The sequence below is a fragment of the Durio zibethinus genome, chromosome 5, assembly GCF_047325235.1.
Source record: "Durio zibethinus cultivar Kanyao isolate XHJ-2024 chromosome 5, ASM4732523v1, whole genome shotgun sequence".
Taxonomy (NCBI): Eukaryota; Viridiplantae; Streptophyta; class Magnoliopsida; order Malvales; family Malvaceae; genus Durio; species Durio zibethinus.
Genome location: NC_143166.1, coordinates 8,065,183 through 8,209,361, shown reverse-complemented (window position 1 = coordinate 8,209,361; position 144,179 = coordinate 8,065,183). Strand labels below are relative to the sequence as shown.

General features: G+C 29.1%; 1 protein-coding gene and 2 non-coding genes across 3 annotated transcripts; all 3 read left to right on the top strand.

Annotated features, from left to right (window-relative positions):
- Window positions 1-19,562: 19,562 nt before the first annotated feature.
- On the top strand, window positions 19,563-19,668 carry LOC149518732 (small nucleolar RNA R71). Its single transcript, XR_016342521.1, has one exon. It is a non-coding gene; the product is annotated as a small nucleolar RNA R71 (small nucleolar RNA).
- Window positions 19,669-69,021: 49,353 nt separating this feature from the next.
- On the top strand, window positions 69,022-69,128 carry LOC149518731 (small nucleolar RNA R71). The gene has a single exon (XR_016342522.1). It is a non-coding gene; the product is annotated as a small nucleolar RNA R71 (small nucleolar RNA).
- A 30,714-nt stretch (window positions 69,129-99,842) lies between these two features.
- LOC111281863 (serine/threonine-protein phosphatase PP2A catalytic subunit-like) lies at window positions 99,843-105,273 on the top strand. Its single transcript, XM_022869605.2, has 6 exons — window positions 99,843-100,566; window positions 101,814-101,928; window positions 103,777-103,885; window positions 103,969-104,046; window positions 104,386-104,577; window positions 104,668-105,273. The coding sequence occupies exons 1-6, from the start codon at window positions 100,314-100,316 to the stop codon at window positions 104,839-104,841; spliced, it is 921 nt and encodes a 306-aa protein (XP_022725340.1). The 5' UTR covers window positions 99,843-100,313; the 3' UTR covers window positions 104,842-105,273.
- Window positions 105,274-144,179: the final 38,906 nt, after the last annotated feature.

The following is a 144,179-nucleotide window of genomic DNA, read 5'->3' as shown; positions in this document are numbered from 1 at the left end:
AAGTAAATGTATTTTATATTTTATATGTAATAATATTAAATATAGATATTTTACATTTTTTTTTTCATATTTTCAACAAAGGCTATGTTTTTTATTTTACAAAAGTCATTTTTTCAGCAAAAATTACGTTTTTATCATAGAAACATCATCTTTATTAAATTCTGAAAAATATAATTTTCATGATTTCTACAAAAACTACTTTTTTATTTTAGAAATATCATTTTTATTGAAATATAAAGACTATATTTTTTCATCTTTTCAACAAAGATCATGTTTTCTATTTTTAAAATGTTGTTTTTGTTGAATTATGAAAAATTAATATTTTCATGTTTTTAACAAAGATTATGTTTTTATCTTAGAAACATCACATTTTCAATAAAGACTACATTTTTTATTTAAAAAACATTGTCCTATCTTTATTGAATTTTAGAAAATATTTTTTTATATTAACAATAAAATTTTTTTTATCTTAGAAATGTAGTCTTTTTAACAAAGATTGAGTTTTTTATCCTAAAAATATCATTTTCGTTAAATTTTAAAAAATAATTTTTTCATATTTTTAGTGAAGACCATGTTTTTTATATTAAAAATGTTGTCTTTGTTAAATTATAAAAAAATAATTTTATTCATCTTTTCTACAAAAATCATGTTTTTAATAAAAATTACTACGTTTCTAAGGAATTTTACTTTATAAAAAGTTACTATGTTTCTAAGGTAAATAATATTTCATATATTAAAAACGTAGCATTTTTGAAACTATAAAATATTCAAAATCCTAATTTTGAAACAATTTATTGTGTTTTTCTTTTAATAATGTTGTTTTTGAAAACATTATTTTTGTTATAATTAATTTTTCATAACATATTATAACATATAATTATGTTTCTAATATAATAACATTGTGTAAATGAAAATTTTGAGTTATTTCTATTTTATTTTATACAAGATCAACTACGTTTATAATTATGAAATATTGTCTTTATGAAATTTTATCATTTAAAAATAAATATTTAAATTTATAAAATTCAATTACAAATGATAATTGTCAGGTGCCCAATCATGTGGCTAGGAACACAGCTTTATGTGTTAGAATGCATCTCAATTTATCATGCAATTATGTTGATTTTCAAGTGTAAAATAGACCGTAAAAATTATTATTAAGGGCAAAAGTGGGACAAATTTTACATTCCACCAAAAAACTTAAAAAACCTTAGGGAAAGGAAGTTTTCTAATTTAAGGCTACCACCTTCCTTTGTTGACACTATTGGAAATTTTAGAAAACCTCAAATATTAAATTTCATGAACCAAACTATGGAATCAAATTATAAAAAGTAAGATTCCAGTCAGTAATCTAACTTTTCCTTGATCCAAATGCCTCCTTAGGCTTTTATGATGGTATGTATATGTCACGATGTATGGTTTCGGGAATCAAATCACCGGACTTGTGGAAAAATGTGACTAAAAAGCATTTTCAATATAAATCAAAACAAGAAGTCGCCACCAATCTTTTTTAGGGTTTGATTGGTCACCTAAAAATTTATTATTTTAATAAAACATTTCAAATAAGTTTAAAGTTTATTCAAAGAACATTTTAAAGTTTGTGAAAATCAGAATTGGGAGTTGGTTACAAGTGGGAAACAATTAGTGCCCCATAGTGCTCATTAAAAATGGTACTAATTGATTGCATGTTATTCTTAGATTTTGGTAAAGATGGTCCAATTTTAATGTTTATAATTTAATTCCTTTTTTTTAGTGATTTATTCCAAAAATTGAATCTTTTTTTTTTCTTTTTTTTTGAAAGCAAATCATTTAAAAAAAATTTTTTGAAAGAAAAAAGAAAAAAAATTTATTTTTGGATCAATATGGAAAAGTCCTAAGTATTAAGATATTTCCTTGAGAGTTTCAAAAAGTCCCTAACTTAAGGGTTTTCAAATTGCCCCATAAAAAAATGAGATAGTATCTTGCATAAATAATAATCATTGAGAGTCCCCCAATATTTAGTTCAGATCTCAAATGTTATCTATACTTGAGATATTATCTTATTTTAAAATATTTTTCTTAAAAAACGTTATTTATAAAACCTATGAATGGTATGCATGAGCCTAATAATGTATAATGTATGCATGATAATTAAACATGGATGATAAAATATAAATGCATGACAATTCAAGGATGCATGCAACAATAAAGTAAAATAAGATGCAAATGCATGAAAGGGATCAAATGTTGTTTTTTTTTTTTGGTTTAGGGATTGGTTTGGGTTTTTAGGGCTTATGATTTAGGGTTAAGGTTTAGGTTTATAGTTTTAGGGTTTTAGGGTTTTAGGTTAGGGCTTAGGTTTTAGGGTTAAGGTTTAGGTTTAAGGTTTTAGGGTTTAGTGTTAGAGTTTAGGTTTAAGGGTTTAGGGTTTAGGGTTAGAGTTTAGGTTTAGGGTTTAGGTTAGGGTTTAAGGTTTAAGGTTGAGATGTAGGTTTAGGATTTGGGTTTAGAGTTAAGGATTTAGAGTTTTGGTTTAGGATTTTTAGTTTAGGGTTAGGGTTTAGGATTTTGGTTTATGGTTTAGGGTTAGAGTTTAGGATTTACAATGTGTTTGGATTAAAGGGAGGGGAAGGAAAAGAAAGTAAAGTAAAGGGAAATAAAGGAAACAAAACACCCCTCTCCTTGTTTGGATAAATTTTTAATTTAAAAAAAGAGGAAGAAGTAGAAACCAAATAACCTTTGGTTTGCCTTGTCAACCTAATTTTTTTAATACCTCAATTTGGAGGAAAAGCTAAAGAAAGGAAAGTTGAATTTTTTTTTTATAAAAAGACTATTATATCTATCTTTTATTAATACTAAAAATCTAATAAAAAAAACCTAAGCAAATCACAATCATCTTATAAGTTTTTCAAAGCCATCTCTTTTTTAAAGTAAGTTTCACATATTTCTTCCAATATAAAAACCACTGATTAATAGTAATTGTGAAGTCAAACAAGATAGCAAATATATCATGATCCAAGAGTGCTCTAAAATAATAGGCAATGAAAGGTTATAATTGGAAAAAATTATTATAATGAATCATTTCCTTTCTTTTACACTCTTTATCCAAACAATGGTTGTTAGAATTTCTTTCCTTTACTTTCCTTTATTAATTTTAATTATTTAAATAAGGGTTACATGTGTCTTTTCTTTTCTTTTAAAAACTTTTTTTTTTCTTTTCCTTTCCTTTCCTTTTAAGGTTTAGGGTTTTGGTTTAGGATTAGGGATTTAGGGTTTAGGGTTATCATGGTGAATGAATGTGACAAAAGTAACAAAAAAATGCCAATAATAAAATGCAACCTTTAATACATGGAATATGAAAATAAACATATTACAAACTTAGGCATAATTAAAAATATTACAAACTAAATATATAGGTAATAACATAGTAAAATGGATTAAACATCACACGAAACAAAATAAGGTTCCGCCATTGATCAACCATCAAGGGTTCAAAAAAAAAAAATGTTCAACCATTGATCAAACATCAAGGGTTCAAGTAAAAAAATAAGGTTCAGCTAAGCCATTTCATGGAGAATTTGTTGTGCCAAACATTCAAGCCATGTCTCCATCATTTTTGTTTTAAATCGAACACATGCAAACTAAGTAAAATTCACCAAAAATTTTACCAAATCAACTTTTTTATTCATTAGGGATTTCATCAAACATATTGAAAACATAAAGAATGAACCACAAACAAATATGTTATAAGCAACATTTAGCTACCAAACACAAAAGAATGTTTAGCTAAGCATAGGGAAGCTTGGCTGAATGCTTCCATGGTACTTCCCATAATCATGCAACATTTTATTTAGCTTAAACATGCACCAAACACTTATAAAACTATCATATGAAGGCATTTATATCATAAAAGGAATTTTATCAAACATGTAGCAAACTACTAAAAGTTGAAACCATAAAAATATGCATACTTAGCCAAACATAACATGCATATTACTAAAACAACCAACAAATATGCAAATTACACGTGGTATAACACTCAAAACATCCAAACACATGGTTTAAAAGGAAAACACATAATAAAAACCAAAAGATAGGTTGGCCATAAAGGATGGAAGCTAGATCGAACCTTTCAAGGTTACAACAATTGTGGATTTTTACTTTTCTTAATCTATTTTGTTTCAATCCAAACTATTGATTAGTTGGTTGAGTTTTTGGATCAAGCTTGGAGTTATGGAGGTAATGAACTATGGAGGAAGTTGTTGACCGAACCTCTAAAGGTTACAATAATGGTGGATTTTTGTTATCCTTGATCTATTTTGTTTCAATCCAAACTATTGATTAGCTGGTCGAGTTTTTGGATCAAGTTTAGAGTTATGAAAGGCTATAAACTGTGGAGGAAGTTGTTTTCTCTTTAAAAAAAAATTCAAAGGAAAATAATATGAAAACTATGGAAATGATATGAAATGCAATGAAAGAAATAGTAAAAATTATACCTTTAAAAAGCTTCCCAAATAGTTTTATTTTTTTCTTTTCTCTTCATTTTCATGCTACTTTCAAGTTGCCTTCCTCCCTCTTTCTAAGCCCTAAATGATAAATTTATATGCCATGCAAATGTATGAGGGCCATTGATCAACTTTGTATCCAAGGGCAATTAGCCCCCTTTTAAGATTATTTTCCAAGCAATCACTTTTCACCATTAGATCTAAGCCTTTGAATGATCAAGGTCCATGATGAATCCAACAAAAAATAAGGTTGCTAGCTTTATAGGTGAGATGGTAATCCAAGAAAGGGGTGAATTGGATCTCTCCAAATTCTTCCCAAACAAATGATTTCAATATAATTGAATGGAAATTAAAATAATAAGCACTTTTGATAAAAATATAATGCAAACAATAACAATTAATGATCCTAAAATCAAATATGAAAAACAATAAATTGTAAGGAGATAGAGATAGAGAAATCAAATACAATGATTTATGGAGGTTCGATCCTTTTCCACAAGATACCTACGTCCTCTCTTATTAGTTGTCCACACCGAGGCTTCAATCCACTATTCTTGAATTAAAATTACAACTTATCTTTTTCTTTTTAAGGCTTACGATAGAAACCTCTACCCTTTGTAGTATTTTACCCAATCTCACTATAAAGCTCTCAAGAGGATAGCTCACCTCTTGTTCTTTTCCACCCTTGTATATCAAAGGTAATTTTGCAAACAATAGAACAACCTCTCTAAGGCTAAGTGTTTGCTAAGTTTAAGTACAAGAAAATGATGAATGAACAACAAATATAATTTGGATACAATAAATACAAAGATATAGACTTTGAAGCTCTAAAAACTCTTGATTATTTAAGAAAATGAAAATATGACTTATTGGCTCTTGCTCTCTTGATTCATCAATCCTCTTAGTGTGTTGAAGTGCCCAATTTATAGAAAAATTGAAGAAGTAGCTGTTGGGGAAGCTTGGAGTGAAGAAATGCCCGTTGGAATCATGAAAAAGTAGCTATTGGTGTGTTTGCGCCCAAAATCGATCTATCCCTTGCTTGAGGGGATCGATTGGTTCATGTTTTGAACCATTTTTCACTTGAAAATAGCCTAACCGATCGATCCCTTTTTGTAGGGGATCGATTGGTTAATTGGGTGATCGATCCCCTATGTGGGGGGATCGATCCCTTTTCTAAATTTTCAGTCCTTGGAGCATTCTGTTTGAAAAAGAAATTGATCCCTTCTAGAGGGGATAGATCTTGTCTATGCCGGGTGGTAGTCTTCTATTTTGTACTCTATTTACTAATTTGATTATATCTTGAGTTATATAAATTCAAATTACAAACCATTTGAAGATTTAGAAACTAGACTTAAAGGGCTTTCTATCCGTATAAAGTCATCACCTAATTCACTGTATACGAATTATAGTGAATTTTCAAATCTAACTCTTATGTAATTTTTAGATAACTGCAATGTGTCTAGTAAAAATTCAAAATCTTTTCTTAAAAAAATTGGATTTTGATTTTGTTTGATCCATTAGAAAGTAGACTCAAAGAGCTTTTCAACCATATAAAATTCAAATATTAAAACTTTGTGAATTAATACAGAAAAATAAAATAAGTTCAATGTTGGAAAACTTTGTTCTTGTAAAATAGTTTTCTTAAGTTAATCTATTTCTCAAAATCAATATTGTCAAAATTGTATTAAATCCAAAATGAATAAGTTCACTTTAAAAACAACAATTGAACTTTCATTGAAGCTCAAATAAATAATCTTTAAAGGTAGACTTGGTTTGAGAAATATGAAAACAAAGAAAGGTTTGTTTAAGCTTTAAAAATCATATTATTTATTTAGTACCAAAATATAAAACTTAAGAACATGTACTAAATAAATCTTTTTCAAAATTTTGATCAAGTTTATTTATCTTTAATGTTTTGTCATTTCAAAATAAGGATAAATTCAAAGCTAACAATCTCTCCCTTTTTGATATGATAAAACTTAAATATAAATTTGCTTGACAAAAAACTTTCTTTGAAACATTTAAGATTTTGAAAGACATTTTGGAAAACTCCCTTTTAAACAATGCATGGTAAAACTCCCCCTTAATTTATGCATCCTAATCCAACACAACTCACCAAACATATGTTAGAGCATATATATCAAATAAGCACAATCAAACTATGTCAAGCATAAGCAAATTTGTCCATATGATATTTCTCCCCCTTTTTGTCATAACAAAAAGGCATGAGCATATTAATGAGTAAATAAACATAAAGAGGCATCATTAATATGCATAAAACATTTCTCCTCCCTTTTGTTTATGCTCTTTATACCAAATTTTTAAGCTCCTATATCAATTGCAATAAGAAGAAATATCTCTAAACTCTCTCCTCTTTTTTGTCATTTCAAAAGAAAGAGAGATCAATTCAAGGTATGGGACAAAATGCTTGATACCAATAATATCAAGAGTATTTTGAATGCATGTAATCAAATGTAATATGCACAATGAAGTTCACATACATGTATTCAAGCATAAAAGCATAAGTGTATCCAATTTTAGCATTTTAGCACAAGTCATCAAATTTACTACATGAAATTTATGAGCAAAGGGTAATGAATGATATGCAATCTACTCATAAATCATGTTATCTTAAGATGTGCTTAAAACCTAAGAGATCAATAGCAATTATGCATAAATTCAAGCACATGTATACAAGCTTATACCAATTGTCAAGGATACCAATTGTTAAAGATATGCTATGATAAAGCATACCAATTGTTATCACAAACAAATCAAGCAAAATTATATTCTAAGATTTCTCCTCCTTTCTAAATTAAGAAATAATCAATATAAGGCACACACAAATTTTCATGAGAGGTACAAGCTATATCAAGTATAGGCACATAAATAAGCATCTATGAAAGTTGACAAAGAATATTTAGCAATTTTGATATCAATTGTTACCAATTGCTAGCAATTTTATTCAACAACTTTCATAGAACAAACTTACTTCAAGCATATGAAAGATTCATTAAATGCATGCATAAATGATAATAGTAATCTTTCATAAGCTATCCTATCCAAACAAGAACCAAAAGCTCATATGCATATAATAAATCATAAGTACTAATGAGCAATGAGGTTCAATCATCATGTACTAACAAAGATTATATAAACATGATTTTTCAAACATGATGTGCACATATGCTATAGTAAAGAAGTAATGAAAGCATAATCATGCAAATATAATCCAAATTATTTCAATGCATAGCAATGTACTTAACTCAAACATATGCAAGTATTCAATCATATATTTTAATCAAAATCATACAAGCATATGTAAAATATATAAGCAATATACCTAATTAAAAAATATATATACAAGCATTTAGGCACAATTTGGTACATGTCATCTCAATGTCAATCAATGAACATGTATGTAAATTTTAAATTTATAATTCATAATCTATGAGTCAAATCAATTTAAAGATCAAGAAATCAACATATCCAACTCATAGCTATGTTCAAAGATTCATCTTAAACAAATATTCATGCAATGAAAACTATTAATCAAAGCCATCGTGAACTAGGCATGAATATCAATGAAGGTGAGTTAATCAATCCAAGCTTTCAAAAATATTAGAACAATATCTACCAAGTGGCTTGGTGATTAATTTGTGCAATGTGTTCAGAAATTCAAACATAATATCTCATTTTTGCACATATCAAAGTAAGCATTTATGAAATCATGCATTAAACATTATAAATCATAGGCACATAGCTTAGATTCAATACAATTACCTCTATCCTTATCAAGCTATGTTGTTGTGCTCATTGTAGTTGAGTGAGATTTTAAATCTTCCATTCCACATTATTTGAGCTAGTCTTTTATGTACTTGGGTTTGATTAATGAGGATGACATACTTTGCTGGCTATACTTGAAATTTCAAAAATGTAGGCTCATTCATGCTTATTTCAAGTTCTCCTAGTATAGTCTTACAAAAATTTCTTGACAAAGGATTTTCATTAGAAGCGTCAAGAAAATCAATTAATAAAAATTATACCAATTGTTAGAAAACAATTCCATATTCTAAGTCATTATAGGCAAAAGAAAATTTATTTACTAAGCACAAGTTGCTAATTGCAAGGGAGATATATACTTAAGCTAAAGGCCATATATCAATTTAAACATCAAATAGCACAAGAATGGCACTAAGCAAAAGTTTTCATGTAATGTGCAAAAATCAAACCTTTTAGATCATTCATGAACACAAAATAGACACATTCAATATTCATATATATATATATATATTCAATAAGTCACCAAAGAATATGCCAAAATAAGTTTTAGGCCATGTAAAAACTAAAAACTCAAGGAAGACATATTTATCAAAAAAAATATTCAAGAAAATTTTAGCACAAAAGCATAAATATGTCTACACAAATTATAGGCCATAATCAACAGTGACTTAAGCTAAAAATAAGCATCATAAGAAATTCATTTACTTAAGTCATGTTGCAACCATGTCAAGTCAAGAAAAACCAAATTTCTCATATATACACACACTTGACAAGAACAATAGATGAACCAATAACACATATCATTTACAAGCAAGTAGTTCATCATATTCAAAATCACAAATCAAGAGATATATCAATTGAGCACAAGATCCAAAATATTTCACAAAATTAATAAAACATTTAAGCACAAAAACAAGCATATTTCACAAGAGTATTTCACAAATTAAAAATAGACAATTTAAGCACTTTCAAATCACAAGTATTAAGGTCAAGTTGAACCAATCATCATATGAGCACATACCTTGACCAAAAACATAGATGAACAAAGAATCAATATATATTACTTAAGCACATAAAGTTCGTCAATTCATCAACACAAAAGAAGAAATAAATCTTGAATTAATAAGGATAATCAATTAAATCATACTTTAAGATTATTTCATAAGAAGTAAAGAGATGAACAATCAAACATCAATATATATTATTTAAGCACAAGATGATCATCAATTTCTAAAATCACAAATCAAGAGTTAAAACACTTATGTATAACACAATCAAGTTTAAAGAATTCACATGATCCAAACATTATAAACAAATTTTAGTAATTTTAAACATCATGGTCATATAAGCATGTTTAACAATCACAAATCAATAAAAAATTTATCAACAAAAGTATGCTAAAGTAATTTAACACCACAAACAATTTCAACAAGCATCTCAAACATACTTAAAAGCAAAATAAATGCATATTGAATGCAAGTTCACATTTTTTTAAGATTATGCAACATATATCTTATAATCAATGTTAACCAAATTTTGCATAATCAATCAAGCATTCAAATTTCATCAAAAAAAGGTAACCAAATTCAAATTCTCTTCAAATAAAAATTTAGAGGTTACTCATCTCCATTGTGTGTCTAGAGTATTCAATCTTTATTCTCAAATTGTGGCTCCTTGCTCTAGTACACCTACAAGAAACAATCTCATTTGATTTTTGGTACCTAAATTCCTTTAGGTCCTTGAGAGTTAGTGAGCAAGTCTCTTGTTCCTTTAGAGACCCATACTTGCCTAATTCTAAATGAAACTTTTCTTCTAATAGGACAAGTATGTATAGTATGACCATGAAAATTATAAAAATTACTTTTAATCATTTTACTACTTAAACTCTTGTTTAAAAGCTCTTGTTTTTCATTCATCAAAACTTCAAATTTCTTTCTTAATTCTAAATTCTCTTTTTCTAGCATTTCATTTCTCTTTTGACCAGCTTCAAAATTCATTTTCAATTTATCATTTTTCTTTTCCACATCATTCTTTGAATTCATTAAAAATTCATTTTCAACTTTTAAGTTTGAAATCATTTTCTTATGTTTCAAATGCATATTTTCAAACTCAATTACTAAATCATTGTAAGCATCTTGTAACTCATCAAAAGTATAAGAGTTTGAATCACAAGAGTTAGAGGTTACCTTTAGTTCCTCAATAGCTATGAGACATGATGCATGTTGGTTGGAAATTTATCTTTCATATAGCTAATCCAACTATCTCCATATCTCATTTGAGGTTGAGCATTTTGAGACCAAGTTGAAGTTGTAATCATCTAAAGCTCCATAGAGAATGCACTTGGCCTTTGCATCATATATTATTTACCCATGTAGTTTGCATCATTTGAAGGAATTCCAAGCCCTTTTTCAAGCACATTCCAAGCTCTTAAATCTTGGGCCATTATGAACATCTTCATTCTCCTTTTCCATTCACAAAATTGAAATTTATCAACCATGGGAGCTTTGAGGACTTTCTCACCATCTTAGAACCAAAATTGAGCCATAAGATCTTTACTCAATGTGGTTAAACCTACAAAAAGAGACCAAAGCTCTGATACCAATTGTTAGCTTTGTAGGTGAGATGGTGATCCAAGAGGAGGGGTGAATTGGATCTTTCCAAATTCTTCCTAAACAAATGATTTCAATATAATTGAATGGAAATTAAAACAATAAGCACTTTTGATGAAAATATATTGCAAACAATAACAATTAATGAGCCTAAAATCAAATATAAACAACAATAAATTGTAAGGAGATAGAGATAGAGAAATCAAACACAATGATTTATAGAGGTTCAGTCCTTCTCCACAAGACACCTAGGTCCTCTCTTCTTGGTTGTCCACACCAAGGCTTCAATCCATTATTTTTCTTTCTAAGGCTTAAGATAGAAACCTCTACCCTTTGTAGTATTTTACCCAATCTCACTACAAAGCTCTCAAGAGGATACCTCACCTCTTGTTCTCTTCCACCATTATATATCAAAGGTAATTTTGCAAAAAATAGAACAACCTCTTTAAGGCTAAGTCTTTGCTAAGTTTAAGTACAAGAAAATGATGAATGAACAACATATATAATTTGGATATAATAAATACAAAGATATAGACTTTGAAGCTCTAAAAACTCTTGATTATTTAAGAGAATAAAAATATGGCTTATTGGCTATTGCTCTCTTGATTCATTAATCCTCTTGGTATGTTGGAGTGCCTAATTTATAGAAAAATTGAAGAAATAGCCGTTGGGGAAGCTTGGAGTGAAGAAATGCCCGTTGGAATCATGAAAAAGTAGGTGTTGGTGTGCTTGCACCTAGAACCGATTGATCCCTTGCTTGAGGGGATCGATTGGTTTATGTTTTGAACCATTTTTCACTTGAAAACAACCTAACTGATCGATCCCTTTTTGTATGGGATCGATCCTTTTTTTGGATTTTCAATCTTGAGAGCATTCTGTTTGAAAAAGTAATCGATCCCTTCCAGAGGGGATCAATCCTGTCTATGCTAGGTAGTAGTCTCCCATTTTACACTTTATTCACTAATTTGATCATATCTTGACAAATTCAAATTACAAACCATTTGAAGATTTAGAAACTAGAATTAAAGGGCTTTCTATCCATATAAAGTCATCACCTAATTCACTGTGTGCTAATTATTGTAAATTTTTAAATCTACCCTTATGCAGTTTTTAGACAACTGCAGTGTGTCTAGTAAAAATTTAAAATTTTTTCTTAGAAAATTTGGGTTTTGATTTTGTTTGATCCATTAGAAAGTAGACTCAAAGAGCTTTCCAACCATATAAAATTCAAATATTTAAACTTTGTGAATTAATACAGAAAAATAAAATAAATTCAATGTTGAAAAACTTTGTTCTTGTAAAACAGTTTTCTTAAGTTAATCTATTTCTCAAAACCAATATTGTCAAAATTGTATTAAGTCCAAAATGAATAAGTTCACTTTAGAAACAACAATTGGACTTTCATTTAAGCTCAAGTAAATAATCTTTAAAGGTAGATTTGGTTTGAGAAATATGAAAACAAAGAAAGGTTTGGTTAAGCTTTAAAAATCATATTATTTATTTAGTATCAAAATATAAAACTTAAGAACATGTTAAATAAATCTTTTTCAAAATTTCGATCAAGTTTGTTTATCTTTAACATTTTGTCATTTCAAAATAAGGATAAATTCAAGGCTAATAGAGGCCTTGGTGCAATTGGAACATGTAAAAAAACCATTTTGCTCTTGTTAAAGTTTTCACCTTTGTATGCAATTTTCATAGAAAAATATGATCCTTTCTTTGTTTTTGTGATTTCAATGCACCAAAAATCTTAAAATAATATGAAATTATAATTTGAAAGTTTTTGTGAAAAACTGACCTTAAGAAGATTAAATTATGAAAATACTTATAAATGGTATTTTAGTAATTTCATATTTTTGAGGTATGATCAAGGTTTTTAATGCACTAAAAATCATAAATTAATTTCAAAACATGATCTGGAGCATTTCATGAAAAATTGACCTTAAGAAGATTAAATTACAAAAATAGCCCTAAAGGGCATTTTAGTATTTAACATCTTTTGAGGTATGATCAAGGTTTTTAACATACCAAAAATCATCAAATAATATCAAATTATAAACTGGAGCTTTTTGCAAAAATTGACCATGAAAGGATGAGTTAGGTACCCTTAAGGGCATTATAGTAATTTTACACCTCCTACGCTGCGATCAGGATTTTCAATTCGTAAAATAGTATTTAATCATGATCTATAAGTTTTTACTAAAAATTAATTTTGACAAGATCAAATTATAAAAATACACTTGAAGGGCATTTTGGTAATTTTATGCTTCTTGAAGTACAATAAGAGATTTTAATGCATTAAAATCACTAATATCATCTCTAAGGCTCATTAATCCCATTTGGTTGTGAATTTTGAGAATTGACCTAAGTTTGACCCAATTTGACTGATTTTAATCAATTTTGATCAATTTTGACTTTTTTTACTAAATTTGATCATATTTGACCATGGTACATTTGGGTCAAATTGGTTCCAAATTCAATTTTGAAAGCTTGTCAAAATTAAAGAAATATTAAATTTGAACAAAGTCGAGTTTTAAAGACCTCACAATTGGCTAAATTTTGCTAAAACAAAATTAGGTATCTACAACTGTGTCTTTTTGCATATTTTTGAGAATTAAAAATAATACTAAGACAAAAACATCAATTTTGTCCAAGACCATGGTTTGAAAGGTTTTTGCTTGTTGTTATTTTTTTTTTTTGGTTTGTTTTTGTTTTTTTTTTTTTTTATGGGTCATCAGAAGTTTTAAATACTTTAAAAGACTTGAATTTTGAAAAACTTCTCTAAATAGAGACTCTAAAACTTTAAAAACAATCTCAACTTTAAAAAAAAAATCCTCTAAATAGGGGCTAGAAAACTTCAAAAATCTCATCTTTAAAAAGCCTCTTTAAAAAAAAGTAGAGAAACTTTATAAAATCTCATTTTTAAAAAGCTCCTTTAAAGAGAGGCAAGGAAACTTTAAAAATCTCAATTTTGAAAAACTTCTCTAAAAAAAGGTAGAAAAACTTTAAAAATTTTCACTTTTGAAAAGCTCATTTAAAGAGATTGATAGGTGATATGCAAGCACAAAAACGTACAAATAATATAATGATAAGAATTAGTGTATTGTCCTTCAGAGATTGTGTATATGAGATCACAATACCAAAATTGTATCCTTCAAACTTATATTTAGATAAATCAAATCAAAGATAAAGTAAACTAATCAAATAAAACCTAAAACATGCAATACAATAATAAACCAATATAGAAGTAAACCAAACAAGCTTCAAATAATTAAAAATAAACAAAATCGAAACTATATTATGCAAATAATATTAAACTGAAACCAAAAAACTTGAATCAACTAAATTGAAACAAATTAAGCCAATTTAACATGCAATCCTTAAAACCAAAACTAAATAGAACCTAAATAAAATAAACCAAATACTATAAAACAAAAATAACCAAACTAACATGCAATAAACAATGAACCAAAACTATATAAACCCTAATAAGCTTAAACCAAATAAGTAAAAAAGTAAACATGCAATCTTAATCAAAACAATAAAAACTGAAACCCTAATTAGCTTTAAAACTATGCAATAAACTTAAATTAATCTTTAAACATGCATTTGAATCAAATTAACTCAAAACAAAATTTAAATCAAACCAATTAACAATAATCGAAATTAAAAAACCCTAATCTCATGCAATTTCATGTAAACCCTAATATAAAAACCCTAAACTGAATTAAATAAACCCTAAATATGCAATAACTAAATTAAAATTGATTAAAATATCTAAAACAAAAACTTATTTAAACATAAACACATAAATTGAATACAACATGCAACAAATAATGCAAATAAACAAAGATTAAACCACCCTAAACATGCAATCTAATCAAAACAAGCATAAGAGAAATTAAATCCAATCTTAAAAACACTAATTGAAATCATTAAACAAAGTTTAACATGCAATTGAAAGATTAAAATATTAACAAAACATGAACAAAATAGATTGAACGAATTTAAGCAAAACCATAACTTATAAAAGTAAGAATGCGAAATCGAAAAGAAATATTCAATCTTTAAACTAAAATTTATCAAACTAAGTAAAAAAAATCTTTAAAATAGAATTTAATTGCTTTAAAACTTAAAAACAATGTGCACAAACTGATCTTGAAAACCAAAAAAATTAAAAGAATAATAACAGCTTAAAACTAAAACTTGAATACTAAAAAAACTTAAAGAAACCTTAGAACAAGAAAGCTAATAAAAACTTCTAATAATTTAGTCTGTCACCCCAACCCTTTACACCCTTTTTCTAAGACTTAATAATGTATTTTATAGGCTCAAGAAAACCCTAGAAGTGTTTGGCGAAGAGGCATCTCCCAAAAAACTTGCACACTTTTGGTTGAACTAGAACTCTTGAATCCAAGAATGCCTCTTCTAGTTTACTTCAACAAGAACTCTTCAAAAAGAAAACTTATAGACCATTCTTGTCTTCTAGATTATATCCATTACATAGCAACTTAAATCATGCATAAAAGAACACTTAACAAAATCATGCTTACCAGGAACGTTGCATTTAGCTATAATGAATCAACCTTCCAAAAATCATCTTCGAAAGCATTGTTCTTGAACTCTTAACTTGCATCACAAACTTATCTTGAATTCTTGGAGAAAAATTTGAAGTTTTAATTCAACAAAAAGTTTTCCTTTCCTACCCCTTGTATGCTCTTTTAATAACTTCATGGAAATTTTACTCCTAGTAGAATTAGGAATAACAAATCCTACTAAGAATAGGAAAACCAAATCCATGTAGAAAAAGTAGATAAAATTGCCACCTCATCATGCCATATCATCTTCCATGTCATCGTTTTTAACCAATAAGAAAACTCTTGATGCCATATTATCAATTAATAATCCCATACATGTACATTAATATAAGCTACTATGGACTTGCATTCATTTGAAAGTATAATTTTGCCCTTCATTGTTGCTAAAATTACATAACTTGAATCTTACATGAATTTTTTTTTCATTTTTCTTTAAGATTGCATAAAATCAACTCCATTAAACTTCACAAACCAATCTTGAACATCTTTCCTATTATCTAAATCCAAGATTTCTAAGAAAATCAAGAACTTCTAAGAACATTACAAGAACAATCCAAGATTTCATATTATGATCAAGAATCATCCAAGATTTGTCAAAAATTATCAATAATCTACAAGATTTATTCTTTTCTTAAAGAAAACTTACAAAACAAAAAATTCAACCATTTAAGAGTAAAAAGAATGCTATTTTGCTAAAAACCAAGCAAAAATCAACTATTTAAAAACTAAAAACAAGCTTAAATAACTTTATTTTATAGAGTTATCAAACCCTCAAACTTGAACTTTTGCTTATCTTTAAGCAAAATAAAAATAAGAAAATAGCATGTTAGATATCAACATACATATTATAATACTAGATTCTTATGAATCCTCAAAATTTTCATAATTAATATATCTTAAAAGAAAATCATAAGCATAGATCCAATATAAAACTCATTCAAGAATAAGCTTGCATTTGAATCATAAATTTTTGTGTGCATAAATAATCTCTCTCAAATCAATGTAAGATATTCCACTAAAGCTAAGCAAACATGAAATCAACAAATGACCTTAAAACATGCACAAATTTCATAAGTTTGATTTTCACATACTCTTTCCACTAATGCAGCCATAACTTAACCTAAGATCAATAGGTCTTTATTAAGCTTGTAATGTCAAACTAGGGTTAAGGTATGATAGAGGAAAATTTTAGGTTCATAAACCCCAGATATGCATTACTTTGGATCTACACTTTTATGAGAAGGCTTTCAAGAATTGTAACACCCATATAAATTTAAATTCTTCTTTATTTTTCTTTCTCTTTTCAAATAGCAACTTTTTTTTTATTTTTGCTTTTGTACTTTGCTTTTTTTCATTCTTTCACCATTCTTTTGTTTTCAAAGCTATTTTTAGCTTTTGTTTTTCTCTTTCTTTTGCTTTTGAAACAAAAATTGCATAGTATTTTCTTTTCAATTTCAACTTCCACCTTTATTTCCCAATGAGACATAGTTCTCATACTAATTTTTGATTGATCCATATGCACATAGGGGAAGGTAGAAACATAAAGATAATAAAACAAAGATGGCCAATTTATGCTGGTAAAAACAAAGAAATGGTGTATATATATATATATATAAGGCTCAAAATGGGTAATTAGGAATAAACATATATAAAGGTTAGCTTGAAAGACTCAAATGTTCCAATCATCTACCTAGTTAAATGTGGTCTATTATTTTACCTCAAGATATGCTCAAATAAATTCTAAAATATGCACATAACTTCAAAGATTAATGCAACTTCACATCTACACAACTTTAACTAAACATACAAGTATCTTAATAATCAAGACTAATTGCTCAAGAATGTGAAAATATTGTAATTAAAAGGAAACAAATTCTAAAATACATCTCATGCCTTCACCACATTCAATCTTTTCTAAAAGACTATACTCAAAGTCAACCAAGGTTACCATTATTGGATTATGAGAAAATAATCAAGGAAAGTGTAATTTTGATTCTATGATGACAATTTAAAGCTTAAAATAAAAAATTTGAAAAACTTTTGAAAAACGTTGGCACAAATTTTCTTTCCCCCCAAACTTAAATAAGACATTATCCCTAATGTGTGCAAATAAAGCATAAACAACATAAAAGAAAAAAAGATACTCCCCTAAAATGGTAATGGCTGAAACAAAAATTGCATGAAATGCTCCATGTTGTGGCTTATCCTAGCTTTTTACAAGTAGTTCCTACAAAAACCAAAAGAAAAAATGAAAAACAAAAGCATTACTTTCTTCTAAAAAAATTAAAACAACTAAAAGTAAATATGCAAAACTGAAATTAAAAGATTTTGGTTGCCTCCCAAGCAGTACTAGTTAGAGTCAAGCTTGATTAAATCCTTTAAAACTTCTTTAATCACTTTTGGATCACCCTCTTTTTTCCATGAAATAATCATTGGTCTTTCTCTTTTTTTTTTATGGGCTTTTTATAGTTTAGCCTAGGTTTCGACCTTAGGGCTTTCTCCTTAGCCATCTTTTCCTTTTTCTTTTGTTTTCTAACCATATTGTCATTTTTTTTCCTAACCACATTATCAACCAAATCAAAATTACTAAACCTAAAAGCAATTTCCTTATTTTGAAATTTTAAGGTTGCTTCTTCTTTTTCAAGATCAATTAAGGCTTTAGATGTTGCCAAGAATGGCTTGCCTAAAATAATGGCGATATCATCATCTTCCTTAGTGTTCATAATAATAAAATCAGTTAGGCATACGTATTTATACACTTTCACAAGCATATTTTTCACCTTTCCCAAGGGGTACATTTTAGAATTATTAGCAAGTTTCAAACAAGAAGTCATAGACTTTAACTTCCCAATCCCTAATTTCCTAAAAACATGCCAAAACAACAAAATTAACACATGTTCCAAGATCATATAAAACTTTATCAAAATAAAGATTACCAATATAACAAGGAGTATAAAAACTCCTTGGATTGTGAAGCTTTTTTCACAAGTTCTTTTGAAGCATAATACTACACTCTTTAGTAAGTATAGCATCCTCTAATTCTTTTAGTAGCTTATCCAAAGTGGGCTTTTTAACTTGTTTTACAAGAGTAAATTGCAACCCTTTTCTAGTAGAGATCCTTGGAGTTTGTTTCAATTGAACTTTATTCTTATTTTCTTTTTTAGCTTCTTCTTTCTCACTATCCTCATCTTCAGTTGGTTCATACTCTTCATCCTTATCTTCTTTCTTAGTCTTTTCTTCACTAAGGTCTTCTTTTATTTCATCATCCATAGGCTCATCTAAATAAAGAACTTTCCCTATAACCTTATTTGACACTTTCTTTTCTGAGGTAAAAATGCTATTAACTTGTTCTTTACCTTGTTTTTTTTTTTGTTTTGGTCAATATTGCTAGGTAAATATCCTTGAAGATAGCTATTGAGGGCATTTGTAAGCAGACTTACTTGCACTTCAAGGTTCTTGATGGAGGCTACTTAGTTTTGTAAAATTTACATGAACATTTCTTCTAAAAATGGTTTTTTCTATTGAAGTGGTAAGGGTGGATGGTATTGTTATGGTAGTGGTGGTTGAAAACCAAGTAAGTTAATAAATAAGTTTATTACAAAAATTAGAAGCTTGCCCTTGGTTATTACCTCAGGAAAAGTTAGGATATTGCTTCCATCCTTGATTGTAGGTATTAGAGTATGGGTTGAATTATTGCTTGAGTTGAGCAATATAATGGACAAGCTCTACTCTAATGGGACACCTATCTAAATTATGGTTCCTTTTACAATTATCATAAGAAAAAAAAGGACTTTGAATGGCATTAACATTACTAGAAGAAGGGTTAGATCTTAAGTTTTCAATCTTTTTAGCTAAGGCTGAAACTTGAGAAGTTAAACTAGTTAAAGCATCAAGTTCATATACCCTAGTAGGATTTTTAGGTACAAACCTCTCATTGGCTCACTCATAATTATTCATGGCCATTTCTTCAATCAAGTCATATGTGCATCAATAGACATATTAAAGCCCCACCAACAGTAATATCTATGGTAGTCTTAGCTTGCCCTACTAACCCATTATAGAAAATTTGAACTTACAACCATTTGGGCAGGCGATAGTGTGGACACCTCCTTAAAAGCTCCTTGTACCTCTCTCATACATCAAATAAAGATTCAATATCAAATTGCTTAAAAGATGTAATGTCATTGCACGTTTTGACCATCTTAGATAGAGGAAAGAAACTAGTCAAGAATTTTTATGAACTAGGCCATCCAAATTAGTAATTGAACTAGGAAAAAGAGACACAAGCCAACTCTTCGCTTTATCCTTGATAGAAAAAGGAAATAGTCTTAATCTAATGGCATTATTAGTAACTCCATTATATTTAAAAGGATCACAAATTTCAAAGAAATTAGTAAGATAAAGAATGGGTCATCACTAGTTAACCCACAAAATTGAATAGAGTTTTGAATCATATTAATAATAGATGATTTTAATTCAAAATTGTTGGCTTGAATAGTTAGCCTACTAATGCTCGATTGAAAACCATTTAGCAAAAGGACAGTATAGTCCCTAAGTGCTCTATGATTTTCTTGTAATTGATCAATCATAGTTGTTACAAGAGTTGTTTGCTTTTTACCCTTTTTTTTAATCTTTTTAAGTGTTTTCTCAATCTCTTTATCTAAAGGTACTAAACTAGAACACTCAATCCTTGCTATACAAAACAAGAATAACCAAACAGATTAAAATAAGAAAAATAAAATTCCAAGCTATAAGCATAGTGATTAGTATTTATATTGCAACTACTAACAATCCTCAATACAAGCTCTAAAAACTTGATAGGCGATCTGCAAGCGCACATAATTGTATAAATAATATAATGATAAGAATAAGAGTATTGTCCCTCAAAGATTGTGTATATGAGATCATAAGTACCAAAATTGTATCCTTTAAACTTATACTTAGATAAATCAAATCAAAGATAATGTAAACTAGTCAAATAAAACCTAAAACATGCAATACTATCATAATTCAATATCGAAGTAACCTAAACAAGCTTCAAATAACTAAAAATAATCAAAACTGAAATTATACTATGTAAATAATATTAAACTGAAACCAAATAAACCTAAATCAACTTAATTGAAACAAATGAAACCAATTTAACATGCAATCTTTAAAATCAAAACTAAATAAGACCTAAATAGCATAAACCAAATACTATAAAACAAAATAACCAAACTCACATGCAATAAATAATGAACCATAACTATATAAACCCTGATAAGCTTAAACCAAATAAGTAAACAAGTAAACATACAATCTTAATCAAAACAATAAAAATCGTAACCCTAATTAGCTTTAAAACTATGCAATAAACTTAAATTAATCTTTAGACATGCAATTGAAAAAAATTAACTCAAAATAGAATTAAAATCAAACCAATTAACAATAACCAAAATTAAGAAACCCTAATCTCATGCAATATAATGCAAACCCTAATATAAAAACCCTAACTGAATTAAACAAACCTTAAATATGCAACAACTAAATTAAAATCAATTAAAATATCTAAAACAGAAACTAATTTAAATAAAAACACTTAAACTGAATAGAACATACAACAAATAATGTAGATAAAGTAAGATTAAACCCTAAACATGCAATCTAAACAAAACAAGCATAAACCAAATTAATTTCATTCTAAAAAACTCTAACTGAAATCTTTAAACAAAGTTTAACATGCAATTGAAAGATTAAAACCATAATAGAACATGAACCAAATAGAATGAATAAGATAAAAGCAAAACCAAAACTTATAAAACCAAAAAGAAAGATTCAATCTTTAAACTAAAATTTACCAAATAGAGTTGAAAAAAAAATGTTAAAAACAAAATTTAATTGCTTTAAAACTTAAAAACAGCGTGCATAAACTAATCTTGAAAAACCAAAAATTTAAAAGAATAATAAAAGCTTAAAACTGAAACTTGAATACTAAAGAAAAATTAGAACAAAAAAGCTAATAAAAAATTCTAATAAATTGGTTTGTCACCCTAACCTCTCACACTTTTTTTTAAGACTCAATAATGTATAAGAAAACCTTAGAAGTGTTCAGCCAAGAGGGATCTCTAAGAGAACTTGCACACTATCGGTTGAACTAGAACTCTTGAATCCAAAAATGCCTATTATAGTTAACTTCAACAAGAACTCTTCAAAAAAAAAACTTATAGACCATTCTTGTCTTTTAGATCATATCCATCATATAGCAACTCAAATGATGCATAAAAGAACATTTAACCAAATCTTGCTTACCAAGAATGTTGCATTCGGCTATGATGAATCAATTTTCCAAAAATCTTCTTCAAATGCAATGTTCTTGAACTCTTAACTTGCATCACAAATTTGTCTTGAATTCTTAGAAAAAATTTTAAAGTTTTAATTCAACAAAAAGTCTTCTTTTGTCGCCTTTTATATGCTCTTTTTATAAATTCATCCAAATCCTACTCCTAACAGAATTTATTCCTACTAAGAATAGGAAAACCAAATCCAAGTAGAAAAAGTAAATAGAAATACCACCTCATCATGCCACATCATCTTCCATGTCATATTAACCAATTGGAAAACTCTTAATGCCATATCATCCATTAGTAACCCATGCATGTGCACCTATATAGGCTACCATAGACTTGCATTCACTTGAAAGTACAATTTTAGCCTTCATTATAACTTGAATCTTGCATGAATTGTTTTTTATTTTTCTTTAAGATTACATCAAACCAACTCTATTTAACTTCACAAAACCAATCTTGAACATCTTTCCCATTCTTTAACTTTAAGATTTTCAAGAAAATTAAGAACTCTTAAGAACATCATGAGAACAAACAAAGATTCCCTATCATGATCAAGCGTCATCCAAGATTTGTTAAGAATCACCAAGAATCTATAAGATTTATTCTTTTCTTCAAGAAAACCTATAAAACAAAAAATTCAACAATTTAGTAGCAAAAAGAACATTATTTGCTAAAAACCAAGCAAAAATCAACTATTTAAGCACTAAAGACAAGCATAAATAACTCTATTTTATAGAATTATCAGAGAGACAAGGAAACTTTAAAAATCTTATCTCTAAAAAACTTATCTAAAGAAAGGTAGGGAATTTTTAAAAATCTTAATATTGAAAAGCTCTTCTAAAGAGAGGCAATGAAACTTTAAAAAATCTCATCTTTAAAAAACTTATCTAAAGAGAGGCAAGAAAAATTGAAAAATATCAATTTTGAAAAGTTTAGTTGTATTTGAGGCCTTTTAAAAATGATTTCTTTTCTTTAAAGATTATTTCTTCTCTTTAGGTTTTCTTGAAATGTATTCATTTGCTGATAGTTCATTTGCTTTTCCAGAATTAAGTTCATTTTGCATGCAATATATGTAATGAATGCAAGGAACATAGTGCATGTGATTCAAATAGTTTTGTTCTTATCATGTGCTTGTACTTATGGTAATAAGATTTTCATGATCATAACCTGTCTTGATTTGAATATTCCTTATTTTTTCTTTTTCTAATCCACTCATTTGGCTTTAATCTTTTCAATAGTTCTCTGCTAATTTTTGCAAAAGACACTTCTTTCTCTTTTTTCTTCATCAGCACCATTCATCATTCATCCTTATTCATTCATTCACCATTTTTCCATTCATCCACATTCTTTATTTTTCCATTTCATTCATTTATTTCATTTCCCCTTTCATCCATTTCTTTATACTCATCAGTTGTTCATTTTTTCATTTATTTACTTATCCATTCATTCATCATCATTAATCCACATTCTTTATTTTTCATTTCATCCATTCATTTTTCATGATCCATCATTTCCATTTTCCATTTATTTTTCCATCCTTTCATTCATCGTCATCATTTTTTCATTTTTCATTGTTATAACGGCTTTGAGGATCTCTAGTCGAATTTGGAAAACAAAAAATGGAGTCGCCACCAATCTTTTTTGCCTAGGTGTGATTGGCCACCTATTAAAATTTACCTTTTAATAAAATTTTAAAACTAATTTTATTAAAAAGATAATTTTTTTTGTCTAGAAAATAGTTTGGGGTTTGGGAGTCAGTTACGTGTGGGGAATTATTAGCACCCACACGATGCCTATTTAAAATGGTACCAATAAATTATGTGTTATCTTTTAATATTGACAAAAATGGTCTTAATTTTGGTATTTAAAAATTAATTTTGTTAATTTCCTTAAAAAACATATTTTTATTTTTTAGTAAGCTTGAAAAGTAAATAAGAACCTTATATTTTAAAATTCCTAAAAATATTCCAATACTTTGGTAATATTAAAAGAAATCATCTCATCTAAGGATTTGTAAGAATCATTATTCAGAATACTTAAAAATCCTATCTTTGATGGTTCATATTTATTTTTAGTATTTATTTTTGAAAAAAAATGAAATATGATATCTATAATTTTAAAATAAATAGTATTTTCTGAAACCTATTTCTATGCCATCTATAAAAGAATGAGAAATCTTTATCGAAAATTAATCTAAATGCTCTAATACATTGACAGTATTTTAAGATAGATTTTCTTACCTAAAGATTCTTAAAGAATCAATACTCGAATTTTTTTAAGATCTCAACCTTGGAGATTTTTCGTTTGTTTTTTTTTTTAAAATATTAATAGTCATGTAATAATATAATTAAATACATTTACTTCCAAAAAATATACTTTCTATTTATTAAGAAAAATTATTCAAATAAAAGAAAATAACTAAAAATGAACATTTTTTGTGTTGAAAAAAACTTTTAATTATTCAAATATTTTGATAATTTTTAGAAGACTTTTCTCACTTAGGGAATTCTTGAGAATCACTACTTGGACTTCCTAAACCCCATCATCAAAATTTTCATTTGCTTAATTTTATTATTAATATTATTATCTATAAACAAATTCATTTTCAAAAATGTATATTTTCATATAACATTATTCAAATTGAGAATAATGATAAAATGAAAATCTTTCATACTGAAAAAAGGCTTCTAAATATTCCAATAGTTTGGCAATTTTTAGAAGATTTTTTCTCATATAGGGAATTCTCATGAATCACTACGTGGACTTCTTGAGGTCTCACCATCAAAAATTTTTATTTGCATTTAAAACTGTGTAATGTAGACAAGAAAGTAGAATATGCATACAAAAAATATAATACTTATTAAGTTTTAATCTTCTTTAATTATTTTTTGATTATTACTAACACTTTTGAAAGGAACAAAGTAAATAAAAAATTTTATTAAAAATTTTTCTAGATACCCTGATACTTTCTGGTATTTTTTTAAAAAAATTCTCACCTAGGAATTTTTTTAAAATCTTTACTCGAACTTCTTTAGAAACCCATCCTCGAAAATTTTTATTCGCTTTGTCTTTTCTTACTTAATTAATTATTTTTTGTTGTAATTAATGAATTTCATTACTAAAAGAGTTAGTACACATTATTATTAACATCTATCAAAATTTTAGAAAAACAAAAAAATGAAACTTTTTTTATATTGAATAATTTCCAAACTACTCCATCACTTTGGTAGTATTTTTAGAAAAATATCTTCACCTAGAATTTTAAAGAATCACTACTCAGATTTCTCTAAAATATCATCCTCGAAAATTTCATTTGTAAAATTTTTTTTAAGTATAAAAACTTGATAAGTAAATTAAGCATGCATTAAGTTTGAATTACAATTAAAAATTTTTGTATAAACATAAATGATATGAAGCTTGCATAAAAATAAAATCTACTAGTAAATAAATGTATGGACTCAAGTTTCAAGACCTTGGTTTATTAACTAGAAAAGAAGTACACCCACTAGACTAATACAACCGTTCCCCCTTTTTCTATATTTCTTCTTACCATTTGATGGTTTATAATGCAAAAAGAAAATAAGAATTCCAATCTATTTAGCCACTTACAAACAGTAGACCTCAACCATAACAATTAATGTTTACCTATTTCTCCAATCATGATCCACCCTTCAACCCCAAGAATATCATAAACTAAAAAGAAAATAACCAACTATGAAGTCTCTAACTCATAGACAAATAAAGAAAAAATCCAAGGACTAAAAGGGATAACATTTACCAACTAAATTGAAACAAGATGGGACTGGTTTTCTTCACAAAGAGCTATCCCACAAAAGGATTCAGTAAACCAGTATTAGTTTAATATAATAGACTACCAAGGATACTTATAAACATCTAAGATTTTTGGCTATCCTTCCTTAGATCACTTATTACCAATAAACCTCATTTACATGATGAACTAATGAATATAAAAGAAACTTTTCCCATGCATAGACTGTTCATTGAAAAGATAAACAACACACTCATGCAAAAGATGAAGACAACAATATTCTTATGAAAGTAAACTAAAAGGGAAATGAAAAAACTACATTTCTAAAGAAGCAAAAAACAAAAATTCCTAAGAGATACAACTTTTTTTTTTTTGCCAAACTCTCCCTTTCCCTTAAAATTTTTCTTTTCTTTCCTCTCCCTTAGTTGCCAAACCTTCTTTTCTTTCTTCTTTTAGTAGCTTCCTACTCTTTTTCGATGGACTCTTCTCTTTTTCTTTTTCTTCTCCTTTCTCTAACTCTATTGTGCTTCCCTTCTCTTTTTTTTTTTGGCTTTTCTTTTTTTACGTTATCTCCCTCCTTTCTCTAGCCTTTTCTCTGGCCTCCCTAGCTTTTGACTAAACTCCCTAGCTTTTTTAAAGTCAACAACCTAAAATATCTCATTTTTGGTGAATATACACCCTTGGATAAGATTTAATCCAAGGGTCAAAGCTTGTCTTTTTATTTTTTTCAAGGAACTACCTTTAGTCATTGGATCAAAATCAATAAAAGATCCAATGGTCTGCATTATTCACTGCAAAGGTTGGATTTTTATAACCTCTAAACACATGAAAAGACCATTTTATCCCTAATGCAAAGTTTTAGATATTGTTGTTTTCTTAAAAATCAATATCTCCATGCTCATTTTTGGGCTTTTAAAACACCAAAAATCATGAAATATTATAAAATTAAGATTTGAAAAGCTTTTTGAAAATTCAAGCTCGAAAATGTGAAATTACGAAAGTACCTTTATAGGGGTATTTTGGTATTTTCACATTTTATGTGGTACTGCTATGATTTCAAATGCACCAAAAATCATAAAATATTATGAAATTAAGATCTAAAAAGTTTTATAAAAATCCAAGCTTCAAAAGGTTAAATTACAAATATACCATATGCAAATTCTACTAGAGCAAGTTTATGTGTGGTAGGGACAAACTACTTCGCACTAAATTGCTTAACACCATTAATGGAGCGTGACTTACCACTTTCCAAAATCCCGAAAGTAGTACCTATAGGTTATCTTTACCTCGATATAACATTGGCACATAAGGCATCCATGGTGCCATCCATTTGACTTGATCACTAGTAAACCTTCAAAAAATTGCTACCCACTTTTTTTTTTTATTTCAATGTTGGCCATTGACTCTCGCAAAATTTTTTAACTAGGGCTTTATTTTGAAGATATAGCTCAGAAAAAGCATTTTTCTTGCATCTAAAATGGCTTTCTATCCAGACAAATAGTAACAATGCACTCCCTGTGAAACATCCTCCATTCTGGCGATAAAAGTTCAATGATTTGATAGTCTTAGCTAGGATGGTTGGAATGGGATTAATTGCCTGACTTTCAATTTATTCAAACAAATTAACTACAATTCAATATATCCTAAAGTTTTTGGAAAGATCACCATACCATAAATTGCTAGGGCGAACACTACCATGCCTTGATCATCTTTTAAGTGTCCCAAAATGAAATCATGAAAGAAATGCCAAGGTAGGCTAACACTTTTACCTTTGTCTTTAGTCAAAGCATCTATGGCCTCTACCTTCATTCTTATCAATTTAGATATCTTCTTACAGTATCCTAATTTTGGTTTTTTGACATATATCTTATCACGATACTGTAATTCCAATCCTACCAAAACTGAATATTCCTCAATGATCGATGTCAAATCCATTTCATTAAATGTGAAACATCTGTATGATGGGTCCCAAAACTAAACAACTACTCTAATCAAATGTTCCTCAATTACTACTGAGATAAGAGATGCAATCTGCCTATATTTTTCATAAAACTTTTTCTTCTTAGCTTCACCTATTTGATTCCATATGGTAGCCAAATCTTTCAAATTATTTTGGTTAAGACTTAGATGCACTTTTTATGGTAACCCCAACATGAAACCAACATGTAAACAATCTTTTTCCATTTGCTGAGTTCTTTTAGACCATTCATGAACCTTATTGTATGATTCACACGGGACAGTTACAGAAGAATAGAAGATTTGTAATATTGTGAGATCCACGAAAAAAAACTTTGTTGAAAGATGTCTTAGGGCTAATACCTCACTATGTTATTATACCATGCCACTGTAATTTATGCAAAAAAACATAAAAGAAAAAAAAGTTGTTAGTAGGAAAGAGAGAGAAAAAGAAAAATAAAAGTAAAAAGTTGAAAAATAAAAAAAATGAAAGGAAAAAATTTTTTTCTTGGAAAAGGAATGACGTAAAGATCTTATTATATTTTTTTGAAAAATTAAAATAAATATGAATGCCTGCATTTATGATTTTCTTTAAAAAAAACCACAATATAAATATTCTCCTTTTTCTTTATTCTAATTCATGGAGACGGTTTACGAAAAGGATGGATATGGCTCTACCTCAGGTTGACTTTTATGGTTTACTATATGCTAAGTGAGGATTTATACATCTAAAAGGTTTTCAAATTGTTTCTTACTGACATCCATATATGACTAGTAAGGCACCTCGATCATTACCCATTATAGGCTATGAATGGAAAGGGTTCAATCTAAATTGGAGTATTTCATTTGCCATTGCAGAGGTTATCACCTCACAAGACCATAGGTACTTTACTCCCTCCTAACAAGGTTAAAGCTCGGGTATAGAGCTCATGCATGATGTGAATGTGGCATGTGTGAACAAGGGAATAAAGTATTATAATCTTATTCTAAGCACTTCATAATAACAATAATAATACATACAAAGCATACAATAAAAGATCAAAATATGATATGGGTAAAATAAAATGCAATTTTTTGTTTTCCTTTTGCTATTTACCACTATTATTATTATTATTATTATTATTATTATTATTATTATTATTATTATTATTATTATTATTACTACTACTACTACTACTACTACTACTACTACTACTATTATTATTATTAAAAAGAATTAAAATTAAGAAAATTAAGGTTAAATACCAATTAAGATCAATAAAACAAAATTAAAGACATCACATTATTAATTTTTGGCTTAACTATCTAAAAAATTACATCTCAAGTGGAGTCCCTAAGCTATTGTAACAGTTTTAGGGACCATAAACGAATTTAGAAAACAAAATATAGAGTTGCCACCAATCTTTTTTGGCTAGGAGTGATTGGCCACCTATTAAAACTTACCTTTTTAGTAAAATTTTAAAACTAATTTTATTAAAAAGATAATTTTTTTTTGTCTACAAAATAGTTTAAAGTTCAGAAGTTAGTTATGTGTGATGAAGAATTAACACCCGAACGATACTCATTTAAAATGGTACCAATTAAGTTTAATATTGATGAAAATGGTCTTAATTTGGGTATTTAAAAATTAATTTTTTTTATTTCCTTAAAAATCATATTTTTATTTTTTAATAAGCTTGAAAAGTAAATAAGAACCTTATATTGAAAATTTCCTAAAAATATTCCAATACTTTGGTAATATTAAAAGGGACCATCTCACCTAAGAAATTTTTAAGAATCGCTACTCGAAATTCTTAAAAATCCTATCTTCGGTGGTTCATATTTATTTTTGGTATTTATCTTTGAAAAAAAATTAAATATGATATCTATAATTTTTAAACAAGTAGTATTTTCTAAAACTCATTTTTGTGCCATTTTAAAAGAACGAGAAATCTTTATTGAAAATTAATCTAAATGCTCCAATACATTAGCATCATTTTAGATAGATTTTATTGCCTAAAGTTTCCTAAAGAATCACTACTCGGATTTTTTTAGGATCTCATTCTCGAAGACTTTTTGTTTGTTTTTTTTAAATATTAAAAGTCATGTAATAATATAATTAAATACATTTACTTCCAAAAAATATACTTTTTATTTATTAAGAAAAATTATTCAAATGAAAGAAAATAATAATAAAATGGAAATTTTTCATGTTGAAAATAAACTTCTAATTATTCCAATACTTCAGTAATTTTTAGAAGACTTTTCCCACCTAGGGAATTCCTGAGAATCACTACTTGGACTTTCTGGAATCCCATTATCGAAAATTTCATTTGCTTAATTTTATTATTAATATTATTATCTATAAACAAATTCATTTTCAAAAGTGTATATTTTCATATAAAATTTTTCAAATTGAGAATAATGATAAAATGGAAATATTTCGTATTGAAAAGAGGCTTCTAAATATTCCAATATTTTGACAACTTTTAGAAGACTTTTTCTCACTTAGGAAATTCTTGGAAATCACTACTTGGACTTCTTGAGGTCCCATCATCAGATATTTTTATTTGCATTTAAAACTATCTAATGCAGATAATAAAGTAGAATATGCATACGAAAAATATAACACTTTTTATGTTTTAATCTTCTTTAATTATTTTTTGATTATTACTAACAATTTTGAGAGGAACAAAGTAAATAAAAAATTTTATTGAAAATTTTCCCAGATACCCTAATACTTTGGCAGTATTTTAGAAAAAAATTTTTACCTAGGGATTTTTCAAGAATCTCTACTTGGTCTTCCTTAGAATCCCATCCTCGAAATTTTTTATTCATGTTGTCTTTTCTTACTTAATTAATTATTTTTTTGTTCCAAATTTTAAACTTTAATTTTATCAATTTCTTTACTAAAAGAGTCAGTACACGTTATTATTAACATCTATCAAAATTTTACAAAAATTAAAAAATGAAACTTTTTTTGTATTGAATATTTTCCTAAATACTCCATTATTTTGGTAGTATTTTTAGAAAAAATTCTCACCTAGACATTTTAGAGAAATTTTAGAGAATCATAACTCAGATTTCTTTAAAATATCATTCTCAAAAATTTCATTTGTAAAACTTTTTTTAAGTATAAAAACTTAATAAGTAAATTAAGCATGCACGAACTTTGAATTATAATTAAAAATTTTAGTATAAACATAAATGGTATGAAATTGCATAAAAATAAAATCTACTAATATATAAATGTATGGGCTCAAGTTTCAAGACCTTGGTTTATTAACTAGAAAGGAAGTACTCCCACTAGACTAACACAATCGTTCCCATTTTTCTATATTTTCTCCTTACCATTTGATGGTTTATAATGCAAAAAGAAAAGAAGAATTCCAATCTGTTTGGCCATTTACAAACCGTAAACCTCAACCATAACTATTAAGGTTTACCTATTTATTCAATCATGATCCACTCTTTTATCCTAAGAATAACAAAAATTAAAAAAACAAAAACTAGCTATGACGTCTCTAACTCATAGACAAATAAAGAAAAATTTAAGGACCAAAAGGGATAACATTTACCAACTAAATCGAAACAAGAAGGATTTGGTTTTCTTCACAAATAGCTATTTCATAAAAGGATTTAGTAAACCAGTATTAGTTTAAGACAATGGACTACCAAGGATACTCATAAACATCTAAGATTTTTTGTTTTCCTTCCTTAGATCACTTACTACAAATAAACCTCATTTTACATGATGAACTAATGAATATAAAAGAAACTTTTCCCACGCATAGAATGTCCATTGAAAGGAAGAATGGCACACTCATGCAAAGGATGAAGACAACAATATTCTTATGAAAGTAAACTAAAAGGGAAACAAAACAATTACCTTTTTGAAGAAGAAGAAAAAATTTCCTAAGAGATACAACTTTTTTCTCTTCCACCAAACTCTCCATTTGCTTAAATTTTCCTTTTCTCCTATCTCCAATAGCAACCAAACCACTTTTTCTTTCTTTCTTCAATAGTTTCCTACTCTTTTTTTGTGGACTCTTCTTTTTTTCTTTTTCTTCTCCATTTTTCTACTCTATTCGACTTCCCTTCTCTTTTTTTTTTTCAACCTTTTTTTTTTTTTATATTGGCTCCCTCATTTCTTTAGCCTTTCCTTTGGCCTCCCCTATCTTTTGACTAAAGCCCCCAACCTTCTTAAAAGTCAGCCACCTTAAAAAAAATCTCATTCTTAGTGAATATAGACTTTTGGATGAGATTTCATCCAAAAGTCAAAGCTTATCTTTTTTTTTTTTTCAACGAACAACCTTTAGCTATTAGATTAGGATCAATAAAAGATCCAATGATCCATATTATTCACTATAAATGTTGGGTTTTTATAACCTCCAAACACATGAAAAGACCATTTTACCCATAGTGCAAAGTTTTCGATATTTAAACCATTTTCTTAGAAATCAATGTTTCCATGCTCATTTTTTGGATTTTAAAATGTAAAAAATCATGAAATATTATAAAATTGAGATCTAAAAAGTTTCATGGAAATTTGAGCTCGGGAAGGTCAAATTACAAAAATACCCTTATATGGGTATTTTGGTAATTTTGCATTTTTGGGTACTGCTATGATTGCATCAAAAATCATGAAATATCATAAAATTAAGATCTGAAAATTTTTATGAAAATCCAAGCTCAAGAAGGTCAAATTACAAAAGTACCCTTATAGGGTATTTTGGTAATTTTACACTTTTTATGGTACAGTTGTGATTTTAAATGTACCAAAAATCATGAAATATTATAAAATTAAGATTTGAAAAGTTTCATGAAATATGAGCTCGGGAAGGTCAAATTACAAAAGTATCCTTTATAGGGGTATTTTGGTAATTTTGTACTTCTCTCAATGCAATAAAAATTTAGATTTTTAAAAATCACCAAATTTAATTTTAAACCACATTGATTTCAATTATACTTTTAACTTTGAATATTAACCCTAATTCCATTCATTTTGATCAAGTTTTGTGCAATTTTGACTTGAGTTGACTTTAAAGTTTACTTGCTTCATTTATTCTTTCTTTTCTATACATCCACATGAAAAAATATCATCCATATAAATCCCATGCACAAGTGTTTGGTAGTAATCATACGTGTCTCTTTTTTCTTTGTTTATTAGGCCTAAATATCGATACATTTTATGAACTCTTAAAGGGGCCTTTTAACGGGCTTTAAATGGGCTTTGTTTAACTATGCTAACATGTTTCGGTCAAAATTTGATGTCTATATTCATCATCATACTTTCATTTTTTTTGCCATCATTCAATTTTTTTAACCTCTATTTGTTTATCTTTGTTATCCTAAAGCCTTTTTTGAATCCTAATTCAAGTTTTAATATGAGGATTATCAATTATTACCAACAATAGTATGTCAAATGTAATATCTTTTTCAATCAAGAAATGAATAACAAGGATTTGACAAAAAGAACAAAGGTTATTTATTGCAATTTTGGATAATCATGTTCCTCAAGTTACTTTAAAGGAGAAAAAGAAATATACAATTTGGTTTAAAAAGAAATTAAACAAACGGGATGATATTAAGGATCTATCTTTAATTCTTTAAATAATGAACATCATGATGGATTTGGATCATTCACCCTGATCTTCTTTTTAAAAATCCTGTCTCATTAATGGCCTTGATCAATGTTGACCCATTGAAGTAGGACTATGTCCCCTATTTGACATTAAAAGACATCTTTCACTTCATTCAAATCAAACTTACTATTGCCTTATCTCTTTCCATTTCAAGTTCATGATCCAATCATTTCTCTAGTTTTCTCCTTATACCTAAGCTACTCTTTCAAGTTTTTAACTTAAGTATTTCCCCTTGTGACCCAAATTGCCCTCTTTTAGGGTTTTTAATCTAGATCCTTATTTTTTTCTCATTTTTTCTTTTTTTATTTTCTTTATTTTTTTCATGCAAAATATTTCTTAACAGCATCCAAATTCATAGGGTTCATAATTCATATCCTTCCATTTCTACTAGGATTAATGTTCCACTAGAGAATGCTTTCTTCACCACATATGTACTTTTCCAATTAGCTAACCATTTCCCTCTACTATCATGCTGATTAGGTACTATTCTTTTCAAAACAAACTCGCCTTCACAAAAATGCCTAAGCTTTGTTTCTTGTCATGTGCCCTTATCAGTATTTCTAATACATTTGGCCATGACAGAGTGTCACAAGTCTCTTTTCTTAAATTAAATTTAACTATTCATAATAATTATGGACCCATTCTACCTTTTCTAGTTGTACTTCCATTAAGACCCTTAAAAAAGGAAATTTCCACTTCAATTGGCAAGACAACCTCTATACCATATAGCAAAAAAAAAAAAAAAATAGCCCTAGTAGAAGTATGAATTGATGTTTTGTACACAAGTAAAGCAAATGGCAACTTCTCATGCCAGTCTTTATAGGTAATAATCATTTTTCCAATATCTTCTTGATGTTTTTATTAGCAACCTTTACTACCCTATTCATCTTCAGATGGTAAGGTGCAAAATTATGGTGGCTTATCTTAAATTGTCTACATAGCTCTCTCATCATCTTATTGTTCAAGTTGCTATCATTATCAAAAATGATCTTCTCAGGTAACCTATATTGGTAGATTATTTCTTTCTTTATGAATCTACATACAACTAATTGGGTCATGCTAGCATAAAAGGCTGCTTCTACCTATTTTGTGAAATAATCCATTACCATAAAAATGAATCAATGTCCCTTTGAAGCCTTTAGGGTAATAGGTCTAATCACATCTATTCTTCACACAGAAAAAGGTCATAAAGGTGCTAGAACATACAGTGGCATAGAGGGAACATGGATCTTATCCATATAAATCTAGCATTTACGACATCTTTTTGCATAGTTGATACAGTCACTCTTTAATGTCAACCAATAGTATCATGCCCTCATCACTTGTTTGGCCATCATGTCACCATTGGCATGTGTCTTGTATATTCCCTCATACACCTTTTCAAGTACTTTCTTTGCTTTTAAAGCATTTACAAATATCAAAATTACTTGGTCCTCACTTTTCTTATACAAGACTGTCCCATCAAGAATAAATCCCATTGCCAATCTTCTCAAAATTCTTTATCATTTTCTAAGGCATACTCCTAATACCTTTGATGCTTAATATATTGCATTATATTATGATGCCAGGGTTAACCTTTAACTTCTTCCATACTCACACAGTGTGCTGGAAATTTAAGGGTTTGTATCTTGATAGGATGAATTTTGGCACTTGCATTTAGTTTAAACGTTGCTGACAACGTGGTTAAAGCATCAATTATTTGATTTTCTTCTTGAGGAACATATCAAAACTGAAATCTTCAAATTGCTTTAACAACCCAGTAATATATCTTTGGTTAAAAATGAATTTCAAGACTCCTGTTTCCCATTCACTTTTCAACTGATAAATTACTAGTGCTTAATCCCCAAAGACTTTTAAAGTTTTAATCTTTCTATCCAATGCCATTTGTAAACCCATAATGCATGCCTCATAATCTATTATATTATTGATGCAGTAGAAAGATAACCTTGTAGTGTTGTGGTAATATATTCCTTCAGGGGATATCAATCTAGCCCCAATGCCATTCCCTAAGGCATTCAATGCCTTATCAAAGAATGTTTTCCATATTGTTACTGTAGACTCCTCTTTTTCTATTGACAGACTAGTCATTAGGTCTTCATCCGAGAATTCAAATTTCATCAGTTCATAATCATTGGTAACTCGATCAGTAAGAAAATTAGCTATTACATTCCTTTTATGGCCTTTTGAGCCACATATACAAAATTGTACAAAGAAAACATGACCTACCATCTTATTATTCTTCCTAACGATGATGGCTTTTGAAACATGTACTTGAAGGGATCCAACTTTGATACTAGCTAGGTTGTAGGATAAAACATATATTTTTTGAGTCAATAAGCAATCCATATTAGTGCACAACACATTTTCTCAAGCTAGGAATATTTAACTTCATAATTAGTAAATTTCTTACTTAGATAATAAATGGCCTGTTATTTCTTGTCTATCTCATCTCTTTGCCTCACACACATCCTATAAAAGCTTCATTCATAGTCAAATATAGAATTAAGGGTTTTCTTATCATAGTGGGCATCGGTATTGGTGGATTTATCAAATACTCTTTGATTCTATTGAAGGTATATTGTCACTCTTCATTCTGTTCTCTTGGGTTATGCTTTTTAACCAACTTGAAAATAGGGTTGTATTTTACTATGAGCTAAGAAATAAATCGGGCTATATAATTTAATCTCCCTAATAAACTTCTTATGTCTTTCTAGGCACGTAGGGGAGCTAGCATTGTAATTGCTTGGATTTTATCAGGATCTACCTTAATTCCTCTTTCACTAATAATGAATCCTAATAGTTTTCTTGATCTAATTTTGAATGTGTACTTTACTGGCTTTAATTTAAACTAATATTTGAGTAGCCTTTGAAAGAGTTTATTAAGGTTCTTTACATGATCTTCGCTTTTGTAAGACTTTTCAATCATATCATCAACATATACTTCTTTCACTTTATGCACATATCATGAAAAAAAGTGACCATGACTATCTAATAATAGAATATCCCTCACATTGTCACAAATATGGTTCTCCATGTTCTCTTATGCCATCTTGATCTGATTATAACTAAAGAACCCATCCACGAAGGAAAATATCGTATGCTTTATTCTATTGTCAATAAGAGTATTGATATCAGGTAATGGGAAATTATCTTTAGGGATGGTTTTATTCAAATCCCTATAGTCCACACGTATTTTGACATTTCCATCTTTCATAGGAATCGAGACTATATTAGTAATCCATTCGAGGTATTTAGCCACAGCTAAGAAGCCGGCATCAAATTGCTTCTTAACTTCCTCTTTGATCTTTAATAGCATCTTCAGTTTCATACATTTAAATTTTTGTTATACTGATTTGCAACCCAAGATCGATGGTAGTTAGTGTTTCATAATATCTATGCCGATACCTTACATGTCCTGATATGACCACATAAATACATTTACATATTCATGGAGTAACTTCTCTAATCTTTATCATTCTTTATGTGAAAGAGAGGTACCCACCTTTACCTTTTTTTTATTTTCTTTAGTGTCTAAATTAATCATATCAACTAGCTTCTAATGGGTTTTTATTACTTTCTCCTCATGTTATACAAGTTTTATCAAATCATGAAGCAAAGTGCAATCCTTTGAATCCACATCATCAGGCCCATTAACTTGAACAAAATTCTTAAAATCAAATTTGAAATAAACATCATGATCATCCATGATGTTCAGTATTTGAAAAATACATTGCATTCAACATTTTATTGCTGATGATAAAAAATAAACTTATACAAACTTTTCACATGCCTTTGGACAGAGACATTTAGATTTCTATTTAGGTTTAAGGATAATGGAAATAAACAAACTAACTCCTTATATCCTACTATTGAAAGGAAACAAAAAGATTTTTTCCTCCATTCTCATAGTTTCATCTTTTTCTCTTGATTCTAAATTCAACCTTAAAAAGGCCACCTCTATCCCTTCAATTGATGTCCCTGCTTTTGACACTTTTGGATGAAAATATCCTTCTAAACAAAAAAAAAAATCATAAAGGTATAGACATACCATTTTGCTCTCAAATGTCTCTTGCCCTTAAAGTGGGCCATTCTTTTTTCTTTTTTCTTTAGCATAACTTTCCTTCTATCGATAGTAGTTGGTTGATATCCCAAACCAAATCTCTCTTTGTTTTCCATAATTTTTGGTGCTCTCTTCATTTTTTGCAGTGTTAACCCAAGACATAAACTGGGCTACCATCTATTTCCTAATGTTTGTTTAATCAGCATTCTAATTTTTGATAAGTGAGGAATAGGTATGACTAAGCCTTCTCCCGCATACATGGTGTTAACTACTTCAAAGGCTCAAAATGAATATTCAAGCGTGTCTTCAGCCACTTCCACAAAAAGAGTTGTCAAGGTCTTAGTCACTAGTAGGTCTCCTTCCCCAACCGAACGAACTTGTTTCCCATCAAACACTAACTTCACCTTTTAATGTAAAGTTGATGGCATAGCTCTTATTGTGTGAATCTACGGCCTTTCCAAGAAATAACTATATAATGGTGAAATACCTTAACTTCGAATTCAATGTTAAAAATGCAATGCCCTATTTGCATTGGAATTTCTATGTCTCGAATCACTTATCTTCTTAATCTATCAAAGGCTTTAACTACCATATAGCTATTTTTCATGTAAAAAGAATTAATCGGTAACTTTACCAGTGTAACTATAGGCATGACATTAATGGATGACCCATTGTCAATCAGTACCTTTGCCATTGTATGGCTTTTACATGTCACTATGATATGTAGGGCTTTTACACTATCTTGCCCTTCTGGTGGCATTCCATCATCATTGAAAATAATAAAGTTCAAAAACTACTATATTTCCCACTAAGTGGTTAACCTTCTCAACTAAAACATCATGATCCACATAAACTTGGTTTAGTACTTTCAGTAGTAAAGACAATAGTGAGATTCATGCCAGAATCTTGTTAAGCTGACCTACTATATTGTATTCGCTATGCCTGATGATTTTTAGAAATTCACATACTTCTTTTTTTGTCACTGGCCTTTTAATTATATGCCCCAATATTCATTGCGATGAGAACTCATTCCTTAATTTTGTTTCCCTTTATTTCTTTTATTTTTTCTTTTCTTGCTTATTCTAATACATTAGGAGCATAACATCGACTGCCCTAAGTCATTCTGCCAACCTTAGACCACTATGTTATAATTATTTTTCCACAAGACTACCTTATCACTCTTGTATAAAAATGCACAGGCACGTATATTGTCACAACCGTTTTAGGGTAGGGGATTAGTTCATCTACCACGTGCATCATAAAAAATTATTAAGGGTTTTGAAATAAGTAATCCTTCTAAAACCTATCCTATTATCACATGCACACTTTCTTTTCCTCTTTATTATAAAATTCTATTACCCTAGAATTCATAAACTCTTACACCTTTTGTTTGAAGTCTTCACAATCTTGAATCAGATGACACATTACCATTCCATGATACTTGCAGATCAGACCCAACTCTAGATGGCTATCATTAGTCTTAGAGATTATTAGTCGAATTATATCAATTTTAATCAAGTAGTCATATACCTTATCCATAGGAGTCTTTACCTCTTTCACCCATCTGTTGACTTCCTTACTATTCTCTATTGCATTTGTTATACCCTCAGCATGATTCACATTAACATTGGTCTTTGTTTGGGTGTCAAAGGTTAATAACCTAACTTTCACCAATCTTTATACCTTGTATTTTAAGGTCTGTAATCTTTTAAAGAATGGCCCACATTACCAAAGTGGTATTTACATCAAGCATTAAGGCTGTACCATTAAGGATACAGTAGTTTGAGAGATTTTATGGGACTAAAGTGATGAAGTGACTCTTAAGAAATTATAGGTAGATATTTGTATAAGATATGGGTATTGGGTTAATAGAGATTCTTTCTTTAGTGTTGCCATTGCGATGGTTTTTCTATTCTAACATTAGGTTGCTTTGTTTAGAGAAAGGTTGTATGGTCAGTGTTGAGGTATATTAAAGAACTTTAAGTCAGAAACTTGGTTCATACATTACTTATAAGGGTGGTGGATATGAGTATAGTTTTTGGGATACTTGGTTTACAAAGAGGTAGTAGGGTGAATAAGTAAGCGATGGGTGGTAAAGAATGAAAGGTTTGGGTGAAGGGCTTCTTATAATAACTACATGAGTTTTTGAATTTTTTTTCTTTGGCAAATGAGGTCTTCTTAGCAATTAGAGCCTCTTACTTATCAATTTTGCTATATTTTATTGCATTTTCTATTATTTCTCTTGATATTACCATGTTGGCAAAATTCTTGGATGCATTGCCTACCAATTTGTTATAATAAGGTCCTTTCAAAGTGCTTACAAGCATACAGTAGTTTTCTTTTCCGTTAAGGGTGGCTAGACCTGGACTACCATGTCTCTCCATCTGTACAGATACTCTTTAAAGGTTTTGATAGCCCTTTTCTCTATGTTTTGTAAGAAGAACCTATCTGGCATCATATTTTCAACATGTTTATATTGTGTTATAAAAGCTCTAGCCAGACATTTCCATGAATGAATCTTACTTTAGTCAATTGTACATACAATCTTTGATAGACCCAATGAGACTATGAGTGTGGCTTATCATTATGAGTGTAGTCTATCATCTTTCGATAGTACATGGTGATATTATAGAAAGGTATTTGTTCCCATTATACGGTATGACAAAATTAGGCATTAAACTTAGTTCACTGGTGTCAACACTCCCATATGCATTGTGTCTTTTGATGGCTTTCAATCATTCTTCTAGTAGGTCATATTTGTTTCTCATCTTAATATATTCTATCGATTTTGATACTTCACTTAATTTTTCTTATTTTTTTAAAATCATTGAGATTAAGCATAGTGATGGGATCAAAAGGGGTAGACCCATGATTGATGTTTATCTGAAATGATGATGGCCCAGTAGAAGTACCAGCATAAGTTTAATAAGTTATCGAGGGTGCTTATGGAATATGGGAATTCTAAACTTAGAGATATGTAAATCTTGGTAGATACAATAATTTTTCAACATCTATTTCTTTCTTTGTCCCACGTGTTTTGACAATTTCTTTTCCTTTTGAAAGTCCTACCAACATCTCTTTTCAATTTTGTGAACTACCTATGCATGTTTTGCTACATTCCCATAACTATTTCTCTTATCTCATCTTGGGCTCTTTCCACCCTATCAATCCGATTAGCATTCTTATTCTCCATGACTCTTGAGTGAGCTCAAATATTGTAGATGCATGAGATTAACTGGTCTTGCTCTTTGGGATACACTATCTTTGAACCTTTTAGTAATTACCATAAGTTAGAAGTGCATGATGTGAATTTATTATTTCCCTTAAAAGATAAATCCTTAAAAATCTTCCAATATTTAAGTAAGATTTTTAAAGATATCTCCATGCTTCAAAGGTTTATTAGGAATGTATTTACAACCACCATTCTTTATCCTAAGCTGGCATAAAAGCAATGTTTAAACAGATGATGCATGACATGCAAGTCAAGTTTTATTATTTTGTTGGGAAGAAAACATTTTAAATCCCTTCCTATATTTAAGCTGGATTATTGAAAGGTATTCCCTCTGCCTAAAAATTCTGATGAAAGTTTATTTACAAACACCATATCTTTTTCATAAGCTTTTTTAAGCATATTATTTAAAGACAATAGAGACATTCATTTTAAAATAACTTATATCAACAAAAATTTTCATTAATTCCAAGAATTCCAAATCTATACATCATTATCCCTAAGACTAGAGTTGTAAAAATGTAAGACTTGCTTGTATTACCCCTTTGCCTTATCCAAGAAGTTTAATAGAAGTTAACTGTGACTGCTAGTGGGGATGACCTTTTGCCTAAAGAATTCTACCTTTTCCATTATCGTTTAAGCCTGTTTGACTACCTTGTGGATCTAAGTACTCAGGTGGTCATATACATATATCTGTCTTGACTCTCAGCCTTCCATTGTTTTAGGGCTCACATATTTTGATTGTATACTTTGTTCAATTCTATCTTTCTTTCTTACCATTTTTTGTGTAAGAGGGCAATGTAGTCCTTATTTTCTTGTAACTATAGTCCCGAGGCCTTAATTTCTATACCGAGTGCATCTTTTTTCCCTTGAGTTATTAGGTGCTTTTTCTTCCGACTCTTCAATTCCTCATTTAGCTTCTTGTTCTCTTTTTAGCTCCTACTTAATTTTCTCTTGTTTACAGCAATTACTTCATTTGACTCTTTCTTTTCTCAAACCATTTGAACAATCTTATATTCATTCTCGTAGGTACTATGTTTCCAAAGTTGTATGTCTTCCCTAAGCTTCTCTGTCTCCTCTTGATGTTTGCCTCTTTTTCCTTTACCTTTAGCTAAGCCTTTAACCTCTAAATTTCCAAATGTAACTCTTTGAGGTTACTTTAAGCCAAATCTTTTTCTTTTGTCATTCTCTCAAACCTATCATTCTGTGCACCTTTCTCATACCTTAACTATTTTATTTCTTCTTGCTATCTCAAACTCCTTTTCTTCATTTTCTCTATCTTTGCCTCAAACTGTATCTTAGCAACTTTTATCTCTGATGGTGGTGCCTTAGCCCATGGGTCAACTAGCTAAATGGACTCATGATCAAATAAAAATATGAGATCGTTGACTAACGTAGCCCTCCAAACTAAGTACCTTAGAGTCACATCATTGGTATATCTTCTTAATTTTAAGTTGAATATCTACCCCTAAGCCTTTGTAATACTGTGCACTCTAGCCATGTAACTTTTTGTACCATAGTCAAATTCCATCTGATCTAGCCCTTGAGTCATTGAAACAAACTGCTAAGACCATACTAACATCTAACCATTAATGGAGCATAGCTAGTTGCTCCCTAAATTTCTAGCAACGAGACCCAAGGTTGATCTCCATAACTATATATGATCAAAACTCAAGGTATCCACGGGGCCTTCCAAGTCAACCCATCCCTTTCTAAACTTTGAAAGAAAACTATACACTATTTTTTGGAGAAACTTCTTGGCCACTCTTTTGTGTTAAATTTGACAAAAAGTGATAAAAACTTTGTGTAAAGCAATAATAAAGCTCAATCAATACCCCAGATGTGACTTTGAATCCAAACATAAGGTAGCTGAATACATCATACATCATTCCCTTTCCCTTCATTTGGTAATGATTCAAAGACTTGATAGTATCCACCAAAATTATTAATAAAAGGTTAATCTTTTGCTCCAACTATATAAAAAAGTTGATCACATAGGCCTCTATGTACCTAAAAACTTTCGAGAAAATCACTAAACCATAAATTGCAAATGTAAATATATCCATGACTCAATCTTTTTTAAGGTTTTAAAGCATAATGTCTCACAAAAATGTCCATGGTATCCTTTTCTAGCCTTTTTTTTTTCTTGTCAATCACTTGAACATTGATCCTAGTTAACTTTGCCAACTTTTTCTTAAACCCTAATGCTTTCTATGCTTTCAGTACACTTTATTGGGCTTGGGCAAATCTAGGTGTAGTAAATGAGAATGCTTTTTTTATAGTAAGGGTTAAGTCTTCCTTGTTGAATGTAAAGCATCAATAGGCTGGATTCTAGAATCACATTGTAGCCTTTAGTAGTTAATCATTAGGCTTTACCATTATCATTAGAACGATGTCTTTCATATTTGGCCTTAAATACTACCTTTCTTTCTAGGCTCCATTAACTCCAAATACCCTTTGAATCCATCGTATCATTCATCCTTAAGTACAAAAACAACAAATCTAGAAGGTTTGCAACATACCCATTCATCAAACAGTCCTCTCTATTTGCTACCTATATTCCAATTGCTTATTAACCTCCTAAAAAGACTTATTATTAACCAAAAACCCTACTTGTGATTCTTGTAATGCCATGAAATCTTCTATCGATAAATTATCTAGAATGTATACCCCAATACCTTAATGTTGTGGATGATGCATGAAACAAATAAGACAAAAAAAAAACAAATCAATAAAAGGAAAAATTAAAAGTGCCAATGTAATGTAACAAGATAAATTAACATGTTTAAGCAATTTCTTTTCCACTTTTTTTCTTTTTCTCTTTTTTTTCATTTTTTTTAAGACAATGGATTGTTGTTCTTAATGATTTTTCTGTTTTGTACTTTTTTATTAAAAACGAGGATGCTAATTATCAAATTAATAGAAAATTAAATGAAAAAGGTCAATGATGTTTCTTCATGTGACTTATTTTGGGTAACTTTTATAAAGAAGGTGTGGCATAGCTCTATCTAGGCTAGTTCCCTAAGGTTATTATATAGTGGGTTGGGAATTGATGTATCTAAAGGTTCTCAAATTGTTCATCCCATCATTGTCCATCACAGACTAAAGAAGCCGCTTGATCTTCACCCATTACATGCTATGAGCAAAAAGGATTCAATCTGAGTAGGAGTATTTCACTAGTCATTGCAAATGTTTACACCTCATGAGAGTGTAACTACTTTACTTCTTTTTAAAATGGGTTAAAACTTGGTATAGAGCTTATGCATGTAATTTAGATGTGACTGTGTGCAAACGAACATACAAATCATTCATAATTTCCTAAAATACCTTATCTTAAATGCCCCACAATTATTAAAAATAGAATAAATAACAACAATTTAAAATAAATGACATGATTAAAATATGCATGAAATGTAAAACATACACACTTTTTTTGAATTATTAGGAAACAAGGAAATTAAAATCAAAACATTTTTTTTCAATTTTTCCAATTTTTTTCTTTTTTTTTTCATTTTTCTACTTTTTAAGAAAACAAGAAAATTAAAATCAAGAAATCAAGATTAAACATTAAATAGGACCATTAAATCAAAATTTAGGATAACATACAATCAATCTTTGGTTTGATTATCTAAAAATATATTCCTAGTAGAATTGCCAAATTGTCAAGTTGTCTGACATACGGATCCTAACCCGACCACCAGACTTAGAAACAAAATGAGAAAAAGGGGGCTAAAAAGAACTTTCAATTAAAATCAAAATAAGAAGTTGCCACTAATCTCTTTTAGGATATGATTGGCCACCCCAAAATTTATCATTTTAATAAATCATTTAAAACAAATTTAAAGTTTATTAGATGAGCGTTTTATAGTCTGCAAAAATTAGATTTGGGTTTAGGAATTGATTATGCATGGGGAAGGATTAGCACCCTCATAGTATCCATTAAAAATTGTACTAACTAATTGCATGTTATCCTTAAATTTTGGTAAATATGGTCCTATTTTAATGTTTATAAATTAATTCCTTGTAATGATTTATTCCAAAAATTGAATTTTTTTTTTCTTTTGAAAGCAAATCATTTTTTAAAATCTTTTATAGCAAAAAAAATTTTATTTTTGGATCAATATCAAAAAGTCCTAAGTTTTAAGATATTTCCTTCACCCTTCTATATTTAGGAAAAGCTTAAAAAACGTCCCTAACTTAAGGGTTTTCAAACTACCATTTAAAAAAAAAAGGATAATACCTTGCATAAAGAATAATCATTGAAAGTCCTTATATATTTAGGCTAGATCTCAAAGATTATCTTTACTTGAGATATTATCTTATTTTAAAATATTTTTCTTGAAAAAACCTTATTTGTGAAACCTATGAATGGTATGCATAAACATAAAAATATATAATGTATGCATGACAATTAAACATGGATGACAAAATATAAATGTATGATAATTTAAGGATGCATAGAACAATAAAGTAAAATGAGATGCAACATGAAGGGAATCAAATGTTATTTTTTTTTCGAGTTTAAGGATTGGTTTAGGCTTTTAAGGTTTAAGGTTAGAGTATAGATTTAGGGTTTTAGGGTTTAAAGTTTAGGATTAGGGTATAGGGTCAAGGCTTAGGTTTTGAGGTTTAGAGTTGGGGTTTAGGATTAGGGTTTAGGGTTTTAGTTTATGGATTTGGGCTTAAGGTTTAGGGTTAGGGCTTAAAGTTTAAGGTTTAAAGTTTAGGCATTTAGGAATGTTGGATTCGAACCAAGTCAGATTTTAAAGACCTCACAATTGGCTAAATTTTGCCCAGATAAAATTAGGTATCTATAGTATATAACCTTAATTTTATTTAATTAATATAACCACCTTGCACAGGTAATATTGTGTTTTTTATTTTTAATATCATAAATAATCTCTAAATTATAGTAAAATATTTAATACGATACATGAACTTTAAAAATTTTTAATAAAGTACTTGAATTATAAATCTGTTAGTAATGTGGTACTCATCATAATGTGATTAGCTGTAAATGATAACACATAGCGGATAAATAACTTTCTAAGTATCATATTGTTTAACATATTCATAGTTTAGGTATTACATTAAAATTTCTAAAATATATGTATTATATTAAATATTTTACTATAATTTAAAGGTCGTTCATGATATTAACTTTTTTTTCCTAATTTTGTATGATTTGATAAAAACTCTATGAAATGTAAAGATATCAAATCAGTAGAATGTATTTTAAAAATAATGATAAGGACTCTATGAAAAGGGCTATTGTTTTATTCATTTTTGTTACTATCACTAACATTCAACGAGTCCATGTGCATCTATTTCTTTGTAGGCTTTGGCTAACCATGAAATGCTATTTGCATTTTTGTTACATGAACTCTAGAAAATGTATATATTGGTATTTTAAAAAATAAAATATATAATTTGTACCTTGAATTTTTAAATAATGTATAATTCTAATTCTAATTCTAATATTGTTAACTTAACTTGCCTAAATGAAACTAATCACTAGAATTTTGTTATATACATGTTATTTGTGAAATAAAATGTTGCAATGTCTCAAGACTCAGGGGCAGGTGACCTAAAAGTTAGAATGGGAAATTTTGGAAAATGGGGGGAATTAAAAATATTTTTAATAAAAACTACAAAACAAAAAGTTGCAACCAATCTTTTTTAGGATGTGATTAGCCACCCAAAAAAAAATTTGTCCTTTTAATAAAATATTTTAAAATCGGTTTAAAAGTTTTAGAAAAAGAATAAATTTACGGTCTATGAAAACAAAGTTGAGTCCGAGAATTGGTTATGCCTGGATAAAGAATAGTACCCTCACAGTGCTTTTCTAAAATAATACCAATTAATTGATGTTATCCCTTCATTTTGATTAAAATGATCTTATTTTACTTAATGTTTAAAATTAATTTGTTTTCTTCCTTTTTTTTAGAAGCAAAAACAAATTAAGTTTAAAAAAAAAAAACCTTTTTTTTTTTTACTTTGGATCAATATGAAAACACCTTAAATATCGAAAAACTTTTTTTACTCTCCTATAACTAGATAGATTTTCAAAAATATCTCTAATTTAAGGATTTTCAAATTGCCATTCAAAATCAAAATAACTACTTTCATAAATAATAATCACTAAAAGTCCCTCTACTACTAAGCAAGATCTCAATGGCTACATTTACTTGAGATATTATCTTATTTTAGAACATTTTATTTTGAATACCAATTTTTGAAAAAAAAATGCATAAGATGCATGAACAAAATAAAATATGAAGAATGCATAACAATATAATATGATTAACAAAGTATGAATTCATGATACTATAAAAATGCATGTGATGACAAGAAAAAATAAAATGCAATGCATGATTAGTTTAGGGTTTAAGGGTTGGTTCTAGGGTTTAAGGTCTAGGATTAGGGTTTAGGTTTAGGGTTAGGGTTTAAGGTTTAAGGTTAAGATATAGGTTTAGGACTAGGCTTTTAGGGTATTATTTTAGGGTTTTGATTTAGGATTTGAAGTTTAAGTTTTGGGTTTAGGGTTAGGTTTTAAGGTTAAGAAATTAATGTTTCATGGAATTTGGGGTTTAGGTTTTGATGGGAGATTTGGGTTTTAAGTTTAGGGTTTCAATTTTTATTTTATTTTTTTGGTTTTATGGAAATGGGCATATAACAAAAGCAAATTACAAAAATACTATTAATGAATGCATATGCCAAAAGCATGAATTTGAAAAATAATTACAAAATAAGGTATTTTCAAAATTAAATCATAAAGATATTATGGATGAAAATTCAAGAGGAAAATGGATCAAACATGAAAATTTTCAAAATTTAGATGAATGTTCCACCAACTTTAAAAAAAAAACCAAACAATAATAAAAAAATCACTAAAATAACCTAATAAACTAACACTTGTTTTCATTGAACATTTTTCCAAACACATTGAAAAGTTAAAAATCACAACAAAAACAAAATCAAATGCATGAAAGTAACAACCATCCATAAAATGAAGAGGAAGGTTCGGCCAAACCAAGAATCTTTCATTGTCGAAGCTCCTATGACATTTCCTTAAGCAAATTTCATCCCATTTCACTCAAGCATGCAATGATTATCATAATATCCACTATTTGGAAGCATTTACATCATGAGAAAGGTTTCATCAAACATAAAATGAACTAAATGGAAAAGAAATCGAGGATTCAAACATTCAAAGCCAAACAAGATGCATATATCACATACAAGCTAAAATTTATGCAAGTAACAAACAAACTGACCATTTAATCATCTTGAACATCATTTAGGAGCAAGCAAAACAACCATGGAGAACCAAAAGGAGGTTCAGCCATGGTGAACCTCCAAATGTTATTTGGTGGTCTTGAATTTTTGTTGCTTGATTTTCCAACTCCAATCTAAGCTATGAACTAGTTGGAAGAAGTTTTGATTCAAGCTTTGAGAAAAATAAAATATGAAGAACTACAAATTTCTCAGAAAAAAGAAAACTAAATGGCATGAAGATGTGATGAATGGTATGGAATGCAAAGAAGAACAAAAATGGAAAAAGAATTATACCTACTCCATGCTCACTATAATTTTTCTTTTTTTTCCACATTTTTCTTTGGTTTTCTCTTCTATTTTTCCTCTAGTTTTCCAGCCCTCTCTCTAGTTTCTTCAACGTGAATGACCCATGAAGAAGATGAAAAAAATATCCTTCAAGATTGAAAATTAGCCTTTGGATAAAAAATCATCTAATGGCTCACATTTTTTCTTTGTTTTCATTTCAAGGAGCCAACTTTCACCATTGGATCCACCTTAATAAGATGATCCAATGACCCAAATTATTTACCGCAAAGGCTGGATTTTTACAACCATTAAACCAAGTAAAAAGACCATTTTGCCCTTAATCAATGCTTTCGTTATTTAGGCCTTTTCTTAAAAATCAATGTACCCATGCTCATTTTTGTAACTTTAAAGCACCAAAAATCATGAAATATTATGGAATTAAGATCTGAAAATTTTTGTAAAAATCAAACCTTGGATAGGTCAAATTATGAAATTACCCCTAAAAGGTATTTTGGTAATTTCATACCTCTTAGAGTATTTTTATGATTTCAAAAGCACATAAAATCATCAAATATTATAAAATTATGATCTGAAAAGTTTTATTTAAAACCAACTTTAGAAAGGTCAAATTATGAAATTACCTTTAAGGGGTATTTTGGTAATTTCACACCTCTCAACGTACAATCAATGTTTTCAAAATTCTAAAAATTATCAAATTATACCAAAACCATGACTTAAAGCATTTCATAAAATTTTGACCTTGGAAAGATCAAATTAGAAAAATACCCTAATGGGAGTTTCGATAATTTCACACTTTTCGAAATGCAATCAAACTTTTTAGTGCTTTTAAAAATCACAGATTTCAATTTTAAACCATATTGATTCTAATTGCTTGTGAATTTTGAGTGATGACTAGGGTTCTATCCAATTTTATCAAGTTTAATCAATTTTGACTAATTTTGACTTTGTTTGACCAAGTTTGATCAAAAATGACTTTAAGGCATTTTGGTCAAATTGATTCAAATTTTGATTTTAGAAACTTGTCAAAATTAAAGAATTGTTTGATTTGAATCAGGTTGGATTTTAAACACTTCACAATTGCTGAGATTTTACCTTCACAAAATTAGATGTCCATAGCTATCCCTCTTTACATATTTATGAAAATTAGAAGTAATGTAAAGGCTAAAGACACGAATTTTCTTCGAGAGCAAGGGCTGAAGGGGTTTTGCATGTGTTGTTTGTTTGCTTTCATGTTGGAAGGGGTTCTTTTTTTTTTTTGGTTTGTTGTTTTTTTTTTTTTAGATTTACATCAAAAGTTGGCTTTTTTTTTTGTTTGTTGTTTCAAGGGTTTGAGATTCATACCGAAGGTCTTCAAGATTCACACTTAAAAATTCTCAAAATTCACATCGAGGTTGTATCAAAGGTTTTCAAGCTTCACACCAAAAGGTTGGGATTCACACCCAAAGGTTCTTCAAAAGTTTGGGATTCGCATTGAAAGGTTGGGATTCACACTAGAATTATTCAAAAGGTTCAAGTTTTACACTAACAAGCTGGGATTCACACCAATATTCTTCAAAACTTTGGGATTCACACTGAAAGGTCCTTTAAAAGGTTTAGAATTTGTAAAAGGTTTGTTCAAAAGGTTTAGGATTCATTAAATGGCTAGGATTCACACCAAGATTCTTTAAAAGGTTTGAGATTTACACTGAAAGTTAGGATTCGCACTAGGATTCTTCAAAAGGTTTGGGATTCACATTGAAAAGGCTAAGATTCCCACTAAGATTCTTTAAAAGGTTTGGGATTCACACTAAGATTCTTCAAAAGTTTTAAGATTTGCACTAAGATTCTTCAAAAGGTTCAGAGTCACACTGAAATGCTAGGATCCATACCAAAATTCTTCAAAAGTTTTGAGATTCACATCGAAGTGTTGGGATCAATCAATAGGTTGGGTTCACACCAAGATTTTTCAAAGGTTTGATATTCACATTAAAAAGGTTGGATTCATAGTTGGAATACTCTGGATTCATAACAAAGGCAACAATTCAAAGTTAGAAGACTTTAGATCCACAATAGAGTAAATGATTCAAAGTTTAAAGAGTTTCAATTTACAATAGAGACAAACGATTCATAGTTGAAAGGCTCTAGATTCACAACAGAGGAAAAGATTCACAGTTGAAAGACTTTGGATTTATAATAGAGTAAACAATTCACAGTTGAGATGACTTTGGATTCATAACAAAGAAATAATTCACAGTTTGAAGGACACCAAATTCACATCGGAGTAAATGATTCTTAGTTTTCAAAGATTCATAAGAGTCAAGGGTTTGTAGACTTCGAGATTTCATAAAAAAATGTTAAAGATTTAAAATTTTCAAAGACTTATAAAAAAGATTAAAGATTCATAAACTGTAAAGATTCGTAAGAGTCACAGGTTCACAATTTTCAAATTTGCAAAATTCAAGGACTTGTAAGTTTCAAAGTTTAGTAAGGGATTTTAAAGATTCACAAATTTCAACGATTTGTAAACATAAATGATCAATCATTAAGATGGGGAAAACAATGAGCTCTATTATAATCCAAATGCAAGTGTCCCTAGGCAAATAAAAATGTTCTTTCTAAAATATAGATACAATATACACAACATGCAACATGCTTTTTAGACTTGATTATCAAAACAAGAACACAAACCATCATTTTTGGAAACATTTTTCCATTTTTCAACATCAATTATTCCATGAAAAAACATTTTTGTTTCTTGAATACAAACGGGCCTAAAGACACTCACATGATTTCTTTATTTTTCACAAAATGTGTGACTGGTTATTCAAAATTTTTTCGAAAATGGTCAACAAAATTTGCCTTACACAACTAAATTTCACATTAAAAAGAAACAAAATATCTAAACAACTATGATTTTGGGAGTCTCTTGGGAATTGGCGTTCCCTATTAGAAATGAAAAAAGTAAAAAAAAAAATCTCAAAAGATTAAATGGTTTAACATGTGGAAGTTTTACTTTAATCAAAAGGTTTCACCATTTAAAAAGGATAAAAAAGGTGTATACTTTTCCCCACAATCTCACAAATGAGACATAAATTTAAAAAAAAATCGAATCCCTTGAAAATCAAACATTTTTGACACTTTCTTTAGCATCCAAATGTGGCATTTTAATAGATAGCAAGGCTAGTTGTGATAAGCTCAAATTTTTAAGAAGTCATTTAAGGATGAAAAAAAAAGGTTTCAATTTTTTTATAATAATCCATTTTTTTATTTTAAAACCTTTGGAGATTTAACTTCTTCTTATCTGTTTTAAGTTTGGGTTGCCCTTAGTTAGCATCTATTTTGCTAAACATCAGGAATGGCTTTAAGACTTTTCAAATTTGCTATAGACTGGCCTTTTGCAATCTTTTCACTCTAAAGCTATATTCATTTTTATTTTTTTTATTTTTTTTATTTTTTCCAATTTTTTTCTTTCTCTTTTTCTTTTACTTTTTTTTATTCTTTTCTATTATTATTACATCATGCACTCAAGAATTCAAACTTATCTAAAATAAACTAATGATCAAATGGGTAATTAGGTGATAAAAGGAGATGAAAGAGGTTCATGGGTTTAATGGTCATTCCTTAAAGAGAAGCTCTTTAATTTTAAGTATTCATGCTTGATCCAATATGGACTTTTTTTGGGATGCAACGTAGGCCAAGGTTTGGGATTGTAATATAAAAGGATAAATAGGCCCAAAATAAGTATTTGAGGATGATTAAACCAAGTATCATTTTTTCATTTGAATGAATAACTTTGGGGCATTTTTCCTTTCATTTCCCATATCTTTCACTCAATCGTTCATCATTTTTTTTCTTTTCTTTTTTCCCCTCCTTCTATTTTTCCTCTTTTTCTTTTTTTTTTCCTTTTTTTTAATTCTTTCTTTCATTTTTTTCCCTTTTCTTACTTTCTTTCTCTCACTTTCTTTTTCTTTTCTTTTAAGTGGATTCAAAACTTTGAAAACCTTTTATCGAACATTTGCCTTCAGCATATAGAGTTCTTCTTTGGACATTACCATACTTAAACCCCTAGATGTATCCTTATTTTTTGCTTCCTAGTGTAAAAGGTAATCCTAAGTTATGGTTTATTTTGAAAGAATTTTCATTAGGCTTAAAAGGGTGACAAATGATAAATTTTTATATTTATGAAAGGATGATGACAGATGGCCTTTTGTCATTTCAAGCATAAGGCACTTAAATTTTAAGAGTAATTCTTTTATAAAAAAAAAGGTCTGAAGTAATTTTTTCTTTTTAACTTTAGTTTTCTTTCATTGGTTTCTTTGTGAATTTATTTAAGATTTCTTTATTTTTTGGATTTGTTCAAATGTCTTGAGTGCATGATGTCAAAATCAATTTTTATTCTTTTTATTTTTTTCTTCTCTCTATTTTTTCTTTGCATGACCCCACTACCATTTAAGAAAGATATCATGCTTTGACAATCCACCCATGATGAAGGTAAATGTGAAAAAAAGGGTTATGTTGAATGAACTAGTTTAAGGTGTCAAGAAGTTTATGTCACTCCACAACAAAGGACAGATTGATCACAATTCAAGTTGTTTTAAGGGTAATGAGGGCATTCATTTTGGTTATTATGCCCCCCAAGACATTGGATAAGGATAACTTTTAGGGCAGACGAGTGCAAGACTGGTATGTTTAGGGTTATTTTAAAGGACTTTTGTGGCTTTGACTTTGGAAATAGCATAACATTGACATTTATCAAATTAGGACATCCAAATTTTTGAGAAAAATGCCATCTTTGCCTAATCTTCTTGGAATCCAATTTTTTCTTTTTTGTTTTGAAATTGATTGTCTTATTGTTCATTGCCTAAGAAAAGGTTACCACCTTTGATATCACAATATTATCAAGGAAAGGTAAGGTTCATGAATTCAAGTTCAAGTTCCTTGAAGTATTATGACTTATGAGTAAAGTCAATTGAGTGATTTAAAAAAGATGTGAAGGTATTTATTGAGTTTACTTCTAATAAAATCATCAATTCTTTCAAGACTCCTTCCATCTTTTATTACAAATGAAAACTTTCTTTTTATTTTCTTTTTATCAAACACTTTTTTTTTAATTTTTAGTTTTAAGGCACATTCTTCTCTTTTATGATTTTTGAAATTAATTATACGGGGCTTTATTCTCAAATAATTATTTTAAAATCAAAATCCCATAAAATATTTTTAAATCATTAAATCTTTTGAAAATGAATAGAAAAACAATATTGAAGAAAATATCAATTCAATTGGATGAAAGTGAAAACATCATGAAAATGCATCACACATAAAAAAAAAAATCCAAGTAACCCTTAAAAGAAATTCAAGAAAGTCATTTCCAAATGACTCCAGCCTATCCCATCATTTCAAGAATTACACCCCGTATAGTCTGGTTTCAATTTGACATCCAACCTCTTTTACTCATTGAAACTTATAAAGCCCTCTCTGATCAGACTTTAAACCTTATGCTTGAAGGTAGGGCAACTTTCTATGGAATGACCCATGTTTCTTTTATGATACTCACATGTAGCATTGGCATCATGCCATTTAGGATAAGAAAGTTTTAATGGTTTCAGATGAATAGTTAATACCAAATGACTCTTAACAAGTTTTGGCAATAACTCAACATATGACATGAGAATTAGGTCAATATGACTTCTTTCTCACTAAACTCATGCCCTTTTTAAACCATTTGTTTAGTTATGAGGCTTTGAAGTTGGTTTAGTGGTAGGTGGAGTAATAAAGGTTCGAAACATAAGGTATAGAATTGGCGTTGGTATTGATTAATAGGGGTATAGTATTTGGGACACTTGGTTGGCTAAAGGATAATAAGAGGAATGGTCAAGTATGGTTGGTGCTGAACAAATGGTCTATGTGATTGGCTCCCAAAAGTTATTGCTTGGTTCTCTGATTTTTCATTTTTGGTGGCCAAGGTTTCCTTAGCTCTTGAGATTTCTTGCCTTTTGATCTAGCCATTTTTAATTAAATTCTCAATCAATTCTCTTAATATTACCATGCTAGCAAAAGTTTTTGTGGCATTACCCACTAATTTATCATAGTAAAAGGCCTTCAAAGTGCTTATAAAAGTATTGCAGTTTCTTTCTCTATCAGTAGAGCTAGACCTAAGTTGCAATATCTTTCCATCGATGAGCATACTCCTTAAAAATTTAAGTCATCTTTTTCTTCATGTTTTACAAAGATAACCTATTTGGCACTATATCTTCAACATGTTTGTATTATGCTATGAAAGCCCTTGCCAAATCTTTCCATAAGAGAATCTTGTTTTAGTCCAACTGGACATACCACCTTACTATAGACCCCGTAAGACTATCTTTAAAGTAATGGATCAGCAACTTATCATCATGAATATGGCCATCATCTTCTAGTAATACATGGTAATGTGTGTCGATAGGCATTTCATTCCATCATATTTCTCAAAGTTTGGAACTTTAAACTTTGACGAAATTACCATATTAGGTACTAGACTTAATTCACTGGCATCAACACTCCCTTATATATCATGACCTTTAATTGCCTTCAGTCTTTCTTTCAAAAGGTCATATTTATCCTTCATAACTATATCTATTGATGGATCTGACAGCTTTTTCAAATTTTCCCATTATTTAGGATCATCCAAATTAGGCCCAGTAATGGGGTTATAGGTAGTAGGCCTGGGATTGACATTTATCTTAACTAGGGGCAACTTGTCAAAAGTGGCTATGGTATAAGGTTGATGGGTTGTTGAGGGTGTTTATGGCATGTGGAGGTTTTGAACTTATGAATATGTGAACCTAAGTGAATACAATGGTCCCTTAACAGTTGTTTCCTCATTTGCCTTGTATGTTTCAACAATCCCTTTTTTCTTTTATCAAACTTGCTAACATCTATTTCAATTCTACCAACTATCTATCCATATTTTGTTGCATTCTCATAATTGTTTCTTGATTTTTCCTTGGGCATGTTCTATTCGATCCATCCGACTTGTATTTTCATTTTCCCTGACTTTTAAGATTTGCTATCCTTAAACAATTTATTAATTAACCCAAGTTAAAAATGCATAACATGAATTTATTATCAACCTTAAAAGATAATTTTAAAATCTTGCAATATTTAGGTAAGACCTTTAACAATATCTCTTTGCTTCAAAGGTTTGAAGAAAGTATACCTACGATCACCATTCCTTGTTCTTAGCTGGCATGAAAAACAATGAGTTCAAACAAATTATATATGTTATTCATGTCAAGTTTTATTTTGTCAAAAAAAAAAACTTCTGAAATCCCCTCCTATATTTAGACTAGATTATTTAAAGGTATTCTTTTGAGTGATCTATTGTTTCATTTCTTGAAACTTATGCTCAAATTCTTTTTGATTCAATTGCAATACATTGATCCTTACTTTTAATTGATCTCCCTTTTTTTTTCCTTTTCTAATACCTACCAAGATAGACATTTTATTTCAAAAGGTTTAGACCAAAAGTTTATGGTATTATTCTTATGAATGGATGCCTCTAAACAAATGCTAATTTACGTGACACACAGAACATGCTTATGAATACATGAAAATGATTATGATGTAAAAGAATATCATGAGATGCAATGATGCCTAAGACAAAGGATTTTCATATGTACAAAGCCCAAATGATAAAAATCACATTACTCAAAATATGTATGCAAGGAATGTAATGTCTTGTTCATAAGAATGGTGAGGTATGCTCCCATAAAGTTCAAGGCATGTTTTTCAAACCCAACCATTCATGAATCTATATACACGAAATACAATGACATTTTACATGAGTGCAAGAAATGCAGTCTTGTAGGGGTGGTAAGATATATTCATATGAAGTGTAATTTGTACAATACATGCTTCAAAGACCCTACCATTCATGAATCCTTATGCATAAAATGCAATGACATACTACATAAGTGATAAAATGTATACCTCTGACTAATGCAACATACTTATATGAAATGCACTAACATATTATATACATAAGACATGCCTACATGAAATGCAATGTATGTATTGTGCTGACCTAATGAGGTTGACACTATTTAAGATATGCAATAGAGTGGAGTGCATGTGTTATCTATTGATATGGATAGGATGGGATGTATGTACCATCTATTAACATGTGCATGAAATGGAATGCATGTACTATCTATTAACATGGATGACATGGAATGCATGTGTTATCCTATTAGATAATAATGACGTGCAAGAGATGGGTACATATATTATCTTATTATTTCCAATCATGATAAAAATGTATAAAAGAATGAAATGAAAAACATGAAACAACATTCAAACTCGAAGCTTTTTTTTTTTTTTAAGAGGAAGAGGAAAATTTCAAAAAATACACATGAAATGCAATCACATAGAATGACTAAAATTCAAAGATTTTTGTTTCTTTTTTCCATTGATGTCGTTTTTTTTTTTTTTTTTTTTTGTTTAGAATAAGGAAAAATTCAGGAACACAAAAAGAATCACACAAAATTGACTAAAATTTAAAGTTTTTTTTTCATTTCTAACTTTTATTATTAACAAATAACTTAAGAAAAACCCTTCATCCTTCTCTTTTTTTTTTTTTGCCAGTTTTAGACACAAATCAAATCAATCGAACTACATGAAAAAAAAAATTTTACTGAAATTACTTTCTCTTTTTTTCTCTTGTTTTTAAAAAACACCAAGGATTGTTTTTCTTAATGATTCTCTTATTTTCCTTGTTATTAAAAGAAACAATATAAACTATCAAATTAATAAAAGAACAAAAAAGAAAAGTGAGGGGTGTTCCTTATCATGACTTATTCGGGTTAATTATTATGGATAGGGTGCGGCATAACTCTATCTAAGGTTGGCTCTTTAAAGCTAACTATATGTTAGATCAAGAATTGATGCATCTAAGGCTCCCAAATTGCTCCTCATATCATCATCCATCACAGGCTAGTGTGGTAACCTGATCCCCACCCATTATATGCTATAAACAGAAAGGGTTGAATCCAAGTGGAAGTATTTTACTAGTCATTACAGAGGTTTACACCTCACAAGAGTATAGTTACTTTACTTCCTCCTAAATAGAGTTAGAGTCTGATATAGAGCTTATGCATGTAATAGTTATGTGAGTGTGTGTGAAAAAACATACAAACCTTTCACATTTTCCTAAAACTACCCCTATCCTAAATGCCCCATAAATATTAAGAACAAAATAAAGAATAACTGCATATAATAAATGACATAATTAAAACATACATGAAATGACATAATTAAAATATGCATAAAATAACATAATTAAAATATGCATAAAATGTAAAACACATTTTTTTTAAACAAAGAAATTAAAACACTTTTTTTTCAATTTTTTGATTTTTTTAAACAAGGAAATTAAAATCAAGACATTTTTAAAATTTTTTATTTTGTAATTTTTTTTCATTTCTTTTCAAATTTTTCACTTTTTAAGAAAACAAGAAAATCAAAATCAAGGAATTAAGATTAAACACTAATTGGGACCATTAAACCAAAATTTAAAATAACATATAATCAATATTTGGCCTGACTCTAAAAAATATATCCCTAATGGAATCACCAAGCTATCTCAACGTCTTAAGACTTAAGGGCGAGTGACTCGAAAGCCAAATGATTGAAAAAATTTGGAAAACGAGGGGAATTAAAAATATTTTTGATAAAAATAACAAAATAATGAGTCGCCACCAATCTTTTTTAGAGTGTGATTAGCCACCCAAAAATATTATCCTTTTAATAAAACATTTTAAATTTAGAAAAAGAACAACTTTGAGGTTTACGAAATCAAAATTAAGTCTATGAGACAATTAAGCATGGTGAAGGATTAGCACCCCACAACACCTGTCAAAAAAGATACAAATTGATTGCATGTTATCCCTTAATTTTGATTAAAATGGTCCTATTTTACTTAATGTTTAAAATTAATTCCTTTACTTTCTATTTTTTTAAAAACAAAAACAAATTAAGTTTTTTTTTAAAAAAAAGACCATTTTTTTTATTTTGGATCAAAATGAAAACATCATAAATATTGAAACACTTTTTTTACTCTTCTATAACTAGGTAGAGTTTCAAAAATATCTGTGATTTTAAGGTTTTCAAATTGTCCCACAAAATCGAGATAACAACTCTCATAAATAACATTCATTGATAGTCTCCTTATAGTTAGGCAAGATTTTGGTGACTACATTTAGTTGAATTATTATCTTATTTTAGAATATTTTACTTTGAAAACTAATTTTTGAAAAACAAATGCATGAGATATATGAACATTATAAAATATGATGAATGGAAGATAATATAATATGGATGACTAAGTATGAATACATGATAATATAAAAATGCATGTGATGACAAGATAAAATAAAATGCAAATGCATAATTAGTTTAAGGTTTAAAGGTTGGTTTTAGGATTAAGGTTTACGATTAGGGTTTAGGGTTAGGGTAAGGCTTTTAGCGTTTTATTTTACGATTTCAGTTTTTAGGTTTCGATTTAAGGTTTGAAGTTTTAGGTTTAAGGTTTGGAGTTTTGGGTTAAGATTTAGGGTTTGAAATTAGGGTTTCATGGAGTTTGTGATTTAAGGTTTGATTGGAGATTTGGGGTTTCAAATTTGGGTTTTCAATTTTTTTTTTTTAGTTTTATGAAGATGGATATGTAACAAAAATAAATTACATAAATGCCATTAATAAATGCATATGCCACAAGTTCATACCTTTCAAACTAAGGTATTTTCAAAATTAAATCACAAACATGTTATGCATGAAAATTCAAGAGAAAAATGGATCAAACATGAAAATTTTCAAAATTTGGATAAATGTTCCACCAATTTTTCTTTTAAAAAAAAAAAAAACCAACCAAACAACAATAAAAAAATCCCTAAAATAACCTAATAAACTAACACTTTTTTTATTGAAAATTTGTCCAAAACACATTGAAAACTTGAAAATCATAACAAAAATATAATCTAATGCATGAATTTAAGCAAGAACAATCCACAAAATGAAGATGAAGGTTTAGCCAAACCAAGAACCTTCCATGACTTTTCCTTAAGCATATTTCAACCCATTTCACTTAAGTATGTAGTAATTATCATAATATCCATCATTTGGAAGCATTTACCTCATGAGAAAGGTTTCATCAAACATAAAATGAATTAAATAGGAAAGAAATCATAAAGCCAAACATTCAAAGCCAAACAAGATACATATATCACATACAAACTACAATTTATGCAAGTAACAAACAAACTTACCATTTATTCACCATGAACATCATTGAGGAGCAAGCAAAACAATCATGGAGAACCAAAAAAAGGTTTGACAATGGTGAAAGGGAGGTTAGGCGAACCTCCAAATGATGTTTGGTGATCTTGAATTTTTGTTGCTTGATTTTTCAACTCCAATCCAAGCTATGAATTAGTTGGAAGAAGTTTTTATTCAAGCTTTGAGAAAAATAAAATATGAAGAACTATAAATTTCTCAAAAAAAAAAAATTGAATGGCATGAAAGATATGCTTAATGGTATGGAATGCAAAGAAGAATAACAAAAATGGGAGAAGAATTATACAAACTCCAAGCCCACTATCATTTTTTTTCTTTTACCTTTTCTTTTTTTTTCATGTTTTTCTTTCTTTGGTTTTCTCCTCTGTATTTCCTCTAGTTTTCCAGGCCTCTCTCTAGTTTCTTCAACGTGAATGACCCATGAAGATGATGAAAAAATATCTTTCAAGATTGAATATTGGCCCTTGGATCCAAAACCATCTATTTCTTCCTTGTTTTCATTTCAATGAGCCAACTTTCACCATTAGATCCACCTTTTCAAGATGATCCAATGGTCTTATTTACTACAAAGGCTAAAGTTTTACAGCTACTGAACCAAATGAAAAGACCATGTTGCCTTTAATATAAAGTTTTCAATCTTTAGGCCTTTTTCTTATAAATCAATGTTCTTGTGCTCATTTTTATGATTTTAAAGTATAAAAAATAGTAAGATATTATAAAATTAAGATCTGAAAATTTTTGTGAAAATCTTATCTCTAAAAGGTCAAATTACAAAAATTACCCCTAAGGGGTATTTTGGTAATTCAAACCTCATAAAGTGTGATCTGAGTTTTCAAAGTATTAAAAACCATTAAAAAAAATTCAATTATGATCTAAAAATTTTCACAAAAATTCAACTTTGAGAAAGCCAAACTACAAAAGTACCTTTAAGGAAGTTTAGGTAATTTCACACTTTTCATAATGCAATCAAATTTTTTAGCACTTTTAAAAATAAAAAAATTCAATTTTAAACCACATTGATTCTAATTGATTGTGATTTTGAGTGTTGACCCAAATTCTATTCGTTTTTACGAAGTGTGATCAATTTTGTCTAAATTTGATTAATTTTGACATTCTTTGACTAAGTTTGATCAGGTTTAACCATAGTTGATTTTGAGACATTGTGGTTAAATTGGTCTAAATTTTGATTTTACAAACTTGTTAAAATTGAAAAAATGTTAGATTTAAACTGAATTAGATTTTAAACACTTCACAAATAGTCAAAATTTTACCCAAATAAAATTAAGTGTCTACATCAAAATATTAAATATTTTGTAAAAATCTTCATTGGGATATCATGTGACATTAAATTATTGATCGATCTTGAATATTTTTTGCCATTTAGGTTAAAATCATATATTTTTTAATTTATATTTAAAAAAATGTTGTAGTATGTGTGGTAAACACATAACTTGAAATATTTATCAATTATTTTATGTATATACTGATGTGATTATTGGGATTAAAGTATGAATTAATATGATTCATAATTTGAAAGTTCAAGGTGTAAATTATATGTTTTTTGAAAATTCAAGATGCAATTTATTTTTTTAAATACCAATTTGTATATTTTTCTATAGTTAAGGTGCCAAAATTATAATTAACTCATCCATGAAAATATATATATATATATATATATATATTAAGGTTTTGTTCTTTTTTTTTTAAATTAACTTTTAGAAAATGTTTTTGAAAAATGTTTATATTTTTTAAAAAGTAGAAATTTTTGTTGTTTGGAAGAGTTAATAAAAAATATTTTTATTATTTGATTGTTTTCTAAAAAATTTGCTTTTATTTAAATAATATTTATAAAACTATTAAAATATTAAAATTAGTTATTATTTGAAATTAGTTTTATTAAAATTATTAATACTAAAAATAATTATATTTTAATAATAATATTTAATATTAAAATTAATCACTTAAAATAAATTTATTTATTAATGATTATTAATATTAAAATTAAACACTTAATAATTATTATTATTATTATTAAATTATTAAAATATTTATGCTAGTAAAATAGTAATATAAATATATTTATCAATAAAATATAAAAATAATATATTTTAAATTTAAGAATAATAAGAAATGATTAAAATAATATTATTATATCTATAAACATCTAATTTTATTGGAGACAAGTAAATTTCAATCGATTTTTGAGTATTATTGCGTGTCCTAATTTGCACCTATTTGGACTCTTTAATGAAATTTATTTCGTGTTAGGCCTAAATAAGTTTTGTTTTGGGAATAATTATTCTTGAACTATTTTACATGAATTGTAAGTCAATCTAATTCAAAAGTAGGCTAATGCCACATGAGGTTGCAAACCCAATCAAAGTCTCTACGAGGCTTAACGTCAATCAGCTTTCTTCTCCAAATGCTGGGTCCCTTCCCCCGACGGACATGCTTACTGCCAACTCCTTGACTTTCCCCTCCTATTTTACCCATCTACCTTTAGCACCGATTAATCAAAAAACCTTCCAAAAAGTTAACAGCTCCTTCCCCAAGCCCACTTTCGCACTATCCCAAACCCAACATGCTATACTTCTACAGCAACCATTGCTACAACAAGTGTCTAAAAGACAATTACATCTTGAAAAGCGACGGTTATACAAGAACCCAGTGGGGGAATTCGGACGTAACAAAGGGGGAATAGACAGCAAACTAAAATTAAAGGGAGAAGGACAATTTAAAGGAAGCAACCAAAAATCCTAAATGACTAGACCACAAACCCAAAATTAGCCCTGCCTCTGCCCCGTTTTACCGTCTGAGTCCCCCACCGAAACTGGTTATCACTGCCCACATCCAAAACCTACCAACTAGCACATCCTACCACTACCATAAGACCAACAAACCACCCAGCCCCAAGCCTCTGCCCGCGGCCACCACCAACCCCATTGCAACCTCCCTTGCCAACCGAAACCCATATTCACCATCACCCAACCCCTTTGCACCCAACACTGTCCTTTCCACCACTAGAACCCTCCTAAAAAATCACAACACAAAATCAAATTGACCAACTCACCAGCCCTCAACCACCCAAATTGTCAAGCAGCCGAGATAATCATCACCAGTATCATTGTCCATCATCAACCAAACACACCGACATCCCCTCCTTGAACCACCAGCTCCACCCACAATTCCCCACCACCGAAACCAATTTTTGAACTATCAACCATCATCACACAAGTTGAAAACAGCCCCTCCACCGTAGCCCATAAAAACGAAAGAAAAAAAATCAACCTTAATCCCCAAAAAAGGGGAAGCCACAGTAGAAACAAAAAAGAACAGAAAAAAAATGCAAAAATAGGAGGGTTTCAATTTTCCTGGGACTGGTTGGGCTTTGGAGATTTTTTAGGAGAGCTTGGTTTGGAATTGTAGAGAAATAAGGGGGAACAAAGAAAGACAAAAGGGGTGGCCACCAACGCCACTAGCAGCGGCGGACGCGTGCGCTGACAACCGCACCATTGGACTTTGAGGCAATCGGGAACAGTGAAATGAAAGGGAAGTAAGCGAGCAACAATAAACTGAAATTTGGGGACAATCGAAAGGCGACAACGGTGGTTTCTGGTGGTGTGAAGTTTTGATTCAAAACCCCATATCTATGGCTTTAGAGGCATATTTTAGGAAAACCACTTGGAGAACAGGAAAGAGGAGATGAAAAGGAGGCTCTAAGTGAAATTTGGGCTGAAAAGGGGGTCGACCAGCGGTGGCCAGCATTGCTGGACAAAGTCTACAACGCTGCATGATGGCGGCTCATCGGAATCTGAGATTCCGGATGGAAGAGTAAATTTGGGTTTTATAATGTTTGGGTTTTTTAAGAGAAGATATAAGAAAAGTAAGGAGAAATTAGATAAAAAAAAAAAAAAAAAAAGTTTGCGTTTTATACGGTGAAAAAAAAAGGAAAAGAAGCGGGTCAACCCGACCCATTTTTACCGATCCGCAATTCACTAACCCAACCGATTCCCATTTGCACCAAGCCAAGAATTTTTGGAGCTCCTCGACCCTGTGATCTAGATCAAGCTCAAGTTATTGATAGGCGATTTATAAGCGTAAGAATTATACAAATAATATAATGAAAAGAATAAGAGTATTGTCTTCTAAAAATTATGTATATGAGATTATAAGTATCAAAATTATATCTCTCACATCTGTACTTAGATAAATTAAATCAAAAATAATGTAAACTAGTCAAATAAAACATAAAACATACAATACTATAATAAACCAATATAGAAGTAAACTAAATAAGAATCAAATAACTAAAAATAATCAAAATCGAAACTATAATATGCAAATAATATTAAACCAAAACCAAATAAACCTGAATTAACTACATCGAAACAAATGAAACCAAATTAACATGCAATCCTTAAAAACAAAACTACATAAAACTTAAATAGCATAAAACAAATACTATAAAACAAAAATAACGAAATAACATGCAATAAACAATGAAACGAATGCTATAGGAACCAAATAAGCAAAATCGAATGTACTTAAACAAGAAAATATGCAATATTAATAAAAAATTTGAACCGAACACTAATGCTCAAAACTGAATAAAACCTTAATCGATTAACATACAAAACATGCAATATAACAAAAACTTAAACCGAAACCTTAAATACTTTTAAAATTATGCAATAAACTTAATTTAATCAATTAACATGCAATTAAACCAAAACAAATCAAAATAGAATTTAAATTAAACCAATTAATAATAATTGAAACTATAAAACCCTAATCTCATACAATTTCATGCAAACCCTAATATAAAAACCCTAAAATGAATTAAACAAACCCTAAATATGCAATAACTAAATTAAAATCAATTGAAAAAGCAATAACAAAAATTGATTCAAATAAAAACACTTAAACCAAATAGAATATGCAACAAATAATGCAAATAAACTAAGATTAAACCCTAAACATGCCATCTAAACAAAACAAGCATAAACCAAATTAAATCCAATCTTAAAAACACTAATAAAAAGCTTTAAACAAAGTTTAACATGCAATTGAAAGATTAGAATCATAATAGAACATGAACGGAATAGATTGAACAAGATTAAAGCAAAACCACAACTTATAAAAGCAAAAATGCAAAACCAAAAAGTAAGATTCAATCTTTAAACTAAAATTAACCAAACCCGATTGAAAAAAATCTTAAAAATAGAATTTAATTGCTTTAAAACTTTTAAAAAATATATATGCATAAACTATTCTTGAAAACCAAAAGATTAAATAAATGATAAAAGTTTAAAACCAAAACTTGAATACTAAAGAAAACTTAAAGAAAACTTAGAACAAGAAAGCTAATAAAAACTTCTAATAAGTTGGTCTATCATCCCAACCCCTTACACCCTTTTTCTATGAGTTAATAATGTTTTTATAAGCTTAAGAAACCTTAGAAGTGTTCAGTTGAAAAGGATTTCCAAGAGAACTTGCACATTTTTGGTTGAAATAGAACTCTTGAATCCAAGAATGCCTCTTGTAGTTAACTTTAACAAAAACTCTTCAAAAAGAAAACTTATAGACCATTCTTGTCTTCGAGATCATATCCATTACATAACAACTCAAAACATGCTAAAAGAAAGCTTAATCGAATCTTGCTTACCAAGAATGTTGCATTCGACTATGATGAATCAATCTTCTAAAAATCATCTTTAAAAGCATTGTTCTTGAACTCTTAACTTGCATCACAAATTTGTCTTGAATTCTTAGAGAAAAATTAGTAGTTTGAATTCAACAAAAGTCTTACTTTACCACCCATTTTATGCTCATTTTATAACTTCATGCAAATCCTACTCCTAATAGAATTAGGAATAACAAATCCTACTAAAAATAGGAAAACCAAATCCAAGTAGAAAAAGTAAATAGAATTGCCACCCCATCATGCTACATCATCTTTCATGTTAAGAAAACTCTTTATGCCATATCATCCATTAGTAATCCCATGCATGTGCACCTACATAAGCTACCATAGACTTGCATTCACTTGAAATTACAATCCTACCCTTTATTATTATCGAAATTACCAACTTGAATCTTACATGAATTTTCTTCATCTTTCTTCAAGATTGCATCAAATCAACTCCATTAAATTTCGCAAAACCAATTTTAAACATATTTCTTATTCTTTAACTCTAAGATATCCAAGAAAATCAAGAACCTCTAATAACATCACAATAAAATTCCAAGATTTTATATTATAATCAAGAATCATCCAAAATTTGTCAAAAATCACCAAGAATCTATAAGATTTGTTCTTTTCTTCAATAAAACCTACAAAACAAAAAACTCAACCATTTAAGAGTAAAAAGAACATTATTTTGCTAAGAACCAAGCAAAAATAAACTATTTAACCACTAAAAATAAGCCTAAATAACTCTATTTTATAAAGTTATCAAACCCTAAACTTGAACTTTTGCTTGTCCTCAAGCAAAATAAAAGTAAGAAAATAGCATGCTAGATATCAAAATACATATTCCCAATATCAAATTCTTATGAATCCTCAAATTTTTCATAATGAATATATTTTAAAAGAAAATCATAAGCATAGATCCAACATAAAACTTATTCAAAAACAAGCTTGCATTTCAATCATAAACTTTCATGTGTGTGTGAATAATCTCTCTCAAATCAATACAAGATATTTAACTAAAGCTAAGCAAATATGAAGTCAACAAATCACCTCAAAGCATGCATAAATTTTATAAGTTTGCTTTTCACATAGTCTCTCCACTATTGTGGCCACAACTTAACCAAAGATAAATAAGTCTTTATTAAGCTTGTAACATTAAGCTAGAATTAAGGTATGATAAAAGACAATTTAGACTCATAAACACCAAACATGCATTACTTAGGATCTACACTTTAATGATGAGAGAGCTTTCAAGACTTATAACACCCCTAAACTTAAAATTCTTTTTTTTTTTTTTTCAAACAACAACTTTCTTTTGATTTTTACATGAATACTTTATTGTTTTTCTTTTTCATTCTTTTTTTTTTCAAAGCTATTTTTAGCTTTAGCTTTTGAAATAGAAATTACACAACCTTTTCTTTTCAACTTCAACTTCCACATTTCTTTCCCAAAGAAACATGACTCTCATACTTATTTTTTATTGATTCATATGCACATAGGATAAGGTAAAAAGATAAAGATAATAAAATAAAGGTGGCTAATTTATGTAGGTGAAAACAAATAAAGGGAATATATATAAGGCTCAAAAAAGGTAACTAAGGATAAACATGTATGAAAGTTAGCTTGAAAAGCTCAAATGATCTAGCATAAAATCATCTCTCTAGTTAAGTGTGATCTATTATTTCACCTCAAGAGATACTTAAACGAATTCTAAAAAATGCACATAACTTCAAATATTAATGCAACTTCATATCTACGCAACTTCAACTAAACATACATGCATCTTAATGATCAAGACTAAGTGCTCAAGAATATGAAAATAATGCATCTCAATCTTTTCCAAAAAGCTATATTCAATGTCAATCAATGTTACTATCATTAAATTACAAGAAAATAATCAAAGAAAGTGTAATGATTCTTTACATGACAATTTAAAGCTCAAAATAAAAAATTTTGAAAAAGTTTGAAAAAATTTGGCATAAATTTTCTCTCCTTCCAAACTTAAAATAACATATTATCAACAATGTGTGCAAATATAACATAAAAGCATAAAAGGAAAAGAGATACTCCCCTAAAATGGTAATGGCCGAAACTAATTTTGAATAAAATCCATCATTGTCGTGGCTTATCCTAGCTTTTTGCATGTAGTTCCTACAAAAACAAAAACAAAAACAAAAAACATTACATTCTTTTAAAAAAATAAAAATAAAACAAACTAAAAGTAAATATGCAAATTTGAAATTAAAAGACTTGGATTGTCTCCTAAGCAATGCTAGTTAAAGTCAAACTTGACTAACTCCTTTCAGAATTCTTCAATCACTTTTGGGCCACCCTTTTTTTTTTCTTTCATAAAATAATCATTGGTTTTCTTCTTTTTCTTTTGTGGGCTACTTTAGGTTAGCCAAGGTTTCAGCCTTGGGTCTTTCTCAATGGTCACCTTTTTCTTCTTCCTCTTTTAACTTTTTTTTTTCTTCATTTTCTAACGACACTGTTATTTCTTCCTATATCATCATAAACCAAATCAAAATTACTAAACCTAAAAATAATCTCCTTATTATGAAATTTCAAGGTTACATCCCCTTTTTTATCATTAATTAAGGCTTTAAATGTGACTAAGAATGGCCTTCTTAAAATAATAGGGATATCCTCATCTTTTTTAATGTCCATAACAACAAAATCATTTCCAAGGGGTATGTTTACTCCCAAGGGGTACTTCTTAGATTATCAGCAAGTTTCAAACAAAAAGTCATCAACTTCAACTTCCTAATCCTTAGTTTCTTAAAAACATGTAAAAGTAACAAATTAACATATGCTGTAAGATCACATAAAGCTTTATCAAAATAAAGATTACCAATATAACAAGGAATAGAAAAACTTCCTGGATCATGAAGCTTTTTTGGCAAATGCTTTTAAAGCATAATACTATACTCTTTAATAAGTGTAGCCTTTTTCAATTCCTCTAGTAACTCATCCAAAGTGGGCTTTTTAACTTGTTTTACAAGAGTGAATTATAGCCTCTTTGTTGTAGACATCCATGGAGTTTGCTTCAATTGAATTTTATTCTCTTTTGCCTTTTTAATTTTTTCTTTCTCACTATCTTTCTTTTTAGTTAGTTTATACTCTTCATTTTCATCTTCTTTCTTAGTTTTTTCCTCACTAGGGTCCTTCTCTATTTCATCATTCATGGGCTCCTCTAAATAAAGAACTTTTCTCATAACCCTATTTGACTCTTCCTTCTCTAGAGTGAGAATACTATTAACTTGTTCTTTCCCTAGTCTTTTTGGGTTTTGCTCAGTATTGCTAGATAAAGATCCTTGGGGGTGCCTATTGAAGGCATTTGCAAGCTAACGTACTTGCACTTCTAAATTCTTGATAGAGGTTGCTTGGTTTTGCAAGATTTAAGTGAACATGTCTTTTAATATAGTTTTTTTCTGGGAGTGGTAGAGGTGGATGGTATTGTTGTGGTGGTGGTGGTTGGAAACTAGGTGGGTTAACAAGTCTATTATAAGAATTAAAAATTTGCTCCTAGTTATTACCTCATAAAAAGTTAGGATGTATCTTTCACCATTGATTGTAGGTATTAAAGTATAGATTGAATTGTTGCTTAGGTTGAGTAACAAAATGGATAGGCTCTATTCTAATGGGATACCTATCTAAATGATGGTTCCCCCCACAATTATCACAAGAAATAAAAAGACTTTGAATGGCATTAACAGGGCTAGGAGAAGGGTTAGATTGTAAGTTCTCAATTTTTTTACCTGAGGTTGAAACTTGAGAAGTTAAACCAATTAAATCATTAACTTCATATACCCTAGTAGGTTTCTTAGGAACAAACCTCTCATTGGCCCACTTATGATTATTCATGGCCATTTTTTCAATCAAGTCATATGCTTCATCAATGAACTTACTCATTAAAACCCCACCAGTAGTAGCATTTATGGTAATCCTAGCTTGCCCTATTAACCCATTATGGGAAATTTGAACTTGTAACCATTTGGGTAGGCCATGGTGTGGACACTTCTTTAAAAGCTCATTGTACCTCTCACATGCATCAAATAGTGATTTAGCTTCAAATTGCTTAAAAGAAGTAATGTCATTATGCATCCTAGTCATCTTAAATAGAGGAAAATATGAGCTAAGAATTTATGAACTAGGCCATCCTAAGTAATAATCAAAATAAGAGGTAAAAACACAAGCCAACTTTTCACTTTATCCTTGAAAGAAAAGGAAAAAATCTTAATCTAATGGCATCATTAGTAACATCATTATGTTTTAAAATATCACAAATGTCAAGAAAATTAGTACGATAAAAATTGGGGTCATCACTAGGTTCCCCCCAAAACTGAACATAATTTTGAATTATATTAATAATATATGGTTTTAATTCAAAATTGTTGGCCTGAATGGCTAGCCTACTAATGCTTGGCTGGAAACCATCTAGCTGAGGGATAGCATAATCCCTAAGTGTTCTCTAATTTTCTTGTAATTGATCAACTATAGGTAAAATAATAGTTGTTTACTTTTTACCCCCTATTTTTTTTTTTTATCTTTTTAAGTGTTTTCTCAAACTCCTTGTCTAAAGGTACTAAACTACAACTCTCAATCCTTGGCATACAAAACAAGAATAACCAATAGATTAAAATAAGAAAAATAAAAATTCACGTAACAAGCAAAGTGATTAGTATTGATATTGTGATTATTCTTTCAAAAATCATTGGTAACGATGCCAAAAACTTGATAGACGATCTACAAGCACACATAATCGTACAAATAATATAATGATAAGAATAAGAGTATTGTCCCTTAAAGATTTGTGTATATGAGATCACAAGTACCAAAATTGTATCCCTCATGCCAATACTTAGATAAATCAAATCAAAAATAATGTAAACTAATCAAATAAAACCTAAAATATGCAATACTATTATAAACCAATATAGAACTAAACTAAGCAAGAATCAAATAACTAAAAATAATCAAAACTAAAACTATAATATGCAAATAATATTAAACCAAAAAAAATAAATTTGAATCAATTAAATCAAAACAAATGATTTCCATTATTGCATCAAATCAACTCCATTAAATTCCATAAAACCAATCTTGAACATTTTATTCATTCTTTAACTCCAAGATTTTCAAAAAAATCAAGTACTTCCAAGAACATCGCAAGAACATTCCAAGATTCCATATTATAATCAAGAATCATCCAAGATTTGTCAAGAATCTACAATACTTATTCTTTCTTCAAGAAAATCTATAAAACAGAAAATTCAACCATTTAGGAGAAAAAAAAAAACATTATTTTGCTAAGAAAGCAAAAATCAACTATTTAAGCACTAAAAATAAGTCTAAATAATTCTATTTTATAGAATTGTCAATTGTAGCCCAATTACCTTTAGACCCTTCCTTTGAATTAGGTTTTGACCCATTTTGTGGTAAATTTATTTTAATGTTGTTTTTTTAGTTATTTATTTACTTTTGTATGCATATTTTAGAATAGACTTATATTTAAGAAGTTTTAATTATTTATAGAAAAAATAAAAAATAATAAAAATGATTAAATAATTAGGATTATAAGTTTAGTTTTACCTAGTATGATTATTTTTATCATAAAAATCTAATAAATAAAAAAAATAAATTTTTTATCATGAGACTCTGGGAAGTCTAAGTAGCGATTCCTAATAATTGCCTAGGTTCAGAAAGTTTTAAATATTGTCAAAGTATTAGAATATTTAGAAGCTATTTTCAATATGAAAATTGTTATTTATTTTCTCTTAATTTGAATAATTATCTTAAAAGAATTAAAAAAGTTAAATATTTATAAAATATATATTGTGAAAAGATAAATCTATTCATGAACAATTATGTTGTTATATATAGTTTACCTTTTATTTGGATTAAATTTTGGGCATCATATTTTGTTATTTTATTGTATACATTATAAATATTGGTTTTTAAAATAAATATAAACCGTCGAGGATAAGACTTTTGAGAAGTTCGAGTAGTAATTCTTAAGAAATCCTTAGATAAGAAAGTTATTCAATATATAATGTTCTTATTTATTTTTCAAGCAAATGACTAAAAAAATAATAAAAAGATTTTTTTTGTTGCAATAAGAGTAATTACGAAAATTTTTTTCAAATATAAAAATTAAGACCATTTTGTCAAAATTAAAGGATAGCACATGGTTAATTGGTATCATTTTTAAAAGGGCGCTATAGGGTGCTAATCTTCCCAACGTATAACCGTACTCCTAAATCTGACTTTATTTTCGCAGATCTAAAAATTATCTTTTAAATAAATTTTAATTAGTTTTAAAATTTTATTAAAATGACAAGTTTTTTTAAGTGACCAATTACATCTAACCAAAAAAGATTTGTAGCAACTCTCCTGTCTTGATATTTTAAAAATTTTCGTTTAGCGGTCTCCAAAATTATTATGACAATATTAAATAATATTAATTATTAAAATGATAAAATATTATTTACTATATTAATATTTATTCTTAATAATATAATATAATATCATTTATTATTGAATATTAAAATATTTAAAAATAAAATATTAGTATACTTTAAATATTAATATTTTGATATTTTATTTTTTAAAATAATTAAATGAAAATGATTTTATTAATATAATAATATTTTGGGTCGGATCAAATTAAGTTTGAGCTTAAAGAATCATGTCTAGAGGTCAGCTTGATTAGAATTATAGACATATGAAAATTAAAATATTAGAAACTTTTTTATATTAATTACATTTTAAAATTTTTAATTAAAATTAAGTAAAATATTTTTTAATATAATAATATTTAGGGCCGAACAAATTAATCTCAAGCTCAAAAATTCATGTTCATGGTCTGATTTGAATAAAACTATACTAACGAGCTTGATAAATAAGCATACCCATAGATGGTTCCTTTTTGTAAGTTATCTTCTAATTTTCAAAAGAGGAAGATAATTTTCAAAATAATGGTTTCATTTTTCATTGACCAAAAAGTCATTTTTTATTGATCAGTTAATTTTTTGCCCAATAAACACCAAAAAAATGTAGAAGTTATTTTTTAAAGTAATTTTCTACAAAACAAACAAATAAAAACTTAGTACGAACGATGACATTAAATATAACTTTAGAAAAATGAATTATGAGATTGTTTTTTACCTACTTTTTTCACACATCACTTGCCTCTTACCAAAAGGGCACATAGCAAATACAAGAGCATTTCACTTATATATTTTTTTTTTATTATTTTGCAATTAGCTATCATAATAAAAATTTATAGACAGATCTATAACTTAGAAGTGTGGACTCTACATTTTTTATAGACCCTACACAATACTAAATTAAAATTTATTAATTATATTGTAGTAATTGTAAATGATATATTCCTTGCAAATACTACAAAGAGTTAATTTTAAAATTCTTCTTTTTAAGAGATTTGATAGAGTTGCTTCTTGAAGGTAGCTTCGATAAGATTGAAAACAGTGATGAGGGTGAGATTTGTTACTATGACAGTGAAATTGGTTACTATAGCAGTGAAATTAAAATTAATGGTAAGATATATGTTTGGATACAAACACAATGATGGTGGTAAAGTAAATTGTAGTAAGAAAATAAAATCACCATTAAAGATATTATATTAAAAATTAAATATAAAAAATTTTAAATTATTTAATATTTATAAAATTAATAAAATTAACAAAATTATTAAATTATTTATATATCAAATTTTTAATAAATAATTAAAAATTAATTATTTAATATTGTCAAAAAATTAAGTGAAAAATATACAAACATTGAAAAAATAAAACAAACTAAAGGATAAAAATGATAAAAAAAAAAAAACCTACGTTTGAGACATACAATTACTCACTAGACCTCATAAGTCCAGTCTGTGACTGGGGATTCAATACAATTAAATTATCTCATTGTGCTGCATATTGGTAACTTAGACAATGAAATGACATGATTGAACCTTTCAATCATGCCTTACTTTAGCTTCGTTGGATTATGATTAAGGCCTAAGTGATTGCCTTATAATCATCTATTACAACACATTTTTTCTTATTCATTTTGGAATACACATTATGTTTGGTAAAGAAAATGAGAATGGAAGAAAAAACAAAGAAAAGACAATTTTCATTATTCTTTTTTTCTTCACTTTTTTCCCATGTTCTATTTTCTTCCTGCCAAAAGATAAGGATATATAAAATATATAAAAACTATCCCCAATTGATTTTATAAGGGACAGTTCAACAATGTATTAAATGAGATTGGGTAGGTAGATTTAGTAGAAACATCTTACCCTTAGAAGCTTTCATAAGCTTTTCTAAGAAACTTTTTATTCAAACTTTTAGAAACTTTCAGAAGCTTCTCTAATAAACAATTTGAGATGAAAAAAAAAGGCTAAAACTTTTGAAGAGATAAGGTTTTGGAGACTGATACGAGTGAAAAAAAGTAAAAAAAAAAGGGGGGGAATGGAACAACAAATAAAAGGAAAAAAAAAATCAAAGAGAGAGCTTAGGTTGAAGCTCGGGATGCTGTGTTAATGAAGATTCTAAAGAAGTTTATAAGGAAAAGACTAGAACAAAGAGATCAAAGGAGAAGAAGAAAAAATAGTTTCTTTCTCAGCTAATTTCTTCTACGATTTTAATGCGTGCACCAATTAGAATGATATTTCTTTTTTTTTAATGCTCTTTAGGTCTCTACAAACTCTATTCTCTTAGGTAGTGTTAAAGAAAATGCAGATCTTCATGAAAACCCTTACAAGGAAAACCATAACCCTAAAGTTCAAATCTAGCCACACTATTGACAATGTTTAGGCCAAGATCTAAGACAAAAAAGGTATACTTTTCTCTTTTTCCTTTCATTTCCATCACATTTTTTCTAGGATTTGAAGGTTTAGATTTTTCATGTAAATTTTGTCAGGCATCTTACCAGAACAACAAAAATTAATCTTTGCTAACAAGTAGCTTAAGGATGATCATACTTTTATTGACTATAACATCCAGAAAGGTAAATATTGCTGATCATAAGCCCTGTTTGATTCTCGAGAAAACATCATCACAAATTTAGACAAGTTATGCTAAAATTATTTTTTATTTATATGTTTTTATACTAAGCTGTGAATCAAAGCCATTAACATGTTTAAGTAATGTTTTTCTTATTAGTAAAATGAGACAAGTGGGTAAGAAGAAATTTATAAGAATCACTAAAAATACTTCAATTAGCCTTAAATAGTGGTGTCCACCTTATCGATTAATACTCCATAATCTTGTAAGATCTCAATGATGAGAGCTAAATGGTATTCATGTCATCCTTGAATTTTTTTTCTTTATAGTATTAAAATTAGAAGGACTAGGATTTTGAATTTAAATTTTGGACCCTTTTGTTTATGATCAGGTGTTTATTTTAGTTTAATTTGAATATTTATGTGGAATTGTGCAGAATCAACCTTGTATCTGGTTGTGAGGTTTCGTGGAAATATTATTAAGCCTTCTTTGATGGCATTGGCTAGGAAATACAACTAGGCTAAGATGATTTGCCACAAGTATGCTCCCCTTATTAAGTCATCTTTGATGCCATTTTTAACCTTTCTCTTTTGAATTATCCATATTGTTTTATGAGTCCCAAAGTATACCATAAGATGTAAATGACATTTCTTTCTTTTTCTTTTCCTTTATAAAATGGCTTAGCATTTAGTATTGGATTCTTTCTGTTATCTATTTCTATTCTAGAAATCATACCACTGATATCTTTGTTATAGGTGTTAGCTAGTTTGCACCCCCATGCTGTGAGCTTGTGTATATATTTTATCAATATTGGTGTAATGAATGGGGTAGTGTTGTTTATCAAAGAAAACCTCAAAATCACATCAGTTCAAGTCATTGCTATAGAAAAATAATTATTAAGAAAAAATTAAAATTAAAATTAAAATATTTTATTTTATTTTATTTTATTAATATTATTTTTGTATGATTTAAAACCTCAAAATCACATTAGTCCTCAAAATCACATCAATTATTTGCATCAATCCTTTTTTACATTATTTAAAATTTTATATTTCTTAGGTGATAGTAATTATTTTTTTTCAATTGGCTGGTTTAAGATTATGCAATGTTTAATCACAAAACAATTTCGTTTTTCAATTATTTGAAACTAGAAGCTGTTATTTTTTGTATATGACTCTAGCGAGATGCGACAAAAAAAGGTTTGCTTATGACATGATATAGATAAAATTAAAGTACTCCAATGAGATTCTAACTTATGGCAATCCTCTCATTGATGCTATTACTACTCATAGCAAAGGCAAGTTAATTATGGCTATACATTTCAATTTTTTTTAGTATGGCTTTTCTTTTTGTGGAGTAACAGTTTAAATTTTTTGCAATTAAGAAATTTAACTACGTAGGTTTGACCTCTAATCATTCCAAAGATAGATGAAAGATATTCATTACTGAAACAGATAAAAGCTAAGCTTAAACCTAGTTCCATTAATAGTTGACATTATTTTTTTCCCTCTTTAAATGTGGGAAATGCATTTATTGGATAAACTAAGGGGTTGATTTTAGGATATCTTCTCTAAATTTTAATATATACTTAAAAAAATTTTTATTCACAAGATATGACTTTTTTTATAAAAAAAATTAATAGTTAAAGTTGTTGTGATTATGTAATTAGATCTTTAATAATTTGTTTTTTTTTTCAAAAGAGACAGGGTATTTTATAGGAATTGGAAACATTATATTACTATTAAATTTGAGTTATGTTTTCCAATTTTAACGTTTAATGTTAGGCAACAAAGGAGAATTTTAAGTTGTCATTAGCAGCTAATAATTCCAATACACATGCTAGGTATTGGTTATCCAAGTTGCATTTAAGGTACCACGTTCCTGACACATGTAAAGCCATGTAAGTAAGGTTGTATACTTTATATTTACATCCTAACATAATTACTCAATTATTGTATTGAAGTATGATAGCTAAGAATTCATATTTTTTCTTTATTTTTTGCACTTTTATTAGCTACATTGATTGAAAGCATGATGGTTTAGCTGTTGATACATTTGAAACTTTGAATGTTTTTTAATGTCCATATTTTTTATATAAGATTTATGATGTTTGATTTTCATATTAACATTTTTTTCACTAATCTCATCTGGTTTCTATTACATGTTAGATTGGATTATGTATATGGATATGAATGTTAAAACTAACAACTTTATTGGGATAAAAGAGCTACTTTGTTAGTATAAGCTACAAATATAGGTGATCCAAATGCACAATATGAATGGGGTTGTCATCTAAAAATTGAGGTTAGGCTACTTTTTGTTAAAATATTGTTACTACAATAGTTTAAACAAATTGTAGTCCTAGATAATGATTGAATGAATTTTTTGAGCAATATTCTTTTGAGGAAATAGTTCTTGTGATTTGTTACTTCAGCTAATAATATATTTTTCTTTATAATATTTTGGCTTTTTTTAGATAGAATGACTATGCGCAATCACATCAACAAGTTTTCTATTATTTAGAGTAATTTCATTTAGAAGTCAGTTGTATGTGGCTCTTTTATGGTATCTCTAAAAACCTTACTAGAACATGTTATATTATAGTTGCATCTAGGTGTTCTTTACCTTCTAGATGTTGTATACTTGATAGGTGACTGTATTAAGAAAGACATTGCTTCAACATTATAATGTTTTGACAGGGCATTAGAGAAGGTAAGGTTACTTTTTGTTCTTATAACTTGTAGTTTTGTTTATCAGCCATGGATCTTTGATGGTTGGAAAATTTTCATAGTTGTTAAAATTAGTTTTTGGATCTACTGAGTGAATATTTGGTCCAAATAAATGGCAACCTCTCTAATATTCTGTACTATAGCATTGGATTATATATATACATCTTTTATATTGTCTAACAATTCCCATTGTGAAGTTTAAGTCAAAGCACCATTTTTAAATACGCATACAAAATAAAGATAGTTATCGATTTTATATTCTTTTTTAAAATCTAAAAGTTTAAATATAAACAACTTGGGCTATGCTTTATGAATGACTGATAACTTTTGTCCAAATTAATAATTGGTAAAGCACCAAAGATTTCTTTGATTTTAAATATGTTTTGTTTTTTCTTTAAAGAAAACGACTTAGACAGCAATGGTTTCTGCCATTACACTAGTGCTGCTTTTATCTCCTAATTCATAGTTTGAGTATTTATCTATCTTTTGTATGTGTTTGTGGCATACTATAAGACAAACTTTTCATGTCTTTAAATTGTTTTTTGATTGCAGAATGAAATACACATACAAAATGATGATAGTTATGGATTTGAATAGGTATATATTTCTACTTATGGAATGTTTGGAACTTTTATTTTCACTATTTAATTTATTTGGTGTTGGTGAAAAGAGGTAGGCTTCCTCATTCAGTTATTTTACAACTCAAAGATTGATTGAGTTGAATGGAGTATAATGTAGAATATTTACTTCTATTAGCTATTTTGTTATTTGCAATTTTTCATTGCCTTAACTACACTGCAACAACTCAACAATAGAATTTCTATTTAATCCATTTAAAATTCTTTTTTCGATGCAAGAAAAATTTCATATACTATAAGAACTGCTTGGGAGATTATATGTAACTATAGCCAATTTTAACAGAAGTCAGACATACAAGTTACTTATGGATGAACTAAATAAAGATAGGCACAAAACACATTGCATGATGAAAAAAATGTTCAATAGATCTTTTGGGGCCACCTTTCTCACTAACAAATGTCAAGAATCTGCTTTTGCCTATCACATCCATTAATTTGTTGACTATTTTGATCTCTTAGGTTAGTCTAATTGAATTTTTCATTATATTCATGCTATAGATGATCAAAGTGTATTTGAGTTCTTTTTTATATTTTTTAAAGTTCTAATTATGCTAAATAAAAAAATCTCGTAACGAAGCAGGGGCATCGATCTATTAATGATAATATGGGTAATGAAATTAACTTGTTTCTAAATTGTGAAAATTTTATTAAGAAAAATAGTTAAAAAATCCTCATTAAATAATGAGAAAAATTCAATACTATTGCTACTAAAATTCAATACTTTTACCCGATCTTATTCATAGATTTTGAGTTGAGAATTATCATTCTTCAATTAGGAATGGAGTTTAGAAAAAAAATTAAATATATATTTTTTTTACTACCTTTAAATCAATTTAAAATATTCAAAATAAAAATTATTTCTTTTATAAAAATTAAAATATAATAATGTTGAGTCTAGGATAATGATAAATTATCTTTAAACGTTGAGTAAGTAGCATTTATGGAGGTTTTTCCTCTACCAAGGTGCCCTTTAATCTTATTTACCAAACTAAAGTAGTTTTAAACTTAATTCCCAAAATAAGGTACCTTGTACACATGGAATCCAAGTCACACACGATAAAAAATAAAATAAATAAGAGTTAATATAATTAATTATAACTCTATAAAGAATTCAAACTTGAAAAAGAAACTACTCTTCTACCAAATCTTTATAGGTACAATCTTTGGTTTACTCTAACATTGTTTACTGAAATCATTTTTATATAATGTTTGTGATCAATGAATTTGTTCATGGTGTTTTTGGATTGTCTTAGCTGGAAGGAGAAAAGGTGAGGTTGGAGTGAAAATAGCTAGAACCTACAGTCAAAGAACAAAGTTAGGAGGTGCTAAAGTTGTTACTCTGGGGCACATTTTAACACTTAAGTTAATATTATATTTGAGGTAAGAAAGAAAGAAAGGAACAAAAGAGGTGAAGTGTGTAAAAAAAGCTTCAATGAAAGGAAAGCTCAGAATATGTAGTGGGGTTTTTTCTTATGTACCTGATCTGTCAACTACCTTATGTATGAGACAAAGATGTGGTGACCTAATTGGGACAGTTTGTAACTAATGGAATGTCTACATGAAGCTTAATAAGGGTCCATGTGGATAGATGTAAGTCACATTTGATGATCTTAAGTAAGTGTGGGTTGTATTTAATGGTCTTGGGCAACTTGGGTGACAATTAGTTAGTTCTTGAATGACTATCTTGAAAGGGTGTCGGTGGGACCTTGGGCAAGTCCTTCTTTTGGCGACGGGTAAGCCATTTCCTTGGAGTAGATGACATGGCTGCCTAGGCATGCCTTATTTGGGTGACCTCAAAGTATAACTGTGTGGACCAATTCTTAACCAAGTTGATTGTTGTCCAGTTGACTTAGGTATAAGAATTTTCTTATAGGTTTGAAGGGGGATTATAAAGTGGCTACCCTTTGACCATTGTCCAAAGCCTAAAGAGGAAGGAAAAAAAAAAAGAGAAATGCTGAGGTAAGGTTTGGTGAGAGGTCTTTATGGCTTGCGAGCTTGGTGTGGTGATGTGTCCCTTTTAAGGCAAGGTGAGCATCTTTGACGGACAGATCTATTGAGGTGTCTTTAAGGGTGAGACAGGTATGCTTGACACATTTGATTGATGGCATGTCACATTGGGAAATAATGAGTCTCCTTGGCGAGCTTGAGAACTGGCAAAACCATAAGGAACAATAAGTGGGGACTTAGAAAAAAAATTTTGTAAAAATTTTGTACTTATCTGTGGAGTGCACATAATCAAAACGCCTATGCTGGGCTAGTTTGCTACATGCCTGTGTTTTTTAGGAAAGCAAATGGACAGGTCACATGTCGCATTGGGAATGAAAAGTCATTTCTTATAATTAATGGTTATAATTTTTGAAAATGTATCTATTTTTTATGAGGGAATGGGTGTTTTAATTTTAAAAAATGGGTAACCAAAATGTTGAGTTTAAAGGGGATTAATATGGGTTTAAGGGGGATTAATAAGGTAACCAATCTATAGGCCATGAAGATTAAGGGAGTGAATCTAGTAAGAGTTACAGTAGAGGCATAGTGAGTAAAGAAGGGGATCCTCAATGCTGGTGCTGATATTCTTACCCCTGTTATTGGTCATAGGAAAATAAAAAGGCAAGAAATTGGTAAAGGTAAAGCCAAAAGATTTGGCACCAAGTTCATGGCCTCTAAATGGTTATGCCTACCTTAAAAATCATGGTATGATGAGGAATGAGCTGGATCATGCGATGTTCAATCATAATGATCCCATGTATGAAGTATCTCTACCTCATCCAAGGTTCATAATTAGTCAGGTGAGGTAGTCTAAGAACATAGCAGGGTTCTATCTATACAATTTTCACTATAAGTTCCACCTACCACTAACCTTATTATTTCATTTGTTGCTAGCCACCCTCAATGTAGCCGCCAAACAATTCACACCAACTACTTGGGCTATCCTAGTTACCTATTTCTTTTTTTGCAAACTGGATAGAGGGTGCCTTCGGTGAATGACCTCCTCACCCTATACACTATGAGGGAGAGTTATAGTTGGTTGTACTTTCTCCAAGTGTGGGATAGAATGATTATGGTGGATTTGCCTTTAAATACCCACTTCTAGGAGGACTGGTTTGTTGTGGCATGCACCAAGATAGTGCGAATGAGGTTCTTTTTCAAAATAATATGGTAATATGCTAGCCACTTGGCAAAAAAAATGTTGAGTAGAGATGAGGCTAAACAGGTGTAGGCATTAAAAGGCACCAAACTCTCTTATAAAAAGAGCCATGCCCAAGAAAATTTATGGCTACTACACCATCATTGCTGTTACAATGTCTCAAGATCCGAGGGTGGGGGACCTAAAAGTCTGACAAATGGGAAAATTTTGGAAAACGAGGGGATTAAAAATATTTTGATAAAACAATTAAAACAAGGAGTCACCACTAATTTTTTTAAAGTGTGATAGGTCACCCAAAAATTTTTATCCTTTAATAAAACATTTTAAAATAAGTTTAAAAGTTCTAGAAAAAGAATAAATTTATAGTCTGCGAAATCAGACTTAGGTTCGAGAGTCAATTACGCATGGGGAATGATTAGCTTCACATAGCTCCTGTAAAAAACAATAACAATTAATTGTATGTTATCTTTTAACTTTAGTAAAAATGGTCCTATTTTTCTTAATGTTTAAAATTAATTCCATTTTCCTTTTTTTTTCTTTCTTTTTTTTTTTGTTTTCTTTAGAAGCAAAAACAAATCAAATTTAAAATAAAACTCTTATTCCTTTTTTTCCTTTAATTTGGATCAAAGTTAAAACACTTTAAATATCGAAACAATTCTTTCACCCTCTTATAACCAAGTAAAGCTTCAAAAATATTCCTAATCTAAAGGTTTTCAAATTACCCCACAAAACCAAGATAACAACTCTTATAAACAATAATCAATAAAAGTCCCCTTATAGTTAGGCAAGATCTCGATGACTATATTTACTTAAAATATTATCTTATTTTAAAACATTTTTACTTCGAAAACCTATTTTTGAAAACAAATGCATGAAGTGCATGAACATAATAAAATATAATGAATGTATAATAATATAATATGAATAAAGTATGAATGCATGATCATATAAAAATAAATGTGATGACAAGGTAAAATGAAATGCAAATGCATGATTGATTTAGGGTTTGAGGGTTGGTTTGGGGTCTAGGTTAGAGTTTAGGATTTTAGGGTTTTAAGGTTAGGGTTGTTTAAAGTTAGGATTAGGGTTTAGGGTTTAGGTTTAGGTTTAGGTTTAGGGTTAGGGTTAGGTTAGGGTTTAGGATTAGGCCAACAAGAAAGACACCATGGCCGAACCTCTAACTTGGTTATCCAATGGTAGAGTTGTGTTGCTCTTGTTTGGATTTCAACTTCAATCCTACTATTGATTAGTTGGATGAAAATTGATTCAAACTTAGAGCAAGAAAATAAATGAAAAACCTTCAAGAAAATCAATAAAGAAATGGATGAAACACAATGAAAATGCAATGAAAAATGTGATAAGGATGCAAAAACTGCAAAGATGAAGATTGAGAAAAGCTACTTTCAAGTAACCAAGCAATAAAGAAGTTCTTTTCTTTTATCTTTTTCACTTTTTTCTTTTCTTTTTCTCCTTTATTTTCTTTTTTTCATAAGCTGGTATTCTAGTTTCTCATGTAGAACATCCCCTTTGAATGACAAAGAAGATGGAAAATATCTTACAAATACTAAATTATTACCATAAGATCAAAAAACCATCCAAGTGACAAGATTTTTTCTTTGTTTTTAATCCAAGGAGAACCTTTAGCCATTGGATCAAAATTCCTCATAAGATCTAATGGTCCACATTATTCACTGCAAAGGTTGGATTCTTATAGCCCTTAAACTAAGTGAAAAGATCATTTTACCCTTAGTATAAAGTTTTTGATATTTAGACCATTTTCTTAGAAGTCATTGTTCTCGTCCTTTTTATTATTATTTTAAAGTGTCAAAAATCATGAAATATTATGAAATTGAGATCTAAAAATTTTCATAAAAATTCGACTTTGAAAATATCAACTTACAACATTACCCATAATGGGTATTTTGGTAATTTCACTCCTCCCTAGGTATTATTGTGATTCCGAATACACCAAAAACTATCAAATATTATAAAATTATGATATGAAAAGTTTCACAAAAAATGACCTCGGGAAGGTTAAATTACAAAATTACCCCTAAAAGGCATTTTAGTAATCTCACACCTTTTAAGGTCTAATTAAGATTTTCAAAATTCTAAAAATCATTAAATAATATCAAACCACGATCTAAAGTATTTCATAAAATTTTAACCTTAGAAAGGTCAAATTATGAAAATACCCCTGAAGGATATTTTGATAATTTTACATCTTCTAATGTGTGATCCGAGTTTTCATTACATAAAAAATTATTAAAAAGATTCAATTATGATTTGAAAGTTTTCATGAAAATTTGACTTCGAGAAAGTTAAGTTATGAAAATACCCATAAGGGCATTTTAGTAATTTTAACTTATTGAAGTATAATTAAACTTTTAGAGCTTTAAAAATCACAAATTTCAATTTTAAATCTCATTGATTCCAATTTGGTTGTGAATTTTGAAGGTTAACTAGGGTTCTATCCATTTTGACCTAAATTTATCCAATTTTGACTTCATTTAGCTAATTTTGGTTTTGTTAACCAAGTTTGACTATAGTTGATTTTAGGATATTTTGGTCAAATTAGTTTGAACTTCGATTTTAGCAACTTGTAAAAATAAAGCACTATTCAATTTGAATCGAGAGGGATTTTAAGAGCTTCATAAATAGTTAAAATTTTACCCGAATAAAATTAGATGTTTTTAATTGGGGAGGACCAGAGTTTGGCTACCACTATTAAGGAGAAATTGGTAAAAAAAAAAAAGCTTAAAAAGAGGGTACAATCTAAGAAAAAGATGTAAAGGTCTATTTCAGGGGCCAAAGATGTAAGTTATTTGAATTTCAACTTAAAGTTGTGTTGTTTTGATATTATTATAGTTACTGACTTATGCCATTTATCTATGATTATTATTGTTTTTTGTTACAATGAAGAGTAAGGTTGAGAAAGCCAAATAGCCTGAGAGGTTAGAGGTTCACCTGAGAGATGCTCCTATCATGTTTGTTGAACCAGTGCCTTAAATAGTCTTTACCCCAACTTCTGTATCGAGTTCTACACCAGTTGTTGCTTCTGCTCCTACACCAACTCTTGTACCCAGGTTTGAAGAAGAAGAAGGTAGTATGAGATCAAACGTGAGGGAAAGAATGAGGGAAAGGAGTGTGTAGAAGCATCAAATAGAAGTGGCTCCTTTAAGGGTAACTATTATGTTTGCTTATGACTTTTTTTCTTTATGTATTAATTCTAATTCTTAAGTCTTTATTTTATAGAAATGGATTGTTTAGCTAAAATGTAGGTGATTGGTTAAGAGAAGCAAAAAAGGAAAAGATTTTTAGTCACCAATCTTTTTCCTACCAAAAGGTCTACAATTAAAAGATCTGGCTTTCATACTATTAATGCTACTGCTGTTCTTGTTGCTGTTGTGCCAACTTAACCACCTCTACCTATTACTATTTCAAAGCCTTATTCAACCATTGTAGTGGTCCCTGCAATTCTTACCAAGGCACTTGTTACTATGTTTGTTACTTTTCCACCATAATTACACTAACACCCCCCAGTGCTGGTTCACCTGCTGTAGTTATCCCTACTTCTACGGCATTTATTACCCCCATTTAGCAACAATAAGGGCTAAAAATATGACTTCAGAGCTTGATTTAGGTAAGCTAATAGTTGAGGAATTTAAGGCAAACCTTAGAGTAGCTGTCTTCACCTAAAGTTATGTTGTAGAATGATTGAACAAAGTTTACTCTAAATACTTTGCTATGGTGCATAAGAGACCTAAGACCCTTTTATTTGTTGATGCATTTTGTGTATATGCTGCTACTAACCTCTTTAAGTTTACTAGGGAAAAGGCTCAAAGGTTTTACCTACTTAGTAATTTACGAAATGAATTCTTCATAGCTGCTGAAGTAAGAATTGTAGTGATGAATATGTTGTGCTTTTGTTACATTTAATACGAGAACTTAACTTTTATGCATTTTTATATAGTTTTTTACCACCAAAATTAGCATTTATAAGTAGGTTAAAGACTTGGTGGACCGTGTAAACTTCAAGAGGGAAGAGTTATGGCAGAAGTCCCAAAAGACTGCTAAATAGGCCATCATAATAAAAGAGAAGGATCTGTCCATTAAGAGTCTAAAGGCTTATAATGCCTTCTTAATAAGGAGATAAAAGCCATGAAGGCCAAAATAAAATAGATAACAAGAAAAAGCAAAGCCCCATAGTAGATTATTGATAACACTAATGCTTACCTAAAAGTTATTGAGAATGAGAGAAATAAGGTGAAAGTAAAGCGAGCTAAAGCTATAACCCCATCTAACCAAGCCTAAAAAAAAAAAAAGAGTAGGCCTTAGCTAATAGAGACCATACCTTGGCACACACTTTACAAGTGGAAGAAAAGTTAGTGAAGCTGAAGGTTAAGCTAAAGAATAATAAGGTACAATCTTCTAAAAAGATAAAAGAGTAAGATACAGAGTAGACTGAAGTTTGAATTAGTAATGGGCTACAGTACAGGTTGTTTGCATTGTACAAAGTGTTACTCTATTTGAGGCCCTTAGACTTAAAGGACATTAACTTTTCAAAAATGAAAAAACCTTCAAAAAGGTTTAATGTGAAGTATATTAAGGATTGGCCCTTCTAAAGGCATTAAGATTCTCTATGGAATCTATTTTCATTGCATATGATTTAGATTTGTATGCTCTTCTTGTTCCTGTTGGCGATGTTAAAGCTAGCAGTTTTGGCACTGAACCTACCCTTAAGGGTCGTAAGATTGTTGATACTCTTGTTCTCCTACCCTCTAGTGAGCCTACAATTATACTGACTGAAGGGCCATCTGCTCTTCCTATTAATGCTAACTCTACCCTTTACGCCATTAGAAAGATACCACCGTTGCCTTATAAGGCTTTTTCTTATGTTTTTCTTTAGTATTTTTTTAGTCATAATTCTTTTTTTAATCCATCATGTATACAATTTACAAATATGAATGAAATGAACTTTACATAATCTCTATCTCAGTTTACTCAAATAAATAGATTGCAATTATCAACATGAGTTAGCTATGCATTTGCTTGTATAAAAAATAAGTTAAAAACAAGCAATTATCAAACTTAATGTAAATTTGATAAAGTAAGACATTTTTATATAACAGTTTAGTAAGTTAAGACATAGTTTAAGTATACTAGCCTTGAATTCTACTAGTTTTCAACAAAGACTAAGTTGTAAAGTAAACACTTAGTACTAGACTTAAATTCTAAGAATTCATGCAAGTTAAATGAAGTAGTGTAATCAATATTGTAAAGTTCATAAGCAATAAGCTAAGCTACTATTTAGAGCATATCAAAGCAATTGTAATCTTATCATTGTGAACTAAACTTTTCTTCATCAAGGAGATAATACTTCAGATTAAATGGTGCAACCTATTGGATGACTTTAAAAATTGCATGAAGAGTTGATCAATAAAGGTGATCATTGCTTTTAAATATTTAGGTGTAATAATAAAAATAAAATAACTTGTTAAAAATGACAAGTATGTGTACCTTGATGAGATTTCATACTATCTTTTCTTTAGCATATCAGCCTTGCGTTAGCCTTGTTGATGTGATTATTGTATTGGCGAGGTGAAAAATTACACATAGAGCATATTGGACATGTTAGTTGAGAAGCCTTAACGTATAGGTATGTGGTGTATAGGGGCACATTGAGTGTGTTGGCATGGAGCTTTAACACAATAAAAGAGATACACTGAGGTGCATAAACATGTTGGTAAGGAGCCTTAACGAGATAAAAAAAGGTGCATAGCGGCACATTGGGCATATTGGCATGGAGCCTTAATGTAATTAAAAAAGGTGCACAAGGGCATGTTGAGCATCTCAGCACGAAGCCTTAACGTGATAAGAGAGGTGCACTAGAGCAAGTTAGGTGTATTAGCGTGAAACCTTAATGTGATAATGAAGGTACATAAAGGCACGTTAAGCTTGCTTGCATGGGGCCTTAATATAATAAGAAAAGTACATAAAGAGATGTTGAACGTGTTAACGTATAGCCTTAACACGATAAGAGAGGTGCATAGGGGCAAGTTGGGCGTGTTGGCATAAAACTTAATACGATAAGAAAGGGGTATAAAGGTATGTTAAGCGTGTTGGCATAGGGCTTTAACATAATAAAAAAGATGTATAGGGGCACATTAAGCATATTCATTTAAAGCTTTAATACAATAAATGGCATACTAAAGCACGTTGAACGTGTTAACAAGAAAATGGGTCTATGTTCAGTGATATTTATTAACGTAATAAATGTGGCACATAAGGGTGAGTTTAGTGTGTTGGCTTAAAGCCTTAATGTAATAAGTGGTGCACTAGGACGTGTGGAGTATGTCAGTAAGAAGTGGGGTCTGTGTTCGCCCATATGCCTTAATGTAATAAATGTAGCATATAGAGGCCTGTTCGCTTAGAGCTTTAACATAATAAGTGATGCGCTAGGATGTGCTGAATGTGTAGGTAAAAAGTGGGGTCTGTGTTTACCTATATGCCTTAATGTAATAAATGTATGCGTTATGAGATAAAGTTTAAAGAAAAGCAATAGAATGCCATTCATTTTCAAAGCAATAGAATGCCATTCATCTTCATTAAGATATTTTCTATACAAGATTGCTTATGATAAAAGGGTGAAACCCAAATATATAATTTAAAAAAAATACATGTATTGAAAAATAAATACAACTAATCAGAGATACTACACAAATGTAAAAGACCTGGCTAGATGTAGTACTCTTTCAAGTGAGCAACATTTCAAGTCTTTGGTATAAAGTTACCCCTAATGTCTATAAACTTCAAACCACTGATTGTTAATACTCTGTATAGTCCCTCTCAATAGGGTGATAGCTTTTTTTTCTCTTATTAGCTTACTAGTTTCATAGTTTTTGAGTACTAGGTCACTAACTCGAAAGTGTCTATGCTTAGCTCTGAAGTTGTAATATTTAGTGACCTGTTGTGCCTTGGCAGCCATTTTAACTTTGGCTAAGTCCCAGTTTCTTGCAACAAATCTAAGTTAGCCCTCAAAGCTTTTTTATTCTGGCTAAAGTCAAAATGTGCTGTCTTGAGTGTGTTCACACCCATCTCAGCAAGTATCACTAATTTTATCCCATAAGTCAAAGAAAAAGGTATTTCCCTATTGTCGAATGATTTATGATCCTAATTGCTTAATGTATACCAGAGGTCTCCTCTACCTATACCCCAAATACTTCATCTAACTTTTTCTTAAGGGAAATTAGAATCTTTTGGTTCATGGACTCTACCTATACATTTCTTTGAGGATGGGCCACTAAATTATGTACCAAGGCCATTTTAAAGTTTTGGCAAAACTCTTTCAACTTGTAATCTTGAAATTGTGTTCAATTATTTACCATGATGGTGTAAAGGACACCAAATCTATATATAATATACTTCTAGATAAAATCTTTCACAGTTTTGATTGGGATGGTAACCATTATAGGTTCTACCTTTACACACTTCGTAGAATAATCACAAGCCACTATTATGAACTTCTTTTGGGCAATCATAAAATAATCACGTACGAATGACTATGGATTGAAAATTTGATTAAGGGCTTTTACTGGCTACCTAGGGACTTTGGTGAATTTTTGGCACTTATCATACCTTTTAACCAACTCTACCGCATCTTTCTTCATTATGGGCTAGTAATAACCTTATCTCAATATATGTTGTACCAGTGCTCTCCCACTAACATGATGGCCACACATCCTTTTCATGAATTTCCCTTAACACATACTCTGTTTTAAATAGGGAGACACACTTGAAGACATGGTTGAAAAAGCATTCTTGTACAACTTGTCTCCTATTAGTAAAAACCTTGCTACTCTTTTTTATACCTTTTTATATTCTATAATATCAAAAGTGTACTCTTCTTTAAGGTATGCCTTAATAGGAGTCATCTAGTTGTCCTCTTCTTTTATACAGAGGATGGGTGTTGTTTGTAAGTATCTACGTATGGGCACATACTCCTATAGGATATTCCCATACTCCTTAATCTCAATGAATGCTAGCAACTTGGATAAGAATCAGCCTTAGTATTGTTAGTGTAAAGGACTTGCTACAAGGTCATTGTAGTAAAGGACTGACTAAGTTGATGAATAACTACATGATATTTAACAAGCATGGGATCCTTGTCTCCATACTTGCCATTCACTTGGCGAGTAACCAACTATGAGTCTTTATATTCAGCTACATTTTTATAGACAAAAAACTCAAAAGATAAGCCATACTACCATTCTTTGTTTTATAGGCTAAACAAAAAAATTTTTATGCCAAGGCCATATTTTCGTAATGAACTATCCACATGTAATAAACCATGTGTGCTTTGGTAGGAGGCCTACTACTAGGGGCATTAAATAATCTCGAAGGTGGTGTAAAGGGCTTAGTTGGTTTGTCTATCTCTTGTGTCTTCTGTGGTTTTGGTTGGGGCAATTCTGTTTGGGGATTTAGAGGTATAGGTGGGGGTTTTATTTAGGGTGACGTTTTTACCTCAAGTGTGAAAGAATACTCGACAAGAAAATCTACTAGAGCCTAGGCCTTGATGGCCTTCCTTGGCTTGTATTCAATGTGGAACTCACTTAGCTCAACACTTTATTTCATCATTCTTCTTGAAGTGACAATCTTATGCAAGACCTCTTTAAATGGCTGGTCAATTAAAATAACTATGGCATATGTCTCCTAAAAGTATTATCGTAATCGACCAATTATCATGACCAACGTTAATGCTATCTCCTTCAACCTTGTATAATTAACCTTTTCATTTTCCAAAGCTCTGCTAGTGTAATACACTGGGACTTGGTTTCTATCTTTTTTTTTTTACCAATATTACTACCATCGTTTCATCAAAAGCTACGAAATATACATATATGGGCTTATCGAAAATAGGGCTAGCGAGCAAGGTGGTGAATAGAGATATTGCTTAAGTTTTTTAAAGACTTTTTGACACTACTCAGTCTATTTAAACTTAATGGCACTTCAGAGAACTTTGAAAAATGCCAATCACTTGTCTGCCTACTTGGACACAAACATGTTGAGGGCTACCACTTACCTTGTCAGTCTTTGTATCTTCTTAGTAGTACATTAGGGTTCATGTCTAAGATGGCAATCACTTTTTTAGGGTTCACCTCAATCCTTCTATTAGAAACCATGAAGCCCAATAACTTTTCTACCTTCACACCAAATGTACACTTGATAGGTTTAATTTCATATTGTATCTTCTCAAAATGGTAAAGGCTTTTACTAGATCATGTATATGTTGTTCTAATAAGAAGCTTTTCATCAACCTATCATATATATACACCTTTAGATATCTCTTGATTTGGTCTTTAAAAATCTTATTCACTAATCTCTGGTAGGTGTCCCATGCTTTTTTCAACCCAAAAGGGCATCATTGTATAGCAAAATAAACAATCCTCAGTGATAAATAATGTTTTCTCATAATTTGCCCTTGCTAAATTACTTGATTCATTCAAGGGTAAACTTTCTCTTCTTCTACTTAATCGGTTTGGCAACTAGGTCTACATTCAGGTGATGAGTGATAACACACTCATTAATACCAGCTATATTCATCACAGACTATGTTAATACATCAATATTTTTTTATAAAAAAAAATGCATAACATACCCATTAACTTAGCATCTAATAAAAAACCTACTTGAATGTTGAGGTCTAAGTTTGGAGGGTAGTATACTAGTATAATTTGCTCAACCAGGTGAGCTTTAGATTACCTGGTCTCATCTTTTATGTCCAGACTATTTATGCTCAAAGTTTAGGCTAAAGTTAAGTTAATGACATGGATTGATAGGGAAGGATATATTTTAGGGTCTTCTGTGAGTAGAGGTAGGATAGGTTGGTGGTTTGATCTTTTTATGGGTGAGTTAGAGGCTCAAAAGATGACATTGATGAGTTGTCACCTAATTTATTTTCATGTATCCTACACCAGTTGGGGTAGGAAATTTAACCTTCAAAAAATAAATGGTAGTCACCATCTTTGCCTTTTTCATTAATGGCCTACCAAAAATAATGTTATAAATAGAGGGATGATCAACCATAAAAAAGTCTGCTAGTGTTGTCAATGTATGCTCACCATTTTTCATTATAACTGACAAAGTAATAAACCTTTTCACTACAATGGGTTGATTGGCAAACCCAAAAATAGGCTTTGATGGCCTCAAATCTCCATCTATAAACCTTATTTGCTCGAAGGCCTAATATTGAATCAAATCCACTACATTACCATTATCCACCAATATTTTTTAGACCTAGTAGTTGGCTATTATTGCTGTGACCATTATGAGGTCATTACCATTATCTACCAGTATGTTGGTATCATATTCTAAAAGTTACACTTGCCAATGTTCAACTTTTTACTTCTTAGGTGCAACATCAATGGCCATCAAGCTGGGTAAATGAGACTTACACTTAGATTTATTGTTTGTCTAATCTTCAGTGGCCCCTATAATAACATGAATAACCCTTTGGGTTATGTTTTTCCCAGCAACTTTGTCCTATGAAGCCTTTTCTATTTTGTAAGATGAGCCCTTGCCTTGTTGGCGAGTAGTTTGTTCGTATTTTTAGCGAAGTAGAAGTTGTTAACCTATGGGGTAGGTTGGGTGTTAATGAAGCCCTTTAATCTTTCAATCTTTTTCTAGAAAGCTATGCACTCATCAATGGAGAGCTATCCGATTAAATGATAGCTGCAATGTTTTTTTCTTATATAAAGGTTGGTTATCTGAGCATCTGGCAAAGGCCTCATTTAATTAGGTATTTGGGTAGAATTTTTTTTATGGCGTTCAAGGTTTTATTTTGGTTTTGGTGTTGGTTAGACTATGCTTAGAAACTTTTGTTCTTATTGTTGTTATTATGCCATTCTTTTATTCTTTACTAGTTAGGGGCTTAGCGGTTATCATAAAACCATTGGCTCGGTGAATCTATCCACCTACTTTTACCTCACAAACATTCTTAGCATTGTTCATGTTATTCTACCCTATCAGCAACCCTAATCTCTTCTGCTTTCTACTTTAGCAAAATTTTAGGCCCTTTCATACAGTTGGTGTAACTGTTCTAGTTTGTTCTCAATTAATGAGTACTTGTGATGGTCATGCCTTACCCTAAAGGTAAAGGCTTGGATGGCCCACTCAATGTTCAGATTCATAATCTCCAGAATGATTACATTAAACCATTTTAAATATTACTATAAAGTCTTTTCAAGTTTTTTTTCATGGTTAACAAGCTCGCAAATGAGCATTCAACAGCCTTACTACTTAAAAAATGTGCCAAAATTATCTGTTTAAGGTATCAAAACTATTTATAATAGTAGAGACTATAAAGTAGAACCATGTTCTGGCTCTTTCATACAAGGTGGTGAGGAAAACCCTACACTTCATCGCATCAGACACACTATGCAAGTTCATAATGGTTCTAAAGTAGTCTAGGTGATCTTTTAGGTCGGTGGTCTCATTATACGTATCTTTTGGTAGTTTCAGAGAGAAGGGGATGTCGACTTATCTAATGGTGGGTGGGTCTAATGGGAATGTCATCCTTGAGTCACTAGAAATCTTTGTTTTTCTTTTTTTTCAAGTCAGCTATCTCTTTGCACAATGTAGCAATTTACGCAACTAGTTTATTATCTAGGTTAGGGTTTACATGAGCTTGACTTTATGTAAGGTTTAGTATGGTAAGGTCATTATGGTAGGTACTATCTTATAGTGTTTGAAGGTAGGTTTCTTTAAGGAAGGTCAAGTTTTGTAGTGGCAGTGGTTCTCTAAAATAAGAGGTTGAGTTTTCTCTAGGGTGAAATCATTCATAAGAGTGTTGTTGAGTAGATTATTAGTACTACTGAAGCAGTTTTTGTTGAGTGGTTACCTGAGCATTTAAAAGTTGCATTTGAGTCATAAAGGCTTGGTAGAAATTTGATGGAGGTTGTTGCAAATTAGGTTGATATGTTGAAATTTATGGCATTGCAAGTGAGACATATATGGTGAAAGTTACAAAAGGAATGTATTGGCCACTAACTAGCATTAATGGTTTGTGAAAAGGGAATTTGTGTTATAGGTAGTTAGAAAATAAGATTTGAAGGTTCATTTGTAATGGTGTGAACCAATGGTAATGTTACATTTGGAAATAGAACTTTCATCAAATTCTAGTAAAAACCTGAAGGTTATGTGGCCCAGGCATTTATTGACAATGGATTATTTGGAATGGAGAATTCCAATAAGGTAGGTTCGATGATGGGATTTTAGGGGAGTTGGTAGCAAAGATACTGCATTAGTAATAGCTACAAGGTGAGTAAAAGCATTAATGGTTGGAGTTAAGGATTCAGAGAAATGTGGTTGATAAAACATGGTTGTTACTTCCTACAAATAACGCCAATTATTGATGGTGTTTTTAAGTTGTCTTAGTTGGAAAGAAGTAAGGTGAGGTTAGAGGGAAAACAATTAGAACATATAGCCAAAGAACATAGTCAGGATGAACAGAAGTTGTTACTCAAAGGCACGCTTTGATGCTTAAGTTAGCATTATATCTGAGGTAAGGAAAGAACGAAGAAAAAAAGGAAAGAAGTGAAAGTGGTGAAGTGTGCAGAGGAAGTTTCAACAGAAAAAAAGCTCAAAGTGTGTAGTAGGGTTCACTTTTGTGTACTTGGTCTTCTAATTACCTTATATATGATACCAAGAGGCAGTGACCTAATTGGGATAGTTGATAGTTGATGGGATGTCTACGTAGAGCTTGATAAGGGTCTACATTGGTATATGTTGTCGCATTTAATGATCCCAAATAAGCATGGGTTGTATTTAATAGTCTCAAGCAAGTTGGATGCCAAGCAGTCAATTCTAAAGTGACTGTCTTGATAGGTTATTAATGGGGCCTTGGGTGAGTGGTTCTTTTGGTGATGAGCAAGCCATTTCTTTAGAGCTAGTGATGTGGCTATCTAGGCCTGCCTTATTTTGGGTGACCTCAAGGTATAAATATGTTGACCAAGTCTTGATCAAGTTAACCGTTGACCAGTTGACTTAGGCGAACATAATTATGTAAAAAAATTTTTGAATGATTTACTATTTTCAAGAAGAAACCATAATATCAAACAACCAAAATCTTTAATTTAATACAAAATCCTAAATTTAGAGAGACGTAAAAAGAACGAAAGAACATAAGCCAAAAGCTTATCAATTAACGAATATCATCCATTACAAAATGAAGTTGGCATCATGAGAAGAGCAGTAGCAACCAAAACAAGATTTAAATGGCCCTGACTTTTTACAAATTGATTGCCTACCTTTTTTAGTTTTATTTTGTTGTTTTGTGCTTTCTAGTTGGGACTAACACATTTTTTATGTTTATTGTTATTTACTTACATATTCTTACTAAAAAAAAAAAGGTTTGAAGAGTAGGATTGAGGGAAAATGAGAAATTTCATAGCACCTAATATGATAACCCATGCTACTACAAATTAGGGAGAAAGATAAAAAGAATTTAGAATCAATAACATAAACAGAAAAAGAAAATAAAGAAATTGAGCAAAAAAGGTTATATAAGAAATTTAGAGGCATCTTTTTTAATAGAAGGCTAATTGGGTATAAAGTTTTGATGATGCTTTCATCACTATTAAATGAGTCTTGTGAATGGTAATGATTTTGTTGAAATGGATATTTTTCTCATTTTAAAACTTTCTCAACAGTTCTTTTTAATTTATTATGAAGATTGAAGAAAAATCATACCTTTATAAGAGTAGATGGATCTTCAAAGATGGCATCCATGAGGTCTTTTATTTTTTGAAAAGAAATTATAAAGAGAATATGAAGACTTTATCAAGAAGCAATGGGTTTTTCATTTTTCATGTACGAAAGCCTTTATTAATTTTTTTTTGTTGACCAAAGAAAATGTATTAAAGAAGAATATGATACTTACATGTTTACAAAAAAGAAAGAGATAGAGAGGATGGAGAAGGTAGGTGAGTTGGAATTACCATGTTAATTTGGAATCCAATTATACAATTTAACCTGCTTTTCAGAATAAAGTTTGAATGTTCCTTAGTTAAAGAAATAAGATCACAAAGTATATTGGTTTGGGAAAAAACTTAGCATTTATGATCCCTAAAATTTAGGCTAAATTCTAATTTGGTCTTTAATCTTCAAAAAGTTTTAATTGGATCTTCAATTACCCAAACGCAAACCAATGTAGGGTCCATTTAAATTGATGGTAAGATTAAAAATATTGATGTCGGTGAGATTAAAATTAGTGATTGGATATGTGTTTGTTTACAAATGCAATGGTAATGATAAAGTGAATTGTAATGAGAAGAAAAAATGACCATTAAGGGCATTAAATTCAATTTTGTGTATAATAAAAATTTTAAATTAATTTTCATTTATAAAGTTAATAAATAATTAAAAAATTTTAAAATTATTTTTATATCAAATAATAATTTTGTTAAAAAAATTGATAATAATATATTTACACAAATTAAAATTTAACAAAGTAGTATTCAATTAGTTATTTTTTATATTTATTTAAAAAATAATATTGAACATATGAAATATAAAAAATAAAAATAAATGAATTAAAATATAAATACAAAATATTTAACTAAAATATAAAAAATAGGGGAATTTTAGTAAAAAGGTTTAATGTAGTGGCTAAGAGGACCTTTTTCCTTTAATTCAAAATTAGTGCTCCAGTGTAGTTGGCCATTGCACTGATTATTACCTAAACAACTTTAAATGGTGCAATTGCATAAAAAAGTGCTAAAACGCAATGTAGCAAGGCAAGTATTAAATTCAAATGCTATAGTAGTACCTCCAACTACAAAATCGTTTAATTTGACAAAAAATACTAGATGGCATGACATAATAGGTGGAATTAAAAAAAAAGATATTTGAAAAAAAACATTTGTTTCGGGTGAAAAAGAAAGAAATTTGGAATAAAAACCCTTTCTATTTCATGTGAAAAAGAAAAGAAACTACTTGAGAAAAAAACAGAACAAAAAGAAGTAAAACTGAACTAGTTCCATTGAACTAACAACTCGTGTATAAACCATCTTTACATAACCAACAATCCAACAATCGTATAATTTGTTGATATAGTTAAATTAGAATTTAAGTTTTTCAAATTTGATACATCATGATAATTTTTTATAAAAGGCCCGTGACCAATTCACTCACTTAAATCACATGATCCTTTAAAAGAACACTATGACATATCATTTTTATTAAATAGCATAAATATTATATTTAATTTTATCTTAAATTTATTTTTTTTCCTTTTTTTTTCCTTTAGTCCTTTTTTTTCATTTTATCTCTTTTTTTTTTTTAGAAAATTATCTATTTTTTCTTTTTCTATCGAACCAATAAACTAGAAAAAATAGATTAAGGTAATCTTGCCAATCTTATATAAGATGGAGTCTCCGTACCAAGTCATATTTAACACACACTACAACAATATGTTATTGCAAGGCTAGAGATGTGCCCATGTTACTCATCGATCCTTAATCATGAAATTCTTCCACATTAATGAAATTCTTTTTTCTTTCACTTCCTTTGCATTTAAATGAAACTTTTTTTTAATTAATTCACACATCATACTAAATATTGGTTTGTCGATCAATATCTTTTTTAGTTTTTTTTTTTTTTTTTTATCTTTTTAGGTAGTTTTGATATTTGAATTTGACTATTTAAGAAGGAGATTGAAAAGTGTATCAAGTTCAGTGGGAGATGAAATTTAACAAATGAATATTGAGATTTTAAGAAGTGAATTCTTTTGGGTAAAACTTTAAGAGGAATTCAAAGGTAGAATTTTAAAATCTGGATAATTATCTGTTCAAAATAAAGAGTTATGTATGCATAAACATATAATTTTAGGTAAAGAGTTATGTTTGTAAAAATAAACATATATTTAAATTATATTATAAAAACTCATGATTTTATGAAAAAAAAAAATACAAAAACAACTTATTAGAACACTCCTCCAAATCATTCTTAAATTTTTTCTATAATGTTTTACTGTAAAAATTCTTTATAAAAGTTCAATAATCTTGTTATATACCGATGAGTGCTCAATAGATTGATTTTTTCAATACAAATGTAGCCACTCATAAGGTTTCATTATATCCTAAAGCTTTATTGCTTTCAATTTTTTTGCACATTTAATAAATAAATTATATGATGAAGGTAAAAAAAATCTCAACAAAAGTGACAGTGTTACACACATTAGAGCATTTCTTCAAATTTTTAGAGTTTTTCTAAAAACTGTATTCTAGATATTTCCAGAAATTGTTTTTACATTTATAATTTATTAGTTAGCTTCCAAATTTTTATATGTAAACCCAAGACTTATTTATGATATTAGGATGATATTTTTGTTACTTTTTAAATAAAAAGGTTAAATATAAAAATGGCCCATGAACTGGATATTTTCTATCAAATTAGTACTTAAAGAAATGAAATTGTCATTGGTACTCAAACTTTCATTTCATAATCACTTTGGTACTTTGGACTAACATCTTTAATTTACTTGTTGCCATGACATGAATATCCAATAAGTATTAACACATGTTAAAAAAGTCTAGTAAAAGTCATGCCATCAATTGCCACATCAACATTAAATAAAAACTTTTAAAATTTCTAAAAAATTCAAATAAATTTTTTTTAAAAAAAGTTAGAAATATTTTTTAAAATATATAAAAAATTAAAAAATATATAAAATATTTTTAAAATTATAAATATTAAAAAAAAAAACTTAAAAGAATTTTAAGAAATTCAAATTTTTAATAAAATCCAAAAATTTTTTAAAAAAAATCTTAAAATTTTAAAAAATTATGAAAAATTAAAAAATTTTGAAAAGTTGAAATATTCTCAAAATTTTTGAAAATTTTAAGTTTTTATAATTTAATAATTTTTTTATAATTTTTAAAAAATTATTTTGATTCAAAAAAATTATTTTTTTTAGAATTTTTTTAAAAATCTTTAAAATGTTTTAAAATTTTAAAAAAATTCTTTTAATTCTGATATAACAATTGATGATATGACGCTAATTGAACTTTTTTAATATGTGTCAGTATTTTATTAAATATTTATGAAGCGTCAATAAGTTGACTAATAATAATAGTTTTATATACCAAAATGGTTGTGAAAATGAAAGTTGGAATATTAAATTGACAAATTTATTTTTTTAGATACTAAATTGATAAAAAAAGTATATAATTTAGGAGCCATTTTTATATTTAATCCAATAAAAAACTAGAATGAGTTTCTAAAAGTTTCAATAGAATTTTTTTTTATTAAAACCCTAAGAGATGATAAAATAAGAAAATAAAAGAGGATTTTTAGTAAAAAAAAAATTTCTTTATGTTTAAGCAAAAAAAAGCTTTCGATTTTTTTAATTTTTAATTAAAAATAATTGACAAATGATGAGTTAAAACATAAAAACCTTTTTCTATAATTAATAGTTACATTGAGACCTTCGAGAGCTTTCAAACTCTTAAGAAAAGATGATTTAAGTTTCATAATGATCATACTCAAATGTCTTGGTGTTTTTATTGAAGGAAAATATTAAATCTTTCATAAAATTTCAAAATCTTTCATAAAATTGTACAAATTCAGTTTCAAACAATCATTCTAAATCCTTGAAGTGATAGCAAGAAAGTATAATATATAATCACAAGAAAATACTTTGAGAAAAATGTTATATGCACAAGGGACTACCTTATAGATGCTCGATTCAATCTTATCCAATTAGATCTTATTAGTGATTGGTTGAAATCAATAGTTAGAAGGGTATGGGGGAGATAGAGCGATGAGAAAGAAAGAAAAAGATTATAAAATTTTTTATTTTAGATTTCAAAAACGAAAATTTTATTTTTTCAAATTTTATTTTTACCTTTAAAATTTTCTTTAAAATTTTTTTAATTTTAAAAATATTTTTTTATTTTATAAAATTTATTCTTTTATTTTTCAAATATAAAATTTATTAGTTTAAAGATTTTCAATTTTTAACTTTAAAATAGTTTTATCTATTTTCCTTTTTTAAAATATTATTTTTTATTTTTCAAAAGTAAAATTTTATATATTTTTATATTTTTTAAAATTATGATATGTGGCATCATAAGTTTGACATGCTAATGCATGTGGGTGCCACATTTGATTAAAGTTGATGACATGGTAAATTTATGTCACCCACATCTTTTAATTGGTCAACGTCCATATCGTCGTTGAAAGTTAATAGTGTCAGGGGGCAGATACCATATTCATTAATGGAACCACGATATAGAAATTATATTAAAGATTTTTAAAGAATTAATATTATGAATACCTTTAAAACATAATAAAATATTTAATGTAATATTTGCACTTAAAAATTTTTTAATATGGTATTAAATTATAAATTTATTAATTAATATGATATTTATTTTTAACATGATTAATTATAAATGATTACATATGATAAATAAATAATTTTTTAAATATTATATTATTTATCAAATTTATAATTTAGATATTATATTAAAAAATTTTAAAATTTAAAGATTACATTAAATATTTCATTATAATTAAAATATATTTATGATATTATTTTATTTTAAAATAAAAATATCACATTAAAATTTTACTATAATTCAAAAATCGAATATGACATTATCGTTTTCTCACTTAAAAATTTAAATAAAAAAATTTTAGTGATCCAAAATACTAACAAACCAAATAAACCCAACAATCACCATGTAAATCCAAGGGATATTTGACTTATAATTTTTGTCATTATAATCTTATAATTATTTAATTATAATAATTTTAATTTTTCTCATTATAATCTTATAATTATTCAATTATAATAAAAAAATTATGTATAAATTCATCATTTAAAAACATGAATTTCATAAAAAATCTAAATAAACTCATATAACTTTAAATTATAATAATTATAAATGGCATACTCCCGTAAACCCAAACCCAACCCAACCTAATTCCACAACTGAAAAAATAAAACCCTAATTTCTCAACGTATCCCTATTTCTCGATTTTAGTTTCTTTGATAACCATTCCTTGACTAATGGCTTAGTTGAAATTATATATATATATATATATATATATATAAAAGTAGTAGAAACTTATATTTTGCAAAAAACATCGAAAATATCCAATAAAATAAAATGAGCTCAAAGAAAAGCAGCTAATGGTCACGTGTCGTTTCCCTTTAGGATTTTGACTCGGCGTAGCTACCGGAGAGAAACAAAAAGCTCTTTTGTTCCCTGGTATATTGGCGATCAACCCAACATTTATTTATTGATTTCAATTATTGCAAAAAAATTTCAAATTTCAACAAAAATATTTAAAAAAAAGGGGCTAAAATTTGCCATTTCATTTGCTTTTGCATTTGAGTTTCATTTCACACCGCTCTCTCCAGCATTTCCCTTTCTACAACAAATGAAAAAATAAATAAATAAATCATTCGTTAAAAAAACCTAAATTTTGTATCCCAGCCTCCCTCTCCAAACAAGAAAAAAAGGGATAAAATTGTTCGGGAGAAAATAGAAGAGAGATGAAACATAGATCGAAAACGAATCCAAAACCTAATATCCGAAGCGCCGTGTTACAATCCTAATCCCCAACGATTCACGGATTGGAATCAACCGATCTTACCGGTTTTATTTGTTTATTATTTTCACGACCGTACGGTCAGTGGTGAAGGTCAAGGGGAAGGGGGGATCAGGTGATCGGACGGTGGAGGAGAAGAGAGGATGCCGTCACAGGGAGACATAGACCGTCAGATCGAGCATCTGATGGAGTGTAAGCCGCTGTCGGAGGCGGAGGTGAAGGCGTTATGCGAGCAGGCTCGAGCGATACTGGTGGAGGAATGGAACGTGCAGCCGGTGAAGTGTCCGGTAACGGTTTGTGGAGATATTCACGGACAATTTTATGATCTAATAGAGCTGTTTCGGATAGGAGGCAATGCGCCTGATACTAATTATCTCTTCATGGGAGATTATGTAGGTCAGTTAGTTACTTTGCTTCTTGATTTGATTCTCTTTTTTTTTTTTTAACTTTTTGTCGGATTATTTGAAATTTGATGTGATCGATTTAAGAGTAAGGCGGTTTTTCTTTTTCTTTTTTGCTATTGTGAAGAATATTTGGTGAATTTATTTCGGTCTCTGTAGCTGAATATGTGTGGTTTGCTTTTTGATTTGCTATTTTTCATCATATATTCATATTTCATTTATTTTATGTGAAAATTTTGTGGATTAATTGATGGAGTGTCATATGATCGGATCTGTAGGTACGGACCTTTCCTGGAGAGCATATCACTTACAATGATTGTAGTATAATTAACCAATCACAATATATAATCATGTAAGGTTCATGAAAATTTTATATGGAATCCACGTTTATAAGTGGTGAACCCCTACATAAATCTTTATGTTATTCGAATAATTGTAGCATTGTAGTAAAAAAAATTGTAGGTGATATGCTTCCCCTTTCCTGGCTTGACTTTAAATTTTAAGAGACATTGGTTATCTTCATATGTTGATAAATTGGTGGATTATTATATTTAAATTGTATCAATTTCAATGGTTACATGATCTATTGTCATGTTACTAAGTTTGCCATAAATTTACTATTTAGTATTGCTCCTTAGATGCTTAAAACTACTGAGAATTTGGGGAGCATATCACCTACAATCATTGCACTGCAATTAACCAATCATAATTCAGAACTGTGAGGTCCATCAAAATTTTATAGGGAGCCTACACTTATAAGTAGTGGTGCCTACATAATTCATTATTGTGATTGGTCAATTTTAGGGTTGTAGTAAAAAGAATTGTAGATGAAATGCACCTGAGAATTTGGGTTGGCAATGGTCTAAACTGTTGGTCTATACTTGCCCAGCTTGGTCTAAACTGTTGACAACTGTGCTCTGTTAGTTCCTTACCTCTGAGGGAGAGTAGTTGTATTTTCTCAAATCTATGAGACCAAATTTTTGTTGCGGTTAAGTTAGGACATGTGCCTCTTTTCAGGGGATTTTTCTATGAATATATTTGCCATTATGTGTGTCAATTATTATATGCATTAAGTTGTAGCTACCTAGTCTAAGCTTTTAGATGTTTGAGGGGTGTGAGATGTGGGTAGAAATTAGTTCATTTTATTGTGCTTCCTATTAATCAAATAATATTGCTGCTATTTGCAGATTTATATTTATGAATGGAATGGGATTTCTTTTAACCTTAGCTTCATATGTGCAGATCGTGGTTACTACTCAGTTGAGACTGTCACACTTTTAGTGGCCCTGAAAGTCCGTTATAGAGATAGAATCACAATTCTTAGAGGAAATCACGAAAGCCGACAAATAACACAAGTGTAAGACCTTTTCACCTACCTTTCACCTTTCTTCTAGTAATGACATAGCATACACTGACAAAGAAAACAACATTTAAGCTTTGCTTGGTAGTAAGGGGGGAAAGGTGTAAGAATGAAAAGGTTGTTAATCCAGTGGTTAAGTTATGAAGTAGGAAAATTGTTACAAAACTTAACCATTGGATGGAAAAGTTTTCCATCCTTATCACCAAGCAAAGGTTTCATTCTTACTTTCGAATACCAGCTAGTATCTTTATTGCTTGTTTGGCCTTTATTGAGTTGAGTGACTTAAAAAGTCCCCTGCTTTATGAAGAGCAATGTAATGTTAAACACAGATAACAGTGATGCATTCTTTCTAAAATAATTTTCAAAATGTGTTCTGTGTTTTATTTAAATTGGTTCAGTCTTATGTTGCCTGTTTCCCCTACTATTTTGAATTGTTATGCCCTTTCAGAAATTAAAAAAAAAAAAACGAAAATCTTGTTTTCCGTTTGTCGCATATTAAATCTCCATTTTGGAAGTTGTTGTGAGTTCTGTTCCCTTCAAGGCTGAAGATATGATTCTACCTGCCCATGGGGAAAGGTGACAACTGTTCTCCACATATTATGATTAGTTATCCTTCCATATATTTTAAGCATTTTGCGTAGGACAAGAAGAAAATTAATTTGGCTTTAAAATTATCCAATAGTGCTGTTGGGTGGATAATTATTCTGCTATTGATTGGGTAATCATTCAGTAATCTCTGACCTGTTTGATTTTTGTGATTTGTGAAATAATTTATGTAAATTTGGTGTTGCTTAACTGATTTGTATATGTTGGTAATTGAGCAAGTTTAGTTGATCATTCTTCTTGGAGTTATTTCTTATATTTGACAGAGTGACTAATGCTATTTTAATATTTCAGTGGTAGGATTTAACATATCTAGACTCTGCATGTGAGTTTATGCATGCATGGATGACAGAGGGGGTTCTTGTTTTGATTAATAAAATCCTTCATGCAACAAATCAGAATGATTATTTGATAGTTAGCAAATTATTATTGGCAATACACAATGTTTTGATGATATGCTCTCAATTTAGTCTTGCAGGAACATGATATGCAAGGAACATGTTTCTAATAATTTTTAGCATGGGGGCCAAACCACCTTGCACTTGTGATGTCAAACCCACTCTCCCCCCCTTTTCCCTTTTTAATATGCTTTTCAGTTCTTAAGTTTCTTTATTTTGACCCCCTCCCCACCATACCTTTTTTCTTCCCTGGTTCACTTTTCTCAGCATGCTTTTCATTTCTTACTTTCTTTATTTCCAATCGGAGAAAACAATATAGCATGTCTATTTGGATGCTGCCTAAAGGCTTATTTAACCAATTTGCTGATTCTGCTCAGTCACATTTATAACTCTTGTTGAGTATTATACTTGTGTGAAAAGACATGATTGGTAAGTGTCATGCTCCTTATTCCTGCTGGGTGTCTAGTATTACAAGATGAAATTGATTTACATGAATTTGAGCTGAGTTGAATCTGATTAGGATGATTATTCAACTTTCTTAACATTAAAATCACACTAACTAAAGCCTTGGAAAGGCCTGTGGCTGACATGCCATGGCTGAAGCAATGCATAGATAGAGATAAGGATGTCAAAATTGACATTCGCCACTAGTTACAAAGATCAGGTGACCCAAGAAAAGGGCAATTATATTGGTGTTTGATTTATAATACAGAATTTTGAGAAATCATAGGAGTTTGATTATTAGTATTTAGAACTTGCTCACATTGTATGATGAGGCGTATGGGGTTGCTATATTATTGTATTTCTAAAGGTTTGATTCCCCTCCCCCCCCCTCTTTTTTCAGGTATGGTTTTTATGATGAATGCTTGAGAAAATATGGAAATGCCAATGTATGGAAGTATTTTACCGACCTGTTTGATTATTTACCACTCACAGCTCTTATTGAGAGTCAGGTTTCACTTTAACTCATATCAGACTGTTTAAGTTGATTATCATCATGACAGCTTCTGACAGCCATAGATTTTTGACATCACAGATCTTTTGTTTGCATGGAGGACTTTCACCATCTTTGGACACGTTGGACAATATTCGAGCATTGGACCGTATACAGGAGGTTTGCATATAAGTTATTCTCTTAACTTTTGTTAATCACCTTTATTCTTGTCCAAGTGGGTACTGGTAATTTGCCATGTACTTTGAATCTTTTAAAATCAATTAAAAGCATGAAGAGTTTGTTAGATTATGAATGATAGGACAGTTGAGAAAATGGCCAACAATTTGGATCTTAGTATTAAAATTTATCATTTCTTTTGGTGTCAAGGGTGCCAATGGAATTTTGTAGTTAATTTGCGTTAGATCTTTAATGCATTATTTTGAAAATTTATGATCTTCATTCATTATTTGGACGTTTTGAATGTATAATATGGTATTTTGTGGATTTATTCATGGGCAGGTTCCCCATGAAGGACCAATGTGTGATCTTTTGTGGTCTGATCCTGATGACCGCTGTGGATGGGGTATATCTCCACGTGGTGCTGGTTATACGTTTGGACAAGATATTGCTGCTCAGTTCAACCATACAAATGGTCTCACTCTGATTTCACGAGCCCATCAGCTTGTCATGGAAGGATACAATTGGTGTCAGGTGTGAAACCCAAAGGAAACAGTTTAGCCTTGTTTTTTAATATGATTTGCTTTTATATATATTGATTATTTATTATGTGCTTTCCTTCAGGAAAAAAATGTGGTTACTGTCTTCAGTGCTCCAAATTATTGTTATCGATGTGGGAACATGGCTGCAATTTTAGAGATTGGGGAGAATATGGACCAGAATTTTCTTCAGTTTGATCCAGCACCCCGGCAAGTTGAACCTGAAACCACACGCAAGACTCCTGATTATTTTTTGTAAGATATATATATATATATATATATATATATATATATATATATACACACACTTCTGCTAGCTGTTTCTAGCTCCCCGTTTGCTGATGTATCACTGTAGATGTATCTTGGAAGCGAGAGGCTTTTTTGTTGTTTTAAGTTAAGGTTCATCGACAACATCATTCTTTGATTTGGAGTTTGTCTTGCTGCTTTGTTGATGTGCTCAGGAATCACATAGCAGTACTGATGAAGGCCCCAATGGCCTGTTATCTTGTATATTTCTCACAGGAAGGAATCTGCAATGACATGTTACATCTTGTTCTGTAATTTTGCACTTTCAAGATAGAAAGTAGGATCCCTTTTTTATTTTTTATTTTTATTTTTATTTTTTTCAGAGAGGTTGTGTCACATCTTTTTGTTTGGCTCCCTTGAATTACAGAAGGAAATTTGAAAGACACCAAGGCTTCTATAGGTAACCAGAAATTGGCTTCCTGAAGAAAATATTTTCCGTGGAAGATATATTTTTAGATAATTAAATATTTTTTGGTGTTTGGATGACACTGGATCACGTTATGAAGAAATATTTTTCACCATTGGTTAATCTTCAAAATGTTCTGATGTTTAGAGCAAGTTTGCAACTTGAACTGCCCACCAAAACAGGAGTCTGTGAGCTGTTGGTTTTGAAAAAGGTTCGTGTTGGATCTGATGGATCTTTTTGAAGGTGACTATGGCATGGAGCTGGTAGTAGCTGGAAATATAATTTCTTTTGATTTGAGCATTGCACGAGTTGATGAGAATGATTTCGAGCTGAGGATGAAACTTACTTGATTTTGACGGATAGATTCTCGAGATCCTGGGTTCGAGGGCTATCAACAAATGCGGCATAAAATAGGAAGGCAAAAACTAAGGGCAAAACGCAAGAAAAAGAAAAGCAAAAAAAGAGTGATTTGAAGCTGAAGCACAACTTGGATCTGGAGCAAGAGTTTAGCAGGAAAGGAAGATATGTACAAAAACAAAGGACGAGGGAAGGGAAAAAAAAAGAAAGTAAAGAATTAGAGATTTGTGGGTTTAATGGTGGCTGCTGGTGATGTTAGAAAGGGTTAAGATTTGAGAGGGCTCTGTGGATTTGTCAAGAAAAGTTGGGAGCAAATGTCAAGAAAAGTTGCGTGCAAAGAGTTATGTGATCGCGTGGAATATTTGTCTATCGTTGAAAAAAATAGAAGACAATTTCCACAAGTTGTTCTTTAGTTTTTGTTGACCAAAAATTATTTTTGGTTGACCATATCATTTTGGCCATTCCAAACATTAAAAAACACGGGAAATGACTTGGAGAAGTTATTTTCATTACCAAACAGAGCTCAAAATAAAACTTACACGAGTTGTAGTATGATTTCCGGCGTTGTGGATGAGGTCTCTATTACACCACTGAAAGCAATTTGAAAGAGTATAAAGTGAACATAGTATCCTGGTTTCTATTTTCTGGCCAAGTTCGGAATATGCTGAAGCAGACCAATCAAGAATGAAATTCCAATTTTTTGTCGGGCACTAGCTTATTCAAAGTCAAGTGTCAATCCATTTCCTGCTTGAAAGAAACAAAAAGATGTCATTCAATGGCGTGGTTCCAGTTCACAGATGCCTGATGGCACTCCATTGTGTAAGAATGCATTTTGTAGAGACTAATGCCTTTTTGTGACAAGTCCACAACATAAGCCAAGGATGCGCAAACAAAATTGCCACCTGCAAGAAAATAAAGACACAAACAGCAGAGCAATAACAAAGACTCACGGAATAAGAACAGAAGGAACAAGTTCAGAGTCGCATCTAAGCAGCTTTCTAGCGGAGCAGTATGAATGGAACTTTTTATCATTGCTTAATGACTAGAGACCGTCAGAACGTGTAAGCTTCGATCAATGATTGCAGGACTATCAAGAGTCAAATACACCATTACATTTGGGGAAAATCACTTTAATAATTTCAATGCAAGATGAAAAAAAAAGAAAAACAAATAAACAGTGAATGCTTTGCCGTTAATTCTATACTAAATTACTTCATAGTCCTCCGTTATCAACAAAGTCTGTTTTATATGAAAAGGCCTTCTAAATCAAAACCTATAGTAAGGCTGGATCCTCCCTGCTGCAACTCCTGGCATGGTAATGGTCTGCTTTCTTCTTAAGAACACAACTGAACAACTAACAAACAGCAAGCCAAAGATAATTCCCTGCACAGACCAGTTTGGAGTATATGCATCAGCAATGACATATAATCATCTAAGTACAAGCTGTTTATCTTCAATATCAGAACTAGCCTACATTTGGTTTACATGTGTGTCTGTCTGTGTAAGAATGAGAGCGTAATATGCTAATAAGTAACATCAGTCAGTCAGTTATCTCATAGATAGGGGCTTTTGGTTGACAATATGATTTGATGCACTCCGTTTTATAACTTCTAAATTAGACATATCAATCATAACAAATATAACTAGGGGTTTAATTTAAGGCTAGGGCTACACGGGTTCGGCAAGTTGTAGATTAATACAGGGCTAGCTGAAAAGTAAGAGAATGCCGGAGTATACTCAATCTACTATGAATTTTTTTTTTCAAATTTAAAGGAAGTAAAATAGTAACGGAGGTTAGCTTTTGTTCTCATTACACATTCGGCTTTTGTTCTCTAGAATTTTCATTGCTAAATGGGATTTCACGATTAGATACTCTTTCCAGGTTTTTGTTTATTTTCAGTCTTCGGAACATCATTGGTAATTTCTACACATTTGAAAGGTACACGATATCCTGTCTCACTGCATCGATATTTTTCGTCACTCTGGAGAACAAGTGGTACTCTAATTAAATCCCTCAAACAATTAAAAAAAAGGAAGTATAAGACCCCAAAGATTGCTGAGGCTGAATACCAAACAATCAAAACCCTAAATCCCTTGCGAAATATGACCAAATGTTGTCTAAACGTTATAAAAGATGTTAATAGGGCCTTCAATGGCTGTAATATATGGAGGCAATGACGTAACGGTAATATAACAGTTATTTTCAGATGTAAAGTGGTAATACCGAGAAAAGTTGAAAAATACATCACTGAATAGAAGCAAGAACATGGACTATGCAGCAAAACCTTTGAAATATCACATGAAGAATGTAAAGTAAGAAAATAGGTTTAGATTGAATGACTGCGTATATTAATTCTGTCACTGATTAAGTTCCTGCTGTCTTCGATTGGAAGTCTTCGCAATTATCGCAGAGAATGAATATCCTTCTTATGTAAATATACTTGTAATTTTATGGGCACTAGTATGTTACACAAAACTTATATGAAATTTTTAAGTGAAATTTGTAATTTTTTTTTAAAAAAATAATTTAATAAAAACTTTCATAAAACATCTTAACCAATAGATTAATAGAGTTAAATATGAAAATTAATAATATGTAAAAAAATTATTAAAAATATTATTTATAATTCAAATTTAATCAATACTTATTCAATGATAAAAATTCTATCACTATTTTTATTAAAAATATCTATCTAAAAATATACATAAAAAGTTATTAAAATTTTTTCAAAAATTACAAACTTAATCTTTGTAACGAGATTTTTTAATCTATCAATTTTGATTTTTAATTTTAGTTTTGATTTAATTATTTTTAATAAAAAATTTTACAAATTTGATATAAGGAATTTTATTGAAATCTTTCCCCTAGTATGTTAGTGTAGTACTAAACTCTTAGGTACAATGATCATGGATTAAACCCCAACAGCCTAAAATACCAAATATATATATAAGATAGATCCACTTACATTAATGTAAATATTACATACTTTTTTTTACCGTAGATTTAGATCAAAATAAATATTTTAACTCTTATATATCCATTTTAATCTAAAAATAAAAAAGAGTGCAACACTTAAATTAATATTCAATATGTCGAGTTTTTGGTGAAATATTCGATATGTGGAGTTTTTGGTCATCTATTGATCAGTCACAGATAGAATAGCAATAGGAAGAAAATGCTATACGAGAAAAACTGAATCGCCATACATGGAGAAAAGGACGATGATAAAATGAAATTGATGAGATGCCGCATCAATTAAATAGATTATCAGAAGTAGCACTTAAGTTGGTCTTTGACACCAAGAGAGATTCAGGTCTAATTTGGATTCAACTGTGGCATCAGTGCAATGAAATTTCTGCAGCATTTTGGTGCAATTGCACCATTCAAACTCATTTGGATATCACGAAGTACGGGGCAGTTGGATTTGTTTCACTTCACTAGACCCGTTTTTTGCACTGAACGTTAAGAGCCTGGACCATAATACCCTATTATTTATATTTTAATTCTTAAAATATCCCTCAAACTAAAAGTTTTTATTTTTTATTATTTGTTTTAAAGCTTTTATATTTAAATTAATTTATTTTTTTATATTTTATATTTCATATGTTCATTATTACTTTTTAAAAAATAATATGAATAATAGTTATAAGTATTATTTCTTTAAATATATCAATTTTAATATTTAAAATCCTAATTATTATTTTAATATAAAAAATGTGTCAATTTTTTTATTAAATAAATTTTTTAACATTTTAAATATATCAAGATATACATAAAAATATTTTATTAATAGACTTTTGGATTAAAATAAAAATTAATTATTTTTATATGAATAAATCTATTATTATCTTTTGAGAAATAACTACAATTTTAATCTTAAAAATATAATAGAAATATAATTTTAATAATTTTTAATAATTTATTATTTCATAAATTTAAATAGACAAAAAATGTTATTATATACAAATTTTAATATGATGTCTTTAATGATTATTTTCTCTTCTCACTACACTACACTACACTTTACCTCACCGCAACCTTTGCATTTGCATCCAAATATATATTTTACCACTGATTTTAATTTTACACTATTAAAAATATCTCTATTACCGATAAAATTTTACTGATAGAATTCTTTTGTCAGTAATTATTGTTGTATTATCAATGAAATATTGATAAAATAAATTGTAAAAAATTACTATATTATAATAATAATAATAATTATTATTATTATTATTATTATTTATTTTTGTTTTAATCTCTTTCCTTTCTCTCAATCACGATCATGATTTGGGAAATGAAAATCTGAATCTAATCTCATAGTCAAATTTTTTTAATGCTGAATCAAGTTTGAATAATTGACAAACTTAATCAGGACCAAATCAAAATCCTAAGATTATGCTTGGGTAGAATCCAATCTCAAGATTCAAGCTTGGGATTGATTCTGTCCATTTCTTAAATTTATTTTAAGGTTGCCTATAAATTGAACTAATAGACAACAGTGGGATAGAGATTACATAGTGAAAGTTTGGGAAATTTTAGCTGTTGTAACTTTGAAAATAGACATTTGGGTAGTAGGATTTTAGATTTTGATTTGGAAAATTTTTGGGAATACTAGGGATTCTAGATTTAGATTTGGGCTTTTGGGGTTTAGTTTTAGGTTTATGGAGTTGAGATTAAAGTTTTGGAAAGTTTTGGAAGAAATTTGGAAAATTTTGGAAGTTTTTGGGAGTTTCTAGAAAAAATTGGATTTTAAGGAAGAACACTTGAACTTGTCGATGAATTTTTTGGTGAAAGTTTGAATTTTTCTACTGGATTCCAGTCAATTTTTAAGAAACGGATGGGGTTTCCAATTTTCGGTTGAATGTCCTAGTGACTTTTTCAAAAATCGATGGGATTTTCAGTTTTGGTTGAAGTTTTTGATGGGTTTTCTTGGGGAATTCTAAAGAGAAGTCAAAGCTTATCAGTCTAAAGAGAGAGAAAGAGCAAAGGGGGTTCTAAGAAAAATGCTGAAACTTGGCTTATATAGCGACCTAAAATGGTAGCATTTTGGACGACCTAGGATCCACTCGTCGACCCGTTGACCTGTACGTCGACCCTTGCATTAACTTGACCCAAATTACAGGTTTTCTTTTTCCATTTTCATTTTATTTTTTGATTTCATTTTTTATTTATTTTACTATTTTATTTTTGGTTTTTTACTTTTTTATTTTTAAAAAAAATCTTTTTTTTAAAATAGAAGAAGCAAAAAAAAAAAAAAATCTCTTCAAATAAGTTTGAAAAAACAAAATAATAAAAAAAATCTTTTCAAATAGGTTTATGGAATCCATCGAACTATTGAAAAATTTCATAAATCAAATTTTAAAAAATAATAATAAAAAAGATTACTTTTATCCTCTAAACTATTGGATGATTTATTCAAATTAAATCTTACCAAACTATTGAAAGACTTAATGAAATTCTCAAAAATTCTTATAAATCCTTTTGCAATAAAATCTCACCAAACTATTGGGAGATCTACTTTAAAATAAGTTTTACCAAACTATTGAGAGATTTTACTAATTTTCTTGAATAAAATACTATAATAAATTCGACGACGAAGCTTCTTCAAAGTGAGACACTAACCTCTATGAATACTCCTAAAGTGAGAGAACTATCTTAAATTGCAACCAAACTATTAGGATAATTTTAAGATTAATTTTTTATACTAAATATGTTGGTAAAGCATGAACATTTTTAAGGCTTGGATAATTTAGAATCAAATTGATACCATCTTTTGATGGATGCTATGAGGGTGCTATAACCTTCCTCACGCGTAACTGCACTTTCGAACTTAAAATCTGATTTCGAAGATTAGATTCAATCAGGTGGCCAATCACACCTCAGTAAAAAAGATTAGTGGAGACTCTTTTAATCCATGTCTAGCTGTAGGTCCATAGATCTATATGTTATGACAGCTTGGTGATTTCACTGAAAAAATTGAGAGTTAGGATAATAAATGATTTCTTATTATCCAAGCCTTGCTTAATAAACTTGAGATTATTTTATTTCTTTCCTATTTTTTTCTTTTTCATTGTTTATATTCTGTTAGTTATTCACCTGTATATATCTGTTATTCATTTGCATGTGCATAATATAAGCTCTCCATTCAAGCTTTACTCTTAAGAGGGAGTGAATTACCTATGCCCTCATGAGATTTCATGTCTTTGTATGGGCCTACGAAATATTCTCACTCAAATTGAACCATTTTCGCTAGAAGCCTATGATGGGTGAAGATCAATGCTCCTTACTAGTATGTAATAGATAAGGATGTAAAGAATAATTTGGTAACCTCTTAGAAGTAATCTAAGCCATATATGGTTAACCTTAAAGTTTCGAACCTAGGTAGAGCCATGCATTTTCCTTATGTTAGAAAACCTTAAATAGGACATATAATTGGATGTCTATTATCTTTTTGTCTCTTCTTTTTTACTAATCTTATTTGTTGGTCTTTGTATTTATATTTTTACTAACTCTTTTCCTTTATCATGCATTCACATCATCAAAAGGAATATTTGTCACAAAATATTTTTAACAAAGAAAATCTTAGTTACATCCATGGAAAGCTTAGGCAAATCCACTATTGGCCTAAAAAAAGAGTTTTAAAAGTTGAAGCTTGTAAACAAAAGGCTAAAAATGGAAGTCCAAATATTAGAGCAAGAAAAGGATGGATGGAGGAATTTATGCATAGACCTTAATGCAACAAGGTCATCCACTAATTAGGAATTGGCCCAATTGTTGCAAAAAAATGAACAACTATAAGCAAAACTACAAAAAAGTGATGCAATGCTCTGTGAAGCATAGAAACATATCTAGATGCTAAATGTAGTAGTAATGGGAATCAAAACGCAAATGAAGGCCATGACCAAAGAATGTGAGCAAATAAAAGAAGCATATATGTAAAAACATAACCAGTTGAAGTACTTGCTTGACTGAATCATTATGGTTGTTCACAAAGCCAAGGACATGGTAGAAATGATTGAAAAGTGGGAAGCAAGGGTGCCACCAGTGGGAGCATATGGTCAAAAATTGATAGATTTCCTTAATAAAGTGCAAAGCAAGTATCAATGAGCCATGGGCTTTTTGTCTTAGTAGTTCTAGACTTTTTAAGGATGCAATGTTAGATTTAGTTAAAAATAACTTTTAATCTAATAAAGATTTTATTTTATAAGAATTGCTATGTGGTAAATTTTCTTTATTGCATTTATGCACTTTTGTTTTAGTACTCATTATCATGTATAATTTGAAAGTTCCATGGACATCATTTTAAATTTACACATTGTGGAAAATCAATGTTCAAGGATAGCTCAACATCAATACTACATGTGAGCTAGAGCTAGGAAGATGGAGTAAGACAATACAAGCCATTTTGAGAGAATAGAAAAAGCTCAAGAAGTAATTGAAGGAAAGCTAAGCAAGATCCTCAAAGCTTTAAAAAAGATAAATATAGGGAAAGTAGTAGAAAAAAACATTTCACATAAAGTTATTGAGCCATTGTATTCTTCAGGTTTTGCTTCGCATCAGGCCTAAACCATTCCAAACTTTAAGCAACAATAGACCATGTTCCCAAATTACAATAAAAAGAATGCTCAGAGCTATACTAATCCTGTCTTCACTAAAACGGCAGATAAACCTATTCAAATACCTAAAATGGATGAGACTAAAAAAAAATAAAGTTGTAGATGGCTGTAACCCCAAATGACTTTAAGATTGATCAAGCTATAAGCATGATTGAGGAAAAATTATGGGTTGTAAAGGCATTAATTTCTATAGATTCATAGATGCTGTCAACCTTTGTTTAGTTTTAGATATTGTGATTCCCTCGAAATTCAAAATCTCAAAATTTGAGAAGTAAAATGGTACCAAGTGCCCCATTACACATATTACAATATATTTTCACAAGATGGTAGTATATGCTAGCAATGCAAAATTACTCATGCATGTTTTTTAGGATAGCTTAACCAGATCTGCTATAAGGTGATATAGTCAATTGGATAAGACTCGTATAAAATCATAAAAGGATTTGACTTGATCTTTCATTAAACAATACTACCATATTATAGATATAGCTCATGATCACCTTTCATTGCAAGGAATGGAGAAAAAAGCTTCTGAGTCTTTCAATGAATATGCCCAAAAATGGTAAGATGTCATTGCCTAGGTATAACCTTCCTTAATGGAGAAAAAAATGACGATGCTATTTGTAAACACTCTAAAGTCATTGTACTACAAGAATATGATAGGGAACACGACTAAGAATTTTACCGATATGGTGATTTCAAAGGAGATCATTGAAAATGCTATAAAAATGATAAATTGGAAGAAAGAGAGTCTTTTGCTACTAAAAAAATGCCCAAGAAAAAAAAAGACTCAAGTTGTGAGTTTAATAGGCAGCAATTCAAAAACTACCCTCAACCAATTTATCTCCTATATCATTCTCCTGCAAGTTATGTTTTTGCTATACTCTACCAGCCAACTCTATGATTTTCTTATCCATCCCCTCTTAGGCCTTCAATCCGTCCCATTACCCCAACAAGAGGTGTGCAAGAATCATGAAATAGGGAAAAGCCTACATTTGATCATATTCTCATGAGTAATATTGAATTATATCAAAAGCTTTACAAGAACCATATGACTGCTCTCATTCCTATAAAATCACTTAAACCTCCTTAATTGAAATGGTATGACTCCACTGCTCACTGTGACTATCATTTTGGGGTGGCCGACCATTCCATCAAAAATTATATCCCTTTAAAATGTATGGTGAAAAGTTTGATAAAAAAAAGAGCTGATAAATTTTGATACTGATGGAAACACTATATCCAATATGAATAGTAACCTGTCACCAAATCATCCATGGGCATAATTTTGGAAAAGGTTGATTAGAACTACTTATCATTTTAGACTAATTAAGAATATAGATATTCTTTGATGTACTGAAATTTCATTTTGTTTTTCATCATTTTAATAAAGTGACATACTTTGATGCATTTTCATGATATTTTTTTTTTGTATGAATACTTATTATTTGCTTTTACCTTCTTATACTTTTTCTCATTCTGAATAATGAATATTTAAACAGTTATGACAATAATTTAATATTCAACTTTGAAAACACCATTTGATTAATGAATTCGAGATTGTTGGTCCATTAGGACTGCTGAATAAAAGGACAAATTTAAGGAAGATTTTCAAAAGTGATGCAACATATGATTTTTACAGTTGTTCCTTTATAAATCTGCTCTTAATCTATAAATGTTCTTTATTGAGAGTATTCATGTTCGAAATAAAAAAGGACCATCTTTCTTCTATCCTTTAAAAAATAAAATTGATCATTTGCTACATTAGTTGTGCCTGTTAAAAATCTCTTTTGAAAAACCTTAACCAAGGATCACTCTACACTGGGGGAAAAGTTTGAGAAATTTGTTCATTCTTAAGGGCAAAGCCCTTTTGTGATCAAATTTTCTTGACAAATGAAAAAAAAAAGAAAAAGAAAATTGAAGAAAATTGATAGGGCAAAATGCCAATATGCCTCACCAAAAGAAGAAAAAAAAAAGAAAAAAAATGAAAAGAAATTGTTGGGGCAAAGCGCCAATGCGCTCTATATGAAAAAATGATCCTTGGTTTGATTACTTCACAAGTATAATTTGGGCCTATCTTATCCATTTCTTTGGCACCTTTTACCTTTGCCTACACTACGTCCCTTAAAAGTCCATTTTGATTGGATGTAAATGCTCGAATTAGGAAATCATGCATTGAATTAAAGCAAACTTGCTATCGGATTGTTTGAGACTTTGATCAAAGTATCATTGATGGATGAAAAAAAAAAGAAGTGAAAAGATAAGGAAGAGCTGTACCAAAAAAAAGATGGGGCAAAAAAAAAAGCAAAAAGCAAAAATAAAATAAAATAAAATAAAAAATAAGAAAAATAAGAAAAAAAGGAGACTTAGACTAAAAACTCAAAAGGGTAGTTTAAGTAAAGATGGAAACTTAGAAACATACCTTTTTATGAGGATCCCAATAATAAGGATGATATTAATAAATCACGTTTTGAAGGAAAAATTATGAGTTAGAGTTTAAAATTATCTGAATAATTATTATTTAGGATGTTGAGATCCCATTTACACAGTCACATCATTTTACCTTTGAGTTATTCTTTCAATAATAAAGACCCATTTTCCTTATCCTTCACCAAATGAAAATACCCTGAATGAACCAAGAAAATGTATTATGGCTATCACTAATTTGAATGATGGCAAATGAATGAATGACATTTTTCATAAAAAGTTTTTCATTTTTCTAAAGAAATCCAAGATGAGATAAAAAAAGCATGAGAAAATAATTTATAAGGGGGCAAACAAGGTGACCCAATGATGAATCCAATGATAGATTGGTTGACATAACCCAAAATCCGTGCTTGACCCACTGACCCATGCCTCGACCTCACAGGTTTTTTTTTTTCCATTTTCATTTTATTTTTTGTTTTCATTTTTATTTATTTTATTATCTTGATAGGTTGGTTGACATAACCCAAGTTCCACGCATGACCCACTGATCTGTGCTCTGACCCGATCCAAATCGTGGGTTTTTCTTTTCCATTTTCATTTTATTTTTATTTATTTTATTATCTTAGTTTTTAATTATTTATTTTTTTACTTTTTTATTTTTTTTGAAAATCTTTTCTTTCTAAAAAACAGAATAAGCAAAAAAAAATTTCTTCAAATAAGTTTGAAAAAAATAAAAAAATAAAAAAATTTTTCAAATAAGTTTGTGGAATCCACAGAACTATTAAAAAATTTCATAAATCAATTTTCAAAAAAAAAAAAAAAAGATTATTTTTATCCTCTAAACAATTGGAAGATTGATTCAAATTAAGTCATACCAAACTATTAGGAGACCTAATGAAATTCTCAAAAATTCTTACAAATTCTTTCGCAATAAAGTCTCACCAAACTATTAGGAGATCTATTTCAAAGTAAGTCTTACCAAACTATTGAAGATTTTACTGATTTTTTGAATAAAATACTATAATAAATTCGATGAAGAAACCTCGTTAGAGTGTGACACTAGCCTCTATGAATACTTTTGAGGTGAAAAAATTATCTTAAATTGTTACCAAATTATTGGGACAATTTTAAAATTAATTTTTGATACTAAATATGTTGGTAAAACATGAACATTTTTAAGGCTTGGATATTTTGGAATCAAACTGGTACCATCTTTTGATGGGCGTTGTGAGGGTACTATAACCTTTCTCACGTGTAACCATACTTTCAGACTTAAAATCTAGTTTTAAAGATCATATTCAATCAGGTGGCCAATCATACCTATGTAAAAAAGATTGGTGGCGACTCTTCTAATCCATGTCTAGCGGTAGGTCCATGGATCTATACGTTATAACATAAAAAATTTAAACCTTTTATTCCCAACTTTGGTTAACCCTAAATTCCACCAAATTCCATCTCTCTCACTGTTCTTTCTTTCTACGCTTGTCCACTGTGAATCCCTCTCCTGACTATTTTTTTCTCGTAACTAACCGACTGATCATCCCTTTTTCTAGTATCGCTCCCTTTTGAATTTTTAAGTTTTTTTTTTATTTATTTGTTAAGTTTATTGTTCAAATTGTTGTTCTAGATTTGTTGAGATTTGTTTGATTTTTTTTTGTTATAGATTTATTAAGTTTTTGTTGGGTTCAACTTTTGGTTAATTTTTGTTAGGTTTTTTGTTCAGTATTGTTTTTTTTTTTTTTTTTTTGGTTTTTTGTTGAATATTGTTTTTTAATTTGTTGAGTATTATTGAGATTTGTTGGGTTTTTTTCTTATAGATTTATTGACTTTTAGATGTGTAAGATTTATGTTGATTTTATGATAAATTTGGGTTTGATATGTATTAAGATTTATATTTATTTTTAAAATTTTTTGTATTTGATATTTTTTTAAAATGTATTAATAATTATTGAAATTAAAAAAACTTATGTTGATTTTATGTTAAATTTGGGTTTGATATGTATTAAGGATTATATTTGTTTTGAAAAATTTTATATTTGATATTTTTTAAAATATAATAATAATTATTGAAATTAAAAAATTATTGTATTAATAATATTGACAAAATTTATAATGTTTAATAGTATTATGATTTGATGTACTTGGAATTTTTTCTTCTTAATTTTAGGGTGTTGAATCAAATAATATTATGAAAGTTAAATGGTAGAAAAAAATTGAATTAAATGTTGTTTCGATTTATGAGTTAGTGTATAATAGTTCTTGGGTTTATTTTTTATTTTTTTTCATAACTCTCAATATGAATGATTGATCAAACTTAATTTAAATAAATTAAATTTGATATTTTATAATTATTTTATTTTTACATATAATTTACAAACATTTTTGTACATATTAAAATATAATATGTGCTATATTTTTACATAATTATTTAAAGCTTGATGTTGCTTGTTTAAATTTTTATTAGCTATTAACTTTATTGTATACATTAAAATAATTGTATTGCAACATGGAGAAATCATGATTGATTTGTGGAATCATAATGCTTCTTGTAGCTGGACAGAAGAGGCTCAAAACATTAACAACCTCTTACTATAGAGGTGCCCAAGGGATCATACTTACGAAAATTAAATAACTTGTGTTCAACCTCTTACCATAGCCACTATGTTTGTTGCTATGATTGGTGGATTATGAGTACTCTGTTGTTACTTTTTTGTACTGCATTGCAATAGTCAACTATGTTTTGTTCAAAGGTATCTCTTTAATTGATAGGGACTATATTTTGCTCAAAGGTATCACTTTAATTGATAGTCGTTTGGGGCAGTCTGCCCCAAGCATGTCTGCATTTGCAAAGGCCAAAGTGACAACAACTAAAATTTTTTGTATAATTGATCACAAACCTAGTATCGATATAAACAACGACTCAGGTTTGGAGTTGGAGTCAGTTACTGGTCTAGTTGAACTGAAAACTGTGGATTTTGCATACCATTCAAGGCCAGATATAAAGATCCTTAACAATTTCTTCCAATGTGTTCCTATAAAATTGCATGAAGAAATTCTTTGAAAGTTATGCTATGTTGTGACTTGAGAGAAAGATGAAGTACAGTGAGAGATAAAAGCCTTGAATAGTTATTGACTGATCATTGATCGATGAGTTGGCTTTCATTTTTTACAGTCTTGCATTTTAATAAGTTTCTTACCTCATGTTAGAAGAGGCTGATCGAATGTTAGACATGCGATTTGAACCTAAAATACAAAAGATTGTGAAAGAAGTGCCTACTCGCAAGCAGACTCTCATGTACATGACAACCTGGCCAAGAGAAGTTCGAAAAATTGTAGTAGATCTACTAGTAAATCCTGTTCAGGTCAACATTGGCAGTATTGATAAACTTATGGCAAACAAGTCTATATTACGCAGGTTTGATCTCCCTTACTACTAATCTTGATTTAATTTAATGTAGATTTGGGAACCTAAAAGTTGTTTAATATTTTTTATTGTGAATGAATGGTTACTTTTATTGTATAGCTGCTGAGAAATTTATCATTCTGACATCTTGCAGTATGTTGAAGTATTATCACCAATGGAAAAACACAGAAGATTGGAGCAGATATTCCGCTCCTAAGAACCAGGATCCAAGATTATTATTTTTTGTTCGACCAAGAAGATTATTATTTTATCATTTATTTCGTAACAATTATACCATTTAATGATTTTTTTTTCATATATAGCTTATGAAATCTAATGTCATAAAAAAATATATAAGGTGACGTTTGATTTTATTGTCACATTTGATGTTATTTTACAACATTTATCATGTTAATTATGTCACAAATCCTATGACGATTTACCTTTTGTCACTAACATATAAGATTTTATCATTTATTTTGTGACAATTATAACCTTCAATGACCATTTTTTTTCATAGATAGCCAATGAAAAATAATATCAACAAAAAAAATATAAGACGACGTTTGATTTTATTGTCATGTTTAACATTATCTTACAATCATTGGTAACGATAATTGTGTCATCAATATTGTGACGATTTACCTTTCGTCACAAGTATATCAAATTTTATCATTTATTTTGTGACGATTATAACCTTTAATGATATTTTTTTTCATAAATAGCTGATGAAAATTAACGTTATAAAAAGAAAAAACATAAGATGATGTTTGACTTTATTATCACGATAAATTTATAGTAAGTGAAAATATTTTGGCATCATCATATTAGATCTTTAGTGACGGTGCAAATGTGATAAATGTTGTGACGTTTAATTTTTTGTCACAAAATATATACGGTGACGAAAAACAAATATTTAGTGATATTATTTTATGCATCACTAATAGCTAAATTTGTTTTTTGTAGTGTTGGGTAGGCCTGATGCAAACCAAATTGAGATTGAAGAAGCTGCCAGAGTGGCTACTGCCCATTCATTCATTGTACAGCTCCCTGATGGCTTTGACACTTTGCTTAGCTAATCTCAGACGGTTCATTTGATGTTAGTTTAATGATTGCTACAAGACTGTTTGCTTCATCAGGATTTCCTACCTTCTTCTGTAGCACTCGTTATTAGATTAAGTGGTTGTCAATGCCTAATCTGATATACTGCTTAAAAACATAAAAACTCTGGTATAAGATAATAAGATTGAAATTAATATTAGTGTTACTGTTCTTCTGTAAATACTGAACTATACTTATTAGCAGATTAGAAATGTATCATTATATACCAGTTGGGCTGTTAACTTTATGGTAGTTGGCGAAGGTGAGGGAATGAGCAAAGTAGGCTCTAAGGAAGGTGAAATTTAATGATGGATCTCGACCAGAGGGGATCTTATTTGGTTAAATTTTTAAAGCCCTATAGTTGCTTCATTTGGTCAACAAAAAGAACCTAACTTACATTTATTATTTTATACAATTTTTTTTAAAGTCAAAGTAGGAAAGTATTTGGTCATGCTTGCATTTATAAGAAGGTAACATGACTAACAGCAATGCATGCCCAGGAATAAAACCAAATTACTTCGAAGGGAGAGGACCAAACAGAGAAAAGAAAATGGGGATAAAGGACAATAAAATATAAAGGCTTCCAAAATAAATAATTGCTGAATGTTCTATTTTTGTAGGAATATAAAAATCTACTAATAACTTGAAAATTATAGGTGAGAAACAAATTGTAAGCTAGCTTGAGTTTCTGTTACTCATGGAATGAACCTGTTATCTGAAAATTGACAAACAGAGAAATGGTATGTATGCTGCTATGCTATTTGCTGCAGTTATGTTTTTAAGTCTTGGTTGGCACAACACTCCTCCTTTTGCCTTAATTTCTCAATCCTGATGTTGTAGGTATTTAATTTGCCTTAATTTTTTCAATTTATGTTCTAACTTTTTTTTTAATCTGTTTTGTAGCTATTTTTATTATTGTACATTACAAGTATTTATTTATTTGACATGTATATATTACCAAATGTTTATACAAAATTTGTAACATATATGTATTTTTTGTATTTTTATTTAATAAAATTCATAAAGAATTTGTAAAATATTTTACATTTTTTATAAATAAAATGGATCATTTTGTTTATTTATTTTTCTATTTATATGTATTTAGTATTCATGTAATTATTTTAAAATTAAAATAAAAAACTAAAGTAAAATGACAAAATCATAAATAAAATATGTTAAATATAATTGAAAAATAAATATTATCGATGAAATACTAATAGATTTTACCGATGGATTATCGATACTTTTATAAATAGATTTTATTAATGAATTATCGATCGAATTATTGATGGAATTTACCGACAAAAAATTTCATTGGTAGTTATTGATGAATTTTTCACATTACTAATGAATTAGTATTACTGACTTGTCTATTATCGACAAAAAATTCTGTTTATCAAAGGAAATAAAACTATTATCGATAGAAAATTTCGTCACTAAAAATTATTTTTTTGGTAGTGTTACCACTACAATATCTAATATTATTATTATAGTAATTAATTTTAATTTTACTACTATTTTTAATTTCATTGAAGATAATCTCATCGTTAATCTAAATTAATATTTTAGACTTGAAATTTGGCTCTAAAAAGAGATAGTAACTTTTTTTAGTAGCGTTAAGAAGGAAAAGCATAAGCAAAGGAAAAACATACCTAAAGCATGTTTTTAGGATTTATTTGAATGGATGGTGAAATTAAAAATAGTGGTGGTAGTGAAATTAACTATTATAGTAGTGAAATTGAATATTACAATAATAAGATTAAAATTAGTAGTAAAATATATGTTTTAATATAAACGTAGCAGTAGCAATTAAGTGAATTATAATGAAAAGAGAAAATAACTATTAAAGATATTGATTAAAATTTATATATAATAAAAATTTTAATATATTTGACATTTATGAAATTAATAAATTATTAAAAATAAGAAAATATTTATATATCAATCAACAATTTTATTCATAAATAATTGAAAATTAATAAAAATTATTTTAATATATCAAAAAATTCTTTAAAAAATTGGTAATTACACAAATTGAATTAAAGTATTTATTGTTTATTTGTGTATTTATTATATTTTAATTTCTATATCAAAATAATAGTTATTTATTTAAAAGATAATAATATATTTACTCATAAAAAATAACTATTATTTATTTATTGTTATTTATGTAGTTATCTATTTTACTTGACTCATATTAATTGCAAATATTTATATTTTTCTTAATTTATTAATAATTTATTTGATTATAGATTTTATTATTTATGTATGTATTCACATATTTGTTGTTTATTTATTTTGGTCAAAAAGTTATTTACTTATTAATTAATTTATGATAATTATAAAATTTTATTTATATTAAATTAATAAAATTATTTCCATAATTTTAAATAAAAACGACAAATTAATAAGGATATTTTTATCCTTGTAGTGTAGCTCTAAGGGTAAAAAAGAAAAAAAAGGAAGAGCAGGGGTGTTTCTGGGAGGATGGAGTGGGTGTGAAAAAAATTCTTGGACCCATAGGGATTCAGTCCATTTTTACCTTCAGTGCGTTTAAGGTGTCCCAATTGCACTGACATTTGGTTTGTGATCGTCACGGTCAGACGTCCAACTGCACCTCACTCGAGAAAAAAATTATCATAGCAAAGAGATTAAAATTAGTGATAAAAATATATATTTAGATATAAAAATAATAATGATGATGAGATAAAATATAATAAAAAAAATAATTATTAAAAATATTATATTAAAATTTGTATATAATACAAAATAAAATTTTTAAAACAAAAAATAAAAAATAAAAAGTTTTTGGTTGAGAGATATTTTAAAAATTAAAATACAAATAATGGATTATTATGATAAAGGGTCAGTACAGTGGCTTATTGGACCCTTTAATCTTTAATGGAAAGTAAAGATCTAGCGCAGTTAAAAAAACTCAATTGCACCATACCTTGTGAGACTCGAATGAATTTGAGGTCTCTAAAACTCCATGTTAAGTAATTGACTGACAGCTCAAACAAATGAGAATCAGTTCTGTGCTCTTTCACTTTCGGCTGGATATCCAAATATAGCTAGCAATGGTGTAAAGTTGACGTTGAAATCCACCATATCATTATCATCCTATCAGAAGAATGGTTCTTTCTAACTAGTTGTTACCTCTCAAAATGAGAAAAAAAAAAAGATATTCCGATCCTAGTGATGATTGAAATTTGCAGATTGCTTCGTTCGATGAAATATCTTCCTACTTTGCCAAAAACTAATACCAATCGACACCAACAGAGCTAGAGATAGAAGCATTGGGCTTGGAGGACTTGTTGAAACCAAAATGCTATGAGCTTTGCCTGTGCATTATTGAGCCAAAGTGCGTAACGTAGGTGATCCTTGGCATGCGGTGGATGATGCTACTCTATTAACTTTGTTTAATAATTAGGGTAAAATAAACAAATATTTATTTAATTTTAGAAGTCGTTTTAAAATTTTCATTTTCATATTAATTTATTTAATTTAACCACTTAAGTTTCAATGGTTTTTTTTTAGTTACACAATTAATAATCTCTAGCAAGATATTGACGCGACAATGTTATGTAAGTTGTCAAATATCATATGACATTATTGCTGATGTGGTATTATAAATTTTAAAAATTTAAAATAAAATAAATTACATTCAGAAGAAGATTGGTTCAAGGGAAAGTAACTTTCTCTCTCATAATCTTACTTTTTATAATTTGATTATTTGGTTTGGTTCATGAGGATGTGTTGTTAGGAGTTTTTAAGATTTCTATCAATGTCAAGAAATGAGAAAATAGGAGAAATAGAAAACTCTCCTCTCTCTGAGATTTTTTAAGATTTCAAAAGAGAATTGAAAAGTTTTCTCATTTGTCCTTAATTACATTTTCAGATTGTATAAATAATGTTATTTACCTTAGAAATGTAGTTATTTTTTACAAAATATTATGAAAATAAATTTCTTTCTTAATATGTTTTAAACAAAAATCTCGTTTTTAATATAGTGATATTGAAATCATCACAAAAGAGACAATTAAAAACACGATCATTGTTGAAAAGATAAAAAAATTATTTTTCATAATTAAATAAAATGATATTTCTAAGATAAAAACATGGTTCTTTTATTAAAAATATGAAAAAAAATATTTTTTAGAATTTAACAAAAATGCTGTTTTTAAGATAAAAAAAACATAGTTTTGTTGAAAAGATGATATTTTTAAGATAGCAAATGTAGTCTTTGTTAAAAAGATGATATTTTTAAGATAAAAACGTTATTTTTGTTGAATATATAAAAAAAATATTTTTTAGAATTTAATAAAAATGACATTTTTAAGATAAAAAATGCAATCTTTATTGAAAAAAAAATATTTCTATGATAAAAACATAGTTTTTGTTAAAAATATGAAAAATACATATTTTTCATAATTTAACAAAAACGACATTTATAAGATCAAAATGCTATCTTTGTTAAAAAAAAAAATGCTTATATGATAAAAATGTAGCATTTATTGAAAATATGCAAAATATATTTTTCAAAATTCAAAAGTAAAATATTTTTACTTAATATTATTACACATAAAATTTATTTTGGAAACCTTTGGAAAAGGAGTTTACCATAATTTCCAACCCCAACGTCAACCTTATCATGAAAGTTAATTTGCGTATTTTTTTGTATAAGGTGAATTAACGTTAGGATAATAATTAGAATTGTAAGATTATATTTTGTTGGAAATAGAAAAAACTATTTATAAAATTATTTAGTTTCAACAAAGATAAAGTATTATTCACGTGTCTATGTTATTCACATGTCAGTATTATGAATGTCATATGTTATCAAGAACAATATAGTAAAAGATATTATTAGGTAGTCTTAGATTCATGTAAACCAAATACAAAAATATTACATTCACCGAGTCAACAAAATTTATGAATCACACGTTTCCTTTCAAAATTACTTTTATTCTAAATCACTTTTTCTCCCGAAATCTAAAAATTCACAAACAAAATGTCCTTTTAGGTATACACTTTAACTTTTTAATGATTTTTATTCTAGTCACTTAACTTTGAAAATTTATAATTTGGTGACTTAACCTTTTAAAAATTTCAAAGTTGAGTAACTAGAATAGAAATTTTTATAAGTTAAGTAATCGACATGTAATTGATTTTTATTTTTTAATTTTCAAAATTTATAATATCACATCAACAATGCCACGTTAATTGTTAGATAATATGGCATTATCACTTGATACTTGACAACTAATACATTAATATGCTAGGCTATCAATCTTACCTATATCTACTGGGGAACTCGACTTTTTATTTAAATGGGAATGAGAATGGATATTACATTGTGGGTATATGGATGTAAATGGGTGTGATTTTAAATTTTTATTAGGTATGAGATAGAGATAGGTAATATAGCATCAACCCCATTTTTGTACCCTACATTTATATATTTATATATATTTAGTAAATAACTTTTTATTAAATAATATAAATTATTATTTTAAATTAATTAGAATTAATATATTTTTATTGAAAAAATATATATTAATATATATTTATAAAAATTTACTTAAATATGTAAGATAAAAATTAAAAAAAAGCTAAAAAATAAAATTTGGGTTTTATTTTTTAAAATTTATGAGTATAAGGATTATTCATACCCATTAAATATTAGCGATGATGGGAATAAATTTAAAATACTCATTGGGTATGAATACATAATGGTTATAATATAAAAATTCAAGAATGGAGATGGGAATGGGGATGGGGATGGGGAATGCTTTACCTTATCTATAGACATCCCTATAATACATCATTATAGACTAATGATTGAGTGAAAAAAAAAAAACTTACTCATATTTAAGAGACTAAATTGAAACATTAATATTTAAGTAGTCATTTCAAAACAACATCTAAAGTTAGGTGACTATTTGGGTATTTTACCCTCAATATTTTGGTCTCTAATGTTTATGAAATTTATTAATATCTTGGTCTTTATTGTTATGGCTCATTGTCATTGTGAATTTATAATGATTTGATCACCAACTATTTATAATATTTAATATAATAAATTATTTTATTGTTAGCCTATTGAAATATATTGGTATAATACTCAAATAAATCATTCAATTTATAAAAATAGAAATAGACATTCAATATTTTTATTGTATGAAATTAAAATATGAACTTTTATTTTATTCTAATTATACCATTTAAATTTGAAAAATAGATAAATATTAATCAATTGCCAAAGTTACTGAAATATTATTACTTCAAGTATTTATCATTTAGTTAATCCAAATAAATTTAAGTAACTATTTAAAATTTTTACAATTTAGTCACCAATGTTTCCAAAAATATAATATTTAAATGTTACCTTCAACATAGCTTTATAATTATTTAATCACTAACGGTTTTATGAAATTTAATTTAATAAACGATTCTATTTTGTTATCTATGTTATCTTCAATATTTTATTACATAAATTTAAAACTAAACCTTAACATTATAAAATATGTAATACTTACTTGAGTTTATTTGGATGAGCTGAATGACCAAAATTTAAAATAACATTATGTTAGTAATTTTTGCAAGTGGATAAATATTCACTCATATTTTAAATTTAAATGGTATAATTAAAATAAAATAAAAAAATTATAATTTAATTCTATGCAATAAAATATCAAATAATTAGTTTTATTTTTTATAAAATTTGAGAAAATTTTTGTTTGTGACCTAATTATAAGTTTTCAACAAAATAAAAATTCTTAAAAAGTTAAGTAATCTAAATAGAATTCATTTTTATGTTTTTAATTTTTAATTTTTTTCAAGATTTATAATGCCACATGGCCAATCAAATGATATGACAACGCCATGTAACACTTAATAATTAATATATCAATATGCTATCAATGATTAATGATTGAGTGCAAAAAAAATATTTACTCACACTTAAAAGATTAAATTAAAAAAAATTAATATTTAAATGATCAATTTAAACTACCCCTTAAAGTTGGATGACTATTTGGGTATTTTACCCTAATAATTGAGATGCCCGTCTAATTGCTCTGAAATGAATTAGAACTAAATTTGTCTCATCTTCATTTGGTTTCTTAAGTGACGAGTCCTGTTAACGGGTCGATGCAGCGTCACATCATAATATTTAAAATTTACGATTTTAGTTTTTGCCACATTATCAAACAGAAAATATTCCAACATTTTCTCCATTTTTACGTAGTTAACCTTTACTCCTTTTCTTCCATGATTTTTTTTTTCTTTTCTGTTGCATTTGCTTCACCAAAATTATTCAGATTTGTGCTACGTGAAGTGTCTCCCTACTCACAAGCCTAGCCAACCTGCAAATGGTAACCATACTCTACAAATGCAACCAATATTTTCTTCTTCTTTTCAAATTTGCTTCAGCATTGTGTGAGAACAAAGGTGTTTCGGATTGAAAAATTGGATAGCTACTTAGGGTCTTTGGGATTAACAGTTAGATATATCATTGAATTAAACAATGAGCCAAGGTCTCATTATCATTGCCACCGTTGCCATGGCCACCTAAAACAATAACATACATAAAGTTACACTTTGGAATTTTTTTCTTTTATCGGACTTTTGGTCTTCTTTTTTATAAATTCTTTTTCTCCTTTTTCTATTTTCTATCCATCTTTCATTTATTAATTTTGGTTTAATGTAAACATATTATTTGATTGTGAAATGAAATTTGAAAATTTGAAAGAAAAAATTCATATATTTATTTTTGAATAACAGATTTAGAGAGTTACATAATGCATTTTTTTAAAAATTTTCAAGGTATTTTGATTGAAGAAGAAATTATGAGGAAATTTCTTTTTTTTTTTTTTTCTATGAAAGTTGGTAACTGACATTACGCTAAAATCAAATATTAATAGAGTTTATATTTGATGCTTTAACAATGTATAAATTCTATATACTCTCATTAAACTATAAAACTAGATATTTAATTTTGTTCGAATAACTTTTATACGCGAAATCCTTATTTTGAGATTCATCCGAGTTGGACCCATTTTAAAAGTTCAACTGAATCGTTTGAGGGCCAATTGTATCAAGTTATTTGAGCTTAGAAAAAATCCAAAATTTAGTTTATTTGGGCTTGAAAGCCCAAAACCCAAGGCTATGGCTCAGAGCACATTTGAAGTTTTCTTATTAAGTTTTATTTATTTAATTTTATTTCACTAAAAAAAAGAAGAGAAAATAAAATTTAAAAAAGACAAGGTTAATAGACACTGGGTGTTGTGTATGGCACTAGCAATCCATGAGTCAGCCAACTTCCTACAAACTTTATTTCCCCAAATGAAGCTCACCCTGTGACTCCATCTTTTGATCATAGTAGACATTCCCACCTCTTCAAGGAACTTGGCTTAAGCTAAAATCGAAAAAAACAAAAACCTTAAGCAAGCTATGATCTAGTACAAATCAATTGACAAAATAAAAATCACCCTTATAGCAAGAAATTTGGCCATTACGAAGGCTAGTGGCAGCACTTGGACACCTACAGACCCTAAAAACATAGGATTTGATCTTTCACTTTGTCTTTATATAGTGAACCTCAATGGTTTAAAAAAAAATTTGAGAGAGAATTTTTGCAAAAAAAAAAAACCAAATACAAAAATAACAAAAAAAAGCCTTATTTCTTGGGATGGGGAACCACAATGCCAGAAAAACACAAACAAAAAAAATGCTACACACAAATATTTTTGGTTTTAGGGCTCGAGGTAGTTTTAAAGTTTGAATTTTGAGGAAAATGAGACTAAGGTCTAGGTAAGGGACATATTAAAAATAAGGATGATTGGCATGGTGGAAAGTAGCTTTTTTGGGTGTTTAAACTGAGAGGTTTTGACTCAGATCTAGGATTTTCAAGGCTATTTTAGATTAAAAAAAAAAGGTTGAAAGTTGGTAGAGGAGGCTGAAAGGATCATTTTTAGTATTTTTGGATATTTTTCGACAATTGATGACGACAGAAGATGGCGGCGACAAACCATTTTTGAGTTTGTTGGTAAGAAAAGAGTATTGGAGAGTTTTGAATATTTTTTTTTCAAAAGAAAGAGAAATGAATTATAAAAAATTGATATTTTTATAGCCTAAAAATAAAACCAAACAGGGCATTTTTAACCTAAAAGACCTACACATTGGCTCGACCTAACTCAACGACTTGTGCACCCTACCTAACAACCTACTTTACCTCAGGCTTGGGATTGATTTTACTGAGGTATTGTTTAACTACTAAACTGTCTGTTGAATCGTTATTGGATAACCCAATTGCCCAATTCTTTCTTAACTTGAGACCCATTCACTTGAACCGAACTAAGCCATTTCAAGACCTTTGACTAGCTATTGACCGTTTGGTTTAGATACTTTATTTTTTCTTTTTTTTCTTTATTATTTTAATTATTTTAAAAATTTTTGGTAAGATTATTTATTTTCTAATTTATGCAAGTTTAAAATCCTAGATTCCTAGAATAAATATTTAATATTTTTTATAATAAAATAGTATTAATAGAAAGAAAATTTAGATTTAAAAAAATGATGAAATTTAATGTATCTATTCTTAAAAAAATGTTACTAATAAAAAAGGGGGGAAAAGGAAATTTTTATCTATTGATGATATTCTAAGGAAATTCGCAAAATGATTCCTATGAAATTTTTAAGTGAATTTTTTTTAAATATTACCAGCGTATTGAGGTGTCTATACAAAAATTTTAAAAAAATCCCTTTTTCTTCTATTAAAAAAGCAAAAAATGAGAAAAAATAAAAAAAATTAATAAACAAAAGTTTCTAAAAAAAAAGACAAATAATTTATAAAAAATAAATAAAATGAAATATAATAAAATAAAAGATAAATACACAAATAAAAGGTGCATACCTATGCATGAGTATTATGTTTCATTATTTGCATTGCATTTATATCACTCAATCATGAAAAAATAAATGCCAATCTCCAATGATGAGATTTTAAGGAAATATGACTAGTAATTCCTAAAAAAGCTCTAAGTGAAAAAAAGTTTTTTAATATTACTAACGTACTAAAACATTTTAAAAAATTTTCAATAATAAGATTCTAATTTTTTTTCAAATAAAAATGGAATAATAATTTTTTAAAAAAATTTAAAAAAAGACAAAATTTTATGAAGAAAGCGAAATAATAAAAATAAAAATAAAAACAAAAACCAAAATTATGACAAAAAAGGGAAGTTAAGGAAATTATTTTTTTAAATACTAAAATTAAAATCTTTTTTTTGTCAAGATTAAAGAATAACACATAATTAATTAGTACCATTTTTAAAATGAGCGCCATGAGAGTGTTAATCATTTTTCACGTGTAACCGTACTCCTGAACCCAAATTATTTTCGCAGACAAAAAAATTATCTTTCGAATAAGACTTAATTAATTTTAAGATTTTATTAAAAAGAAAAGTTTTATTAGGTGACCAATTGCACCTAGCAAAAAAATTTGTTGGTGACTTTTTTTTTTCAAATTCATCCAGTGATCTTTAAAACCATTATGACAGCTTAACGATTCCATTGGGGAAATATTTTTTTTTAGGGTCAAGCCAAAAATTAACTATGAATTATCCTTAATCTTGATTCAATAGTCTTATTTCATATTTAAATTTAACTCCCTTGATTTTGAGTTTTTTTTTAATGATAATGATGATGATGATGATTATGATAATAATAATAATAATAATAATAATAAAAAATTATAAATAAATTGATAAAAGAAAATCACTTGCATTTCATTTTAGTTATGTTATTTTTCTATACATGATATTCTCAATAAATTATGAGACATTTAGGATAAAGACAGTGTTATTTTTCTTCAGACATACATGATGACATATTGCACTTAATGTATGAGCTTTATACCCGGGCTCTATCTCTTATAAAAAGAAGTCAATACCCATGTTTTTGTGATGTGATAAACTCCATAATGGCAAGCAAAAGTTTTTCACTCTCATTCGTATCCTATGATGGGTAAGGATCAAGGTGCTTTACTAGTCCGACATGAATAATAACGAGAAACAATTTGGGAAGCTTTAGATGCATGTCAATTCAAATTAAGAATATAATAAGCCCTAAGGAGCTAACTTTATGTAAAGCCTTATTGACCCGTTTGTAGAAGACACAAAAGTTTAAGATGAAAGCACAAATACTTTCATGATGTGTTACCTGTGACAATTTCAAAATGTATAGAAATAAAAGAAAAGGAAATCTTGTGTTTAAAAAAAAAGAGCAAAAATAAAAAAGAAGGTTGTTGTTCTAAATTCTTTTTTAAAATTAATTTTATATTCTTGTCTCATTTGTTTTTGCCCCTTTAAATTATCTTTTCTATAAAAAAAACTCACAAAAAAAGAGCAAAAATATTTTTTCATAACACAAAAATAATAAGGGATTACTAAAAAAAAATATTATTTTGTTTAGTTATGTAGCACTCGAAATGTTTATGACTAAGGGAAAATTAGTTTTTTTTTTCTAATCTTGAATCATCTCCTTATACTAGCTTAATTTTATCTACTTTTGTTTTTTTTTCTTTTGCATAAATTGCATCATGCAGTTTCATATTAAGACATTTGCTCTCATATCTTTCTTTCGAGAATTCTTTTTCATGGATCCCATAGAACTATGGATTTGTTCATCATCTGTAAGCATCCCATATAAGTCATATAATGAGGTACATATTTAGTTGAAAGAAGTCCAACAAAAGAATGGAGATTGTTTGCTTATTGGTTATGTGTCTAGCTTACCTGAAAAGATACATTTGGATGTCATATAGAATAATTTAAAAGATTTATCCATCATTTGGAGCCAACTAAGTGAAGAAAGAAAAGAGAGATTTTATAAGAGGTATGGATAAATTGCATCCCTTATTCTGGTGGTAATTGAGGAACAATTGCTCAGAGTGGTTATATAGTTTTGGGATTCGTCCTATAGGTGCTTCACTTTTAACCAAGAGGATTTGGTGCCAACCATCGATGAGCACTTAGTGTTTCTCAGGATAGAACTACAACATTAGAACAAGATGTTTGCCTAGAAGTTGAAATCAAGTTACCACAAAATCTTGGCAAAGTTTATGGGGGTTAAAGTTGAAACTATAGACTATTTCACAAAACCCATGGGTGAACATCTTAGTATTCATTGAGATTTTCTCTATAATTTTGTCCAAGGGCATTTAGATGATGATCAAGGCATGGTTTTTTTTTATTTGGTAATATATGGCATGGTAATCTTTCCAAAGACTTTGGGCTACATTGAATAATCGTGGTGTACTTTTTTGAGCAAATTGAAACCTGAGCAATTAATTTTTCACTAACAATCCTAGTTGAAACCATCAGGTCATTGAAATTCTATCGATGAAATGGAAAAGGATGTTTTATAAGATGTGCATTGTTGTTGTATGTATGGGTGAAAGGTCACTTTAAGTGTGGGAAAAGGCTAAAAGTAAAAACCAAAGAAGAATGGACCACATTCTTATGAAGGTTTACTTGGGACAAAATAAAATAGATGACATCATCGATGCTTCATGTGCCTATGTTGTAATGAGGAATAGATGATTCATGAGACTATAAGGTGTGGTATGTTATGTTCCATTGATGGTGCTAAAGCAATTTGGCATAAAATAATTTGTTCCTATGACTCATGGGCTTACTCAAATAGAATTCACTTATGAAAATCCTGATCCACCAAGAATATTGGAGCAATTAATCCAAGTATGGAAAAAGAAGTGAATGTCTAGACCGGGGCCTTTCCTCAACAAGGTCACTTTTGATTATCAGATTTAGAAAACAAAGTAAGTCAAAGACATGGTGCTCCCTTTCGATGATTGCTCACATTAATTAGCTAACCTTTGGAAGCATAAAGTTAAGCTTGTTAGGAAAGAATTGGAAGTAGAACAAGAGGAAATAAGAAAAGAAAACTTGAATCTTTGGGAAAAAATGAGACAATTGAGATACGTACAAAAGTACAGAATAGTAGATTAGAAAAGGCATAAAAGAAAGGGATGTAGCCAATAATGATTTGAAAGAACTACACCAAGAATATAAAAAATTATGAGTTTAACTAAAGACTGGAAAAGTTACCAAATCTTACATCAATCGACAACATGAAATAGATAAGCTACAAGAGGAAATAAAGCATTAAGAAGGAAAAGCTCAAGAAAAACAAAAAGAGGCTATCAAAATTTCTCAAGAGCACAAGAATTAGGAGGAATTGTACTTGACGACTTTAGCAAGATTGGTAGAATACTATAAGGAAAAGGAAAGGCTGAAAGCCCGGCTCAAAAAAGAGAAAAAAAGTACTTGGAAATGGTAAATAAAAAAGAGTCATTCTACCATGCGATCCTAAGGTTGGAGTAGCAGTTGCAAGACCACAAGAATCATATTTCAACAATCATAGATGAATGGTAAAGAAGGAAAAAGGACTAGAGCTTCACGTGTGACTGGGAAATAGATGCTTACATGAAGTGGAAAGCGAAAAGTTGAAAGAGGCAACAATATATGGAGCATTTAACTAATCAAGTTTGTAAGGCAGTGAAGAAAGCAAAATAAATGGTTGAAAAAGTGGAGGCATTAAGACAAGAAGTCAATCCCATAAAAGAATATGAAGAATGCCTGGTGAACTTTCTAGATGAGGCTAAGCATTATTATAAGCAAGTTAAATGTTTTTATGGATATAATTTTATAATGATAAGCTTCTTATAACAAAAGTTGTTTGAAATTAATGAAAAATTCTACTGTTGAAATGTGTCAAAAAGTAAAAACCTCTCACTTGTATTCATTTGTCATGTGTACCATGTTTGTTTTAATAACCATTCATTTTTAAAAACCCAAAATAACAAATAAAATAATAAATCAAACCAAAAGAAAATGTTCAACAAAAAGCACATAGCATTTTGATTTCTTAAAAATTATGGTAATAAAGGTTCAATGATAGCTCAACCAATAAAGTTTTCAAATTAGCTTGTTTGTCATTCATACAATACTTGATCATAACCAAGGGCCATGGAAGAAGAGCAATATAACTGAATGGATAAAATTGAGAAAGCATAAGAAAAGATAAAGGAATAGTTGTCCACAGTGATAGCCATGATAACCAAGATGAACAAAGGGAAAGATGTAGCAAAGAAAGACACTCCTAAGAAAGGCATCAATAACAAAAGGATAATGATCCCCTATATTTCGTAGGTTTCACCCCAGATTAGGCCTTTACTTCATAAAGAGTATAGCCATAACTTGCATCTTTCATGGGAATATATCTATTTGCCTACATTGTTATGCTAAAAACATAAGAACCTACCTATTTTCAAAGGCACACCACTCATATTAGAAGAATGAAGTCATTAGATCCAATCCATGTTTTTAATTTGGATGACCCAAGAGAGTAAGAAAAGCTCAAAACAAGTGCTTCAAAAATAAGAGAAGATGTAGAGTTTCTGTATAAGATAAACCTTATAGAGAAATGGCTACGAGCCATTGATAGGATGGACATTTATGGCTCGATGGATGTAGCCAAATTATGCTTAGTGCTAGATGTAGTCATTCCATTTAAATTCAAAGTTTCAAAATTTGAAAAGCACGATAGGATTAAATGTCTAGTGACCCAAATTGCCTTGTACTATTGGAAGATGACTGTTTACGCCCATGATGAAAAATTGTTAATACATATATTTGAAGATAGCCTTATCAGGTCGATTGCCAAGTGCTATGTCCAATTAGACAAAAGTTGCATCCACTCATGAAAAGAATTGCTTGGGCATTCATCAACCAATATAAACATATATAGATCTAGCTCCAGATCACTTATCCTTACAAAGCATAGAGAAAAAAGCCTCAAGATTGAAAGCTTCAAGGAGTATGGAAATTGATGGAGAGATGATATTGCTCAAGATTATCCATCCTTTATGGAAAAAAAACAACTATCTTATTTTTCAACACTTTTTGACCATCATAATATGACAAAATAGTGAGAAATGCTACAAAAAACTTTGCAGACATGAAGATATCATAAGAGATAATGGAAAATACAATTAAAAATGAAAAACTTGAGGAAAAGATGCAAAAAAGAGCAATGCATTAAAAAAGAAATAAGATGTCCAAATTGTAACCTATAGGGGATAGCAAAATAAAAACTTTGTCCTATATTATCCCCAACCAGCTTACCATCTTTACCATCCTACTACAAATAGTCTCTCACCAAACCCTTACACCTATCAACCAATGCCACAGCATGGCCTTCACCCGAGTTTTTGGCTTTAAGTGCCTATTCATCCATCTATAACCCAACCTCCTACTTAGCTAAACAATCAAGTTAATGTTCAGAAAAAGGTAAAGAAATAACCAAGAAAGGGCTCCCATTGACCTAATTTTTATGTCATATATCGACCTATTTCCCTAACTTGCTAAGAGTCACTTCATCACAACCATCCATTTGGAACTATTAAAACCTTTCTACTTGAAGTGGTATGACGATAATGCCAATGTAAATACTATTATGAAATCAAAGGCCATTCCATAGAGAACTACACGACATTGAAATAAAAGGTGTAGAGCTTGGTTAAAGTTAGTCTATTAACCTTAAAAAAAGAAATGAGAACAAAATGTTGATGGTAATCCTTTACTAAATCATGCCAACCCACTGATCAATGTCGTGGATGATGGTGAGGTGCGATGTGTTAAGAGATTTATGAATGAAATCAAGACTCCACTTGAAAAATTATTTGATATTTTGGTAAAGGCTGAAGATTTCCATCCCTCGACCTCGAACCAAGATAATGGTTATACAAAGTATGATCTAGATCAAACTTGCAAGTATCATATGGAGGCAATAGGGCACTCTATTCCAAACTGCAATGCATTTCACTAGGTATTGCAAAAAATAATAGACTCATCCTTAATTGAGTTTTTTTACGAGTGTGATGAAAGTTCAGTGAATGCCATGAGAAATTTTTAAGGAATCACATTCAAGAGTTGTGTTCAGGCTAGTGACTATATTTTGTAATGAATAACTAGCTTTAACAAAAAAAGAACATCTTTTTTCTCCTAAGACAGTTATGACCATCAATGTCCTTAGTCTTTCTCCATACAAAGTACTAAAATGGTACCATGTAGGTATGACCATAATGTTGTAGTCCAAAGATTGAGCGATTATTTAAGCTCAAGTAGTTCAGATGTCACAAACACCATTAATATAGCCAAAATGGGTGATATGGCCAAGAATGAAAGGTGTTACACATCGAAAACATTAAAAAAAATTTGAAAAGGGAAAGCAAACAAATGAAAAGCAATGTTAAAAAAAAAAGGAAACCCACTCGACAGTGACCTAGGAAATATAGTGTAATAAGCCAATCTTCAAGTAAAAAACTTATGAATTCTTGAAGTTGATTAAACATAGTGAGTATAATGTCATTGCTAAACTCTTAATCGCACCAAAAAACCTTATTGAAAGTGTTGAATAAAGCATTTATGGAGCATAATATATCAATAAAAAATGTTAGCCACATCATTAGAAACATTAAAGCATCAAATTACATCTCTTTTAATGAAGATGAAATTCCTTCTAAAAGGCCAAGGTAGTACTAAAACCTTTTATATTAACATTCGGTGCAAAGACTACATCATAGGCAAGATTTTCATTGACAATGGCTCATCGATCAATGTTATGCCCAAAACTACTCTGAAGAAACTACCCATTGACATGTCATATATTAAACCAAGTCATATGATTGTGAAGGCATTGGCTAGTCTTGACATGAAGTACTCAAAGATATTGAAATAGCCTTACAAATCAGTTTATTACTTTCACTTTATAATTTTAGGTTATGGATATTTCATCATTGTACAATTGTTTGCCTAGAAGGCCATTGATTCGCATGGCATGTGCTGTCCCATCTTCTTTACATCAAAGATCAAGTTTATTGTCAAAGGTAAACATGTTTGTATTTTCAAAGAAAAAGATCTATTGATAAATAAGCCTTTAACCACCTTGTACATGAAAGTTTCCAAGAAGGCGTTAAGGTATTTCTTTAGATCTTTTGAATTTACCAATACAACTTATGTGAGAGAAGGGTCAAAGATATCAACCCCACGTTTACACAAAGATGGTCATCAAATAAACAATAAAAAAAAGGGTGGCATGCTGAAAAAAGCCTAGGGTTGAATCTACAATGAATCAAGAAGCCACTAAGGATAATTAAGAATAAAATAAGATTTGATTTAAGATACAAGGCTAATGGAATAGAGAGAAAAAAACACATGACTGAGAAGAAAGAAAAAATAATGGCTTACTTAAAAGAATTTGAACCTAATAGTGCAAAAATGATTTTTCTTCACTTTTAAAATTTCTTTCACTCAGGCGGATGTATCTATCCTGATTCATTGGAGGCTACAAAGAGAGAACCCATATTGGATATAAAAGAGGCTTTCTCTGAGCTAAAGATCAATATGGTGGATAAGAAAAGATGGCAACTAAAGAAGAGGAAGTGTTTATATATTAGTGCCCCCCTAGAACCGAGTTGAACAATTGGAAAATGATAAAGCTGCCAGTTGTCTTTGAGTCCCTTTCATAGTAATGTAGTGAGTTTAATTCCTTCATGCTTTTACCTAGAGCATTAAAAGGTTTTCATGTATAGGCTTATCTTTCCATTTTAATAAAATCAGGCATTTTCATTTCCTCTTTCATTTAATTTAATTTACCACGCCTATATACCCACTTACATTTCTTTGATATACATTTTTTAGGTATCTAAATAATGAATATAAAAAGAATCATGACAATAATCCAAAATTAATTTTAAGAATTTTATTCATGTTGATGAGCTTGATAGTGACAAAAACTCAGATGATTATACTTTACCCCCTGACTTCTTAAAATTGGAAGAATAAGAAAAGAAACCAATTAAACCATATGAAGAAGCTCTAAATGTAGTTAATTTAAGGGATAAATAAAAAAAGAAAAAAGTCAAAGTAGGCACGTCACTTTCGTGTAACAAAAGGCAAAGGTTAGAGGAATTGCTCCATGAATATGTTGATGTGTTCGCATGGTCTTACCAAGATATTTTAGGGCTCAATATGGATATTACAGCACATCGCTTGCCTTTAAAACCATAATACAAGCCAGTGCAGCAAAAATTCAGATGCATGAATGTTGAAGATTAAAAAAAAGGTAAAGAAGCAGTTCAATGTAGGTTTTTGAAAATGGTTAACTACTCACAGTGGGTGGTGAATATAGTCCTAGTTCCCAAAAAAGATGAAAAAGTTTGTATGTGAGTGGACTATCAAGATTTAAGCAGAGCTAGCTCAAAAGATAATTTCTTATTACCTTATATTGACACTTTATTGGACAATAATATAAAGCAGTCCATATTCTCATAAATGGATGGATTTTTAGGATATAACCAAATTAAAATGGCCACTATTGATATGAAGAAAACCACATTTGTGATGATGTGGGGTACGTTTTGTTACAAAGTCATGTTTTTCGAATTTAAGAATGCCAGAACCAACTATCAAAGGGTAATGGTAACCTTTTAATTACATTTAAATTTTAGTGACTTGTCATACATTTTTAGGGCATGTTCTAATGAATATGTGCTTGTTTCTTGAGAAATTTGAAAAAAAAAATCCTAATTGCATAAATATTCAATGTGTAGGTAAAAATATGAGAAAATAGGAAAAATGGAGCTCTTGGGACTAATTTTGGATGCATTTTGGTGTAAAAAGCTTTATTAGGCCAAAACTAGTGTGCCTATGCTTTTAATGCCATACATGGGAAATTTTCTTACCTTTTTTTTTATGACTTCCTTGTTTAATTGAGCTTAATTAAACTTTAATTCAAGCTTTAATCTTTCATATTTTTCTTGTGAAAATATCATTTTTAGCTCACTAGTATTTTGTCACCTTTGTAGTAATGGTGCATGAGCTAGAATGGTGTCACTTGCATTGGTGAGGTTTTGAAGCTACAACTTGAGCTAGAAGTTTCTAGAATTTTTTATGGCTAAATTGGCAACTAAATGGCTCTCATTTGGCTGGAATTTGAAAAGAAATTTAGTTATAATTGGTGCCTAAAATGAGAGCAAGGGATCAACCAAAACCATTGGATGCATTATTGATGGTCATGTGTGATCAGCGCCAATCCTTGGATGTAAAGAGGAGGCAAATGGACAGTTGCTTAATTGGCAATTTGGAGGCTTCTAATTAGATATAATTTTGACTTTTAGAGCTTGCAAGATCAAATGAAGGAAGCTTGAAGTGAAATAAAGTAAAAAGAAGCAAATAAGGAAGTTTAGAGAGCTAGATAGATGACTTGCAAGACTTTAGAACATATGGCATCTTAACTAGCATTTTCCTAAAATTTTATTGGTTGGAACATCTCATCCTTGGCCTATATATAGGAGGGGTGGCTGGCCATTTAGAAGACTTTTCCATTATTTTTATAATTTTTTATTTTTTTGCATTTTACTTTGTTTCCCCATAAAATAGTTTCGTCATTATTCTTTTATAGGACTATTTAAGAAAAAATTACCTTAATTTTCCAACAAAATTTAGTTTTCTTGCTTTATTTTACATGTACTTTAATATTCTTTCAATAAAAGTGCAAGGTTTTTAAGATTTCTTGTTTAATTTGTTTTAATTTTCATTGAATCTGAAATTTGTTTGGTTAATTTTGCATTTGAACTAGTTAAGGCTTTATGCTTGATCATATTCAAATCTTGAGAGTTTCAATCCAAATTTTTTCTTGTGAATTTTCATTTCATGTTTCTTCAATTCTAGAAAAGATCACATCTAAACTTAAACCACAAAATTCTAGAAAAATCCAGAAATGTTTCGTTAGATTCACTAGCAAAGTTGAAGCTTAAGTAAATGACAGCACTTGAAGACTCTTTTCTGCTAGCTAGGCAATCGGTCCAATCTTTTCTCAATTTTCACTTCTAAATTCATGTGTTTACCTTTTTAGATTCAATTGCTTGTTCTTAATTTCATGCTTTTCAATTCTATTTGGCTAAATTTTGTTTAACTGTTTTATTTTTGTTCTTCTTTGCATACAATTTTTTATCAAGCTTATTGAGCTAGATTTTTTATTATTGTTTTTATTCTTTTATTGAATTTGATAGTAATATTGTATATTTAGGTTACTTTAACTCAATTCCAATTCAATTGATCTTTAGAGTTATAGATTTAATTTTTTTCTCCAAGTTTGGTTAGTTTCCAAATTTCAATTTCAATTTCAATTTTAGTTTTCAATTTTTATTTTTCTTGTTAGTTCATGCAATTTTTCTTCATTACTTGTCTTTTAATTGTGTTTTTATCTTTGTTTACGTACTATTCTTGCAATTTATAAGCTGTTTGGATCAAATTTTAGGAAGTTTCTAGATCTTTTTCTTGTTGAAAGTTAAAAGGTAGTTATTTTGGTTGTAAGGTAGTTATTTTCAGTTTTATCTTTTAAGCTACTATTTGTATATTAATTAAGCTATATAATTTAAGTTTCTTAGATTAGATTTACATTCAAAGCATGTTATATTCAATTCAAAGAACTTTATCTACTATTTTGATAAAATTTTCAAGAATGCTTATTTTACATTTAATGAACTTGCTTTTGGCTATTTGTATTACTAGTTTTTGGTTTTCTATTCTTTTTGATACTAGCTTACTCTTGTATACTTCTTTCGATTGAATTAAATTTAGAGTGGATATGGCGATAATAGGTATTTAACTAATCTCCATGAGATGATATTTTAACTTTTCGTCACTATTATTACTTGTATGATCTATGAGCTTGCAGAATATCACAATCAAGTTTTTAGCCTAGAGACACATATAGGCCAATTAGCTACTCTTCTCAATACATGATCTAAAGCCCTTACCTAGTAACACTAAAGTTAACCCTATGAGGGAAGAGAAAGAGTAATGCAAGGTTATCACACTTAAGAGTGGTAAGCAAGTAGCTTATGACCCTGTCCAAGCGATTTCTAAAGATGTAATAGAGGAGTCTGAGGATGAGATAGAAGAAGTCATAGCTCTGAAGGGAGAAAAAGGTAATAAGGTTGATGAGATAGTAGTACCTAACCAGACACTTACTCAATTTTTAGTACCTAATTCTTCTAGGCTTACTCCTTCTAAAATTGAGTCAGCTAGGCCTTACATTCCTTTCCTTCAAAAATTCTAACAATAAAAAGAGGAAAAGCAATTATCTAAGTTTTTAGAGGTGTTTAAGAAACTTCACATTAACATCCCTTTTTGTGGATGCATTAGAGCAAATGCCTACCTATGCCAAGTTTATGGAGGACATTTCCTCTAGAAAAAAGAGATTAGAGGATTATGAGATAGTGGCACTCCCCAATGAGTGTACTTTACCGATTAAAAGAGGACTATCTACAAAACTAAAGGTCCCTGGTAGTTTTACTATTCCTTGCACCATAAGTAGTATGTCTTTTGATGAAGTTTTATGTGATTTAAGTGCTAGTATTAATTGGATGCCTTGGTCAGTTTTTAAAAAACTAGGCATAAGAGAAGCAAAGCCTAACTTTGTTATCTACAATTGGCTAATTGTTCATTGAAATATCCTAGAGGAATAGTAGAGGATGTCTTGGTTAGGGTAGGAAAATTCAATTTTTCTATTGATTTTGTTGTTATAGATATGAAGGTTGATGAAGAGATACTGATCATTTTAAGGAGACCTTTCTTAGCTACTGGCAGAGCCCTAATAGATATGTAGAAAGAGGAATTAACCATAAGAGTTTAGGATAAAAAGGTTAGATTTAATGTTTTTAAAGCCTTAAAGTACTCTGATGATTTCGATCAGTGTTCTAGGGTAAAAGTGTTCAATCATCTAGTTGATGGTGTTTTTTACAAATAGAGTACCTTATCTTGCACCTTAAGGAACCTCTTTTGGTTAATGATGTAGTAGATAAGGATTTATGTGATGATGATGATATAGTTATGGTCTCTATATGTTGATTCACCTCTATTAGTATTGAGCCTTTAGATGTTTTCAAGTTCATCCCTAAAGTGATGAAACCTTCCATTCTAGAGCCACTTATGTTAGAGCTTAAACCATTGCTTTCACATCTTAGGTATGCCTACCTAGGAAAAGATAATAACTTGCCTATGATTATTTTAGCATTTTTTATTATGAACAAGTGGCCTATTTGTTGACTATTTTAAGAAAGCATAAGCTAGCTTTAGGTTGGTCCATTGCTGACATTAGAAGAATTAGTCTTTTTTTTTTTTGCACACATAAGATTTTGACGCAGGATGGATACAGACTGAGCAGAGATGCAGTGTTGTTTGAATCCAATCATAAAGGAAGTAGTGAAAAAAGAAATCATTAAATGGCTAGGTGTTGGCATCATATATTTGATCTCGGATAGTTTATAGGTTAATCCAATCCAATGGTGTTGAAAAATGATAGGATAATTATGGTGTCAAATGAAAACAATGAGATGATTCACACTAGGGCTATGACTAGATGCAGAATGTGCATGGACTACTAAAAGCGAAACAAGGCTACAAAGAAAGATTATTTTCCTTTGCCTTTCACATATCAGATCTTAGATAAAATCTCCATTCATGAGTTTTATTAATTTTAATGGATATTTTGAATACAATTAGATAGCTATAACACCAGAAGATCAAGAAAAAAAAACACATTTACTTACTTTTTTAGAACCTTTTCCTTTAGGAGAATGTTATTTGGACTATGTAATACCCCAGGAACTTTTTAGAAGAGTATGATGGCTATATTTTCCACTATGGTAGAGGATTTTCTAAAGGTTTTTATGGATGATTTCCAGGTCCTAGGTGATAGCTTTGAAGAGTGTCTTGATCATGTAGCTCTTGTTTTGCAAAGATGCAAAGAAATTAACCTAATGCTTAATTGGAAAAAGTGTCATTTCATGTTGAAACAAGGAATAGTGCTAGGTCATAAGGTTTTTTTTGTAGGAATAGATGATGATGGAGCTAAGATTGGGATTTTAGAAAGATTTCCACCATTAAATATAGTTAAGGGTGTTAGGAGTTTTCTTAGACATTCTGGTTTTTATAGGAGGTTTATTAAGGATTTTTTCAAGATCATTAACCCTTGTATAGGTTGTCAGAGAATGAGGTAAAGTTTTATTTTGATGATGCTTGCTTGCATACTTTCATAGTGCTTAAAGAAAAGCTAGTTCCTACTTTGGTCATTGTAGCACCTAATTGGGCTTTACCATTTGAGCTCATGTGTGATGCTAGTGACTACGCAGTAGGAGCTATAATAGGATAAAGAATAGGAAAGCAATTTCATGGTATCTATTATGCAAGCAAAACTTTAAATGAAACTCAATTAAATTATACAACTATTGAGAAAGAGTTGTTAGCAGTTGTATTTGCTTTTGATAAGTTTTGCTCTTATCTCATAGGTTTTAAGGTCATAGTTTACATTGGTCATGCAACTTTTAGGTTTCTCATGACTAAGAAATATGCTAAGCCTGGGTTGATTAGATGGATTCTCTTCTTTTAGGAATTTAATTTGGAGATTAGGGATAAGAAAGAATAAAAAAATCACATGGCCAACCATCTTTTTAGGTTAGATAATGGTGGTATTGACAATAATTTGAACATTAATGAGTGTTTTCCTTACAAGAAGTTAATGGCATTTAGGCATGATAGTTTGCCTTGGTATCTTGACTTTGTAAATTTTCTTTTTGAAGTTTTACGCCCTAAGCTGTCATTCCATCAAAAGAAGAAAATTTTGCATGATGTTTGGTATTATGTTTGAATGAGCCTTATTTTTTTTTTAAGCAATGTAAAGATCAAATTTTAAGGCGATATAACCCTATAAAAAAAGTTGAAGATATATTGAGATATTGTGATTCTTCTGATTATGGTGGACATCTGGGTGGTCAAATGATAGCTATGAAAATGATTCCGTCAGGATTTTATAGGCCCATTCTATT

What these genes read in the sequence shown, in the direction of transcription:
- LOC111281863 (XM_022869605.2), top strand. Translation starts at nt 100,314, where the DNA reads ATGCCGTCACAGGGAGACATAGACCGTCAGATCGAGCATCTGATGGAG. An exon ending in AGCCGACAAATAACACAAGT is followed by an intron (nt 101,929 to 103,776) that starts GTAAGACCTTTT and finishes CTCTTTTTTCAG; the next exon opens with GTATGGTTTTTATGATGAAT. An exon ending in CATTGGACCGTATACAGGAG is followed by an intron (nt 104,047 to 104,385) that starts GTTTGCATATAA and finishes ATTCATGGGCAG; the next exon opens with GTTCCCCATGAAGGACCAAT.